Raw genomic sequence first — 124,433 nt, forward strand, 5'->3', positions numbered from 1 at the left:
TTCCTGGATATAAAAAAACAAAAACAAAAAACATGAAACGTAAAAATAAAAACAACATAAAAACAAAGCCCTATGTGTCACCGAAAAAAAATTAATTAGTTGAATGACCCAAATGATAAAAAATGTTATAGCCCTCAAAATGGAACATACAAAAAAAAAAAAGAAAAAGAAAATGTGTCTGTTCCTGGACTACAAATTGGCCCGGTAGTGAAGTGGTTAAGATGGTGTCTGGTGAAAGAAGTATAAAGTGTAAAAGACCCTCAGGTGAGGCGTGTAGAGATGGAAAAAAAATGGCTTTATTAAATATACTAGGATCTTTAGAACCTCATGAGTGAGTCAAATGACTACAAAATTAGCACAAGTGTCGAGTATAACTCCCATTATGTAACATAGTATGAGCTGTAAGACTATGGAAGAACTTTTGGTGCGAACACTTGTAGTGTAGGATCAAGCTACACACAATAAAAAGGACATCAATGGGTTTCCATATAATAGCATATACAGACATAACTAGGTAGCGGGGTAACTTGTATCTCCTGGGCTTTACTTTGTGGCCAATATCATATTGGGATCTGTAAATATTTTTTAATAGATGGTGGTCCTGTCCATCAATCAAAACCTCAGGCTCTCTTCTTGCCAGTTAAGTGCCAACTGCATGTTATTGCCCATGCGTGTGCAGTGCTAAGGAGCCTAAGGGCATCTCCCCAGCTGCAGCACAAAGTGCCTTTGTTTATGGGCAAAGGATTGGCTGGATGTAATTGAGACGTTGATTGGTGCTTGAGATCCTGCTGGGACTTCGTGGTGAAGGAGAGACAGGACAGCCAGCTGCCCCATTCAATGGCAGTAACCTAAAAAATATCACTAAATTAAAAAAGTAAACACAATTAATGGATTTCACAAGTATTAATGTAGCAGCCCGAAAGACAGCCTAGCTTTATACTAAATTTACACAGCCGTTACAAGGTTTTTAAGTCAATTGATCCACACTTTGCCTGTACAATGCCGTGTATGTAGTCATTGTGTGAACAATAAACACTAGTATACTCCTCGGAGGGAATGGGAAGTCAATTGCCCAATTTTTTTTCTGCAAAAATTAGATTTTTTAAATACCGTAAAATACCTTTTTTGTTTTATTCACTGGGCATCTGAGGGGGTAACTGCTGAATCGGGAGTCAGGCACTGGAGTAGTTTCCTGCTGTCCTGTCTAACCAGGATAGGAGCAGTACACACCAGCTAAGGGGAATTATAGCATAAGGAGGGCTGGTACATGTCACATGTCCATGACAAGCAAACTGAGTTCTGAACAATATCAACCAGGAGGCCACAAGAAAGCAGCTCAAACACAGTAGGATGTTGGTAAACTCTGATGCACCAATCCTGGGACTAAAATAAAGACAAGAGAGAGGCTTCCAGAATAAGAAAGACTGGGAATGGAGGGCAGCGGAGGTCCTGGATGACTGTCTCTGGCAAGGCACTGAGAAGAGGACAGATGGACAGAACCTGTTGCCTGACACAGACAAGAGCAATGTGTTTGTTCTCGTACCGTGTTAGCCAGTGGGTAGGAAATATAAAAAAAAAAAACTTGATAGTCTTCAGTAGTTGATACCTTTTTAATGGCTAACTAATAATGATGACAGATTACAACGTTTCAGAACTCTAGGCTCCTTTCTCAAGTAAATTTAAAACCATTTCTGAAGGATGCATATTTATGTACAAAAGGACACATAGGGATAGAATTCCAGGAGGAAGGGGGGTAGAGGGTCATTAGTAATTGGTACAAACAATGTAAACATTCCAGGTCTTTATCAGTTGTCAGGGTCTCAGGTCAGTGATTTCTGTAAAATGACATAAAACCATGTGACAGATTTAGTCCCTTCTCCAGTGTTTGAAGCAGGGTCATAAATTTACACTCATAAATCCGTCGTTCTTTCTTTGATTTGAAATTCCCTCTTATAACCAAAATTTTCATGTGATCGGTGATATTATAATCCTCATTGCAGAAATGTTTTGATACGGGAAGGTCCAGTCTTCGTTCTCTAATTGTATGGCGTTGTGAATTCATACGCATTCTAAGTTGCTATCCGGTCTCTCCAACATACAGATTTTCAGTGGGACATTTGGTGCACATTATCAAATACACTACATTAGGTGTGTTACAGGTGAACGTAACACAACTAACCCCATCATATCCCTCAACTAACCCCGTGTGCCTCACATTAGAGTTACTGATATGTGGGACATATGGAGGTAATAATTATCTATCTTCATGATTACGGTCCTTTATTAGTACCGCCATGTGTCTCACATATTAGTAACCCTTATATGGGGCACACAGTGGTTAATATGAGGGACATGATGGGGTTAACTGCTATTAACGTGAGGCACATGGAGTTACTGAAACTAAATTAATAGCCTCAAAAGCCTGACATTAATAGGCATCGTAATAGGCACAGCAGGTACCTGTGTGTTACTTTCACTTTACTGTATCTTCCTCTCCTCCATACAACAGACATCTTCTGTAAGACACAATGAATCCTGTAGTAGGGTTGAGCGATCGGGATCGGAAAAGATCGGATTCCGATCGGCGATCGAGTAAATTTCACAATCCTGATCGGAATTCTGATCCCCATCTTTTTAGGCGGGACCGAGGTCGGAGGTTATTTCCCACAATGCTTTGCTACTGGCCAAGCATTGTGGGAAAAGCTAACAATGTTACCTACTAGAGATGAGCGAGTACTATTTGAAACTGCCATTTCAAATAGCACGCTCCCATAGGAATGAATGGATGCAGCGGGCACACAGACTTTGCCAGCGTTCGGCCACTTAACCCCCTGTGCGCTGGCTGCGTCCATTCATTCCAATGGGAACGTACTACTCTTCTGTTTCCTCTCTGCTGTGCCATATACTCGGCTCTGCTACATCTCAAATGTAGCAGAGCTTGTAATGCAGATATAGCAGAGTCCAGTATACAGCACAGCAAGGAGGAAATAGAATAGTATAGTCAACTAGAAACAGAATAGTCCACTTACTTGCACAGATCCGCTGTCGATCCCCGTTGTTCTTGGTCCACTTCTCTCTCATTTACAGGCCCTGTCATTTTTTGTGCGCGCCCATGCCTCCCAGGTTAGTGTTACAGACCTAGGAAGAAGGCAGGGCTTGAGGCTCAGGAGAGTGTGGGCAGGTACTAGTCGAGACGTGAGTGATGCACTCACGTCTCCCTGCCCTGTACCCACCTACACTCTAAGCCACGCCTACTTCCAGCATCTCTAACACTAGCCTAGAGAGATGGGGGCACACATGGCGCTCTGCAGTCCTGTGAATGAGAGAGGACCGAGAACAACAGGGAGCGGCAGCGATCTGTGCAGGTAAGTGGACACCAGGGGGGCACTAAGTAGACAGAGGATTTTTTTTTAATCACTACACAGCGTGGAGTCTAAAAATTAAAGCGTTCAATTTTTAGACTCCATGTTGTGTAGCAGGCATGTCAAACATGCGGCCCTTTACAGGCATATCTGCGGCCCGCACAAAAGCCTTAAAACTTTGTCTCTAAACTTTAGAGACAAAGTTTGAGACTTTTGTGCGGGCCGCAGATGTACAAGGAAAGTGAGCGGTGGATTGGGGCGGCCCTGCTGGACGCAGCACTGCTCCAGCGGCCGCCCCTCACGCTTCGCAGAGAGCAGGTCTCCCTGCCTCCTCCGCTCCACCCCCTCCTCCCCACACGCCGGGTGACGTGGCCACGTAATCAGGCCCGCACCCGACGTGTGCCTGCGTCCTACGCGGTCTCACAAGACCGCTCCGCAGACTGAAGAGCAGAAGCAGGTAAGCTTCTGCAGAAGAAATTGTGATTTTTCAAGTATTTAACCCCCTATCCTACGGGGTGCTGGGGGAGGGTTTTTTTTTATGTCTGTCTGGCCCTTCCTTGGGCTTGAGGACTGTTTTTTTTCCCACCCACCTTGAAATTCTTTCACGTGGGGGTTAATTGGAGCATTACAGTCTGTAGTGCTCCTATTAACCCCCAAGTGCAAGAATTGCAAGTGGGTGGGGGAAAAAAAAAAAAGTCCTCAAGCCCAAGGAAGGGCCAGAAATCCAGAAGCCCCCCCTCCCCCAGCAACCCCCCCCCCTCCAGCACTCCAACACAATAATGGTGTCTACCAGCTTTAACTGAGGTGCCATTTTATCGGCCATCGCATGCACCCGGAGCAAGATTCGGGGCCTGCGTGCATTTTTATGGCAGCCGGGAGCCTTGTGAGGCTCCAGCCTGTCATTCTATACTTTCTATTGTAGGCTACTCTATGTAGCCTGCAATAGAAATGCCGGATTTTTGAGATGCATGGCATTAGTAATCAGTCCCCTAGGCCCTAGCCATTAGCTGCTGTGTGCGGCCCTCGCAACAACCTCTTGTTAATCATGTGGCCCTCAGGGTACCCTGAGTTTGACATGCCTGTTGTGTAGTGAATAGGATAGTTTTTAAAATCTGATCTTCGATTATTAAAAAAAATCCCATTGACTTGCATTGGGATTAGAATTGGGATGAGGTTCGAATGATCAGAAATCTGATTTTAAAAATGATCCTGAAATCTCAAGATCAGCTTAACCCTAATCTGCAGATGTTACATTCTAGTGGCTACAGGACCTTTGATGACATCACATGACCTAATGACAAGCCAATCACAGAGCAGTAGCACTAAAGGACCCCCCCCCCCCTTCGTTTTAATTTATGCAGGTCCTTCCAGTTTTCTGTGCTCCGTGGACCCTGATTGGTGTATAAGAGCTGAAAGTCAGTTTATACTCGAGTATATACGGTATCAGTCCATAATAAAAGCTGGAATGAAACAACCACTCCTAGAATAATTTTAGTTAGCAATATATATCAAAAGCTGCTTCTTTGCGTCTTCAATTGTGCATTAACTATAAATGTAGTGCCATATGGAGCTTTCAATCATAACTTTTCTAGTTCTGCATTTCTCAGAATATAGATAAAAATAAACTAAGTGAACATTGTTTTTCCTGAACAGTTTCCCAACCGGGATCGATTTTGTTTGCCTATGTTATTATCACTTTATATATTATCAGTGTAGAGATTCTTTATGACCACACTTCCTACTTATTACGGAAATCCTATGATTTGTCTCCAATGTAACTACGTAGACAGGTGTCCAAAGTATTTTTCCCGTAACAGCAATTTCTTTTAACCTCTTGGAACCAGTTTTATTCTCTGACTAGTTTTCATTCTCACCTTCCAAGGGCCATAGCTTTATAAGGACCTTCAGTACCGTTCAATCACCCATGTCATGAGAGATGGGCAACCATGCCTCTGATCATTCACATGCCACAGAGTGAACAACAGAATATGGAACGCAGAGTGTTTTATACATTCAGTTCTCGTAAGCTTATTATCCAAGTCTAGTACCTGTGCTTCAGAAGGACTGAAAAAGGTAAAAAAAACAAAGAACCCAAACTAACAATTTGTCTCAAAGTAAAAATTTTAAACACGGCTTTTTTTTATTTTACTGCATGGAGGGAGCATATTTCTTGTCTGCCGAGCAGTTGCGAAACTGGCTCATACTCCTACAGTAGGGTTAGGCAACCTTCAGCACTCCCGCAGTTGTAAAACTACAACGCCCAGCTCGAGGCCTTTGATTTTGTTTTTGAGTGAATAGAGGGGGGTATCTTTCAAGACAATAATTATCTCCTGAGACGAATATCCAAAACTTTATTATTAAAAGTAAAGGGTTATGCAGGAAGTTAGATATTTTATTTATTTTCCATATACCCGGGGATATTATTTTAATAGTATTAATAAAAGTTACATTTTATGCCTTTTTTTGGAGTACAGTGAATTGAGACAGTTGATTCAAGTGGAAGTTTTGTTACAACTCCCAGCATGCATACTTGCTCTGCTGTTCTTGGAACTCCCATGGAAATGAATTGAGCATGTTGGGAGTTGTAGGTTCACAGCAGTTGGAGTGCTGAAGGTTGCTGAACCCTGTCCTAAGGCATCAAGAAGAAATTCCAGAACATTGTACACGCTGATTGTACTAAATATTGGTTTTAATGGAGTCCACTCAATAATTGAAGTGCGACACAAGTACAGATGAGAACAAAAAATATATAATTTTGGGATCCATCATATGTTTGAGAGGGTAAAGAAATGTGAAATAAACGACTAAAATCTTGATCATACATTCACATTTTATGCACAGACTCAAGTACAAACAATGCAATTGGAAAAATATTCATTTAAAATAGGTCTAAATTACATATCTGTGAGCCAACAATACATTACAATGACTATTTTAGTGGGTTGTGTTAAAAAAATAAAATAATGGTTCAATGCATGTATGCTGCAAACCTGGAAACCAGGTATTATTTATAGAAGCATCCAGACTAAATATCTAGACTCGTCTACATTACTATGTCTTCTAATCTGGGTTTTTACACTAAGTACACCGTAAAACCAACTGATGGAATATGAGGTCTTTAATGGAGTTGCACCAGGTAATAGCATATTCCTGAGATTCAGAGACCGAAAGTGTTCACGATATAAAGAATGACATGAGTTCTCTCTTCTCATTAAGGCCACATGCACATGACCAAGTGTGCAGCCAGAGGATTACAATGCTTTTTTTCCAATATTCATAGAGCAGGTCCTATCCTGCTGTATGACAATGGATCAGAACAGAACTCCCTACTGAAATTACTGACATCCAAGTGTCAGAGTGCCTTCCTGTAATAATAATAAAAAAAAAATTATATATCTATATCGGAACCCACTCGGCGTGAGGCCTTAAGTTGATCTCTATACTTGTGTTCATATAGTGACACTGATCTAGCACCATCACAATTACAGGTATGCCAACGTATTTTTAACATGTAACTACCTCCTACAATGGATTACATGATTAATACTGGGGTGAAGGTGAGGAAATAAAATGACATATACTGAATCAAAGTGCATTTTAAGGAAAACAGCAGCTTTTTGTGAACTATTTGCTTCAGCTTACAGGTTTGTGAATGTGGTTTAAAACACAAACGTATAATAAACTTATGAGCATTAAAAAAAAACAAAAAAAAACAAAACGATAAGACAGGTTTACAAGAATCACTTTGTTTAGCATAAAGCACTTGGTGTCAGTATCTTGTACCCTATAGGAGATACCAATTACTTTTTCAGTACATCCTTGAAAGGCACCTATTGGTAAATTTTGGTAATAGTTTCCGAGATCAATCTGGACAACAAGTTAAAGAATGTCTACACTAATTGTTAATGCAATGACTTTTAGTATCAGCCAATATTTCTTCGGCTTCATGTCAGCTGGTTGGTGTGTTTTCCATTGTTGATAGAAGTCTTGTTAGCTGGGCACGCTGTGCTGGTGTAATCTGCTGGGTCATATGGACAATGCAGTCCATTGTTATTTCTGGGTTAGCTAGGACCAGACTGTAGAAGATAAAACAAAGTTGAAAATCTACCATATTCAGAAAAAGTTTAAAATTTTTTTTGCCCAACCCTTAGGAAATATTTCATTAATCTGGACGTTACTTTCATTCAAACTGCAAGGCTGGCCATACACATTAGACATCTGTTGGTCAAATGCTTTCTTTTGTTGGCCAACAACTAGCTCTTATAACACCCCCATATAAACAAGTACAATTGACTAGGCCATATACTAAAGAATCCTCTGAGCAGTTACACTGATAAGGAGAAGGAAGGGGGGAGGGAGCACCTCTCTTACACTCACCCTCGGATATGCTTCAGGGCATAGTCCCTCTTCAGGTACTTTATGTTCTCCCGGATGGCAGATCTTGCACCATCTTCCTCTTGTAGATGTTTCTCCAGCCACTCCACCACTACTTGGTTATTGTCCCACAAGTATGCCTTGAGAGTACAAACAAAAAGTTAATTTAGCTTTTGCTTCTTCTCTCCAGATCTAATCAGAAAAAAAATATATATATATCCTAACACCAGTACACTGCAAAAACTATGCTCTCCAGTGCATCTAGTCATAAAGAGTATCTGTCACCAAGTACAAATGCTAAATCCTACACATTTCATTCTGTGACCCCGAACAATTTAGTGTTTTTCTTTTATTTTTTTTTTAAATTCATCCACCCATTTCAAAGATCTGACCTCTGGAAGGTTATAGCTCTGATTCTCCATGGAGGCCAGTAACCTTATGTTTTTCTATAAGAAAATAAAAGGTTCCAACCCACAAGAAGAATCAAAGCTATCTTACATATAATTTTCCAGGGCTGTATCTTTAGACCAGGTGAATGGGTTTTAAAAAGAAAAAACACCACATTGTTAAGGGGCAGTGAGAACCAAAGGATGTATCGTATTTAGCATTTTCTACCTTGTGACAAATCTTCTTTAAAGCAACCCTCAACCCTGCAAAACATGAATAAATATACCTGATTATTATGCCTTAAACATTTATAGGTTACTTACCTGGTGCTCTCCATCCTGCTGTTGCTTGTATTGCTCTGTTTGACTTCCAGTATGTTCTATTATTTTCACAGAATCTCTGTGGAGTGTTGTTTGTAAATCACTGAGTCACCCGTTTCACTACTATGACTTACAGAGAGAACTCCAGAGGAAGTCAGTGGCCATTGTATCACAGATCAGGTAGGGAGCTCAGAGGAGAAAATGAAGCAGACGCAGCAGAACAGAGGCTACCTTGTTTCCCCGAAAATAAGACTGTCTTATATTAAATTCTCTTCTGAAATATATGACCTGTCTTATTTTCGGGGGATGTCTTATGGAGCGGCGGACAATCGGCAGTCATGCCGGCGCTTCCTTAACGGAGTGCCGACATGACTGCCGGTTGTAGGTGGTGCAAGAGGTGGTGGTGGGGGAGTTTGCTAGTTACCTTCCCCATCTTCATAGCAGCGCTGGTGCTGCTGTTGGTCACGGTGGTGAAAGTGGTTGGCGGGGCTTAGCAGAGATTAGCGAGGCTTCCGGCGGTTGTGCCGGAGAGCCTCACTTAGTGGGCATTGCAGCAGGCTGAACGCTGTGCTCCGTGTGCACAGGAAAGCTGGCTGCCTCCTCTGCTGTGATACCACTGTTCTGGCTGCTGTGGGATGAGCTGGGAGAGTGGACTCCCCACAGCATACGATGCTTTCCGAGCTCATCTTACAGCAGCAGGAACAGTGGTATCACAGAAGAGGCAGAAGCCGGCATACCTGTGCGTACGGAACATCGTGCACAGTATTCTGCCGGCTGCAGTGTTTTTATGGGGATGTCTTTTATCGGGGGGTGCCTTATATTAGGCAATTTAACATAACCTCCCCCATGCCTTACTTTTGGGGGATGTCTTATTTTCGGGGAAACAGGGTAGCAGGAAAACAGACTCTATATAGGTTTAAAGGTCTTAGGGTGAATTCACACTGAGTAAACGCTAGCTTATTCTGAACGTAAAACACGTTCAGAATAAGCGGCGTCTAAAGCAGCTCCATTCATTTCTATGGGAGCGGGGATACGAGCGCTCCCCATAGAAATGAATGGGCTGCTTCTTTCACTCCGTGCAGTCCCATTGAAGTGAATGGGGAGTGCCGGCGTATACGGCAAGCTCTGCTCATGCCGGAGCGTACACGCCGGCACTCCCCATTCACTTCAATGGGACTGCACGGAGTGAAAGAAGCAGCCCATTCATTTCTATGGGGAGCGCTCGTATCCCCGCTCCCATAGAAATGAATGGAGCTGCTTTAGACGCCGCTTATTCTGAACGTGTTTTACGTTCAGAATAAGCTAGCGTTTACTCAGTGTGAATGCACCCTTATCCAGTTTCAGAAAATAAATCATTGTTTTCCTATATATTTCATGTACCAATTCCTCACAGTTTTCTAGATCTCTGTTGTCACTCATTCTCCTTACTTCCAGTGGATACAAATCAGTCCATGTCATGTGATGCACACACAGTGCACAGCTCGTTACTGTCACAGCACAGTAATCAGACATCTGCCTGGTAGCTGTGCACCTGTGTGGCCATCACATGATCAAGGATCATATACCACAAGACCATGGACTGTATAACACATGATCATGGACTGACTTGTATCCACTGGAAGTAAGCTGAATGACAGCAAGCAGATCTAGAAGAAATTGATACAGAAAGAAAATGAAGCTAGATAACTCTTTTAATGTATAGTCAATATTTTTTTAGCACAGTGGAGGGATGCATTAACTGCAACATGTAGAATTAAAAATATGGCACCTTCACAGCTCCTTCTGTCTCCATAAACCAGCGGCGAAGCATGGACTGGATGTGTATGTCACTGAGCTCACTATTTGCATGAAGGATCTCCCTCTTCACCACTTCTTCCAGGAGGAGGCGTCGCAGTCTCCAATACATGAAAGTCCTCGCCTCTTTCCACTCCAGAACATCCTGATTTTTAGAAGAGGACAAAATATTTTGGTCATAAAACCAATTAATAATTATGCAGGTAAGTCTACAATGCTGTGATGCAGAATCATATAATAATTAGAATCGCTCTTAACTGTAATGACTCCTTTCTCTTGCATTCTCCCAGGAGTATCGTGCAGATCTGCAAACTTCACAGCAATCTGGTGGTAAATGGGAAGCAGCTGTTCCTCTCTTGCCTTTAACTTACTTTCCAAGTTCTTACGCTCCAACTCTGATAGCTCAGGGGTACCTAAAGAAAGTTAAAGGAGTTATCTCCTGTACTCCATTAATTTAACACTATTAATGCAAAAAAACTTTGTTCTGCTGTGTCACTCGTCTCTGCTACTTTTATTTTGTATGCAAAGGAATGTCATTTAGTCTGGCTCTTGCCATCCCCACACTCAGTTGTGTGAGCGCCATGCACTACTGCTCTAGCATATGCTCAGTAGGAGAGAACGGAGACTGAATGTGAAACCAGGATCTGAGCTTCAGTAATGGCACACATGTGAATCTGGCTCTGTCAACTGCACAGTACAGGGATCCCTAAATTCCCCACCGAACAATAGATCCATGTGGTGTCTGGATGTCGTCCCCCACCGATCAGATATTTATAGACATGGATAGGCATTAAAAATAATTTTTAAAAAAATGAGTCAACCCCTTTAAATCTGGAGACTGGACTCACCAAGTTGTTCTACAATCTGGGTATAAATTGGGTCTAGCCTTCTCATAGTTTTAATAAGGTCTTTCCTTCTGAAGCGGATTTCCACAGTGCCCTCTGCTTCCAAAACACCACCTCTACAAAGACAGAAAAGATGGTTGTTTTATTTTGTACATGACGATTAAATACACTTACAGCAATTTGTTCTATACAGAAATCTGATACTATACTAAACATATTTTATAAAGCTCTACTACCTAGTAAAGTTTTGTGCTAATAATAAGCATATTTAGAGCAGCAGATTCAGTTACAGCATTTAGCCAATATAACAATGTTAGAAGGCAAAGATTTAAAATAAATAAATAAAAATATAAAAATCAACATATGGAACAAAATGTACCTGGGCATGTCTAATTGTTATACTTAAAATGGTTCTTCTACCACAAAAAACATCATGTATAACTTGCTCCTTTAAATAAATGATTTAATACCTTGGATTTTTGGAGTTTACAACAGATGCAACTGAACAACACTATGGGGGAGGGGGATTATGGTATACTTGACTGTGAACTGTAATTGGCTTCACGACTTATGCTACCAGGAAGAGCTAAAAATAGATAAAATGCTATTTTCAGATATAACTACACTTTCAACTTATTCTGTATTCCAAATGTAGATGCTGGATATTTTGTTAGGCTGTCCAATAGTAGGATCTTCACATGTATGTTGATACATAAGTTTTAGGTTAAAGAGAGTCTGTCAGCAAAAAAATTGAGATATAAATTAATCACAGAACCTTATAGGGTTATCAACATACACTCACCGGCCACTTTATTAGGTACACCATGCTAGTAACGGGTTGGACCCCCTTTTGCCTTCAGAACTGCCTCAATTCTTCGTGGCATAGATTCAACAAGGTGCTGGAAGCATTCCTCAGAGATTTTGGTCCATATTGACATGATGGCATCACACAGTTGCCGCAGATTTGTCGGCTGCACATCCATGATGTGAATCTCCCGTTCCACCACATCCCAAAGATGCTCTATTGGATTGAGATCTGGTGACTGTGGAGGCCATTGGAGTACAGTGAACTCATTGTCATGTTCAAGAAACCAGTCTGAGATGATTCCAGCTTTATGACATGGCGCATTATCCTGCTGAAAGTAGCCATCAGATGTTGGGTACATTGTGGTCATAAAGGGATGGACATGGTCAGCAACAATACTCAGGTAGGCTTTGGCGTTGCAACGATGCTCAATTGGTACCAAGGGGCCCAAAGAGTGCCAAGAAAATATTCCCCACACCATGACACCACCACCACCAGCCTGAACTGTTGATACAAGGCAGGATGGATCCATGCTTTCATGTTGTTGACGCCAAATTCTGACCCTACCATCCGAATGTCGCAGCAGAAATCGAGACTCATCAGACCAGGCAACGTTTTTTCCAATCTTCAATTGTCCAATTTCGATGAGCTTGTGCAAATTGTAGCCTCAGTTTCCTGTTCTTAGCTGAAAGGAGTGGCACCCGGTGTGGTCTTCTGCTGCTGTAGCCCATCTGCCTCAAAGTTCGACGTACTGTGCGTTCAGAGATGCTCTTCTGGCTACCTTGGTTGTAACGGGTGGCTATTTGAGTCACTGTTGCCTTTCTATCAGCTTGAACCAGTCTGGCCATTCTCCTCTGACCTCTGGCATCAACAACGCATTTCCGCCCACAGAACTGCCGCTCACTGGATGTTTTTTCTTTTTCGGACCATTCTCTGTAAACCCTAGAGATGTTTGTGCGTGAAAATCCCAGTAGATTAGCAGTTTCTGAAATACTCAGACCAGCCCTTCTGGCACCAACAACCATGCCACGTTCAAAGGCACTCAAATCACCTTTCTTCCCCATACTGATGCTCGGTTTGAACTGCAGGAGATTGTCTTGACCATGTCTACATGCCTAAATGCACTGAGTTGCCGCCATGTGATTGGCTGATTAGAAATTAAGTGTTAACGAGCAGTTGGACAGGTGTACCTAATAAAGTGGCCGGTGAGTGTAGTTTACAATGATTTATTTCTTATTCAAGATCGTAGCTCCATTCTTGTAAAAATTGTCCATTTATCTCTATGCAAATGACCAGAAAGGGGCTTTACAGGCCATTGCTTTCCATCAATGGGCTTTACTAACTGCTGCTCAGCTCAGCCCTGTGCATGTTGGATGTCATCACACTATACCCGGAAATGAAGGAAGCTGGCTTCAGATGTGGGTAGCTGAAGCCAGCTTCCTTCACTTCTGGGTGCAGTGTGTCATCATCTGACATGCACAGTACAGTTAGTAGGAGGATCTGAGCAGCATTTAGCAGACAGTAAAGCCCATTGACTGAAAGCAACGCTTCTTTTTTGCTAATTTGCATAAAGATAAAAATCGATTCACACGTATTTCAATGGGAGAAACAGCACCATGGGATGTCCTAAAAGCAGTCCCAAGGGGTAGCAATTACACAGGCATGCAAACAACCTAGCGCACCAACTCTTGCAGAACCTTATGACACAAGTTGGCATTGACAGAGGCCACAGAATGGATCTGGTAGAACTTGGTGAAAGTTATCAGGATTAACAGCCTTAAATACTAATGTGATATTTGGAATCCCTGGTTTGTTTGGGCTTGGGGTAGACTGTATATTTTACGTATTCTTTGGCAGCTAGGTCTTCAGGGGTTTATACTGGCTGTTGGCTGGATTCTGTACTGTTGAGCTACAAATAAATAATAAGCTGACTGAGGTGTCATTTTGGAGTGGATCACTTGTCCCAGAAGTGGCATCCAGGTCCAGCGATTCACTAATGTGACAGACAGGTGGTTATTGAAGGTTCCAAGGCTTGTCATAGCATACCCTTAAATTACAGGCTGTGCTAGGTAGACAGACAGACTCTTTGTAACTACTCTCACATAGGATATTTGACATTAAGTTTCTAAACCAGGCAACCCTTTTAAAGTGCTTTCAAAGTAAGGTCTACCCACCTGCTGTCTTTGTCGGCATAAAGCTCCATGTAGAGAGGATTAATTGTAGGATCAATGACAACCCAAGATCCGCCTCTCAGCTCAGCATATGGTGGGATGTACACCAAAACGGGCTGCTTGAACTCTCTAAGGCTGTCCACAATGTATGCCCCAAACTTCAGCACCTGGTCATACATATCTGTAAAAGGAAATATATGTTAAACTTAAATGTTCTACAAGCAAGGTAGAAAGACCATATCAAAATTAGAGAATGAGTTGGAGATGGAATTGAAATAATTATAGTGCTTCACACTTACCCTTCATACCACCAGAAAATCCCCTCCAGTTAGCGAAGATGATTATTGGCAGCCCCTCACGATTGAAATCTTTTATTGCCTGTGCAGTTTTAAATGCTGAATCTGGGAACCATACCTGCCCAGCCTGCTGGATTATCTGAAAAACATCATGTATTGAAAAGGTTTAGATCTGTTGGTCTTGATGGTTCTTCCACTTCAATTTTTCAATTTTAGCTTTGTGAAAGGTATTACGGTACTATTCCGTTATCGGGCCAGCAGCAGCGCAGTTCAGCAGCAGCTTTCGGGACAGCAGTTCAGCAGCGGGAATTACAATGACATCCGAGGACTGCTGGCCCGATGCTTGTGCCCAGTAACCAGTACATCGATGACCCCCCTCCCCCATCCTTCTCCTCCTGCCAGTGCTGCCCCCCAGCTCTCCTTACATCTTCCCCGTACCCTCTCCCCGCCACACGACTAGGCCTCACCTCAGCGCTAGTACCGAGACCGAAAGGAAAGACACCGGGGCTCAATCCAGGCCCTGACAAGAAACACGCCGACTATAGGAACGGTGAGCTACAGCGAGCCGGAGGGACAAACTTTCTGCAGCGTCCGGCGGCTATCTAGTAGCATTCATTGCTCAAGATTTACGGTGAGGCCTATTACAGGGAGAGGGTACGGGGCAGATGTAAGAAGAGCTGGGGGGCAGCACTGGAAGGAAGAGGAGGATGAGGGCATCGATCGATGTACTGCCTACTACACACAAGCACGGCCTCTATCATCGGGCCAGCATCGGCTTAGTCATGTGGCGGGGAGAGGGTACGGGGTAGATGTAAGGAGAGCTGGGGGGCAGCACTGGAAGGAGGAGGAGATGGAGGGGGGGTCATTGATGTACTGGCTACTGGGCACAAGCATCGGGCCAGCAGTCCTCGGATGTCATTGTAATTCCCGCTGCTGAACTGAACTGCTGTCCCGAAAGCTGGTGCTGAAATGCGCTGCTGCTGGCCCGATAACGGAATAGTACCGGTATTACTACTGTGTGATTTGAGGGCATGCGTGTTACATCCCAAACCAGTTACCATAAGACATGCACACAATACAGATACTGCTTTTAACGTCTGAAAGGGTCTACTCTTACCTATAGATTAGAGAGGCAAAGGAGTATATGAGCTCAGTGCAAATCCTAATAGGCAGCTCATCTGTTTTTATCAGCCTTTTAGTTTGCTCCCTGCTTCACCATTGTACTTAACTCATTAGTCTCTAATGAGCTGGAGCTGGGGCAGCCCAGACAACAAATGCAGGACTGTCCTACTGTCCCAAGGGGGATCTCCATCTAACCAAGTGCACCATTGGCCCTATGGTTAAAGCAGCTGTGACCACATCTATAACAAATCAAAATACTAAAAATAAATTGCCTGGACCCTTCAAGTCCATAGTAAAGATTTACTGGTGCCCTCTGCTTCATAGCTGCCACTATTTGTCTATTGTGGAGCTTTTAATGTTTAGAACATTACCCCCTAGTTACATAATAAACACTAAGTAGGTCGGAGTCTGGCTCCTGTGTTGCTTGAACAGTTTCACACAGTTCTTTTTTGAGTATATGATAATGTGCTACTGAGCAGGCTATAGAAATGTAATATACATCTGTTCTTCAACTGCATGCTTTATACAGCTCTGCACTAAAATAGAAACACACACCTTAGCACTGTATACATAGCATTCATGCTCAAAAAGCAACTTTTTGAAAAATAACCAAACACCTGAGTGTCAAAATTTATCCTATTAATATTATAAATGTGAAAGTTTGTGAGTTTGTGGGTTTGTGTGTTTGGATGTTTGCATGTTCGGATGTTTGTTCCCAATCACGGAAAAACCGCTCCACCGATTCGGCTGAAATTTTCCACAAACATAGTTAATACACCCGATTAAACAATAGGCTACTTTTCGTCACAATAGCGCACATACGTTTGTGCCAGGACCCCCACAAAACCCAAACTCACACCACCATCTCTGCAATCTCACACACTTTGGACCATAGCAAGCCACAAAATTCATATTGCCCTCTACAGCCTCGCCCCTAACCCCACACAATCTCATATACATATACTTTACCACTTTGCCCCTCACCTTAACGATACTCCAGGAGGCTCTCTTTAACGCTCCGGAGCAGCCATGTTTGCCGACCCCCACCGCTCTGACAATCCGCGACACCCCCCACCCATGTCAATACCCCTAGGCGGTCTAAAAAAATGCAAAAATTTTTTTTTAAAAAAAGTAAAAAAAAAAGTATAAAAAAAAAATAAAAAGGATTAAAAATTCAAATCACCCCCTTTTCCCTAGAACACATATAAAAGTAGTTAAACACTGTGAAACACATACATATTAGGTATCCCCACGTCCGAAATTGCCCGCTCTACAAAGCTATACAAATATTTTTCCTGTTCGGTAAACGCTGTAGCGGGAAAAATGGTCAAAAGTGCCAAACCGCTGTTTTTTCACTGTTTTGATTCTGATAAAAATTTGAATAAAAAGTGATCAAAGCAATAACATGTCCCGAAAATGGTAGAACTACAAAGTACACCCGGTCCCGCAAAAAAAGACGCCCTATACATCCCCGTACACGCACGTATAAAAAAGTTACGGCTGTTGGAATATGGCGACTTTTCAAAAAAAAAAATTTTAAACACAGTTTTGGATTTTTTTTGAGGGGTCAAAATGTAAATAAAACCGTATAAATTTGGTATCCCCAGAATCGTAAGGAAACACAGAATACAGGGGACAGGTCATTTTGGTTGCACAGTGAACGCCATAAAACCAAAGCCCGTAAGAAAGTCGCAGAAATGCATTTTTTCTTCAAATCCACCGCATTCTGAATTTTTTCCCTGCTTCCCAGTACATTATATAGAATAAATAATGGTGGCATCATGAAGAAAAATTTGTCCCAGGAGAAATTAAGACCTCATATGACTCTGGGAGCGGAGAAATAAAAAAGTTATGGGGTTTAGAAGGAGGGGAGTCAAAAACGAAAATCAAAAAATGCCATCTGCGGAAACTTCAAATACTTCTGTCCCAAAGTCACTATGTAAAGTTTCTCACAACACCGTATATATAGCAGCTCAAATACAAATTAACTTCAACACAAAAGTCTCACGTATTCTCTGAATTACAGCAAAAACAAGATACAAACTTACATTTCATATCCCATCCCTTATACACAGTACGAAAACCTTACCCATGCCTGTATATACCCACTGCTACAATCACCGCAGACGAAGTCGCGGGTACCAGCTAGTTCATTTATATTTTTAATGCCAGAAAACTGGTGTAAGTGTTTTGATAAATTCTCACACTGTATATAGTCAAACTGTGGTGCTAAGTACTGACAAATGTCAGTAGCAGATTTCAAACACAGGACATTAGGAAAGTTAAAGGATTTGCCTCATTAAAGACACTTATCCCCTACCCGTTGTTCCATTCACTGCTATGGGGCTGCTGGGACAACAAACTCTGGCAGCCCTATAACAGTGAAAGAAGTGCTGGTCACGCATATTCACTGGCGCTTCAGCCAGAAAGGAGGCATTCTCCCAATTGCTGGTGGACCTAGTGACAACTCTAGGGATAACTGGGATAAGTGTCTTTAATGAGACATCTCTGTTAACTGCACACTAGCTATTTATGATCAAATTTTAACTAAGGACTGAAGGGTCACTTAAAGAAAACCACAAAAAGATAGGAAAATGTATTCAGAGGGAGCATGAAGTGGCAGATAAACACTTCATGTAGTGTCAAATTTGGCAGTCTATAAAATTAAAAAGTCACATGATGACAAAGTACCTTCGCTTCTGATTCAGGGTTTGCAGGATCAGCTGGTACTGCCATCTCTACAGTCCGGGTTTCTACAGCGATAACTCCCAATGGTATTCCTCCTAACCTAAAAGAGAAACCACAAATGTCATATCCCCCTGTAAGTGATACAATTTTGTGTCAAATGCAACAATATATTACTGCCTCTGTGGTCATACCTTGCCCGTCCCACCACTGCAGTCTGTGCCCAGCGTTGCATAATCTCCTTGAAGCTTCCATTATCAAAGAAACCACTCTGCCATGTCCCTTTGACAGCTAGATTGATATAAATGAGTTATTATGTAGTATTAAAACCTATTATTACTTTCTAAAGGAGAGGGAGATCTAGATTGTGAACATACTAGGATGAGGTCTTCCAGCAAGCATCCAGCGGGGATCATATGGAGCCTTTGTTGGAATAAATTCAATATGACGGTCAATTGGGTCAGAAGGTGTGATGACAGGGACCGGGCTGTTTTTGTCCTTGAGATATAGGTAAACACACAAATGTAAGAGGCTGTATTTACATTTAACAAGACTTCAATAAATATATGACTTTCTTTAGTAAAAGTCCCCCATCAAAAATATATGTACATTGAAGCCTTTGAGATGACCATCCAAAATTTCAGTAAAAAAAGGTCCTCTAGAGCTGTAGGACTCTCAAAGTTAGCAAGTATATGTAATATACTATGAGTGGTGAGGGAGTGTAAAAGTGAAAAATGAAATAAGAATCTGCTATGACATAGACGTAGTTCATCTAGAGAAAAGAATCTAACCTTTGGCATGTAGGACAGCCATTGCAGAATGGTATACACTCCTTCAAAATCATCAGGAACCATAGTGTGAGACACCCCATTGTTACACATGATCTGCACTCCTCCCAACTGGTTATTAGAAGTGTATACTTCCCGGCCAAGAACCTAAGGACAGAAATATTTCAGCAAAATATTATTTATATATATATATATATATATATATATATATATATATATATATATATATATATATATATTAAAAATATCTAACTTTACTCATCTTTTTTTAAAATGCTTGCTAACTTTCCATGAACTATATATGTCTGGTCACGTGGCAATTACCTCTACAACGTATTGGTATGTCCTTCCAGAGACTGCTGCTGCATAAGATTATGCAACTGCAGAAGAGGGGAGATGGCTGTGAGTGACAGACTCACTTTCCAAAGATGGTTTACCATCATCCCTGCATTCCCTATTGCTGTACACAGTGTGTTCAAAAAGGACATTAAGTAATTAAAGAAATATTAGGAGTTTTCTGATATCTTCCTAAAGGGAAGTAAAACTATTATAATGACAAGAAACATTGTACTTAAATATTACATACTCATAATGTCTCTATGAAAAACATACAAATATAGTTCCCTGTAAAAAAAAAACGTGCATACAACGATAAAATCAATATATGTTACTTCCCATCACATATCATTAATTAATTTATGGTGTGGCGGGTCTTGCACATTTTTATTTGGTTTTTAAATCCCATTCATTGTAGCTAGTTAAAATATAAATTTTTGTACTTTTCTAGTATACTTAGGATATGCGCTTTTTCCTTTGGTTCCCTTATGAATAAATGCTTGACCAGTCACACCTAGGCGGTTTATTTACTAAATTATTGGTGGTATATCCAAACATAACTATTCAGGGAATAAAACTATGACTCACCTTGTTCAGGGCACCTGCACCTGTCAAAATAATGTGGGAATTCTCCACTTGTATAACACGCTGACCCAGTCTCACCAAGTAGGCTCCTATTCCAATTGCACGACATGTGACCTTAAGGAAAGCAGAGAACGCAAATTATTGTATTCGCAATGCAATATTATAGAATTTTAATGCTGAATGTCCAAACCAGAAGTCTGTACGCGAAAAATGTGATCCAATCAGAGAAACATGAAAAGCACACATTAGGGAGCACCGCTTAAATTAAAGAGAATCTCATGGTCAAATGAAGGCGTTTACACCATAGATCAATAGGCATAAGAATACTTACCATGCTGATGGTTATAATTTCATCATATGCCAGAGATGACTCCCCAGCAATCGTTCCTGATCCTCTCAGATTTTCTACTCCAATGCCTTCCTCTTTTCCAATTATATCAGTCAGAACATATCTGTTGGAGCAAAACAATGTCACAAGAGACTTAATGAATCACATACAGTCCCCCAAAAATATTACATTCACTGGTCAAAAGTAGAGATGAGCGAACACTAAAATGTTCGAGGTTCGAAATTCGATTCGAACAGCCGCTCACTGTTCGAGTGTTCGAATGGGTTTCGAACCCCATTATAGTCTATGGGGAACATAAACTCGTTAAGGGGGAAACCCAAATTCGTGTCTGGAGGGTCACCAAGTCCACTATGACACCCCAGGAAATGATACCAACACCCTGGAATGACACTGGGACAGCAGCGGAAGCATGTCTGGGGGCATAAAAGTCACTTTATTTCATGGAAATCCCTGTCAGTTTGCGATTTTCGCAAGCTAACTTTTCCCCATAGAAATGCATTGGCCAGTGCTGATTGGCCAGAGTACGGAATTCGGCCAATCAGCGCTGGCTCTGCTGGAGGAGGCGGAGTCTAAGATCGCTCCACACCAGTCTCCATTCAGGTCCGACCTTAGACTCCGCCTCCTCCGGCAGAGCCAGCGCTGATTGGCCGAAGGCTGGCCAATGCATTCCTATGCGAATGCAGACTTAGCAGTGCTGAGTCAGTTTTGCTCAACTACACATCTGATGCACACTCGGCACTGCTACATCAGATGTAGCAATCTGATGTAGCAGAGCCGAGGGTGCACTAGAACCCCTGTGCAAACTCAGTTCACGCTAATAGAATGCATTGGCCAGCGCTGATTGGCCAATGCATTCTATTAGCCCGATGAAGTAGAGCTGAATGTGTGTGCTAAGCACACACATTCAGCACTGCTTCATCAAGCCAATACAATGCATTAGCCAGTGCTGATTGGCCAGAGTACGGAATTCGGCCAATCAGCGCTGGCCAATGCATTCTATTAGCCCGATGAAGTAGAGCTGAATGTGTGTGCTAAGCACACACATTCAGCACTGCTTCATCAAGCCAATACAATGCATTAGCCAGTGCTGATTGGCCAGAGTACGGAATTCGGCCAATCAGCGCTGGCTCTGCCGGAGGAGGCGGAGTCTAAGGTCGGACCTGAATGGAGACTGGTGTGGAGCGATCTTAGACTCCGCCTCCTCCAGCAGAGCCAGCGCTGATTGGTCGAGTTCCGTACTCTGGCCAATCAGCGCTGGCCAATGCATTCTATTAGCCCGATGAAGTAGAGCTGAATGTGTGTGCTTAGCACACACATTCAGCTCTACTTCATCAGGCTAATAGAATACATTGGCCAATCAGCGCTGGCCAATGCATTCTATTAGCTTGATGAAGCAGAGTGTGCACAAGGGTTCAAGCGCACCCTCGGCTCTGATGTAGCAGAGCTGAGGGTGCACAAGGGTTCAAGTGCACCCTCGGCTCTCCTACATCAGAGCCGAGGGTGCGCTTGAACCCTTGTGCAGCCTCGGCTCTGCTACATCAGAGCCGAGGGTGCGCTTGAACCCTTGTGCACACTCTGCTTCATCAAGCTAATAGAATGCATTGGCCAGCACTGATTGGCCAGAGTACGGAATTCGGCCAATCAGCGCTGGCCAATGCATCCCTATGGGAAAAAGTTTATCTCACAAAAATCACAATTACACACCCGATAGAGCCCCAAAAAGTTATTTTTAATAACATTCCCCCCTAAATAAAGGTTATCCCTAGCTATCCCTGCCTGTACAGCTATCCCTGTCTCATAGTCACAAAGTTCACATTCTCATATGACCCGGATTTGAAATCCACTATTCGTCTAAAATGGAGGTCACCTGATTTCGGCAGCCAATGACTTTTTCCAATTTTTTTCAATGCCCCCAGTGTCGTAGTTCCTGTCCCACCTCCCCTGCGCTGTTATTGGTGCAAAAAAGGCGCCAGGGAAGGTGGGAGGGGAATCGAATTTTGGCGCACTTTACCACGTGGTGTTCGATTCGATTCGAACATGGCGAACACCCTGATATCCGATCGAACATGTGTTCGATAGAACACTGTTCGCTCATCTCTAGTCAAAAGGTATAACGTACCTGGATTCACCTTCGTCTTCTACATGTTCACAATGCACAGAATTCAGAGAGCTGATGCGGGTGTAGTCTTGAGGTGTCAGATACAAATACTTGAAGCCCTGAAGAGACACAAAGCTAGTTATTTCAATGAAAGGAACTGGCACTATTTATGCTAAGGTTCACACTTGCTTCGGGTATCAGTCTGCTGCCAAACTGGATTGGTCCAAAAAAGGATTCCAAACACTTAACACACCAGATACCCAAAGCAGTCTTTTTAGTTATACAAGGTTCAACATAGAAATCTTATCAGCTTAAAAAGCAGTTTCCCCGCACAAACCCACGGACCTAATAGACTAGAATGGGTTCCAACGTGATTTTGCTGATTTTATATTGAAATCAGCGGAGAGAAAAGAGTCCTCCTTGTATTCGTCAATGGGTGTCCGTCAAAAGAATTGTTTGTGTCATTCCCCCCCCCCCCCCTCCTTCTTCATTCTCGGCATGTGTAGAGGGAAAAATGGATTACAAAATGGACACAAACAGATTGTTATCCATTGGTAATCAGTTTGTGACCTGCTTCCATAGAACTCAATGTTAAACAAGCACAAATTTGTTGCTGTCCATCTGGTATTTTTTGAACGGAGAAAAAGTCCTGCAAGTTCAACTTTTTACTCTGCCCAAGAGTGAATACCAGATGGAAATGCTCCAAATGTACACCTGCAGATGGTTTTTTACAACCCATTGGAGTCAATGGGTTTTAAAACGAACCGATCAAAATCAGTTTGAGGAAATTCAGAATTTTGAAAACGGATTTGAACCCAACCTTTGCCAACTGAAATATAAATTAAACACTATTAGGGGGATATCGTCACTCCTTGGGGAGAGACCACCATATAGGTGTGTGGAGACTTAAGCCTTTATTGGTTTGCAACACTGAGGCACCTGACTTCCTAATTACATCTTGGAAGACAGATTTGCATATTCTTCCCATGGTCACTTGACACTAGGCATTTGAGCCTCTCCGTCCACCATTCCGCTTAAAATAGTGGACGGAGAGGCTCAAATTTCAGCGGAAAACTGGCGTACCCCATTATAGTCTAGGGAGTCCATGGGTTTGCGTGTTTAACCGCATTTTAAGTGGATAGAGTTTCTCTCTTTCATGTCCCCAAGTAGACCTGAAGGATGGAAATCCGAATGCTAGTGTGAACCTAAGATGTAAATAAAGACAAATAGTCGCACAAGGCTTGGATAAAAAAACAAAAACCTAAAAAGCAACACACAAATCAAATCAAAACAAACAGGCTTTATTGGCACATCCGAATAGATATTTGGCATTGCCAAAGCTAGTAAAGTGGGGGTGGGGTGGGGGGGTGTTTGATTTGGGGTATTACAGTCCGTGGAGTCTCATCTTCCTCTTAGTTGGTGGCCGCTATATGGGGAGGTGGGCTATCAACCATATCCAATAATCAGAATGGACAGCTTGACATACAATTCAAAATACCACAAATACTGCAGGAAGGGAAAGGGTTAAGAAGGGAGGATAGAACTTCAGAGATTGTAGGTTCCAAAGGCCTACTGTTTAAGATGGGGGCTACTTGGGAAGGAGCAATCCATGGGGCAATTCATATCACGTCCAATAATTCCACAGCATTCAGCATTAATTTGATTAAGTTTAGCAAGGGAGGCGATGCCTGTCACCAGCAACAGTTATAAGGCATGTAAGGCACTTCACTACATGTAAAAAATCAACCTGGGGGGTCCATGTTTTACATTGCATACTATTTGAAAAACTAACTCTGTAGTTGATGCCAAACAAAATCAACAAGTGTCCCCAGTTTTTTACTGACTCAAATGTAACAAGTAATTCAGCACACACATCAGGTCTCTTAGGGTAGTTTCCATAGAACACTGTACAACTCACTTTGTAAGGGTCAGCGGGATCAATCCAAGCTACATGAAACATGTGTCTGAGCTCCTCTGCCAGTCCTATCCGGGCACCACTATTAGCTGCAATATATATTCGAGGAACCCCTTCCGTCCTAGCAAGCTCTGAAGCTCGCAGAAAAAGCATATCTTCCTGTGGGCCAAAAGAACCAATCTTGTACGTGATATCATTGCAGATTACAATTATGTCACGTCCTTTCGGGTATTCAGGAGTTTTAATCTTCATCTTGAAAGCAACCATTCCAACCTAAGAAAGAGGGAGACAAAAGAGATGACTTTTTATTGTTTCTGTCACTCTCTTATCGTACATTAGGTGTGAACATCACACATCAACCTAAAAATGTATTGTATTAAAAAATGGATTTCTTGCTTATTTCATTGGGGAAAGGAGGGGGCAGCACTATGGGATGTCATAAAGCAGTCTCAGAGGGTTGGAATTACATAACCATGTTAGCCACTCCCTGCAGGAAGGCCTTCATCTGAGGGTAGGTGGTCAGGGTCTTCTGAATAAGATTGAAAAGGGCAGGCACCTGCCCTTTAAATGAAGAAAGGCCAAAACCTTGATCCAGACCGGATTGGAGAAGAACCAAGATTCTGGGAAGAGAAAAGGAGATTGGATGGAAATTATTAGTCTCACATCACTGCATGTAGGCCTTCCACATAGACCTTAACAGACTGGGGTTTTCATGCCTCGAGCATGGTCTGGATAACAAGCTCCGAAAAACCAAACCTCAGAACCGCGGTTTCAACCACCAAGCCATTAAACGCAGTTGAAGTAAGGTGGGATGAAACAGGAAGAGGCCAAAAGGTGTTGACGAGTAGGAACAAGAGAACCTCTGTCATGGCAACTCCTCTAAAGTGGAGAATGAGGGATACCATGCCTTGAACAGCTGAGGCCAGCCCAAAGGGGAGTGCGAAAAACGGGTAGATGATGCAAATTCCCCACAAAATACAGAGCTGCTGGCTCAGCATGACTGGAATGTGGAGGTAGGCATTGCAAATATTGATGGACGACAAAAATTCACCCATCTCCTGGGGTGTCACCACTGGGAACGTCATGTGAAACCTATGGACACTGACAAACCAGTTGAGCATCGCCTGGTCCAGGACGGGGCGAAGGGACGGAGTGATCTTCCTTGGGAAAGGTGAAATAAAAGCCCTGGAAACGCTCAAGTGGGGACAGGGACAACAACACCCTACCGTTGTAGAGCAGAGTCGACTAAAAAAAGAAAAAAAATGTAGCCAATGGAAGATAGCAAAGTGGATGAGGAAAAAAAAACAAAAAAACTTTTGTGAGGAAGGTAGGAGAATTCGATAGATCCAGGCATCGTTGACGCTGCAAGACCTTTATCCACAGAAGGGCATCTTGGTGCAGGACTGCCAGGCATGCTTTGACTTGGAGGGCTTCTTGGAGCGGAAATCCCACGAAGGCTGTCCTCCGGAGCAAGAGTTGGAGCCATGAAAGGAGCAAAAACGTTGAGAATAGCTGGAGGAGGGTAGCTGGCATTTACAATGCCTCCGAGGGAGGAGAGAGCTTGAAGCAATAAGCTTCTCTAGGTCTTTGCCAAAAAAATCAGCCCTGTTCACCGCAGGAAAGGAAGGGCCATAAACGCCTTCTTAGAGGTGGATTCAGTATTCCACGAACAGATCCAAACAGCAAAACAGATTGCCAAGCTGCTTCTACAGAGCATGAGTGGGGGTCAGTAACTAAACTTCACCAGCAATGGATGTCTTACAGACAGGCTCTCGGGAAAGGGGGGGGATGATTAGTAGAGGCAAAAAGATCTCCTGGATAACATGTACTTAAAAAGGGGGAGTTAGTCAGATGTCTTTACCTGATCTGCAGTCTTTGGGCGCCACCGGATCACCCCCTTGGGGTCAGCGGCATATCTGCAGCTGAAGAGGCAGTAGGGGCTGGGTCACTGCGAGGCGCATTGTGAAAGAGCACAACACCCGCAGGTGGGGAGCAAAAACTATGCCAGGTAGTATCTGCCTCCCATGGATTCTAGGCTAAAACTGGCTAGCATACTGTGTGTGGAGAGGATATAGCCCAGAGTCAGAGCTGACCTCTTACGTTATTCCAAGTTTCTGCCTCCTGGCTAAGTCTATATCTATGGTCCAATGAAATGTGTGAAATATGCACTGTAATCCAGAAAAAAAACAAAAAACAAAAAACAGTTGAAGGTGGTGTAAATTTTTTTACGTTGAGGTGGTAAATAAGAATTAGATTCTGCTGATCATATTTCTTGATACAAGAGAGAAAGTTTATTAGCAGTAGTCTTAAAAGCATTTTTCAGGTTACAGTAAGTGAATGGTATTATCCCTGTCTGGAATTAATGACCCTCCTAAGAAAAGCTCCCTCGGGCAGGGGAAACATGGGGTGAAATGGCAGTGAGTTACAACTGCGGAAAAAAAACCCCCTACAGCGCAAAGTGTCTTGGGGTACGCTCACACAGTTTTTTGCAGCGGAATTTGAGGCAGAACCTACTGCAGAAGGCACCTTCCAATTCTCCCATTCAAATCAATGGGAATAAGCAGCAGATTTTTTTTTACTCTAGCTGATTTTTTTCACATAGAAGAAAAAATGAAGCATCATGATCCATTTTCAGGTGGATTCCAACTTGCAAATCCATTGATGAGAATAAAAGCAAAAGCTGCTGCAAAAAAACAGCTAATGTTTTTTTTTCCATCTCTTATTCATCTCATTGGGCTTTACAGACAAAAAAAAATAGATCATGATGTTCTCTTTTCCCCCTCTGGCTGAAAAAAAAAAAAAAAATTGTACAGGAAAAAAAAAATCTGCTCCGTACTCCCACTGGAATGAAGAGTTTGGAGGGTTTTTTTTTTGAGGTGGACTTCACTGCAAAAACTAGTCTGCAAAAAAAACCTCTGAGTGAACTTACCCCTACTAATAGTCCGTTTGACCCTATGCAATGAAAAGGCTGAAAACTGGGGCCAGCAATCTGGCATTTGCAACAAGAAACCATTCATGAAAACCAGCTGATCTCTGTGGTTAGGTGCTTCTGGGGACATCCTGCAGCAGACCTGAACCTTGTGTCCTTAACTTAAACGGACCTTACAGGTTAGATTAAATTTATCTGATCCTACTGATATTAACAGGGCATACTGACATTCCCATAACATCAGATGTGACACGATCTACTGGCAATATGGGGCTCTGTAAATAATGTATGTTTATCAAAGGCATGAATGTTTATATTAGGAAACCACAAGACTGCTGTCAGATATGCTATTGTTTGGCTGACAGCGAATGTGCACCAGATTGCTTTGCCTTCTCTTGAATGCATTAATAGCTAAACAAACTGATAGAATGTATTACCTCATTTCCACCAGGTAATCTGTTTAGCTGAACCAACTGACCCTGGTTGTCGAGGACCAATTCCGTATAGGTGAGAATATCTGAGGCACGAGGTTCTCCTGGTCCCCACAGTTTAAATAAAGCCTGAAACCAGACAATGCAAAACTTAATATAACTAGTAACAATCAAGCTGTAAAACCAAAGCCACAAGTTACTACTTGTATCTGTTTGCAATTAGAACTAATATAATGCAAAGTTGCATCTTTAATCTCCTGCAATAAAACCAAACATCTTACCTGTTTGAACATCTCAGGGAAATCATACACATATGTTGTCCCTAGTGACTGCGCTTGGAATCTCTTAGACTGTAAAAGGTCCTTGGTCACATATGGGGTGTTTATCAGCATCCCATGCATATGTCCATGCTTATCACCATACGAGTTAAACATGATCTGTTAGAGAAAAATGATCCTATTATGCCATGATTTTAGACTCAACCTAAAACGCAGTCTGACTTTTTTTTTACTGTTAAAATGAAGCTGTTCTAGCGACAGAGCCAGAGCTCATGTACGTAAAACATGTATTTTTGCTTCCTGATTGGTGCTGCTTGCAGTTGTAAAGATATTAGATTTTTTTTCCTGATCTAACAAACAGCTGTTTGGTGCAAAGAATGCATTACTGCTGCTCCCATTGCATCAAAGAGCTATGATCGATAGGGCTTGGCAGTGTACATGTCAATTATAGCAAGGAGGGATGGAGAGACTGGACACTGGAAATAATAATTCTTTTATGTAATGGGAGCAACACTAATGCTGTAGTTTCACCAAACAACTCATTAGTTCATCAGGAAAAAAGCCTAAGTCAGAAACAGAGGCACAGATCAGAGAAAAGGGAGTAAAAAAAATAAAATAAAAAAAAATAAAGGTGAATCATTGATATCTGCCTGTACATCACATTGACTCACTTTTTTTTTTTTTTTTTTTTTACAACAAGGATGATCTGTGGATTGAATTCATGAACTGAAAACGGACATACAACAAGCATTGTTCTGGATGAAAAACCTGTTTGTCCACAGAAGAAAAATACTCATGGACATGATAATAAGGATATCTGCTACATTATAAGAAAGATTATTACTCACCTGTCCAGTGCTGGGTTCTGTCACCTCTTTATAAAGGCTAATGTCTAAATAGTAGCCAGATTCGTTGGTAATAAAGAGACGGATGGGGATGGCTTTGCCTGTAGGTGTTAACCTAATGTTGATCTTCACCTCAGCTTGAAGTACCCGCAGCTTCCATAAACGGCTTCCATATCGCATGACCATGGAGCGGACTGACTCTTCAATCTAATGAAAGACCGAAGGCCCGCACAAATGTCAGGCACAGTTAAAAATCTCAGGTATATACATATCAGACCAGCTATAAACAGAAGTCTGTCAAAAAACAAAGACTCCGTATAATATAAACACCAGATAAGTATTTTAATATAAAAATGACTATCTGTAATAAAATCGTTAGATGAAGTAAAATTAATAAAAGACATTTAGCAACTCCAAATAGTCTTCAGAAACATGGGGTACCTATGCAGCTGTGCTTAGACTCTTCATAACTATTTTGACATTCTGAATTATGTTGGCTACAAAGAGAGAAAAGCTATTGGTTGAATGCTTGTGTAGTTGACGGCTACTTTACCAAAAAATACATTGGATGTCAGCATGTCTTGCCCTATGGGAGATAAACCAATGCCAAACGTGTCTTCTAAAAGCTAAGTTCCCAATGTTCATTATTAGTATTATTTATTATTTTGCTTACTTGTACAGCGCCATCATAGTCTGCAGCGCTCTACAGACACTTCAAAGACATACTGATAGGAAATGAAGATTGTGAGCCCTATATATGGGACAGTGACCGACTGGATAAATATGCATCCTCACAGCAAGAGATGTTAGTTGGCCAAAAGTTATCCCAGGTATAAAGCTACATTAAAAGTGTCGATGGCACAAAGCACCACTGACAACCTTGTGAGAACACGTTAAAGGTTAAATATTAATTTCAACTGGCCTTGCCTTGAAATGTTGTAACAGAAATCTTTAAAGAGCATTTCTAAGTTACCAAACCGCTAACAAATTAAAAAAACAAATACAATATAATAAAAATGCTGATAAAAAATAAATTGCCTTTGATGGGTCCATGATGACAGTGGGAACAAAATTGAGGAAGATATGATTGCAGTCAGTACGGACACTAGTATTATTAAAAGCAACTTCTAGTTCATCCATAGCCTCAAGGAGTAAACGTTCCCCTTCATTTTGTAAGTACTCAAAAGAAGCTTCCTGAAAAAGGAAAATTGATAAATTAATGTTTCTTCATGCCAAAACAATCTTTAATGTTATCAGAACGATCATAATACTTTTGTTCATTTATTATTCCTAGTTTTAATCTATCAATTGTTTACAAGAGACAAGTTGCCATAGAAACAAAAAACAAAAACGAAATAAGACAAAATAACAGGATTCATTAAAGGGAATCAATCACTAAAACTGAATTTTTTCTCCCTATTTCGTAGAAATAGCCTTAAGAAAGGCTATTCTCCTACCCTTAGATGTCTTCTCCGAACTACCATTCCATAGATATCCCGGTTTACATCAGTACGCAAATAAGTTTTTGCGCAGCACTGGGGGCAGTCCCCAGCACTCAAACAGCACTGGGGGAGTCTCCATTGCTGCGAGAAAACTCTCCAGCAACGGTCTCTTCTTCCTCTCGAACACCCTCTCCGCTAAGTGTTCTTCAGATGGCTTTTTCTGGCTTTAAATGGCACGCATGCACAGTCGGCTCTGCCATCGGACAGAGTCGACTGCGCATGCCTGTGGCCATTTTCTTGTGGCTGCTTACACAAGCGTACTGTGTAAGCAGCAACAAGAAAATGGATGCAGGCATGTGTGCCATCTAAAGTCAGAAGAAGCCATCCGAAGAACACGTAGCGGAAAGGGCATTCCAGAGGAAAAAGAGGCTGCTGCTGGAGAGTTCTCTCTGGGGACGCTCCCAGTGCTTTAATTGAATCCCTTTAAGTTAGAAAAACCTACTATGAGATTAACATGCTATAAAAGGAAATCTAAATAACTTTCCTAATATATGTATTACAATTTTAAATCTTAAGTGTACATAAATGGAAACCAAACTGTACCTTTGTAACAAGGTCAGAATGTCGAATAATGGCACGGATGAAGAATCTATAATCAGTAACCTCAGTACCAGCTGCCACTTTGGCTGCTCCAAGATAGAGGTGCATTTTGTGGTTGGCACATGGGACAGCAGTCAAGTCGAAGTTCCTCATTCTATTGAGTTCCAGCTGGAAGGCCAGGGCAGGCTCTAAATGCCTGTATATGCGATCCTCAGCAAACTATGCAAACAAAACAAGGATTTCAATATTATTGCATATAGCAGTACAAAGCATAAGACATACACAAAACATTTTGGTGGGATTTATTTGCCCATTAACATAAAAAATAGCAGCCAAACCTCATCTCGTGCTCTAAACGTGAAGAATTTGGGAAACTCTCTCTGCAAGAGAATATATAAAAATGAATCACCTTGGTAAGCAAATATAAATGCAAAATATTAAATGTACACTAGAGAGGTTTAGGTTATGTTCACACAGCAGAATTTGGTGCCGAACTGTAGAATGATTCTTTGTCAAAAACTGCTCCAAACTTCGTCTGAAACTAGCCTCCATAGTTTTTAATGGAAGGCAGACAATTTTTCAGCTAGTGGGGAAAAAAAAGGATTTTTGTACTCACCGTAAAACACTTTTCTTGTTGTATTCATTAGAGGACAAAGCACATGGGTATAGACCTGGCCACTAGGAGGCTAATACTAGGATGAACAATAGATGTTGGCTCTGTCTCTGGGCTATACCCTCTCAGACACTATGGTTATAGCCAGCTTGTCTTGCAGCAGAAGGAGAGAGACACAAAGAAAAAGATCAATTTTTCTCACTTACTCCATTGAGGAATATGTCCATGAAAAACAAATAGACTCATCCAGGAAATGAAGAAAACACTCATACAGATGCTTGGGATCCAAGTAGAAAGACGGTAAGGCAATGTCCTCATTGACGTAGAAAGAAAAAACCTTAGGCAGGAAAGACTCATGGGCGAAGCACAACTTTGCTCTTTTGGAGAACAAGAAGAAGAAGCTTTTGAGACCAGACAGCCAGTTCAGAGATCATACGAATAGAAGTAATGGCCACCAGGAAGGCAACTTTCCAGGACAGAAGGCGAAGAGAGATCTTGCGTAAAGGCTTGAAAGGGGAAGCCTTAAGAGCTTCAAGGATTAGATTGAGGCTCCATGGGAGGATGGTAGGGAGGAGTGTGTATGGAAGTTATTACACTCACACCACTGCATGTAAGCTTCCATGTGTGATGATAGATTTTAACAGAATGGGGTTTTCTGACCCTGCGCATGATCTGGATAACAGGCTCCGATAAATCACAAAGTCTCACGACTTCAGCTTCAATAGCCATGCCATTAAACAAAGCTGAGGTACGGTGGTGTGGAACAGCAGTCCCTGAGACAGAAGGTCGACTTGCAGAGGAAGAGGCCAAGGAGCATCCACCAGTAGGAACAGGAGACCCACATACCAGGCATGCTGGGGCCAATCTGGAGCCACCAGGATGGCTGGACAACCACCACCCCCTCCACCACCACCAGTCTTGAGTTTCTTGAGAACCAGAGGGAGAAGAGGAAGAGGAGGGTCGCTTCACCAACAGAATTAAATCGTCAAGGCACCAAAGACTGCTCCCCAAATGGTAGATTTCTACCGACGCCAGTCTTTCCAACGGAGGGGGAAAGAGGACTTTCCCTAGGGAGGAGAGCCACCAAAGCAGCTCTCGGCAAACCTAGGGAGGCAGGAGGATCAGGCAGTCAACGCTGGATGGAAACTTATTACAGCAAGCCAGAATTGACAATTGCAGGGGAACGCGAGTGGAATTGAGCGTAAAAGGAACGGCCTTGAAGGTTGAGACCATTGTGCAAGGATCCACATGTAAAGGCGAAGTGAACACAGAGTTCCTCTGAAGGCGGGACACACAATCAAAAGGGCAAGGAGCTTGGACTCCAGTAGACTAATCTTGCCCTGGTGCATATCAAGGATCAAGCCCAGGAATTCCATGTGCTGAGAACGCATGAAAGAACTGTTCCTTGTTGATGAGGCAGCAGAACTGTTGAAGGAGGCCCAAGGTAATTTGTAAGCTAGTCAGATTGTCCATCTTGGAGGGGCTTCCATCAGGAGATTGTCCAAGTAAGGAATCACGGTGGCGACTCTGGAGTGGAGGATAGCCATGAGGGATGGCATCACCTTGGTAAATGACTGCAGGGAGGGGTGAAGGTCAGCCAAAAGGGGAGTGCGACAAACAAAGTGACATGAACTCACCACATCCGCCTAGGATGAGGTGAAGTGAGCCGTCCTTCTTGAGGGTGGTGAACATGTTGGAGCAAAAGCCATAGAAATGCTATAAAGTGAGGAACAGACCTAAACCAGAAAGAATGTACATGGCGTATGGAAGCCTGAAGGCTCGGGCCTGACCACAAGGAGCGGGGGAGACAACAGTCTCAACCCAGCAAGAAAAGTGCCCACTGCAAGTGCTCGAGGAGGGGCAATCAGCAGCTCAGAGTTCAGAAGAACCATTTAACTTGGTAGGTCACCTGAAAAAAAGATTGCAACCCAGCAGAAAAGTGGGATTAGTCTGCAGGATCCACCAAAAATAGAACAAAATTCCATAGTTGAAAAGGAGGAGGAGATGCAAGGACCTTGGGTCCAACCAAACACAGCTGATTAAGTGTGAAGGCCTGCTGTCCAGGACCAAGTGGTCCTGAATAGACCACTCAAGAGCTGGAAAAAGGAAGGAGAGAAGGAATGAAGGAAGGAAGGAAGGAGGCTGAGATAGCAAATAGTGAGATCTCAAAGAAGTTAAATGGCAAGGAGGTAACCAATGAACCAGAAGTCCAGCAATGGATCGGCATACCGAGGTCTGCAGGAAACAGGACACCCTGCTCAGAGATACCGGGACTAGCTTAAGCAAATATGCGCTGGAAGATGACGACTAAGCAAGGCAGGACAAGAGTAGGTGAGGAGAGTAGTTGCAGGGATGCAAATTCCAACAATATCTGAACACGCAAACCTTGGCTCACAAAACCAGTGGTCTAATCCCTGAGATATGGTTAGGCAGTAGCAGCTCACTAAGGTCTGCACAGAGAAAAACCTGTGACAACAGAACTATTGAGCAAGAAAAGTAAAGGAGGGCTCTTTGACCATTTTGCTTATTCTTTTTGTTTCTCTCCTCTGTTGCTTCTTATTCAAATGTGGATCCAAGTGTCAGACTGGGAGTGCCTGTAGGTATCCGTATGCCACACTAGCATTCTACGCTATTCTTTCTGGTTTTGCCAACATATGTATTCCTATCTTCAACATTTATACCAAATGCAAAGGATGTGCAATACATGTCTAAGATGGTACTACTCCATGAAAAGGTGAAAATGACCATGAGTCATCACAATTTTAAAATAATACCTACAAAGTACCAATTACGGCATGCATTCAGTATAATTCGTTCATGTAATTCACTGATTTGATGTCATTCAAGCAAAGTGCTTATAATCTTGTCACCCATAGGATAAACATTCCAGTGAGGCTATATCCATGGAAGCTTACATAAATACCCAGTTCCTTGCTTTCTGCAAATGTGGACAAAAGTCTGAAACACATAAGATAACAGGTGCGTGTTTCTGATTTAGTAAAATCCGTAAGCTTAAATGACTGGGCAGTCATGCAAAGGGCACTTTACAGGACTATTTGATTATTTTTCACTAAACTACTAACAGTTTGTTCACCAACCTGCTGGGCTATCAGGAATGTAATTCTCCGCAGACCATAGTCCACCAGGATATTTTTCTGCAGAAACAGAAAGGCAGTTAATGACAAGATGAAAGCCTGCAACTAGTACTCTCATATCAAGAATGCATAGAGAAGTTTTAACACCAACAGATACTATACTTTTCATATTAAGGAAACTAATTTGATAAGATCACAAATTTCATAAAAGGATCACAGATGAGTACATATTGCACTTTAGGCCATAAACACCAAGAGACTTTTAGAGTGCATACCTTTGACTGGGAGAAAGTTCTAAACATTGTCACCAACTCCTCATCCTCCATGCGATCAGCATACTTTATAGCCACATTCAGAATGTGGATAGGTTCTTCACGGATGCTCTAAGGGCAGGAATGTTGAAATTGTAGCATTTGCTGTAAATCTTACCCAGTCTTAAAAGTATACCTCCAGCTATACACAACTTTGCATAATTTAATAGTTCACGTTAAGATATATTAAAGACACTTTCATATTATTAAAGTAATATACACTCACCTGTCCAACTGCTCGTTAACAATTTCTAATCAGCCAATCACATGGCGGCAACTCAGTACATTTAGGCATGTAGACATGGTCAAGACAATCTCCTGCAGTTCAAACCGAGCATCAGTATGGGGAAGAAAGGTGATTTGAGTGCCTTTGAACGTGGCATGGTTGTTGGTGCCAGAAGGGCTGGTCTGAGTATTTCAGAAACTGCTGATCTACTGGGATTTTCACGCACAACCATCTCTAGGGTTTACAGAGAATGGTCCGAAAAAGAAAAAACATCCAGTGAGCAGCAGTTCTGTGGGCGGAAATGCGTTGTTAATGCCAGAGGTCAGAGGAGAATGGCCAGACTGGTTCGAGCTGATAGAAAGGCAACAGTGACTCAAATAGCCACCCGTTACAACCAAGGTAGCCAGAAGAGCATCTCTGAACGCACAGTACGTCGAACTTTGAGGCAGATGGGCTACAGCAGCAGAAGACCACACCGGGTGCCACTCCTTTCAGCTAAGAACAGGAAACTGAGGCTACAATTTGCACAAGCTCATCGAAATTGGACAATTGAAGATTGGAAAAACGTTGCCTGGTCTGATGAGTCTCGATTTCTGCTGCGACATTCGGATGGTAGGGTCAGAATTTGGCGTCAACAACATGAAAGCATGGATCCATCCTGCCTTGTATCAACGGTTCAGGCTGGTGGTGGTGGTGTCATGGTGTGGGGAATATTTTCTTGGCACTCTTTGGGCCCCTTGGTACCAATGGAGCATCGTTGCAACGCCAAAGCCTACCTGAGTATTGTTGCTGACCATGTCCATCCCTTTATGACCACAATGTACCCAACATCTGATGGCTACTTTCAGCAGGATAATGCGCCATGTCATAAAGCTGGAATCATCTCAGACTGGTTTCTTGAACATGACAATGAGTTCACTGTACTCCAATGGCCTCCACAGTCACCAGATCTCAATCCAATAGAGCATCTTTGGGATGTGGTGGAATGGGAGATTCGCATCATGGATGTGCAGCCGACAAATCTGCGGCAACTGTGTGATGCCATCATGTCAATATGGACCAAAATCTCTGAGGAATGCTTCCAGCACCTTGTTGAATCTATGCCACGAAGAATTGAGGCAGTTCTGAAGGCAAATGGAGGTCCAACCCGTTACTATCATGGTGTACCTAATAAAGTGGCCGGTGAGTGTATGTATTTTTAACTCTACTTTTCAGGCAGAGTTACTTTTGACATATTAGTTTATGAAGAGGGGAAGGGTAGGAGGAAGAGGCTAGAAGATTAAATTTCTGCTGCTGTAAATCTCTTTTTACACAGCTAGAACTTCCAGTGCACAGAAAGAGGCAATAAATCATCTAGCAGCAGCAGCAGCAAAATCCTACTCAACCCCTCCCTTTCTCCATAGAGCATAGGAACAGGAGAACAACTTAGTAAGTGGTGAAATAAGCAGATATTCTTGACATATACTACAAAGTTATTATTATTGACATGCATAGTTCATTTATGAAAGGTGGTTTATAATGGGGGGGACCACCATTAAAACACCTAGTTGAATTTGTCATATGTGAAGTTGGCTATCTTTTTAAAAGATATTTTAAATACTGTATCTATCCTAGCAACAATTGAAAAAGTTTTGTTTATTGTTAAGATAAACAAACGTGTTTTGCGTGCAAGAGAATTTTGATGATAAGCAGGAATAAACAAACTGGATATAGAAATAAGAGCTTCCAAAGTAGAGGGCTGCATTAATGCATATAGCCTGTAAATGTATAGGAATTAATCCAGCTGTTAGCTGTCAATGTATAAAGATATGCAAGTGACATTATTCTGTCAATGTAAATTAGAAGCCTCAGTCACAGAGGGTTTAAAATTACAGTCAAAATAATCCAGGATGCATGCAGGAAATTTTCATCCAGTAAAATGAGAGGTTACAGTTATTCCCAATTCACATCCCTAAGATTCAGATGTGAACTTAGGATGCATTTATACAATAGTTTTGGAGATGGAGATTAAAGTAAAAAAAAAAAAAAAAAAAAAATCTGCCCATTCATTTCAATGGGGTTTGCAAAGCGGAATCCAACCAAAGATAGTTAATTTGTTTCTTTGTTCCACTATCTGAAAAATCAGCTATAGGAAAAGAAGAAGAAGAAGAAAAAAAAAAAAAAAAGTTCTACTGACTGAATGAGATGAGCGTTTGGAGGTGTGAGCATATCCTTAAGATTTACAAAATCCTGAATTTGAATCTGCTCAGGTTATTCAAAATGTACTAAAATGTGGAAAAAACAACAACTTTGTATATGTTAAAGTGGCATTGAATTAGAACATAATATGAAGTCATATCTATGCCAGCTGTATTATAGGACTGTCATCTAAAATAATGCTGATCCTAGGAAGTTAATGCCTTAGCTGCCAGTGTCACCTTTGTCACCTAAGTGGTTAGATGTATGTCAGAGTCAGTCTGACAGTAATAATACAGAATTATAGCACTCAATGATCCAGTACCCTAGTGATCAAGTACTCTACAAAGAATAAATAAAAAACATGCAAAAAAGCTTAATAAAGTACACAATTAGTTTTGCCACCTATTGCTACCTTGTTATCTTCTTCATCATAAAAAGTAGATCGGGCCTCCGTAAACAAAGGTGGAGGGTCTGCAAAGCAGGAAATGACCTCATCAAAGTTCCTACAAAAAAACCCAAAAAACACATCTGTCAAATTTGAATGATTAGGGATTGAAGTTTCATGTCCTGCCAGGCAGCAAGAGACAAATATTTTACACTACAAGAATACCCTAACCAGGTCCATAATGTGAAAAAAAGGACATTTTAGCAAAAGGATATACAATTAGTGCTTAAATTCAAGCTACCATAAAGGATGGTTGAAAAGCAGCAGAAATGTTAATTCCATATTCAGAAATACCTTGTGAAATCTTCAAACTTGTCAAAAGCCACCATAACTCCCATCCTCTGACACAAAGGAGAAAAACCATTATCCATAAAGAGCTCACTACTTTGACGATTTAGCTCTAGGTGTGTGGCACTGATCGGCAGAGACATCCTGCAGAGGAAGACATAAGAACATGAAAAATCAGGATACGGGCAGGTTCTGGTGAATAATAGTCTGTGGGTTGTGCCAGATCTTGTAATATTACAAATTAACAGGGACACTCCGAAGGGTTTGTATGCAGCAGAGAGCACTCTAGAACTAAAGAAGGAGGAAACATAACTGCGGAAACACTTATTCACAAATAAAAAGCATTTTAGGTTAGCTAACTCAAGCAAAATGACTATTTAGGAACCATGGCTCATACAGCCAAAATATAGGCAAAAAATAAAATATACATGAAATGCCACTGCAAACTTTATGCATCGCACATCTATAGAGAACATGGCCACTAGTTGCTGCTAACGCATTTTATAACAAATTCAATCAATTTACCTGATAACCAGTAAATACAGACCTTGATTTCTGTACTTGTTAAAAATTTGCTTAGTTATACTTGTTAATGGAAAACGCAGGGAGTCAAACTATATGGACACAATGAAAGCTCCAATGTCTTTTTAGCCATAAACCGTTTTCTGAGATCACAATATTGTTGACCTATCCTTAGGACAGGGTGTAGACTAGAATAGAGTGATTTAAATTAGGTGGGTCGTGGATCTTGTAGGTGACACTGCCTTGGCTCCGGGAATATTTGATGTGTGGTCTGGCAGACTCTGTAACTAAAACTCGCATGCAGTACTTTAGCAAAAAAAAAAAAAAAAAAGAGCATTGTGTAAACCCAGCCTAAAAGATCTAGGTAGTAGCTACTACTACGCAATTGCTTCTCTAGTACCTTCATGTACCCGCACTGACCTTGCTCTATGTCGCCTACTGTTCCGTGCCAGACCATGAGGTTATTATAGCCCTTTTGCTTCCTCAGGTAAAAAGCAAAATGGGTCTTATCCTTTCCCACCAATACTACATGGGGGGGGGGGGGGGAGCAGGGATGGACTATATATTTGTTAAATACAGTCTCACTTGAATGCCAAAAAATGTTCTGTCTGAGGCAAAGTCTTCATCTCAGGCATGGTGCACCACACAGGACCCATATACTGAAGGGATATGGATTACACTCCAGAAGTTGAAGGAACAATCACTTGATTTCTAATGGTCTCCCTACACCGGTCATTCATCATAAGACATACCAGTAACTAGTCATCTGAGCAACTACAGGAAAGCTAGTCAAAGCAAAATGCCTGAAAGCAAAGTTGGCAATAGTAATCATTGCTCAATAATGTAATGAAAAAGAATAAAATTGCCATAAGAACCAAAAACTAAGTTCATCACCCTATACTGACCTACTGTGCAAAAGAGACATTTACATTCTTGGGATATTTGGTGGCAAATTGACAATCCAATTGAGTGATATGATCCACCATTAATGTAAAATGCCATGGCACAAACTGACAGGCACTGGGATCTGTGGTGCAAATTTTAGGTGCTTGCTGAATCTCAAACACGTTGAGTTAAAATGAGACATTGGTTTTGGCTTTGGAGCCCACATTGAAACGTTGAAGCAGAGCAGGGGGATTCTGCTGCCGTTACTAGTCAGCCTAGTCATTGGGATTTTGAAGCGTCAACCTGTCCACTTTGAGCTGAAACCGCAGGGCAAGACATTTTTTTTTTCAACAAGCTGAACAAAAGCTTTAGCGCTACCTCTGAAAACAATGGAAAGCAGATTTGATTTTTTTTAACACCAATTCTGACATGTCTGAATCAGCATTAAAAGAAGAAAAAAAACAAAAAAAAACCATTATGTCTAAATGATCTTTCATTTAACCAGCAGACCTCTAAAAGTTCTTACTGGTAGAGAAGAAATTAATGTTATTAGCAAATGAAGGGAGCAAAGACCAGCATTAGCTTCACATTGCCCTCATGACAAATTAATAGGGTAAAGTCAATAAAGGCGACTCCAAATGCAGCATTTCTTGTCAAACAGTCGGAATGAGGAATATAAAAAGGAAGGACTTGCGCTTCTTCCTGGGAAACCCACTTTGTCTCATGAAACCACATCAAATAGTATAGACCCATTTTTCAAAAAATGCTGCGTGTGCACCCACCCTTAGAAATACATTGTAAGGCTAAGGCCCCACTGGACGTCCTGCAGCAAAAAAGCGCTGTGGGAAAAACCGCGGCGCCAACGCACTGTGGTTCTTTCCGCAGCGCTTTAAACAGAAAGTTTGCAGAGTTTTCCTCTGCAGACTTTGTTAGAATTATACCTATGAGAAAACCACCTGCATTTCCATAGATATAATTGACATGCTGCAATTTCCAAAACCGTGCTGGTTTTTACTGCAAACTGGGCATGGGATTCATCAGAATTCCATCTACTTTTCCCTTACTGTATTACGCCGTGATTTTTCCCACTCAGCATTCCGGTCCCGTGGGGCCCTGCCCTTAAAGAACTTCCATTGCTGCTGAGAAGAGCTTTAAAGCAGGAGCCGAAAGCACAAATGACAGCAGTATTGAAAGAGATTACACTATGGAATGTAAGTATTTCCCATGCTATGAAAGTAGAATTCTCCACTCATACCTGCTCAGTGTTGGGCTGATCTCTCTGTAATTAAATGGGCAAATAATAGGACAATGAGTGTTATAAGTCTAAACAGGAATGCTACATTTCTTAAATTAGTACTTAGGTCTTCAATTTTCAACTATAATATAATTTTTTGAGTTAAAGGGGTTATCCAAGATTGGATGAAATTGGGGCAAAGCCAGACAAGGGTGTAGAATAAGAAACAAAGAAAAAATTTTCAGTTACATTCCACACCAGCCTTTGTTTGCCAAGCTGCAAAAATGACATTACTACAAAACGTGACTGGTACATATAAGGTGCATATTCCCATCCCAGAACACAAAGAGGACTTCACCAACAGCACTAGAGCAGCTGAAAATTTGATCACATTTTGGGCTAAGGTAGGCATAAAATAGTTACAATCTCAGGCAACCCCCTTAATTTTCACAATGGTATTAGCTTTCATAGTTGGTGATCATATCTGAACAAAACAGAAAGGAAATTTCCACATTTGAATGAACATTTTAATATAATTACACATTTTAGGCTATGATCACATTACTGTTATTATAGTCCATTGTTGTCATCCATCATAGGATGACAGCAATGGACATCAATAGTAGCAGAGCATTTATTGAGCCACCTAAATCTGTGTCCATTCTCACGGACGTAAAGAAAATTATGGATGCTACTGTCTTCCATCAAGTTTGTTTACTTTGGTAGTGGAAGAAAAAAATCTTGCATGCAGTACTTTTTCTTCCATCACATTCTTTTGTAAGTGTCTAACTTTTTAATCTAAAATGAAAAAAAGCTAACTTTTTAGATAACCTTTAAAAAAACAAAACAAAAAAAAACAAAAAACGGTTTAAATCTATGTACAGCTTCAGAGCAATGTTTTTGTATTCTTGAATAGCATGTATTTAGAAACCATTGTGCAATAGTGGTTTGATGAAACCCCGAACAGAATACTGAACGCATTAAAAAGCGGTGAGCAATGAAAGCACACGGACCCATAGACTATAATGTCATGCGGAGAGAAAAGTGCTGCTTGAAGTACTTTTCTCTCTGCTTGATTCGTACGGACACCGCCCAGAAAACAGAAAAGCCCCATTATAGTCTATGGGGTCTGTGTACTTTCCCTGCTCATCACTTTTTTAATGCCTTCGTATTCTGTTTGGGGGGTCTTCAAACAGACTCCTCTAATAAAATATCTTACAGGAGGGTAGACACAAATATGCTAGAGAACCAGCAGTCCTGGCAGCCAAAACCAAAAGATCAGTTGTGTGGGAGGAGAGGGCAAGGAGCAGGCCCATAAATTAGCCAAGATGGCCCTAAATAAAGTGGAGGTAAAAAGAATTTAAGATGGGGGCACCGTTGGGGAGGTATGTGCGCACAAATACTGAGGCAGTGGCAATCACCAACACCAACCCACTGATGCAGAGATTCCCAAAGGCAAAACTCTATGAAGTAACAGTGAGCCCATAACCCAGCTGGGAGAAGATGGGGAAAGAGGACTGACATGTATCCTGAGCCTGAGGAAGGGGACCTCATCCAGAAAGAAGACACATAGCATAGGGAGGCCTGCAGGTTCAGGCCTAAACACAAGGAGCGCATGGTAATGTCCACTGTGAGAGATTGGGAAGGGTGGAGGGGAGCAAACCATGGTTCAGATTTCAGACGCAAAGTTTAGCTTGGGAAGACACTCAGCTGAGAACAGAGACTGTGGCCCAAGCAGAAAAACAGGACTACACTGTAAAACCCACCACAGAACAGAAAAAAGTCCCCAGTTGAACAGAAGAAGAGGCCAGACCCCTGGGTTCAACCAACCCCAGCTGATTAAGCGTGAAGGTCCGTTGTCCAAGAAGCTATTCCAAGAGGAGGGGATATCAGGAGAGCAACCCCCCAGCTTCATGTAAAAGATATCAGGCTGAACCACTAGGACTCTATTGTACATATCCCACAGTGATATGAACAAGAAAATGCTTTGCTTTTTTTTTTTTTTTTTTTTTTAAATAAATACAATTGAAAAGTCAAAAAAATAAATTGCAAAGTTGCACATAACCTTTAAAGGGGCTCTACCATTGGGAAAAAGTCATTTTTAGCTAAGCACACTTACATATCCTTTAAAAAGGCCATTTCACATGTACCTTTTGTATGTAAATTGCCTCAGTAGTTTTTGAATAAGTTCGTTTTTATCCATATGCTAATTAGCCTCCACCATGCACTCTGGAAGCGTCTGTGTGCACCCTCTGCTATTCTCTATGTGTGTGAGAACAGGGGTGTGCTTAAACAAAATACACAGCGTTTCCAGGCCTTAATTCACCCATGTGAAACTGGACTCCGAAATTACATTTTTAAAAGCACTTAAAGGACTTTTAAGTAAGAGCATCTGTAAAATGTCATACAGTGGTTGTCCCACAATCCTCACTTATTGCCTATCCAGAAGATAAATGAAACGTTTCTAATCTCTGGGGAGTCACTGACCACTAGAAAAGGGTATCTAGTGGTGGTCAAGCATGCGCAATGCCATGTCAGAGTATGAGAATCTGTATCCATTAAATGGCCATATAACAGATAATGGCTGATCAACTGTTCTTATCAGTAGCTTTAAGGAGAACAGAGCAGGAAGCAGATAGATCTGTTCTCCCTGTAGCAGCTGTGTAGCTCAGCTCCTATACATGTGACCGGGAGCTGAGATGCAGCAACACAAAGCAGGCAATATGGAAGAGAGAGTTGTCTTCTTCTGGCTCTGTTTTCCATATGGCAGCTTGTAAAAACAGTTAATTTTCAGGGGTTCCAGGCATCAGATCCAGAAGATCTGATATTGCTGACCTATCTGTAAGGATAGGTCATCAATATAATTTTGCTTGGAAAACCCCTTTTAGGTCCATACTTAAAATGTGCCAAATAAGTTTATATTTTGAATCTGGTTTTGGATGAATTGGAAGACATGACACTGCAGGTAGAAAAACATGCTTCTGCATACAGTATATAATGTCACAATTTGATCTTGAAACAAAAGTACAGACTCGGTACAGCCAATTTCTATACCTGTTGGGATGAGAAGATGGCAGCATAAACTGAAATTCCACCACACATGTGCAATCCAGGAGCTGATGGTGCTGCAAGCTGTTTAATTCATAGGCAATATACCCCCGCCTCACATACACCTAAAATAAGAGATGAGCTTCAGAATATAAAAAACACCTCATTCCAGCCGAGTACACTGCTCCTAGTAACAACTGTTACTAGTAATACCTAGAAATTAGAGAGGAGAAGGAGAGACAGGTGTGTACAGAGAAGCCAACATCTTTGATGATGGAGAGTATATCACTATATACTACTAATTCTAGGCACTAGTGTTGAGTGAATAGTATTTGAAACTATTCGTCAAATACCTCGCTCCCATAGGAATGCGTGGAAGCGGCCGAACACGAAGGGGTAAAGCGCAGTGAATATTTGACGGCTGCTAACACGCATTCCTATGGGAGCGCGGTATTCGACGAATACTATTCGCTCAACACTACTAGGGCACCTGTTAAATTAAACATATTTACATATCTGAAAACACCAAATGTTTACCTCCAAAGCAGCCATGCGAACCACCTGGTTAACATGGTAGAAAAAATTCGGCAGCACATCAAAGATTGAGGTCTCTGAAAGTATCAGTTTCTGCAAACAAAATACAACAAATGATCAGAACACTCATAATTTTCTGGAGGTTGCTCCTACTTTTATAATGCTCAATTCTCTGCTGCCAAGAACCGCCAGTCGATGGGTTTGCCAAGTATCAGACCCCTCACCAATCTGATATTGATGACCGGATATTGAGATTTTGTTTCTCAGTATATTTAATTGAAATTCAAAAAAAAAAAAGTTTCCATTTTTCTGTTGACACACCCAGATGAGTGCTTAAACATGTTATCAGGCAAACTGATAAATTTTATATAGGCCGGGGAAAGAGGAAAGTTCAGCCCTACTGATCCGGCATCTTCTCAAACAAACTGCTCGCCGTCTGTAATATCACTGAAGCCACTGATTTGCTTTAGCAGTCACATGACCACTGAGGCCAATCAGCGGCCTCAGGAAGAGGCAATGACATCTCAGGCCCTTCACCGAGGCTGCAGATTGGCCTCAGCGGTCATGTGTGGGTGGGACTTCCGCCACAAGTCAATGCTGCACTGAGAAGACTGGACCGCATCAGAGCATCGGGGAAAGGTGAATGTATATATATTTTTGTTTTCCCACACTGCTTCTGGTCTATTTAAAGATTACATTTAATGTACAGTTTTGCCTGGACAACATCTTTAATCTTTGTGTGAGAAGTTGCATTTTTAGATGGCACCTGTTTGAGATACATGAAATGCTTTCATTAACCTTTGAGTATGTGTATGTGGGGGGGGGGGGGGATCTGAAATGTAATTTTTTGTGTTTCATTGTTAAGGATCACTGTAGCTGGTGCTTACATTTACAATACCATATTTATTCAGGTTTTCTAAAGTTTTGCCACAAAAGTCTTTTTGTAAAATAAATAATTTGCCTGGGAGCACCACATATTGACATCTACAACTATTTTACTCTCTTGTTAAATTGGTACGTATGAGGGCTGATTCACAAGCTGTAATTGTTTGTAAAGCCTTCAGATCACTTTTTACGGGAGGTGAATTGTTGTTTTGGGAGCAGTGTGTTATCTCTTTAAGTAAATACAAAGATAACACAATCTGTTCTCTACAGGAGCTTATGTATTCTACACAAACCTGTGTAATGTAATACACATTTACCGTGCATTTATTTGATTCATTTTTATATTAGATATCTAGTAATCATAATCAATTTCTCATGGTAAGGGCAAAGTCTATAGTGTGATACTTCAGTGTCCTGCTCATCAAACACTCAAAACTGTCTCCCCCTAGCTTGTTGAAGAATACAGGAAGTGAGAAGAGGAGACATTAGGCACAGCTGCTGAGACAGGGAGATGGGAAAACCTCTTAAAGGCACTCTATCAGCAAATTCATGCTAATAGAGCCCCATATATGTGTGAATAGCCTTTAAAAAGGCTATTCAGGCACCATAAAAGTTATATTAAACTAACCCCCCCCCCTCCCCCGTTTTAAAATAAAACCCTAAAAAAGAATGTTATCTACTTACGCATCGTGCACGCTGGGCGGTCATTCAGGGTGTGTCTTCATCTTCATCCCCGCCTCTTCTTCCTGCGATGTCCTCCGGTCCAGTCCTCCTCCAGCGCTCGTGAGCGGACACTGATATAAAAAAAAAAATGGCCCGGGCGCCTGTGCAGTAGCATGCGGCTGCTACTACGGCTCAAGGCTACGACTAAGAGGAACAATCCTCGAAACGCGTCAGTTGCGTCTCTTGTAACAATGGATAAGGAAACACCGTAATGGTGTTCATGTTTCTTCAGTTTTGATCGGATTTTATACAGTGTAACAATAAATGTTAAGTTTTATTTGAAGAGACCTTGGAGTGGAGCTGGATTTTCTTTACGGATTTTTTGCATTTGTGTCCCAAGCCGATGGGTCGAATCCGGGCTTCCTCCAATTCTTAATACTGAAACGGCATCACCGTGGATAGATCCTTCAAGCAATTTAAAGGTCAAGTAAGTGGGCTGTGTTTTTCCCCTTCCCATTTCCCTATTCTTTGCTTCATTTTTTTTTTTTATATCAGTGTCCGCTCGCGAGCGCTGGAGGACGGGACGGGAGGACATCGGAGGAAGAAGAGGCGAGGAGGAAGAGGCGTGAAGAAGACAGCGCACCCTGAATGCCCGCCCACAGTGCACGATCCGTAAGTAGATATTCTTTTTTAGGGTTTTATTTCAAAGCGGGGGGGGGGGGGTAGTTTAATATAACATTTACGGTGCCTGAATAGCCTTTTTAAAGACTAATCATGCATATGTGGGGCTCTATTAGCATGATTTTGCTGATAGAGCCCCTTTAAAGCCTTAAAAAAAACAAACCTTTGATTTAATGTCCTCTATTTAAAAAAAAACAAAAAACAAAAAAACTCTGACCTTTAGGTTTTCTGGGCAGAATTGATGTCCATACAGATCTATGGCAGAGAGGAAAATTGATTCCACTTGATTATGTCTCAGTTCATAGGAAGGAAGGTGAGATGCGATCAGAACCTAGAATAAGAGACATAGTAATTGACTTTAAGCATATGTAAACTTTTTCTTGCAATGAAACAATACCTGAATGCAAGTCTATATGTTAAAGAGATCCTGTCTTTCAAACCCTTTTTTTTCTAACACGTCGGAATAGCCTTAAGAAAGGCTATTTGTCTCCTACCTTTTGTTGTCTTCACTGCACCGCCATTTGCCTAAAATCCCGGTTTTTGTCAGTATGTAAATGAGTTTTTTCGCAGCACTGGGGGCGGACCCCAACGCTCAAACAGTACTGGGGGCGGCTCCAATGCTGCGAGAGAACTCTCAATCGCCGCCTCCATCTTCGTCTTTAACTAGGTATCCACCGTGTCTTCTTCCGGCAGTGTCTTCTAACTGCTAGGCCTCGGGTCTACGGCAAAGCTGACTGCGCATGCTCACGGCCACAAGAAAAACGGCTGATTTTGGGTTTGGACGTTGATTAACCGCAGACAATTCAAACAAGGGGAGTCGGATTCCGGGTGGAAATTGGAGCCGATTTTGAGGCAGAATCCATTTCAAAATAAGCTGCAAATTCCTTGCATGATATCAAATGGCCACTGCTTAGAAATAATTTCTAATATTTTTTGCAGCCATTACTAATAAAAGACAATAATTCAGCTTTGGAGGCAACATAATCTGCTTGAAGTACAGAAATGCTCAGTGTTAGTGCTGCAGGATGTTATCTTTGATTATATCAGGGACATAAACAGCAGAGAGCCCTTGTGCACAAGTCGCAGAAGATCGCCTACTTAGATTCTTAACTAAATCTAGGAGTGCGGCAGCAACTGCAGAGGTGCCCCCCCCCCCCCCCCCCACCACCTGTTATTTTCATGCAGGCAATATGTGAAAAAACTACATTTCCCATGATCCATCTCCCTGCTCTCCCTCTGTTTGCTGCTCACTGGGGGAGTAGGCTTCCAAAGAAACATTACAATCATGTAACCTCAGATGTGGGAGTGATTTATTACTTGCAATTTCAATGGAGGGGGAGATACTTTTTGAAAGCTTGCTAACCCCTTTCACGTTACCCTAAGATTTCCCTTCAAATGGCAACCCACCTCCCGCTACCTGCCCACACATAACCTCAGATCCTCCAATGACCTCCTACTCCACTCTGCTCTCATCCGCTCCTAACATAACTGTCTCCAAGATTTCTCCCGTGCATCCCCCATACTCTGGAACTCCTTACCAAGACACATAAGACTGACCCCCACAATCACAGGCTTCAAGAAGCCCTGAAGACTCACCTATTCAGGAAGGACTACAACCTCCAATAACACTATCACTGCACTGCCATCTGTACAGTCTCCCCCTCTCCTTCTGTCTCTCCCCCTTCCCTCATAGATTGTAAGCCCTCGCGGGCAGGGCCCTCTACCCCACTGTGCCAGTCGGTCATTGTTAGTATTATATCTACCTGTATATTTTGTGTATTGTATGTAAACCCCCAAATGTAAAGCACCATGGAATTAATGGTGCTATATAAATAAACAATAATAATAATGATAACTATTTTAAGGATTCATTATGGCGCTGTGGCCTTATCCTGGTTTGGCTGTATCAACACCTTGAAAATATGTTCCAGGCACTACCCATTTGTCTTCTGCATTCCTTTTTCTCCTGTTTACATTTGGCTTTCAGGTGATTCGTTTGAGGTTTGGCTCGTAGAAGAATCAAGTTTTTAACACTGACATGTCATAAATGAGACAGGGGAATGGGGCTACCAGACCCTCTTTTGTATTATAAATCAATGGATTTACTGTACCTGTGACTGGTGTTAGAAGCATAGATAAACAGTGGGTGACCATCAAAACAGACTTATTTTCTACTCACCTACCTTTCCTGGATCCCAGTCCATTTTCACTCTAAACAGATCTGTAGTACGTTACTATCTGTGCACTTGCTTGCTATGTGGGACACTGTGTGCCATGGAGAGTCGATTACTAGGGTATCAGGACCCTTAAGCCCGCTATTTCATAACCCCAAGTTTCCGCCCAGATGCACAATCCACATATTTTTATGTTGGTTTGACAGTGAGGCTGGGTCAAGATGCTGGGAACTCACCCTTTCCCTCCTCCCTTGAATAATGAGCTGGAATACAAACAATTCCTCGGTTTCCTTCGAAAATTCTCCCTGCTCTCACTACTCTCCTCTTTCCATATTCTATGGTATACTCCTTGAGGTGGTGACCTCTGGTAGTCCTCCTTATACTAGGTCCTATGAGAAGGATCTTCAGTTACACCTTTCTCCTACTGAGTGGTCTATAGTCTTTCTATTTAACAGGTTGCATTTTCCATGCAGCACTCGGGAGAAGAATTTCAAGATACTGATTCGTTGGTATCACTGTCCAAACCAGGATAGTTTTTATCCTGGCATCTCCGATTGCTGTTAGCACTATGGCTCTGAGGGGGTGTTTGGATGACTCTCTTCCATATCTGATGGGACTGTAGAGAGAGAAGACCCTTCTGGGCTTCAACGTTTGATTAGTATGTCGGGGTTAGTGGTCACTCAACTTCCACTCCTCAATTATTAGAGGCAAAATCTCTAAAACAAAGGACAACCTTGTACGTCAATTCCTCAAGGAAGCCAGATCAGTCACCCCCAGGAAGTGACATAGCACTATTACTCAATCACTAATGGAGTGGCTCCAGGAGTTTCTCCACAAACGCAAAATGGAAACCCTGATGGCAGAGGACTCTGCTGACTCATCCAAGTTTGATGCACTCTGGCGGTTGTGGGTGTTGCTCCAGGAGTCCATAGAGCTTTCTAATCTCTTTTCTGAATTTTAGCATCCTTTACATGTTCCTTCTTTACATACCATACCCCCTATTGTTGCAGTGACCTCACATAGAGGGGAAAGGAAAACCAGTAGGAAGCAGTGAATGGTGATGTCTATAAGTTTTGTTTGTCCTCCTGTTTTTCTGGGGTTATAGTTACACTTTCCCTTCTTCTACCCAGTAAGGTTGTTTATGACAGTTACTCCCACATTTCTGTTTTCGTAGATACTTCACATTACAGTTTAACTGTGGGCTCTTACATGTTGCTTTGATGCTAATGGCGCCCTATATTGTACTGATGCATTATGTGCTGTTTTTATCTGTATTTGCACCTTAGTGTGAGCTTCTTCAAGTCATTTGCTGCTGATTGTTTTTCTAGGCCTATTGACCGAAACTTCTTTTATTGTTATAAAGCAGAATATATGCAGCTCTGACCACTGTGGAATGACCTGCATATGTTTTCACTAGATCTGTTGAACGAACAAATGGGCTGCACAGAGAAACCCCCAGACTGTTTCACGGGGTAGACAATAGTCAAAAAAACACAAAATTACTCCAGCATGCCCAATTATATATAAAATTTTACATTTTACTTCAAAAATTTAAAACCATAGTACAGACAGATAAGCTTACGCGTTTCGGGAACTAGGATGGGGTCCCTTATTCATAGCTTGCAAGCTATGAATAAGGGACCCCATCCTTGTTCCCGAAACGCGTGAGCTTATCTGTTTTTTGTACGTTCCTGGATCCATGTCTGTACTATGGTACTTTCTTAAACATTGAACAAACATAAGTCTAGAGTACCACTTTAATATATCTCTAACAAATTACCAGTAATTGTGACTGTTAGAATCTGTGTTCTACTAATGGACAACTGTGTGATCCCTTAGTCACTCATATGTAATATGGCTCATAAGATACAGCATTTTGATTCCCTTCTACAGCAAAGTTTAGTCTACCAAGCCCCAGGTCCGTTGCATGAAGGACACCAACAGATCCTGACAACCCCCTGGTGGTAGTAATGGGTTCTATTGGGTTTCTGTCATTTTACCAGACACAATAGCACTGCATGTTGGGCTGTTTTGTCCAGAATTTTTTCAAGAAGCCTCCATCAGAAATGTGAGCAGTGTTATAATACAAAAAAAAAAAAATGAAGGAAGGTTGCACTTGTTTTCCTATGAAGAAACTTGTATAGACTAAACCTTGTCACAGCTTGACAACATAATATACTTTGATGTCTTACTATAATTTGCTTTGACACAACTAAAAGTTTAGTAAACTAAAGTATTTCTTACTTATTATACAGTAGCTCTAGGTTTACACATAATACATGGTGTTTAGTAATGAAATAAGAGAGAACGCGACTAAAAGCAGAGTTCGATATATAAGCCACATCTTACCTGCCGAGCACGTAACGCAACCTTTGAGTGCTCAGTCTTACTCAGCTGAGTCAATTCATTTAGAATATTCATGAGTTCATCTGTAAGCGTTGGATCTCTACCACAAAGCTGATCCTGCAGTTTCAATAGACAAAGTATCACAAATTATGCCAATATTGGTACTTACTATGTGTTTTTAGTGGGTAGGCACAATAAACTTGTACTTCATGGACAACTGCCTTATTAATACTAATAATTGAGATTACAACAAAAAGGTATCTAGTATTCTGATCAATGAAATTGCTCATAAATGAAAAATGAAGAGTTGGGTTATGTAATGTAGTGAAGCATTCTGTAATACTACAAACATAAATGTATAAAGACAATGTAAACAATGTAGCTAGATAACTTGTATTCAGATGTAATACTCACAATCAGCATAGTAACAAGGATATTCTTCTTGGCCACCTGAGCATGTGAGAAGATGAATTCTAATACAGGAGTCATGTCTGGCTTGTACTGTTCCCGCAGGTTTATCACACATTTGTCATAATGGGCTACATGCATTAAGAAATGAAAAAAATTTAATTTAAAGGTTCTTTGGATTTCTCTGCAGATTTACGCTTAAAGGGGTTTTCCCCCCATGAACAAAACCATATTTAAAATTTGTAGACAAAGTTAAACATTTTTGCAAATTTAAATAATGAACAATTTTGCTGAGTTCTAAAAGATTTTCTATAACCATCTTAGTGGTGACAAATTGTCTAAATGCATAAGCTTTGTATACTCTGAAACCCAAGCATGATTTCCTTGTTGTGGCTGGACTAACCTCTCGTGCATACACGGTTATTGCCTGATAACCTGGGCACAACAAACCAATTAATGGTCATATCCATTAGCAACCATGGAAGACAATTCCTAAGTGTCTATAAACCTAAACCTGATTATGTGCATGGGAAACCCCCTTTGAGGACAGGGCCCCACGTTGCAGAAACGCAGCATTTTGGCCACAGCAAAAAATGCTGCAATTTGCCGGCTAATCCATCCACACTTTGCACGAGATTACATTTTGTGAAATGAAATCGTAGCATGTCAATTATACTTATGGAAACACTAGGGGTTTTCCATATAGGTACAATAGGGGCAGAAAGTCCGCAGAAGAAAACTCTGCAAACTGTGAAAACGTTGCATTCTGCAGCGATTCGCTGTGTGGAGCCTTAGCCCGAAGTCCCACGTTGCACACACACAGCTTTTTCGGTAGCAGATACATTTGTTGCTTTTTTTTTTTTTTTTCAGGAAAGGAATGGGAAATATCTATCAAGCTCTTATACTCCTCCCTTCTGCAAAAATCCACTCTTGGCTTTGGCAAAAAAAAAACAAAAAAAACCCCAAAAACAAACAAACAAACAAAAAAACTTAGGGGACCCAAAAAACCCAAACCCAATCCTCTTAAAAAGCAGGTAATCCGCAGAAACTAGACTAATAGGTTCGCTGGGTTTCCACCCGGAAAATACCTCTGCGCATTTTTCAAGCTGAATGGAAGGGGGGGGATTTTTTGTTTTTCATACTACAGTTGTGTGTGGGTAGTATAGTACAAGGGGATCGGTGGGATGGGGAAATATAATTATAAGGGAGGATTCATTAGGGGGCATTATAACAATGGGGGGGGTCACATATAAGGGGGCATTATGAATATAAGTGGGGTCTTTTATATAAGGATTATTAGGGGGTATTATGAATACAAAGGTGACATTTATAGAAGGGGGCCATTATGAATATGATGTGAGGTTATTTATGTAAGGGGTCATTAAGGGACATAGTTTATAAAAGGGGTCATTATGAACATAAGGGGGTGGCCATTAGGTCAGCAGGAATTGCTTAAATTTTGTGTAGCAGCGCAAAAGCTTTCAGGATTGTACTTGTGGACTCAAATTTAAGTGTATTATGGCTAGAAAATATCACAAATGGATAATTATTTTTGAGAGGCTAAAAATACAATACTCCTCCTCCTCTGGATGGCAGGGCCCCATATCGCATAAATATACGGAGAGGTGGTCTGGGGCCTTGAACAGGCAGATCTCTCCGAACCAATGGCAAATTATCTGGTCCCGTGCAGCTAAATCCTCCAACTGTGTTACGTTCCGGTAGACCCAGTACAAGCTACTTATGCACTGGTACCATACCCCAGCCTTGCTCCACTCCCTTAACCCTAACATCTCTCCCCAGTGTTGGCAATGCCGGGCAGGAGTGGGTACTCTATCATATTTTTTTAGGACTGTCCAGGGATCCGTCCTTTCTGGCTGGAGGTCAAGTCCCTTACAGACACACTATTTATTCAAGGTGTCCCTTTAGACCCCCTCATCTATCTCCTCGATCTCCCCCCTGCTCATCTGGGTAAGCACACCTCTAAATTGTTTCTTTATCTCTGTACCACAGCCAAAAGTCTCATCGCTCTCCGATGGAAGAGTGCCTCTCCTCTCTCTGGCTCTGATCTTGTAGCCCGAGTTAAGGATGCCCGTAGCATGGAGAACTTGACAGCCACAATTAACCATACTGTTGAGGCGTTCCAGGCTATATGGTCATCTTGGGACGCATACTGTATTTTTAATGGTCTTTGACTCCTTCCCCTTCCCTTCCTCCCCCACCCCCTCATTTCTACTCTCAGGTTTTTGTAATGTGTATACATTCCCAGTCAATCTGACGGTATATGCATTGCTTCACGTTCATGTTTTTTATGTTTTCAACTCGTGTTGTATTGTATTTTACAAAAATCCGTTCAATAAAAATTACAGTTAAAAAAAAAAATAAAAAATACAATACTCACCATGTTGGAATTGTGTTTCAACCTGTAGGTATCGTCTTAGTAAATCGAGCACCACTGACTTCATATATCCACGAATTCCACTACGATACCTGTTTAACAAAAGAGGTTTATTGTAATGCTATGTTACACACGGAGTGTGTGTATATATATAGTTTTTTTTCTTCAACAATATTTTTGGATGTATGTGAACACATTCTAACCAAAATCTAACACAAATCAAGTAGTCTCAACTTCAAGATCATATTAAATGTGCAGTTTGAGCTATTAATGCATTGCTTTATCTATCCTGCTCAGTTTTCCACATACAACTAAATAGTGTTTACAACTTGTTGCCTAGGTTTCAGACCATCTCTGCTATCTAGCAGCAGATTGTAACCAGACTGGTGACATCAGTCTCTATTTTTAGCAACCTCTATTCTCTTCACTGTGATTGACAACTAGTGGAGCTCTGCACAGTGCATTTAGCTCCTGAGCCATGGCAAGGACTAGAAAAATGCCTTTAGTGCATAGTCTCTGCATGTAAATCCATAAAAAAAAAAAAAAAGTGTGCAGTTTAGAACAAGCACAGTCTTGGAGCACATTGCTGATCTGATCGGTACATAACAGAAGTCTAGGATTCTTCTCACCAACTTGCCACTGACTCCAGGAAGAGGACAGCAAGTGAAATCCATAGATGGGAACATTCCTTGTAATTATGGTTACGTTTTTGATTGGCTTTATTTAGCAATGACTCACTTGATACATTTTATATTTCATTATCATACATTTACCTTTGCACAAGCTGCACAATACTTTGAGTGTTCATAAAAAAAACTTCTCTGTCTGCTTTTCTCTGCAGAGTAGCAGCATAGCTATCCAAAATATTGGCAATCTAAAGTGAGAACAAAAAAAATAAATAAATAACAGATTACATTAATACCTAAGCAGTACATTCACTACAGAGTATCATTTTGAATTGTTCTGTTAGGACTAGTTCACACGGGGTTCCGCGTGAACACATTCCGTCGTGGCTTTCCGCTCAGGATTATGCCCAAATGAATGTGCCTAGTCCCGCAGGATGTTGTTGCGAGGCGGACACCGCAACTGAATCAGCCGCGGAATCCACCTGAAGAAATGACAGCTCGCTTCTTTTTTCCGCGAGTGGGAACAAAACGCTAGCAGAAAAAGAAAAAAAAAACAAAAAAAAACACACTAGCAGATCAGCTAGCGGATTCCGCCTCAAAATCTGCCCCCTCTTGCCCTGTGTGAACTAGCCCTAAAGCAAGATATTACAGCGTTATATTTTAGCGAGCATTACATGCACTTAATAAATCAGACATCATTGTCATATCAGGTTTTGCTTGAATCACAACAAAACACAGAAATGGCGTACAGGAAAACCACCACAAATACACTCTCTCAATGAAGAGATACAGAGAGAAGATGCGCTGTGAGGGGAAATCTGCTCATGTCTGACTACAAACCAAAAGGGAACTATTATAGGACATGCCCACGGGACATAAGAAGAAATAATACTGGATGAGAGCTTGGCACTGGTTTACTTTTGAAACAACTGTTTATGGAAGCCATTTTAATTAAGAAGGCTTGGAACAATGGATCATGAAGGTAACTCAAATATGCAAATGATAGGAGTAAAACATCAGTCTATTCATACCTGCTGGCTAGGGAATTGGCACAGGACTGAGGTGATGTTGCTGGCATACTGAGCCATGACTTTACGAATAGCTTTCTCTACAGTAGGTGGAATCCTAGTGGATACACTGGTCATAATCTCCTGCAGCTCCAAAAGAGGAAGAGAAGGATCCCGCAGAGTCTGCATCAGCTTGTGCACCCATTCTTTTACCTTCAATTAAATCGACAGTTTAGTGATACATTATAGGGATAAAGAGCAGTGCAACAAATAAATAACACCAAATAACTACACACAAATTGCGTTTAGATATAGGATTTACACAAATAAAATGAAGTACTAACTTTCATAGTAAAGTAAGGCTCTGGCAAACAGTATCCATTCATGACATTGAGCAGATTTTCAAGCACATTGTGGAACACCTGGTGAAGCTTCTCTCCAATGATGGGCAGAGTCTGCTGAGGGAGGAGGTCTCCAGTGTACAGTTCTGCCTTAATATCAAACAGAATAGGACAGTATGATCACACCAAAGCAAAAAAAGAACCAAAAACAATCTACAGCCTTGTGCAGAAAGAAGTTACAGGTATTTAAAAGTGACTTTACAAAAAAAATCTCAAGTAACATAGAATAGAACACAGTTAAGGCTTTTTTCGTTTTAAATACCATTGTTATGCCGACAACACTCAGATGTATCTCTCTGGCCCAGAGATTACAGTCTTGCGATCCAGAGTGTGTAGCAGCCTTACTTTATCCCCTCTCCTCCCACTTTCTCAAACTCAACATGAAGAAAATGAAATTCATAATTTTCCCATCAGATCCATCTATCAAAGACAATTGTGCCACACTTACCCCAGTCTCACAAGACTGTTGCCTGGGGGTAACCTTTGATTCTACCCTATCCTTCAAGCTTAACAACCAAGCCCTCTACACCACTTACAGCCTCAAACTCAAAAACGTCCATCAAATCTGCTCCTTCCTCACCACTGAAATTACAAAAAAAAAAGCTAGTCCACACCCTTATCTCCCACTTACACTACTGTAACACCCTTCTTCACAGCCTTTCAGCAAATGCTCACCCCCCTCTAATCCACCCTAAACTCTGATGCCAGCTTAATCAACCTCTTCGCCAGTAGGGTTTTGTTTTTTTTTCCTTTGTTTTTTAAATCAGCCTCTACCCTCTGCCAATCTCTTATTGCCTACCCATCAGCCAACTAATAGAGTATAAAACGCAAACAAAGCCATCGACAACATGTCCTTTCCATACATCTCTGACTCAATCTCCCCCTACCCACCCACACATAACCTCCAATCCTCAATAGAACTAGTGCCATCACATCACCATCTGAATACCTACTGTCTCTACTCCCCTTTCCTCAGCTTATAAGCCCTTGCGCACAGGTATGTGAAGATAGAGATAGATCGGCATCTCTCTGGTTTCTTTTAAAATATAACTTTCAATCCATAAGGTCAATAAAAAATACAAACATAAGAAAATACAGAAAAAGAGAAAAAACACAAAAATATTTATAAAATAACGCGTTTCGGAACCATGCTATGACTAAGGAACATATGGTTCCGAAACACGTTAGGATTTTTAAATATGTTTTTCTAACACATTTTGGAACTATGTGTTCCTTAGTGATAGTGTGGTTCCGAAATGCGTTATTTTATAAATATTTTTGTGTTTTTTCTATCTTTTCTGTATTTTCTTATGTTTGTATTTTTTATTGACCTTATGGATTGAAAGTTATATTTTAAAAGAAACCGCACATACCTGTGCGCAAGGGTTTTACAAGCTGAGGAAAGGGGAGTAGAGACAGTAGGTATTCAGATGGTGGTCTGATGGCACTAGTTCTTCTATTTCTATCTTTACATCTATTTCTATCTTTACATATCAGTTACCATGCTTCTCTAAGTCCGGAAGCTACGGATCGTGCACCCCGAAGATAGAATATCATATATTACGGTGAGCTCCAGAACTTTTTTCTTTGTTTCCACGTCCTTGCAGACAGGGTCCTCTTTCCCACAGTACCAGTTGGTCACGGTTAGTATTTAACTTGATTTGTGTATTGTATGTAAAACCTCAATGTCCAGCACCATGGAATTAATGGTGCTCTAAAAAGAAATAATCTTGACAAGGAACGTATCACTTACTTCATGGACTTTTGATGGATCATCCAAATCAATACGAGCCACAACACAACCAGATTCAAGAACAGCACCAGGACGCTTCACATAGCGAATGTGACCAGACTCCTGTACTTGTAATGTCATGACCATTTTCATTACCTACAAATATCCATTGATACAGTGATCACAAAAAACATTTGAAGAACATGAAAAGAGCATATAAAATGTTTTTGATGCACGTTTTTATTTAGTTATGTATTTCTGCTGTTATCAAGTTAAAGGGGTTGTTCAGGCAAAAACGGACAACCCTTTTAAAGTTTAAATCTGCTGGGAGGAGTGAAAAATCATAAAAAAAAACCAAAAAACAAAACGCACACTTACCCGTCCCCTGTTGCTCTAATGTTGTCTTGCACCTCCCGGTCTCTTCTGGCGTTGTGCTGAAGCCAATCATCAAAGGGTGTGACTGTCACTGCCTGTGACATCACGGGTCCTCTTCCTGAGGCCTGCTGAGAACACTGATTGCCGGAAGAGACCCGGGAGAGCAGATGAACCGGGAGGCGTGTGACAACACCAGAGAAACGGGACATGTGAGTATGGTTTTTTTTTTTTTTTTTTTTATTGCCCCCAACCCCTTTAAAATCGGTCTTTTTTGCATCCTGACCATTTGTTAGGAGATTAAAAAGGTGTTGTATGGGATCAACCAAAAAAAAAAAAAATGGGGGGCAATGGGAGATTTCTCACTGAGGCCAGTGGCAGCAATCATGTGTATTATCATGGCAGTCCCACAGCATAGTAGACAAAAGACTGGTGGAGAGTACAAACATGGTGGCTTTAGAGTAACTGGGTTACTAATAGGAAAGTAAAGTAGCTCATTGCCCTGTTTTTGTTAATCCCAGACAACCCTTTCAACCCCTCCCACATCAGTCACTTGGTAACTGAACCTTGCGATATTCTGTTGTCTTGACATGTGATCGTTGCAGTTAATCATTAGTAGCAGCAGTGACCTCAGTTATGTCAACACATCACAGTAGTAACCAGTGACTGGCTGCAGCGGACCTGCATGAATATGCATGTGATCAAAAGAGCTTAGCAAACAGAGTTCAGCCAGAGAAGAATCAGCATGGGACAGGAAAATTGACTACTAAATCACGTCATTCTATACCAATATCAGCAGTGTATAAATTATTTTATGGGTCTTGAGCCCGCTCTATAAAAGCCAAATGCAGCAAAAAAAGAAAAAAAAAAAAGAAAATTACCTCTATCTCTGCAAAGCAATTTCCTGCATTGACATGGGACCCATCATCTACTGTATACTGAAGAAGTTTGCCAGTGGAAGGAGATCTCAGTACAGTGGGGTCATTTTCCTTTTCAAAAACACATGTCTTGTTACCAATAGTGACACGATAGCTGCAAATGCACATAAAATTGGAAAACATTTGTTCATGCTAAGAAAACCGAAATGATATAGCAATCAAAAGTGTATAAAATGGTTATTGAAATAGTTAAAGTCTTTCTTCTATCATCATTTTACATTGTAAACTTTGCAAATACAATACTTTACTTGGAGTGTATGTATATTTCCTCTGTGTGTTTTGGGAAAGCTTTAAAACACCATTACACAGGATGCAACTTAAGAACACTATAAGTAAAATGTGTAGACAAAGTTGTTTAAATGGTTATTCTGATTTCAGTAAATACATATTATTCTTTCCAAATCAACTCCACATAGTTTTCACACTGAATGACAGTAAGTTATAGGAAGAATTGCTAATGAATGCAAATGGAAAAATAACTTATGTTGAAATTGGAAAACTCTAAACTTTATTACGTAGATTATATCAGTAAGTAACTTGTGGTTAAAGATATAAATGAGATTTAAAATAAACTGTGGCCAAGAAATGTGAAATCCTCAAACTTACCGATCTACCTCTTCCTTCATATAGGTGGTGTAGCTATTGCCATCATAAGACAGTAGCAAACCACCATCACTCAAGCGATGTACATCTATTTCTATGTTAGAGTTATTCATGATGATCACATAGGTAGTGAGAGACTGCCGGGCAACCTGCATGAGAGAAACATGACAAATGCACATAATAAAGGACTTTGCATTCAACAATAATGGTTTCCATCATCCCACATTAAAAAAAAAAATTACATTTAAAACAAACTTTTCATATTAAAAATAGAGATGAATTTGCAGCATGCTCTACAGCAGCAGTAGCTGCACTGATGGATCTAGCTTAGTTAGAGAAGTTCTAACAGACCATAACATTTATATCTGCTCATTCTGGACTTAAAACGGTCATTCAATTTTCAGACAACTTCGCCTCATTTCATAGAGCATGCAATTCTGGACAGCAAATCAGTGAACGGGATACAGACTACCTATATGCAATACTTTGTAACACAGTCTTTTGCATTATGCCGCAAGTGATAAGATATACTTTCTCCTGAATGTCATATTTCTATGAAAAACACAGCAGTCAAGAGAGAAACACAAATGCATTTTTACCTTTATAGTGTATTTTACACTCTCAGAGATAAGCTGAACATCCACAATGTTGAGTAGTGTGGCTGCAGGAAGGACTTGACCTCTGGAATGTGTTATTAAAGATCATCAATTATTGGGTTTTAACAAGGAATTAATAAATTCTCTATAAATCCTACGAAGAAATTCCCCACTCTATATTCAGTTTACAGTTATATATGATAGTTAACTTATATATAAGATGGCTAGACTATTGTAAAAGCATTTCCACATTTGCTTCACCCTCATTTCCTCAAACATTATAAGCTCTCATACCTATTACGTCAAATTTTTTAGACTGCTGCACTGCAATGTCCGATTTTGTTTGTACAAAACCCCCATATCATAAAATGCTGCAGAATATATGGGGACTACATAAAGATTATCATTACTATATGGCATTGCATTTACTGTAGATACTATGTTGGAAAGATTGAGTAGCACTCTGTGATAATACTATGAGAAATATTTGGAAATAGATTACAAAGATGGCTTGACTAAATTTGATTGTCCAAGTTTCTAGTGGAGAAGATGAGCATACATAAAATAGCAATACTTTACCTTTCTAATGAATGAAGGAACTCATTCATGCAAGTCTGAAACAAGGCATCAGCAACATTGAGAGCTCCACAGACCACTCCAAGCATTGTATCTGGTTTCTCAGCCTTAGAAAAACAGAGAAAATAAAACTCAACTCCATACTACAAACACTCATCAACATCCCGGAAGGAGAGACACTTTGGGCCACTTGCAATATTAGTAGCTTTTGACACTAAAAGATTTCAATAACATTTAAAAAAAAAAAAAAAAAAAAAAAAAAAGAAAAAAAGTTGTCTTTACCCGGACTTTTTCTGCAATCAGGTGATCCAGCCACCCAGTGTCAATTTCATTATTCTGGAAGCTCTCCGTCTCCAGTAATTTGATGAGGTATTCTACTGTTGTCCTGAAATCTCCTCGTATAGATAGCTCTTTAAGAGCCACAACCATATTCCTGTAAAATTTTAAGATCATGTAAAGTGATTTCACCGTTGTTTCTCAGTACAGGGTTATTCCCATCTAAGGCCCATGTTATATGGGAACCACCACTCATACGTCACAGTTAGAGGTGGAACGGATTAAAGGGATTGTCCCATTTATCACCTACCAAGAGTATGGGGCAGGGGTAGGGAACCGTCGGCTCTCTAGCTGTTGGAAAACTACAACTCCCAGCATGCATACTTGCTCTGCTGTTCTTGGAACTCCCATGGAAGTGAATGGAGCATGTTGGGAGTTGTAGTTTCACAGCAGCTGGAGAGCCGAAGGTTCCCTACCCCTGGTATAGGGGATAAGTGTCAGATTGTTGAGAGTCCGAAAAGCGGGTTCCCTAACATTCATGAGAAAAGGGGACCTAAAGTCCTCTATACCTCCTCCTTGTGTATGGAGTGCCAGCATGCTTGCATGACCAGTGCTCCAATCACAGATATAGGGCTGCCGTCTCTGGTCGCCAAACAACTGTGAATAGAGTGCTTGTTACATAAGCACTCTGGCACTTCATTCACAAGGAGGAGGCAATAGTGGACTTTCCCTGTTCTCCTGAATACTGGGGGCTGGCAGTGGGACCCTCAGTGATATGACACTTATCCCCTAAACTGTGGAAAGGCGATAAGTGCCCTTAATAGGATAACCCCTTTACAGAAAAATTTGTAAATCTGTACACAGTGTACGGAGGGGCAGGCTAATTTTAAAACATACAACATTGCTTCTGGTGTGATATGAAAGAGGAGATTATTTTATTACTGTATTATTTCCAGAGTTATAATCAATTGAAAATTTAGTGGGCACTGGGAGCAGCTGCCAATCCTGTGTTTTCAACAGGTTAAACCTCTATAAATTTTACAGGTAGAACTGAAAAAAAAATTATTTTATATAACAATAGAAGCAATATTCTAACTTTTAAAATGCCTGCAATATAAACTATATAAAAGCCTAAACTATCCGACGTAGTGGAAGCAGTTTTCAGCTGTAACTAAAAGAGCAGAATTTCACAGAAAGTCAAAATTTGTGAAGAAGTATGTTGTAAAATGTATTAAGAACACAAATTTTGCCAGAAAATCATATAGTATTTTGGAAGTTTAGTTACGATTCAAGCCAAGGACATACTTCAAGACTAAGCTACATCATCTATCTTTTGTGGACTACTTACGAGATAGCCTCTTCACGGTTTTCTCCCCAGGAGAAGCAATGCCCAAACTGGGAATCAGCAAATTCGTGTAGGCCACCAGCAGCTGCCACACTGAAGTATCCCCACACATTCTTGCTGCTTCTGAAGTTGAGCTCTTGAACGGTCCCTGAACTGGGTTTGAACCCCTATTAAAATACATACAAAAGTTAATGGCAGTTTCCCATAATGATCAGACAACTACAGACATTCTTTAGCTATGATTGTATGTATATTTGAAAAATTGATTTTTGTCATCACTATAAAGCTCTTTTCTCATTGGGGAGACAGCACCATGGGTATAGACCTGGCCACTAAGAGGCTGACACTAGAGCCGTGATGGCAAACCTATGGAACGCATGCCAGAGAGGGCACGCGGAGCTCTCTATACTTGCACGTGTGCGGTTGCCCGGATCGCTTACTAATGGGAAATCCAGTACAGGATACCCCATTAGTGAGCGATTGCTGCTTTCAGCTGGATGTGCAAATGCAGATCCAGCTGAAAGCTGTCAGTGTAGACAGCGGCCTACATTGACTGCAGAGAGTGACCTCTACCCTAATGCAGGCGTGATGACGCAAGTCATCAGAGCCCACAGTCAACAGGAGGACGACACCCGGCGGCTCTTCAGGTAAGTATTTTTGTGTGTGCACTGCTTGGGGAGGGAACTACTGTGGAACATTTACTACTGTGTGGGGAGGGGGACTACTGTGGAGCATTTAATACTGTGTGGGGAGGGCACTACTGTGGAACATTTCATACTGTGTGGGGGAGGACGACTACTGTGAAACATTTAATACTGTGTGGGGAGGAAGAACTACTGTGCAGCATTTAATATTGTGTGGGGAGGGGGGCTACTGTGGAGTATATAATCCTTTGTGGGAGTCACTGTGGGGCAGATTGTACTATGTGCGGGGGCCACTGCAGGGAAAATTGTACTATGTGAGGGCCACTTTGGGTCAGATTGTACTGTGTGGGGGCCACTGTGGGGCAGATTGTACTGTGTGGGGGCCACTGTGGGGCAGATTGTACTGTGTGGGGGCCACTGTGGGGCAGATTGTACTGTGAGGGGTCCCCTCAATATTTATATCCCATAGTATCTGTTTTATAGCAGATATGATATTAGTACAGGCTGTAATAACATGGCACGGTCACTATAAAACAGATCCTGTGTGATGTAAATCGTGAACATTAATTGTTCAAAAGTACCAAATGTAGAGACCTTTACCTTTCAGTACAAGCTCTGTAAAGCTTCATTCACACTGTAATTTGTGGGTGCGCAATGGTGGATCCACAGAGTTTTAAGGTTAAATTGCCGTGTTGGCACTCCGCAATAATTTATTGGGTTTTGAGTCGCAGTTTGGGCACTCTGTCTCAAAAAGGTTCACTATCACTGCACTAGAGGAATAACAAAAGAATTCAGCCCTCCTCTGGGATATACCCTCTTCAACAGACACTATGGTAGCCAGTTTGTACCGCAGCAGTAGAAAAGAAGAACACATCACCAATATATCCTGAACCCAAAAACGAACCAAAACAGCCTGTGCCCCCCCCCCCCCCCCCATGAATACAAAGAGAAAAGGATTTTACGGAGAGTACAAAAATCCATTTTTGCAGTTATTCTCGACTGCTCAAGAGGATGCCAAAAGAAGATTCTCAGAGTCCCTCAAGAAGGATGGAAAACCGTGAGGAGAGCAGCAGGAGCTAGAATGGCAGCTGAGAAAGGCAACTTGCTCAGAAAAGCAGAAACAGAAAAAATGGTTTCTGAGGACAAGAAACTTCCACATAATTTTCCCCAAGTACACAGGATTGGAGGAGAAGAAAGGGACCTCCACTGGGCCAATGCAAGGGCTAGGAGGAGTCTTAGAATGGAGGTGGGCCTATTTGCTTTGCCAGGGACTAAAGCAGAAGGCCGCAACTAATGAGAAGCACCCCTGGCGTAGAGCATAGCCTGGGGCTCCTGAATGCCCAGCGGGGACCAAAGAGGTGCCAGGGGCCTCAAAGGAGGTCGGGAGCCAGGAAAATGGGCTCTAGCAAGAACGACTGTATAAGGGCCAGAGAGTCAGGAAAAAAAAAGGAGTTCATCCACTAAAGATGGTGGCCCTAGCAAGTGCTCAAGGAACGAAGATCCCCAAGATGGATGGGGCCCAAAAGAGGGAGTAAACTGCCATGCTAGGAGGTGGGGGACCCCGATCCTCCATCTTTGGGAGCCGCAGGGTGACCTCACACATGATAGTAGGGTCACCGGCATTATGGCTGCCAAAGCCGTCGTGGGGACTGGAGAAGCGCTCAATCAAGCAGAGAGCCCACAGGGAGGTGCAACTGACCCTCTCCCCCCCCCTACACACACACTCCTGAAAAGACAAAATAAAAATTATTTTAAAAAAAAACAAAAACTGCACACTGTGTAAAGCAAAACACCTGCAACAGGTCATGACTGCCTCCTACGGACACTAAACTAACTGGCTAGCAGTGTCTGTGGAGAAGGTATAGCCCAGAGTTGGAGTAGACATCTTTTGTTTGTCCAAATCTGACATCTTCCTTGTAGAGCCTTCACCTTGCTAGCATCAGCATACTTATCTTGGCAACCATTTAACTCCAAGGCATGAAAGCTTATTAATGTTGAGTGAATAGTATTCGTCGAATACCTCGCTCCCATAGGAATGTGTGTTAATGGCCATCAAATATTCACTGCCTCTTGGTGTTCGGCCGCATACACGCATTCCTATGGGAGCAAGGTATTCGATGAATAGTTTCGAATACTATTCGCTAAACACTAAAGCTTATCAATCACTTACCTCATCTGGGTTCTCACTGGTTATTCTGGCAGCAATAACATGACCTCTTGGGTTTGGTGCATTGGTAGGATTTTCAAAGCATATAGGGAAGTCTCCCCATGGAGACTCTCCATACAGCACTCTTATGTCTTTTATCCTGTACAAGGGAACTCCCATAGAGATCTGGAAAAATAGCAGATTGTTAGGAGAAAACTCTACATTACGTAAAATTTTGTCTTATACTGGAAATATTCCCACTTTTGGATTATGAAGAAAAGAACTAGTCTAATGTAGATAGAGTCCTTGTTAAAAAGTATGAATCTATGGTAGAAAGGATGTAGCTAGTTAAAGGATTCCCAACTGACTGCTTACAAGAAGTGTCCATTTTGGGTATATAATATACTGTATATATATATTTTTTTAGAAGTCTTCTTTAAAAGTAAGTTGATGACAAGATCACCTACTGCGGGGACTAGCTGTGTTCAGCACTCCCCATCATAAGCAAAATAAAGCATTACATGATGCCCACTGAAAACAATGGGCTATCTGTGTAAAGTAGATACAGCTTGGGTGGTTCAGAGAGAAGGGCTGTTATTTGCATTTTCTGGATTCCTTCGCTATTAAGGCCCCTTTCACATCATGTTTTTCCATGTCAGTTTAACGGACCTGTTATTTTAATCAAAAAACTGACACAAACTGAGGTCAATTCATGCATCAAAAAAACTGATCTGTAAACAAATGTGCATCCGTTTGCGGATCCGTTTTTTTGCATTCCCTCTGCTATTCCCCATGTCTTTCACCCAATAGCATCAGGGGTAGCACATGTGGGGGGGAAGTGGGGCAATCAATTCTTAAAGGCTACGCCAGCACGTACGCTATACCTGATGGTATTAGGAAAAGCACATGTGGGGGGGTAGAAGAGGAGCTGTCCCCCAAGCACTACAAGTCAATTTTTTTTGTGGAAGCACTCCTCACATGTGCTTAAAATAATACCATTAGGGGTAGACATTAGGAATTGATTGCCTCCCCAAGATGTGCTACTCCTGGTCCCAGCATGAGTTATACTGCCATTTGTAACCCCCTTTAGATATAGGGCTGCTGCCGCCCCTCCCCCATCTCTCCTGTGTCCTGGTTCCTGAATGTCTCCAGCACCATCCCAGTCCTATTTTCTCCTCCCCTCCACGAGTGCCGCCCCTTCCCCACTCACTTATCTCGACTCCTGAATGAGGTGTGGGAAGGGCAGCACTCGTGGAGGGGGTGGAGAAGATAGGACTGGGATGGTGCTGGAGGCATTTGGGAGCCAGGACACACAAAAGGTGGGGGAGGGGCAGCAGCCATTCCTCTAAGGGGGTCAAAGTGGCAGGATCACTCATGCTGAGACCAGGGAAGGAAGGAGGGGGATTTGGGCTTACCTCATGAAGAGTTCAACTGGCTTCTCCTTCCTACAAAACCCTGCTGCGCCGTTTCAGCACAAACATAAGGGGCAGAGTTATAGCTAATGGGGGAGGGGTCCCTCTTCAGGGGATGAACTGACAAGTCATAACGAAATGCTTAAGCGGCTGCAAATCACTCGCATCCATTTACATAGGGAACTGAAGCAAATTGAAAACGAACTATTGCAAATCTGTTGTAAAGGACAGAAAAACGTGGTAGTACAGGCTTTTCTGTCAGTTTAAAATAACGGACAGGGGCATACAGAGACCATAATGGATTGTTTATTTTTTTTTAATTGAGGCAATGGGTCTGCTGACTGACACATTTTTAAAAAGGTAAACAGCCCTAAAAACGGATCAGTCAGGCAGACCTGTATAACATGATGTGAAAGGGGCCTAACTAACTCAGATTGCCCAAATAATTGCCTAAGTGGAGTTCTCAGTAAAATATTGTATCACAGAACAGTTTACTACTAATCAAACATTTTCTAACAAATGTATTAATCTAAGGCCTGGTTCACATCTGTGTTCATATTGCTTCTGGGGAGTTCGCTTGGGGACCCCCTGAATGGAATATTGAACGCATTGACAAGCGGTGAGCTTATGAAAACACACGGACCTCACTAAAGTCTATAATGGGATCTGCGTGTTTTCCGCGCAGTCTGCACCAGTCACACGGAAAGAAAAGTACTTAATGTACTTTCCTCTCCGCGTGACTTGTGCGGATACCGCGTAGAAAATACATGGACCCCATTAAAGTCTATGGGGTCCATGTGCTTTCAGTGCTCACCGCTTGTCAATGCGTTTGTGGCATTCCGTTTGGGGAGTCCCAATACGGACTTCCCAAACGGATTACCGAACGCAGATGTGAACAGGGCCTAAGCTTTTCCTATCAAGCAAGTCATGGCAACAGCTAGTCTGAAATTCATAACATAAAAAGGAATTCAATCTCAAACAAATTGGAAAGCAAAAAGTAGCAAATAATCTACATTAGCATATTTTATACCTGTAACTGAGCAGCAGGAAGGTTGACATCACAAATCATTTCAGTGCAGGGATGTTCCACCTGCAGTCTTGGGTTCAACTCCAGAAAGTGGAAGCTTCCATCTTCACTGTAAAGATATTCCACAGTACCTGCACTAACGTAGCCTACCATCTTAGCCAAGCGAACCGCACACTGTGGAAGAGTAAAGAATGTTTGGTAGAAGTGATCATTATGAGCCACATTTCGCTCAGTTAAGAAATCTGCAACTTTGACAATGAGAAAGTTTGTAATGCATTTCTTTTACCCAAGGAATTCATAATGCAGGGAGCATTGTAAAGCAGGGGAGCTAGTGGTTATACAGGCGCTCATCCCAACAACGCACAAGGATCATTTGTTTCATGAAGCCAATATACCCATTAGTAAATTTTTATAAAAAACGGGAGTACTCGAAGAGAATCCAAGCAAACACGAATTTGAACCTAGGACTCCAGCACGGCAAGGCAACAGTGCTAACCACTGGTCATGTGTGCTCCCCTCTATATAAGGTATCAGTCACTATCAATAACAGTATATAACATCAGGCTTAGTCGAGGTAAATATGTATTCAGAAGACAAAGTGCTCACATTTTTACAACTTAAGGCTTTAGCCCCACGTAATGAGCTGAAGCCAAAAAACACTATGGAAAAGACTGCGACTGATACACATTGCGTTTTTTTATTTTGCTTATTTTTATTTATTTTATAAACACAGCGTTTTTCATACAAAGTAAGCAGAGTTTTCTGCCCCTATTATGCCTATACAGAAAACACCAGCATTTCCATAGGCATAATTGACATGCTGTAATTTTCAAAAACTCAAGCATTTTTGAATACACAGCTTTTCTGCTACAGATTTTTTTTCTGCAACGTGTGAATGGGATTAGGCAGAATCCCATCCACTTTGTAGGTACTGTAAAATGCAGGGTTTTTCACAACTTGGGGCCCCGGCTTAAAGTGGCTACTGGTTAGGCCAACTATTCATTAGGTTATGTGGTAACGCACATAAAATTCCATTCACAGTGACTATAATCCTAGAATGCAAACAATTTTTCTTAAATCTATCCAATGTAACTACAAAGCATGTATAAAATTAACACACCTGTTCCATGTATTCAAAAACAGAAGGAGCAGCAACAGTGGCTGGCGCTTCTTCAATAATTTTCTGGTGCCGTCTTTGGATGGAGCAGTCACGACCAAAGAGGGATACAGCATTTCCAAACTGATCTGCCAATATTTGGACTTCCAAGTGTCTGGCATGCTGAGCTAACTTCATCACAAAAATGGGGGATCCAGGAACCTCTGTTTGAACCTGGGAAAAAAAAATATAGTGAAGGGAAAAATGGAAAAAAATTCAGAAGTTTCCCTGATTCAGTGCTGCTTAGGACATCATAGACATACTAGCTAGTTCAATAGCAATAACCTACAAGTGTATTTTGGACTATAGGGAAAGATTTTTCAAAAGAAAATGTGCTGTTCATTTTGGACATAAAAATCTAAACTACAGTGTCATATGGGTATAAAAAGAAAAAGATATGATTGTCAGTACGAAAGGCCTTACCTGTCTAAAAAGATTGGGAAAATCTTCTGCCCGCTCTGCCATTCGGATACCTTTGCCTCCACCACCCTCGGATGCCTTTATCATGACTGGGTAACCTATTTTTTCTGCAGACTGGATAAATCAAGCAAAATCAACATATGTTTGGCAAAAACCTACCTCAGCACCCAGTCATTATAAACAGTCAAGTTCAGTCACATTTGGAGCTAATATTTCACTTATATTAGAAGTGAAACATTGATTATGTGCCATTTCTTATTACTGGCCCCATAGTAACAACAAAACTATGCAACCAATAATGATAACCAGCCTATAATTAAAGAGGAACTTTTATGTTTTCCTATATATACACCGCTAGAAAGCTGACAGCGCATTGTTGGCTTTCCCGTTATGTGCCCCCCGGCTGGGAATATCGGCGCCGTTCGTTTCGGCACCTATCTCTATCCACCGACAGAAGGGCGTTTCCCTGACAGTCTAGATAAGCTTGTACTTGGTGGTGGGGGGGCGTTCCTCACAGCTCAGTGTAATTTCTGGGTGGTAAGGAACGCGCCACTCTGACCGTACAGGGCTATGGACAAGTACTGTCGGAGTGTGTGTGTGTGTGTGTGTGTGTGTGTGTGTGTGTGTGTGTGTGTGTGTGTGTGTGTGTGTGTGTGTGGTGGTGGTGGTGGGGGGGGGCATTTTCTCACAACCCAGCTAGACTGTCAGGAACGCTTTTCTGATGGTGGGCAGAGATCAGTTTCGAACTAACAGCACCGATATCGCCAGCCCCAGAGCACATAACGGAAAAGCTGTCGGCTTTCTGGAGATGTATAAAACCGCATGTGCAGGAGGACATGAAAGATCTTCTTTAGGCTAAAGCCCCATATTGTGGAAACGCAGCTTTTTTTGTTGCAGATTTTGTTGTGATTTTTTGAGTCAAAGCCAGGAGTGGAATGAGCAAGAGACAGAAATATAAGAGCCTTCAATATATTTCCCTTAATCAGGATTTCACATACCTAGAAGTGAAAGAACTGGTAGCCCCAGCCCAATTTGTGGCACATGTAACTACTTTTTACCTGTATCCTAAAGGGCATTAAAAGGAAAACCTCTTGTGTATTGGCCATTAGTATAAAGGAGAAATATACACCAACACATGCTACTTATTTTTACAAATAAAAGCTGCATGCAGTTCATCACTAAAAAGAATTGTGTAAACCCAGCTATACCCAAATTTTTAACACCTGTATAAGAATAGCCTTATATGTATAAGATTTCCAAACATGTTCAACTATGACAGTTACCTCTAATCCTTCATCCACATCTTTCACACACCCTCGTTCATAGATTTCAGGAGGGACACCAATGATATTTGGCTGCTGCTCATTTTCCAAATCACTTTCTAATGTAAGACCTAAAACAATAAAATCAATAGGTTAATATTCAAAATAAGAAATTAGGGCAAATTACATTACATAACTGATAAACCTTCTTACCATCTCCACTCCAAGACAGTGTGGGGATTCCTACAGTCTGAGCAACAATTGTTGAGGCCACTTTATCTCCCAGTGCCCACATTGCTTGACTGGGAGGTCCTAGATTATAAGAACACATGATGGATTTATAGCTTTCTCTGTTATATCCAGACTTTGTGCATCCACAATTACAGCATAATATAATGTTTAAATGGGTATTCTGTGATTCTTTTTTATATTGCTGGCCTATCCTTAGGTTAAGCTATCAATATAATATCATGGGGCCTAACACTCAGCTCCCCGCTAATAAGATGAAGGGATGGTGGCACTTGGGCGAGCACTGAGGACACTTGTCACATCCTTCATGTGATTTTTCTGCTATACCAGATACAGCTCCTATGCTATGTATGGCACTATGTCTGATATACAATGAAGAGGGTGTAAGTCTGGCAGCACTGTTGTGATTTCAATCAGCCAATTGGTGGAGGTGCCAAGAATCTCACCCCATCTCATCTGACATTGAGGACCTATCTTAAAGATAGAATAATCCGCAAATACCCAGTAATCCTCATCTAAATAAAACATTAACCAAATTGTACAAGAAATAAGATTGATCGAGATAGCTGTGGCACTGATAGAGTAGGAGGCAGTGCTTATTTCATTTCATAATAGATCTAACCAAGAAATGGGAATGATATAATGCAACAGAATACATCTCCATGTTACAAGCAATAAAAAAAATTTCCAGCTGGAAACCATGCGAATTACCCATGAATGCAATGTTCTGTTTCTGCAAGAGCTCTGGAAGTTTGGGATTTTCTGAGGCATGACCCCATCCAGCCCACACAGCCTGTAAGGGGAGGGGGAAAAAAATTATAATACACACTGAAAAAAAAAAAGTGATAAAACAGTTACAGAACTATAATATCGGTAAAAGTAATGAAAAACTAGCCAAGACCAGAATTGTGGCCCACACTAACGCTAGAGAAATGCCATAATACATTTTGAAGTGACAAGCATAAGGGTATAGATGCTGCTACAGCAAGCTGCAGCCAAGTCACTTTCATGATAGGATAGCTACAACACCCAGAGACAAGTATAATATATAACAGAGGCAAATAACGCAACATGCGAGAAATAATTCTAAAGTACCGGTATACAAAAGAAAACAACCCCACAATGTATAAAAATAAATATATAATAAATTTATTGATATGTAGTAAAAAACATACAAGACAAAATAGAAATGCAAAAAAGGGAAAAAGGACATGGAAAGTCCTATAAAGTACCAGAGAAAAACCTTTTGGCGTAGTGGAAAGGGTTAATGGATTAATTTAAGCAACATAAATAAACATGCGTACAGATACCCTGCATAGTGACCACGAATAACAAATTTCATATGTGAAAAGCTAAACCACTAAGGTATGAACCACATGTCTAGGTCACAGATAAGTAAGAAGGCAATGCCTATAAGGACCAGAGGACCCAACAAGGTACACATGTAAACACATTACAAATATAATTGGAGAAACATACCCCATAGACCAATGTGCATTTCGCCTATAACCTAGGCTTCGACCGGGGACAAAGCCTAGATGATAAGCGAAACGCACATCGGGCGATGGTGTATAGAGTATACCCAGAGACAAGTAGCCAATGGTCTGAAAAAAATAAGTGCTAGTAACTTAATATCAATGGGTGCCAATATTAAATGAAAGTTATTAGTGTTCTCCACCAAAGCAACATTAAGGCTAAGGTCTCACATTGCAAAAATGCAGTTTTTGTTGCTTTTTGTTGCAATTTTTTGAGTCAAAGCCAAGAATGGGTACAAAAGGAATAAGGAATATATAAAAACTATTTATACTTTTATCTTCTGCTCAATCCACACTTGTCTGTGGCTCAAAAAAACCAGAGAAAAATCTGCGATTCTGCAATGTGTGGCCTCAACCTTAAGTGCTATTCCCATAATAACATATCAATATTCAATAACAGAAATCTGTTAGCAGTGTGTAAAGGGTTTAAAACCAAGTCCTTTCATCCTAAAAATCAGTGGTGGTTTACCATCATAGACTTTACTAATGAGTCTTCTTGCAGGTATTTGACATTTACCTGAACTGGAATTCTTTTGGCAATATCAACGATCAGCTCAACATTGGCATAGTTGTTATTATTTGGTCCTCCTGGGACTGGAACATAGTGATCCGCCATCTTGATGTATTCTGCAGAATATATAAGAATGAGGAAACAAAATAAAGAAAACACAAACTTTTAATGAACATCAAACATTGATATATTTCCTAACCTATAAATATAAGACAATACTAAGTAACGATTTTGCGTTCACATCTGCGCCCGGTCTCCGTTCTGCAGGTTTCTGTTTCCTGCACAAAACAGGGGCAGGAGATGGAAACCTGCAGGACTCTTTCAAACCCATTCATTTGAATGGGTTTGAAAGATGCCTAGCCATGAGCGGTGGTGAGCGTTTTATGCTCTCCGCCGCGAAACCGGTTTTTTAAAATCGGACACAGAGTCGGACATGCAGTACTCTGTGTCCGGTTTTAAAAAACCGGTTTCGCGGCGGAGAGCATAAAAAACGCTCACCGGCGCACACGGCCGGACCCGGCATGCATGCAGAAGACGGAAAGCTCAGAACGGAGACCCGAACGCTAGTGTGAACCTAGTGTAACACTTAAAGGGTTTGGCCACTTTCAGTCCAATAATGAAAAACAAATGTACAATAAAAAGATATACAATTTTCCAATATACTTACTGTATCAAGTCCTCACGGTTTTCTAGATCTCTGCTTGCTGTCATACATTCTGTTACTTCTAGAGGATAAAACTCTGACCATGGTCATGTGATTTACGGTCCATGGTCATGTGATGAGCGCACAGGTGCACAGCTCGTTACCAGGCAGCTGTCTGATTATTGTGCTGTGACTATAACGAGCGGCACCTGTGTACTCATCACATGACCATGGACCGTAAATCACATGACCATGGTCAGGGTTTTATCCTCTAGAAGTAACAGAATGAATGACAAAGCCAAAATCTAGAAAATCGTGCGGAATTGATACAGAAAGTATATTGGAAAATTGTATATCTTTTTATTGTACATTTGTTTGTCAATATTGATCTGAAAGTGGCCAACCCCTTTAAAGTTTTAACGTCTACAAGGTGTCAGAACAATTAGACTGTTCTATTGTTTGCCTGAACAATTTGGCAAGTCATTGGTTTGGTACAGGTAGCTCCTCTACTTTTGATCAACTTCTAGGTAAATTACCTGCATTAGCTTTAAGATCTTCGGGAGTGACCATAACCACAAAGCGTATTGCTCGCTCATTACGGAACATTTCATAGGACCATCTCCGAATAGATCGCATACATTTAACAGCAGCAATGCCATTGTTGGCTATCAGTACCTGCAAGTAACATAACCGAAGTTCATTTTAATATAACTAATAAAAATTAAAAAAAAAAAAAAAAAAAAAGAAGCAATTGATATTTTTTTTTAACAAAAAGTAGCTAGCTAAGTTTGTAGTACAGCAACAGTAGTTGTAACAGCAGTAATGCCTGTATACTGTCCTTTTCTTTTAAGGGGTTCTATAATAAAGATAAATAGTACAAGATGAAAGTGGAGATTTCAGCAATTGTACAAGCCATGCAACTAGCTGTTAATATTTTTCAGTAAGGGCAAAGTACAACTTAACTGCAAAGTCCACCGAACAGAGGGCCAAGACGCAACGGACAATATGGTTTCTGCTAAGAAGCAGAAATCTACTAGGGTGTACATTACAACATCTCCTCCCCACCCGGTTTCTAAAAACTCTTACGTTTTTTTGGAAACTTAGTAATATACAAGTGGTTGGTTCAGTAGTCAGCATACAACAAGACTTGTGCAAAGTAAACAGTGTATAGAGGGACTGTTTCCACTGTGAGCCAAAATAACCAGTGGTGTTCAAAAGGGATACAAAACCTTGGCCAAGATGACAAGATATCACTGGAGGTTAAGAAAAAAAAATAGAAGACAGGAAGTTTCTGAAGGTCATGTCTGTCATAAAGGGTTATACACTGAACATCACCAATCACCTATCTACGGAATAGGGTCGAGTGTCCGATTGCTGTGGGTTTTACTGCTGGGATTCCCATGGATCATAAAAAAAATAATGTGAGCCCTCAGTCCTGCTATTTGGAGCGGTGGTTATTAATGGAGGTTGCAGCTAAATTCAATTTTATGGGACTGCATAGATAGTGAAGTGCTACACTTTTTTGTTATTTAGCTGTCTCACAGATTAAATGGGTAGTCTGACCCCCAAATCAAATTTTCATACTGATGACCTATCCATATGGTAGATCATTAGCAAGTGATCTGTCATGGTCCTAGATCCAGGCAGATCATCTGCTCTCTGGGTACTTCAGGCTGCTAGCAGACGAGTGGCACATGCAGCACTGCTGCGATTTAAGGAATAGGGGTGATACTGCAGTTCACTGGAACCACCGCTATGCAGTGGAGAGGGTGCTGTGCTCCTCCTATTACTTGGGCCTCTCTAAGGATTGTCTAGAAATGAGCAAGCCTTTGAAGAACACAGTTTTCCTTACAGGGTTTTTTTTTTGCTTATAAAAGTTAGATTCTGTCCATGTTTTGGATGTGTGCTCGTCATTATTTTTAACTTTTTTGGAGAGTAAAACACTTTTCTTCCGGCTGGTGTTATATATCCTTTCTTTGTTTAGATAATATGACGTCACAATACGTCAAGTGGAAGGAGCACTCAGGTAGCACTGTTTTCACTTCAAATAGCTGGGGGTACTCTGCAAGAACACACCCACACCTCTTCAACTGATTATCTATACTAAGTATAGGACAAGTCCTAGAAAACCCTTTTAAGTCTAAGGCCCCATGGGCTGGAACCACCGCACTAAAGTGCTGCGGGAACAACCGCGGCCTGAACGCATTGCGGTTCTTCCCACAGCGCTTTGAACAGAAAGTTCACAGAGTTTTCAGTGTCCATGCTGCGATTTTTTCCACAAAGTGGGCATGGGATTCGCATGAATCCCATCCATTTTACAAGTACTGAAAGATGCCACGATTTTTGCTGCGGTGTTTCCGCCGCGGCCAATCAGCGGCATTTCCAGCCCATGGGGCTGCAGCCTAAGGCCCCATGTTGCGGAAACACAGTTTTTTTTTGTTGCAGTTTTTTGAGCCAAAGCCAAAAATGGCTACAAAAGAAATAGGAAATATAGAGACAGCTCTTATATTTCTACCTTCTGCTCAATCTACTCCTGGCTTTGGCTCAAAAAAACAAAAAAAAAAAAAACCTGCAACAAAAAAAAGCTGTGCTTCCACAATGTGGGGCCATAGCAAAATTAATGCAGAGGGGGGGGGGGAAAAAAAAAAAAAAAAGTGATCTAAAGTATGACTAGATTTACATTGTGCTTTTCCCCACAAAATGGATATGAACACCTGTATTTTTATTTTAAACACACATGTGCAGGTTTCAAAGCCGTATGTGCTTATCAGAAATGCGTTTGGTTTTAATTAGAGATGAGCGAGTACTATTTGAAACTCCCGTTTCGAATAGCACGCACCCATAGGAATGAATGGACGCAGCCGGCACGCAGGGGTTAAGCGGCCGGCCGCCGGCAAAGTCTGTGTGACAGCTGCAACCATTCATTCCTATGGGTGCGTGCTATTCGAAACGGCAAGTTCGAATAGTACTCGCTCATCTCTAGTTTTAATGCATTTTTATATGCGTTTTGTGACGAAAAGCAGCATGTAAACATTGCTTAAACTTTACATGTTTGCAAACTAAACATTGCTTATCATCCTTACTTAATATGAAAGTTTGTGTGTTTGGATGTTTGTTCCTCAATCACGCTGAAATGGCTGGACGTTTTTTTCTGAAATTTCACCCACTACTACATATTGGCCAGGAAGGATACATAGGCTACTTTAAAAGTGGGTCACTCACGCCAAATCGCCACCGCACCTGTCCAAAGTTGTCCCTAGCTCTGCTCTCGGCCCTGCAATGACGTCAGCGCAGTAACTTACACGACACTCCAATTGGTCCATGCCAGTGTGTGGGCGGTATAGAGAGCCAGCACCGCGGCCCCATAGGCTTGCGGTGCGATGTTGGCGTGCCCTGCGTCCGCGCACAGTCTGCATAAGATGGCGGCTGCCGGCATGTGGCGACCGCCGCTGACAAGCTGGCCGGCCTCAAATTTACTCATGCCGGCGCAGCAAGCAGCAGCGTCGGCACACTCTGGAGCTGAGGGCGCCTGCCCGTATGTGACGAGCGGCGCAGAAGAAGGCGGCCGCACGCACATCCCCTCTGGCCGGCGTATGGAGCAGCAGAGCCGGCAGCCCTACGCCGGGCAGCCGCACGTACCCAGCTACTGTGCGGACGGAAGCACACACACAACACTCCGCACACAAGCCGGCTAATGTGTTGGCCGCACACCTCTGCAGCCTCGGCATGGTAAGTGGGGCGGGGGGCCGGAGACGGAGCTGTGGTTGGCGGGGGGCAGAGACGGAGCTGGGGGGGAGGGTGTTGGTGAAGGAGCTGGGGGGGGGGGGGGGTTTGGTGAAGGAGCTGGGGGGGGGGGGGGTTGTTGGTGAAGGAGCTGGGGGGGGGGGTTGGTGAAGGAGCTGGGGGGGGGGGGGTTGGTGAAGGAGCTGGGGGGGGGGGTTGGTGAAGGAGCTGGGGGGGGGGGTTGGTGAAGGAGCTGGGGGGGGGGGGTTGGTGAAGGAGCTGGGGGGGGGGGGTTGGTGAAGGAGCTGGGGGGGGGTTGGTGAAGGAGCTGGGGGGGGGGGGGGTTGGTGAAGGAGCTGGGGGGGGGGGTTGGTGAAGGAGCTGGGGGGGGGGGTTGGTGAAGGAGCTGGGGGGGGGGGGTTGGTGAAGGAGCTGGGGGGGGGGGGTTGGTGAAGGAGCTGGGGGGGGGGGTTGGTGAAGGAGCTGGGGGGGGGGGTTGGTGAAGGAGCTGGGGGGGGGGTTGGTGAAGGAGCTGGGGGGGGGGTTGGTGAAGGAGCTGGGGGGGGGTTGGTGAAGGAGCTGGGGGGGGTTGGTGAAGGAGCTGGGGGGGGGGGTTGGTGAAGGAGCTGGGGGGGGGGTTGGTGAAGGAGCTGGGGGGGGGGGTTGGTGAAGGAGCTGGGGGGGGGGGTTGGTGAAGGAGCTGGGGGGGGGGTTGGTGAAGGAGCTGGGGGGGGGGTTGGTGAAGGAGCTGGGGGGGGGGGTTGGTGAAGGAGCTGGGGGGGGGGGTTGGTGAAGGAGCTGGGGGGGGGTTGGTGAAGGAGCTGGGGGGGGGGGTTGGTGAAGGAGCTGGGGGGGGGTTGGTGAAGGAGCTGGGGGGGGTTGGTGAAGGAGCTGGGGGGGGGTTGGTGAAGGAGCTGGGGGGGGGGTTGGTGAAGGAGCTAGGGGGGGTTGGTGAAGGAGCTGGGGGGGGTTGGTGAAGGAGCTGGGGGGGGGTTGGTGAAGGAGCTGGGGGGGGTTGGTGAAGGAGCTGGGGGGGGTTGGTGAAGGAGCTGGGGGGGTTGGTGAAGGAGCTGGGGGGGGTTGGTGAAGGAGCTGGGGGGGGTTGGTGAAGGAGCTGGGGGGGGTTGGTGAAGGAGCTGGGGGGGTTGGTGAAGGAGCTGGGGGGGGGGGTTTTGGTGAAGGAGCTGGGGGGGGGGGGTTTGGTGAAGGAGCTGGGGGGGGGGTTTTGGTGAAGGAGCTGGGGGGGTGGAGAAGGAGCTGGGGGGGGTGGAGAAGGAGCTAGGGGGGGGTGGAGAAGGAGCTGGGGGGGGGTGGAGAAGGAGCTGGGGGGGGGTGGAGAAGGAGCTGGGGGGGGGGGGGTTGGAGAGGGAGCTGGCCGAGTCCACAGGAGTGGGGTAAGAGGGGAGCTGGAAGGGCCAGTAGCCGGGGGTCCCGCTGGTGTGGGAGGGGTCCGCGCCGGGCGCAAGGAAAGGGGCGTGGGGGACCACGGCCTGCACTGCAGGTGGTTCACGCAAAGGTCAGGGGGACGTGGACGAAGTCGCGGGTATAGCTAGTTACCCATATTTTACATCAAACACTTTTGGTAATGCCATAAATGTTTAATTAAAAATAGAATATAAAAATTGTATAAATTCTTACACACCTTCTCAATAATGCGGTTGCCCCCAAATCGTGTAACAAACTCAGCTGGCGAAGCAACAGTGAAGTCTCGATGGAGGTCAAGTTTCTTGTGCTCTCTGCCCTTCTTCACAAGGTGTAATCCAGACATGCTGGATCTAAACAGATAAAGTGGTAAAAGGAAAAAATATATATATATTTAAAGGCTTTTTGTAAACTGATTTTTAACATATTACTTATTTGTTCCTATTGTATTAATGTCCAGTCATTGAAACAAACAAACAAAAAATGCAACAAAAAGGAATTAAGTGAAACTGAGTGTAATTATGATGTAAGCGATTTCAATAAAAGAGTGTATAAGTATAACTGTATTCGGGAAAACTGTACAATACAAAGGAGGTTCTTGTACCTTGTTGGCGTGAATAGAAGAGGGCATACAGCTGGGCATGGAGGTATACAGATTCAATATGGTACCCTGTGGCACAGTGGCCCACAGATGTTGCAACTGGGCCTTGAACAGTCATTAGCTGTCGAAGTTGACGTCAAAGTGAATGCACAGGGGAGGTGAATAAACATATCTAACAGTGTTACTCACCTCCCCTGTACTCTTGGGCCTCTTCAGGTCTCAGACATCATGAATCACGGTTGCGGTTTCTGACTTTATTTATGACATAATGATGTTTAAATCCTGAAGAGGCCTGAAGACTGGAGCCCAGGAGAGCTTGGGAACACTGCCGCTGAGAGTCAATAGCGGCGGTCCTGCCGGCGGTCAGCGCATCAACCGCTCACATCATTAAAAGCAGTTATTACTGCTACTATAGATTGGGAAACATTAATAGACCCATGATGAGTAGACGAAACGCGTAGGGTCAAAAATGAGTTTACAATAGCGGAAATTATCCTCACATAGTCTAGGTCTGAACAGTGACTTGGCCAGGGACGCAGCCCTATTAACCCCCAAAAGGTGGGAATTTAGGTACTGAATTCAAGCCCCAGAAAAGCCCTGTTAGAGACTTCTATGGAGAGTGAAAACCGCATTCATACTAGTTAGGGAGTTAGTTGCTAATAGGAAATGAGATAGCAATATTAGCAACCCCCTAAGCAGTTAATTTCTCAACTTTTGGTATGTGTTGTATTGTGTATAACCCAATATAAAGGTTTATAATAAAAGTTAATTTTTAATTCCTATGGGAGGTTTGATCCACTTCTCTACTGTGAATATATAGAGCTTGGGAACACTTATTCTGTGTGAGGGGACCACTATGGGACAATGGTCTTAAAGGGTTTTTCCAGAAACCAGATAAACTCTGAGGGGACCAGGGTAGGTGTAATAAAAAAACAAAAAAAAAACAAAAAACACCCAAATAAATACTCACCTATACCTGGTGTCTGTCACTGCAGCCCATTCAGAGTTTTTATTTGGTTGAAGAACTGTATAAGTTGCTGTAGATTTCACCAGTATGACCAGAGCACAAGAGGTTTTCAGTTACTGGCTGTTAGCATACAGGTTCAATGCATAGTAACTAGAGATGAGCGAGTACTGTTCGGATCAGCCGATCCGAGCAGCACGCTCCATAGAAACGAATGGATGCACCTGGTACTTCCACTTTGACAGCGGCCGGCCACTTAACCCCCCGCGTGCCGGCTACATCCATTCATTTCTATGCGAGCGTGCTGTTGGGCTGATCCGAACAGTACTCACTCATCTCTAATAGTAACATGAGTTACCGTATATACTTGAGTATAAGCCAAGTTTTTCAGCACAGTTTTTGTGCTGAAAAAGTGCTCCTCGGCTTATACTCGGGTCATTACGGGTCAATTTTCTGGTAGCAGGCCAGGATAGCAGACCCCGCCCCCCCCCACATGGCGGGTGTCTGCTTCCTGGCGTGCAAGCAGAAGTACCGTAAGTACTTCTGCAGATTTTAATGTACAGCATTGCCAAGCTCCTGGCGATTGGTCGCTTCACTCTGTTGGACGTGGTCTAGAGGTATATTGCTGATTGGCTCACTCTATGGTCGACACATAAGGTTTTCTATTAAGTGTAATTAGTGTTTTGTATTTAAGGTATGTTAAGTGGAACTTATGGTATTGCATCTTAGGCTTGAAAAAAGCGTTTGCTTGAACGCGAAACGGCTGTTGCCATTTTTTTGCCGATAATGCTATCACTCCCTCCCTGAGGAATTTTTTTTATATGTACCTAATAAAGGACTTGTTTTTAATAAGAAGAAAATGTCGTCCACTGACTGGTGAGTGCCCACCTCTATCTTCTTCTGTTCCTATATAATCCCATACACACATTGCACAAAAAAATTCAGCAAAATTAGCAACAAAAAAAATAAAATAAATAATCAGATTTTCCGTAATGTGACACACAGTGTTTATTGTGACTGCAGAAAGTGCCAGCAACGTTAACAAAATGTAATCATTAATCTCATCCACAGCAGGTTAATTTTAGCTGCAGAGTTGAGAGCATTACCACATATTTTAATAGACTTGTCAGGAACCCAGCCATGACTTTCTTATTGTAGCTGGGTTATCAGGCAGGGACACTACATGTATCAGAAGATATCCCGGCCACCATAAAGAAATCATGGATGATTTTCTGACCTTAGAAAGTACCTGCATTCATGGTCGTATCCACTGGCAACTGATCAAAACACAAGACTGTGACCAGAAGATATCAACCGCAGAGAAAATCTTTAAAACTCTGCAAAATGTTTAATTACTTATATTTGCAAAAATGTTTAACTTTTAATTATTTACAAATTTAAAAATAATTATGTACATGGGAACACCCCTTTAAGGAGGTTGTTCAGGAACTACAGGTTTCAGCAAGGAGGCCAGGGAAGGTGAAAAATAAAACCCACTCACTTGTCCCTGGTCCTTCCACCCTTGTCTGGTCCAGCCAGGGCCGCCGATAGGCCAGTATTACTTCTACTGACGTCAGGGGCCCGGCCAAATTGAAAAATGGGGGGGGCCCGGTTCTGGCCCGCCACCATGTGCCGGCCCCCTGGCAATCGCAGCAGTCATTGTATGTCCGATTTCAACTCAGATCTGCGTCCAGAGGACGCAGATCTGACTTGAACACATACGCGAATGAAGCAAGGAGCTGACACAGGTCAGCTCGTTGCTTCGCCACTGAACGCCCTCGACGTGAATCTGGGGGCAGACACGGAGGGGACGTGAATCTGGGGGCAGACACGGAGGGGACGTGAATCTGGGGGCAGACACGGAGGGGACGTGAATCTGGGGGCAGACACGGAGGGGACGTGAATCTGGGGGCAGACACGGAGGGGACGTGAATCTGGGGGCAGACACGGAGGGGACGTGAATCTGGGGGCAGACACGGAGGGGACGTGAATCTGGGGGCAGACACGGAGGGGACGTGAATCTGGGGGCAGACACGGAGGGGACGTGAATCTGGGGGCAGACACGGAGGGGACGTGAATCTGGGGGCAGACACGGAGGGGACGTGAATCTGGGGGCAGACACGGAGGGGACGTGAATCTGGGGGCAGACACGGAGGGGACGTGAATCTGGGGGCAGACACGGAGGGGACGTGAATCTGGGGGCAGACACGGAGGGGACGTGAATCTGGGGGCAGACACGGAGGGGACGTGAATCTGGGGGCAGACACGGAGGGGACGTGAATCTGGGGGCAGACACGGAGGGGACGTGAATCTGGGGGCAGACACGGAGGGGACGTGAATCTGGGGGCAGACACGGAGGGGACGTGAATCTGGGGGCAGACACGGAGGGGACGTGAATCTGGGGGCAGACACGGAGGGGACGTGAATCTGGGGGCAGACACGGAGGGGACGTGAATCTGGGGGCAGACACGGAGGGGACGTGAATCTGGGGGCAGACACGGAGGGGACGTGAATCTGGGGGCAGACACGGAGGGGACGTGAATCTGGGGGCAGACACGGAGGGGACGTGAATCTGGGGGCAGACACGGAGGGGACGTGAATCTGGGGGCAGACACGGAGGCGACGTGAATCTGGGGGCAGACACGGAGGCGACGTGAATCTGGGGGCAGACACGGAGGCGACGTGAATCTGGGGGCAGACACGGAGGCGACGTGAATCTGGGGGCAGACACGGAGGCGACGTGAATCTGGGGGCAGACACGGAGGCGACGTGAATCTGGGGGCAGACACGGAGGCGACGTGAATCTGGGGGCAGACACGGAGGCGACGTGAATCTGGGGGCAGACACGGAGGCGACGTGAATCTGGGGGCAGACACGGAGGCGACGTGAATCTGGGGGCAGACACGGAGGCGACGTGAATCTGGGGGCAGACACGGAGGCGACGTGAATCTGGGGGCAGACACGGAGGGGACGTGAATCTGGGGGCAGACACGGAGGCGACGTGAATCTGGGGGCAGACACGGAGGGGACGTGAATCTGGGGGCAGACACGGAGGGGACGTGAATCTGGGGGCAGACACGGAGGGGACGTGAATCTGGGGGCAGACACGGAGGGGACGTGAATCTGGGGGCAGACACGGAGGGGACGTGAATCTGGGGGCAGAGACGGAGGGGACGTGAATCTGGGGGCAGAGACGGAGGGGACGTGAATCTGGGGGCAGAGACGGAGGGGACGTGAATCTGGGGACAGACACGGAGGGGACGTGAATCTGGGGACAGACACGGAGGGGACGTGAATCTGGGGACAGACACGGAGGGGACGTGAATCTGGGGACAGACACGGAGGGGACGTGAATCTGGAGACAGACATGGAGGGGACGTGAATCTGGAGACAGACATGGAGGGGACGTGAATCTGGAGACAGACATGGAGGGGACATGAAACTGGGGGCAGATGAAGGGTGTATATGAGGCTGGGGGAGAGATAGAGGGGGGGACATATAATTTATGGGTGACTGTAGGAGAATTATACTGTGTGCGGGCACATTAAAAATTAATGAGAATGGGCGGAGTCAACATAAAAGTGGGCATGTCTAAATTTGCCGCGGCGCGCAGAGGTGGAGAAGACGTGGATACGGCTGTGACTGCAGAGACCGGTCAGGAGAGCCGCAGAGGTCTAAACTAACACAGAGAGGGCTGCCCGGACGCTTGGTTTGTTTTCGGGGCAGCCCTCTCCTACGCTAGTTTAGAAGAAAATAGAAGAAAAAAAAGAAAAGAAAAAAAAAAACTAATTGCCCTGGCTGCCGCCCCCTCCAAAGTGCCACCTGGTGCCCTGCTTGGGGCCCCCAGAACGGAAACCTAATCCGCATAAAAAAAATGGTTACCTTAGGAAACCCGCGGACCCTATAGGCTATAATGGGATCTGTGTGGTTTCCACATGAAAAATGTGGAGAGAAAAGTGCAACTTGGAGTGCTTTTCTTTCCACATTTTTCATACGGAGAGGGGAACAGAATCCACAAATGCAGATGTGAACTGAGCCTTACATAAATGTGTATATACATACTTATATTTGCATGAAGGAAAACTACACATACAGCAGTAACCATGTAGATATATTCTGGTGCTGGTATAACGGAGCAGCAACAGCTTTGGAAAGAATATCATCATACATTTCCTAGCAGTGATAAGCAAATCAAACACCACATTTCAGTGCATTGGCTTCGAACAGTAGTTTCCTTCTCAAGCTATGTTCACATGAAGCGGAAAAATTCTGCTTATGAAAATAGCCTCAAAATCTGTTGCAGGGTGGATGGAGAGTTTACAATTAATCAATATGCAGTATGTAAACACAGATATAAGGCTAGAGCTCAGAACTGTAGAGTCAGTAGGTCAAACCAAAGACTCCTTCATAAAGAGCTAACCACCATGGTCAGTCATACGCAGTAAGGGTGAATTCACACTGAGTAAACGCTAGCTTATTCTGAACGTAAAACACGTTCAGAATAAGCGGCGTCTAAAGCAGCTCCATTCATTTCTATGGGAGCGGGGATACGAGCGCTCCCCATAGAAATGAATGGGCTGCTTCTTTCACTCCGTGCAGTCCCATTGAAGTGAATGGGGAGTGCCGGCGTATACGGCAAGCTCTGCTCATGCCGGAGCGTACACGCCGGCACTTCCCATTCACTTCAATGGGACTGCACGGAGTGAAAGAAGCAGCCCATTCATTTCTATGGGGAGCGCTCGTATCCCCGCTCCCATAGAAATGAATGGAGCTGCTTTAGACGCCGCTTATTCTGAACGTGTTTTACGTTCAGAATAAGCTAGCGTTTACTCAGTGTGAATGCACCCTAAAGATCCTCTAATACATGAAGCTAGTGACTGAATTCCTATGACAATAAACATGTACCAAACTATGAATCTAGTTCAGAGGTTCTCAAACTTGTATAATGTACCGCCCACTTTGAGAATCAATTATTTTCTAGCACCCCTTAAAATTTTTAATTTTACCACATCACAAACATTACTTTAATTATAGCGGCCATGTGAGTCTTATCCTGTTTCTGAATTCAAACTTACATTTTAAACGAGACTGTTCTAATGAGAGCAATAAAATGCAATTTTATAAATAATATTTAGAACACCCCCCCAATTTTCTCTGGGCCCTTTACCATCCCCCCTGTAGGCCTCCAGCGCCCACAAGGGGGAGTTATTGCCCACTTTGAGAAAGACTTATCTAGTTCATTGTAAAATATATTAAAAATCATCATTTTATTTCAACGTAGGAGTCAAGAACTTTATTATAGACTCTGCAGCCCCGCTAGCACTATATGGCTTGTTTTGAAATTTTGAAAATAAATTGTAACCTTAAAGGGGTTGTTTGGGATGAAATAAAAATTAACCCCTAAACTAAACCCTCTCCCCCACCTAACTTCTAATTTGTTTATATTGAAGAAAAAAAAAAATCTATAAATTACCCACATCCCTGGAGCGATCATCCGGTGACGTTCCATTTCCCAGTTTATGAAACAGAACCATTACTCCCCTCCTCTTCCATCATACATACATACCTTCCTCTCCGGGAACGGCTCCTCCTCTCTTCAAGCGCTTGTACAGTCTGAAGGAGCCTGTAACACACGCGCACTCCTTCTCTACTGCACAGGCGTCTGAGCTACATCGGGTCTGTGTACGCACTTGCAGAGAGGAAGACAGGCGTCTCCAGGCTGAGAATAGTGAAAGAAAAGGAGGCGCTGTCTCCCAGAGAGGAAGTAAGTATGATGCGGTGGGAGGGATGAGTTAGTTAGGTGGGAAGGGCTAGTAGTGGGTGGCATAGCTAGGGAGACAGAGAGGCAGTGAAACGGAGCAAGAGGGGGGGGGCAGTGAGAGGGAGGGTGTGTAAGCTACACAGCAGGAAGTTACACCAAGTAAACAAATGCAGAGGATACCAGGAGCTCCCACAGAAACCACTCAAAACATTGCTAAAGGTATATGAGTGCACTTATTAACCCATTACTAGCACTAACATTCTCCAGGGAAGATTTATTACCGTCCCTGCCTTCCCAATTGCTGTGTACACAGCTATGGGCGCTGCCATGATGCAGTTCCCTTCTGACTCAGTGGTCACATGATCAGATGGGATCAGAGGCTGCGAGAGCTGCTGAGTCCTACAGGACCCAGACCAGCTCTATAGTTATGGGCAGGAGGCTCTATTTCTCCTGCAACTGGGGCTTAATTTACCTAAAATACAGTGATCAGATGTCCCTAAAGGTCTATTATGACCTTATGGGGACACTGTAAAAATAAAAAAAAAAATAAAAAATAAAAAACTCAACACCATACCCTTATCACAGTTTCTAGCCCCACCCTCGGCAACACCATACAAAATAAAAATTACCGTACTGGAGAGGAAAAACTGTTTTAGGCTAAGGCCCCATATTGCGGAAATGTTGCTTCTTTGGTTGGAGATTTTGTTGCAGTTTTTTTAGCCAAAACCAGGAGCGGATTGAGCAGAAGGGAGAAATATAATAACCTCCTATATATTTCCCATTCCTTTTGTAGCCATTCTTTTCTTTGGCTCAAAAACTGCAGCAAAAAAAAAAGTTGCATTTCCACAATGTGGTCCTCAGCCTTAAGCTAAGGCCCTACGTTGAGGAAACGCAGCTTTTTTTTTTTTGTTGTGTCGTACTAATAACCAGCATATAACAAGTATATGAAAATCTGTCCCAGCAGGTAATAAATGCTTTATAGGTAACCACAGTAGGATATTCATATTTCATAGGATTTTCCCTATGTATGCTATTCACTCTTGGTATTATCAGACATTCCATGCAATTATCATTTCTGCTAAATTTCACGACTTTACCCAAGTGTCATAGCGGTCTGCTTTGGCATGTGGTCTTGTTTTGCTAGTGTACTGGCTACTAGGGTGCAATGTCTCCCTTGATGATAGAAGTGAATGACAACAGTGCTGTTCCTTTCCTTTACCAATGCCCTTGAGGGACACAATACTATTAATATGCCTAAACAAAAACAGTAGAATCCTAACAGAGCCCTCACATGTGAACAGAGTCCACTGAGATCTGTTACAAACTATCCTGTGAACATAACCTTAGGCAACCTAACTCAGGTATAAGGCAATAAGTGCTTATATTCATAGTTTAATGTAAAGATGTGCAGTTTCCTATATATATATATATATATATATATATATATATATATATATATATATCCGCTGTGTGGAATGTAATGTTTTACTTGCACATGGCGAAACATTCAGGGGTAGATTGTACTTATCCAGGCCACATTGCTATATATATATATATATATATATATATATATATATATATATATATATATGCACTATATATGTGCTGAAGCTCTCTGCTAGGAGGCTATATTTGGTAAGTGCTGTCTGAGCAATCATCCAGGCATTATTATGTACCTGAAGGACAGAAGGCTGCAGCCCACTGACCTATGTCATGCACATGTCCCTAAGGTTCAGGTGACATCACGTGGCTGCAGCATCTCCACCACCAGGTGCCCTGGCCTCCAGCACTACTTACTGTGTACTGCTCCTGTAGTTACCTCAGTGCCCCGGAAGATATCACAGGCAGCACACAGTGCCCTTGTAGCGTGAAGTCTGCACCGTGCGGGGACTACGAGGTGATAATGCAGCAGTACGTGGAGGTGCTATTATGCAGCTATTCCTGAGCATGTTACCACTGACCTCTTCATACTGGAAAACCAGCTGCTGCTCTCCTGACTGTCCATACTGAAGCATGGCTTTCTAGCCACAAGCCAGCCCCCTCCTCTTCCTCCCCTCTACCAAGTTCACAGACAGCCCGTCCAAGTGTCCTCTCCCCACCACCTATTTCCTCTATACAGCGCTCGTTACCCGCTAGCGGCCTCCAGCGGTGCAGCGTGGGACTGCGCAGTGAAACGTGGCTCCATGTAACACAGCACAGCAGAGCGGACTGAGCGCAGACTGCAGGCGCTACAAGGGACGACCCCTCTGAACACTAGTTCATGGAGCTAGAATGAGGGAAACAGCCATGTCATGCGCAGACTGGCCACACCCTGAAGGGGTCGCACCTGCCCGAAGGTACAGTGTTAGTAATACCAATTGGGTGCCCACAATGGTGGATAGTCATGGATGCAGATTAGCCACTTTTCTGCGTAAATATTTGCAAAAGCGATAACCGCACCATAAATGAGTGCGCATGAGTTAGGCCTCATGCACACAGCTGTACTTTTTGTTGGTGTACTTTTTTTTTATTTTATTAATTTCTATTGCTTGTATACATGTCCATGTGGGGGACTTCAATGCAGTCCACAAAACTTAGTGCAGGTCCTAATCCTGTCCATTTAGCAGTCCGGGCTCATTCATTCAAGTGGCAGTGGTACACATGGCCATATTAAAATGAAGGAACTCCAAGATGGGTATATGTGTGATATACATAGCAAATACACTCGTGCATGATGTCATAGCGAACACTTTCGTGTGTCCAATTACATTCCAAAAAACTGCGCTCTGTAAACTACATGGTGGAAAAAAAATAAATTAATTTAAAAAAAAATTAAAAATTGTATTAGAACAGCTGCTGCTTTGTGTCACTCCAGCGTGACTATTGTAATAAATGAGCCTAGATGGAGGTCATCTTAATGTCACACTGAATTCTCCTTCAAAGTCTGATGTAAAGCGTATACAGGGTCTGACAAATACCTCACTCACTTCTCTGATTTCCTCACCTTTGCCCACATGTACAGTGAAAGCAACCTGAAAAGCCAGATCTAGAGTAGTATGCACAGAGCCTGTATATGGCAACACACATAGGCCAGTTCCATTATACGCGGCTTTTCTCTGTAGCAGCATTGCTCCAAATATATGGCATCTGATAGAACAAGATATACTGTTTTCCTGCTGATTCGTATGACAGAAATAAATCTCTGTATGGCTAGGGCCCTACATAGCAAACCAGAACCAGCAGAAAGCGATGTGGGAAAAACCATGGCGAAAACACATTGTGATTTTTCCCACAATATTATTCACAGAAAGTCAATTTTCTGTTTCAATTATGCCTATATGGAAAACGCCAATGCTTCCGTAGGTATAATTGACATGCTGCGATTTACAAAAACGCAATGGTTTCTGAAATCGCAGCATGTCTGCTGTGGATATTTTTTTGCAATGTGTGGATGGGATTAGCCAGAATTCCATCCACTTTGCAGGGACTATAAAATGCCACAGCAAAATCGCAGCGTTTACGCTGTGGAGCCCCGACCAAGGTCTGTGTATCCAAGTAGAGGTATAGGTCAACAGTATCAGATCAGTGGCGGTCCAACACCCATGATCAGCTGTTCACAGCAACTGCTGTCAATGAAATTACACAGTGGACAGACCCAGAAGCAGAGTGCGCCATCCATTGTGTAGTGACAGTGCCAGGTTACTGCAGCCCAGCTCCTAATTAATTAAAGAGGTTATGCAAGGGTTAGTGCCGCAGTACATACACATGGCCATACAGTTTATATAGCAAGTGAGCAGTGTATTGAGAACAGCACAGCCACAATACCGGTGATAGGTCAGTGACTCCTGGGATGACTGCATATCTAATATTGATGGCCTCTCCTAAGGACAGGCCATAAATTTTAGAAAGTGGATAATTGAAAAGAGTGCCAAGCCGTAAATAATCCTACAAAGCCACTACACAATGGACGAAGCAGTCTGCCATGTAGTTCCAACACCTGGCATCTCCACTGATCCGCTATGAACAGCTGATCAGTGGGGGGGTGATGTGTCAGACCCTCCAGCAATCTAATATTGATGGTGTATCCTAGGCTAGGTTATAAATATCAGAAAGTTGGATAATTCATTTTCCACATGACTTTACAGTTGACCAACTACTAGTTACAATAGGGAGAACTGCTAGTGCTACACAGCAACTGTGGGTAAGACACACGCTGCATTACCAAAGATCACAGTGGCATGGGTTGCAGTGCAACATGGAATTTGCTAGAAATCCAAACCTGGATTTCTGGTGAATAGGATATTATGGTTATGGCAACTTGCGGGTGACAGCTCCACTACATTCACTTTCATTTGTAACAATATCGTGGTCAGCATGAAAGCTCTGTGGTTAGCACTAGAGATGAGCGAGTACTGTTCGGATCAGCCGATCTGAACAGCACGCTCACATAGAAATGAATGGACGTAGCCGGCACGCGGGGGGTTAAAGGGATTCTACCACTAAAACACATTTTTTTCTAGTTAACACGTCGGAATAGCCTTTAAAAAGGCTATTCGTCTCCTACCTTTAGAAGTGCTCTCCGCCGCGCCGTTCGTTCAAAATACCGGTTTGTACCGGTATGCTAATTAGATCTCTCGCAGCGATGGGGGCGTCCCCATCGCAGGAGCAGCGATGGGGGCGTCCCCATTGCAGCTTGAAAACCAACCGCAGCACCGCCTCTATGGTCTTTGGTATCCTCCCCTTCCTTCTTCAGCGTCCTGTCAGACGCCTGCGCAGTACGCTCTGTTCGGCGAAGATTACCGAACGTACTGCGCATGCGCGAAATTGCGGTGCCCGCACTATGGCTGGGACCGCAATTTCGCGCATGCGCAGTACGTTCAGCAATCTTCGCCAAACAGAGCGTACTGCGCAGGCGTCTGACAGGACGCTGAAGAAGGAAGGGGAGGATACCAAAGACCATAGAGGCGGCGCTGCGGTCGGTTTTCGAGCTGCAATGGGGACGCCCCCATCGCTGAGAGAGATCTAATTAGCATACCGGTACAAACCGGAATTTTGAACGAACGGCGCGGCGGAGAGCACTTCTAAAGGTAGGAGACGAATAGCCTTTTTAAAGAGGACCTTTCACCATATCTGGGCACAGGCAGTGTTATATACTGCCAGAAAGCTGACAGTGCGCTGAATTCAGCGCACTGTCGGCTTTCCCGATCCGTGCCCGGTGTAAAGCACTATCGGTCCCGGTACCGTAGCGCTTTACAGTCAGAAGGGCGTTTCTGACCATTAGCCAGGAACGTCCTTCTGCCTCGCGGCGCCTATCGCGCTGTGCTGTGGAGCGGGGAGGAACGCCCCCTCCCTCTCCTGATAATACTCGTCTACGGACAAGCTGTGTGAGCAGAGGGAGGGGGCGTTCCTCCCCGCTCCACAGCACAGCGCGATTGGCGCCGCGAGGCAGAAGGACGTTCCTGGCTAATGGTCAGAAACGCCCTTCTGACCATAGAAGAGCTACGGTACCGGGCCGTAAGCTCTTCACACCGGGCACAGATCGGGAAAGCCAACAGTGCGCTGAATTCAGCGCACTGTCAGCTTTCTGGCAGTATATAGAACTGCCTGTGCCCAAAAGTGGTGAAAGGTCCTCTTTAAAGGCTATTCCGACGTGTTAACTAGAAAAAAATGTGTTTTAGTGGTAGAATCCCTTTAAGCGGCCAGCCGCCGTCAAAGCGGAAGTACCAGGTGCAACCATTCATTTCTATGGAGTGTGCTGTTCGGATCGGCTGATCCGAACAGTACTCGCTCATCTCTAGTTAGCACTACAGCCTTGCAGTGCAGGAGTCCTGAGTTCGAATCCTGCCAAGGACAACATCTGTAAGGAGTTTGTATGGTCTCCCTGTGTTTGTGTGGGTTTCCTCTGGGTACTCCGGTTTCCTCCCACACTCCAAAGACATATTGATAGGGAATGTAGATTGTGAGCACTGTATGGGACAGTGACTGTCAATGTCTGTAAAGCGCTGCGGAATATGATGGCGCTATATAAGTAACATAATAAATAGCAATGCAGCCATCAGCCTTGTGATATGTGTTAAAGTCAAAGTCACCAAGTAGTTTTAATATACTTTTCCCACTGCAAGTCCACTTAAGGCATTTAGTTATAGGAAATTGCTTCTGGGAGCTCCGCAAACCACTTGTTACCAGCAAAGGAAGAGCTGAGTTCAGTTTTGTGTTAGGTGGCATCAATGGTTCCAGTTATGGACAATAGACAGGTGAAGTCAACTTAGTCATCAATTGTGCCCAACTCTGGCCAGATAAAATTGATGTACGTGAACACTGTCTGACAGAATTTATAGAATAAAAAAAAATTGGGGCAACACGGTGGCTCAGTGGTTAGCACTGCAGGCTTGCAGTGCTGGAGTCCTGGGTTTGAATCCTACCAGGAACAACATCTGCAAGGAGTTTGTATGTTCTCCCCGTGTTTGTGTGGATTTTCTCCCATTCTACAAAGACATACTGATAGGAAAATAAATGTACCTTGTGATCCCTCTATGGGGCTCACAATCTGCATAAAAAAAAAAAAAAATCAATGAAAAAAAAAAATTATTGTAAAAACCAATATGTGATTACAGCTTTGCTTATTATTTCTCTTTAGAATGTACAGTACTCTCAGGGCTCGTTCGCACAGCGGAAAAGTTTTGACGCTGTGTGGGGTTTTTTTGGCGCGGCATCCCACTCCTGATTAGGCCTGAATGAATGGGCCTAAACAGGAGAATCCGCGGCAAGATAGATCACGTTGCTTCTTTTTTCCGCTACTAGCTAGCGGGAAAAAAAAGCGAGCGGCTCCCATTGAAGTCAATGGGAGCCATTTTTGCAAGCAGATTTTGAGGCGGTTACCACCTCATAATCCGCCTGCAAAAAACTCTGTGCGAACATACCCTTAGGGTTCATTCACACGGAGGAAAATGGCGCTGAATTTGGTGTGGAATCCGCGTTAGATTCAGCACTGACAAAAAAAGCCTCCCATTGACTTCAATGGGTTCCTTGCTGAATTTGGTGTGGAATCCGCCTCAGATTCAGCTCTGAAAAAAAAGCCTCCCATTGACTTCAATGGGTTCCTTTTTCTGCTAGAAAAAGGAACCCATTGAAGTTAATGGGAGGCTTTTTTTTTTGGCGCTGAATCTGATGCGGATTCCACATCAAACCGGGTAGCCATGACTGAAAGCCAGTGCACTGCACCGGCATCCAGCCGCGCACTCCTCTCCGGATTAGGCCCAATGAATGGTCCTAGTCGGGAGGAGGGAGTGTCTTCAGGCCGAATCGCGAGGCGAAACGGCCTGAAGAATGAGAATCTCGCTTCTTTTTTTCCGAGAGCCGGAAGAAACATCTCCCGGAAAAAAGAACTGACCGGCTCCCATTGATTTAAATACGAGCCGTCTTTTTGGTCAGGATTTTGAAGTCGTATCCGCCTCAAAATCCTGACCAAAAAACTTTGTGTGAACTTGGCCTCAAAGAAGCTCAGGGTGCAGCAGCAGCAGCAATTATTTGCATGGCATGTCTTTTCTAGAAGCCTCATCCTACCCTGCCTCTTTTCATACATTAATACAAGGGTCCTCAAACTGCGGCCCGCGGGCCACATGCGGCCCACCAAGCACTTCTGTCTGGCCCCGCCGACAACGCCGGCAGGCGTGCATTTATAATGAAGCTCCTGGGGAGCTCGGGCCAGGCCATGGAGCGCACTTCACTTTACTTATTGGAGGGCACCACTCCCGATGTCTGTACGACCTGCTCTGCCTCCGGCCCACTGTTTAAAAAGTTTGAGGACCCCTGCATTAATATGTAGAAAGTAAATCAGCTTTAAAAGTGAAGAAGAAAACTTATTTCTTTAATAAGATATATTACAAACTTTCTTGTGTTAACATGTACAATTAATTTATGCAAAACTGTTTATAACTGGAGATATGCTTTAAATAGAAAAAAGGAATTTGGTGCTCAATTATATGTCGGTAACGCTGGTTTTATACTAGCTACAAGTTTTTCAAACTAGGAAACAAGGCAAGTTGTCCATTATAGTGTATTTACTTTTCATTTGCCACCCATTTTTTTTTCGCAAATAAAAACAGATGCTGAAGTAGTAGAAGTCTGATCACCGGTAGATAGTGTTAGTCCAATCTGCCTGTGATGCTGTCAGTTATTCAACTGAAATGGCAGGAGCTGCCCAGCAATTCATATAAATAGTTTTTTCCTCCCCTTGCCCCTTCGCTCTACTACACTGAAGTGCTTAACATTCAGTGACAAGTTTTATGCTGTTAGTACACGAAAAATGGATGATGCATGGATGGCGAAGTATGGCACATTGATCAGACAGGGAAGGCACACTGAAGCACACTAGGGTATATAAAGGCCTATTTTTAATAGTTCGCAAACTGGATAGTTAGTGTGAATGCAGCCTTACTTGCTCCTTTAAATCTTTGGAAAACAAAGAGCAAGTGATCTTCACCTAAAGCGATCCTGTCAGGTGTTTTCTCTGGTTCTAGCTGACAGCAGTACATTAAAGAGAACGTGTAGCTGAGCTCAGTTGTTTATATGTTTTTTGGGGGATTTGGAGAAGGATTTTTGATACAACAGTGACATTCCTCAAAGGATAACTGACAAATTATGTGTATACACAGAAGGCTGTCACTCTGGCTGCGTATCCAGGGCTTTCTGTCATTGTCTCTCCTACAATTTCTGTCACAATTTGGGGCTGTTCATACAGTTGGGCTTCAGCTTTCCATCCTTCAGCTTTCCATTCAGCATCCTCAACAAAACTTGAGAGTTGAGAACAATTCTGGGTGGACTTGGAGTCTAAAAAGAGTTACCGACTCCTACTTCTAAATAAAATGATTAATTATATTATAACATGTAATATTAGATGTATACGTTATTGCATATTTTCTTTAATTTCTGAATTGTTTTTTTCTTGCTTTTTTGTGAATTAGACGAGCTTTACTGCTTTGTCAGCCACTTGTGAAGGAGTCTGAGACAGCCGGGGAAAAATAGAACAGGTGAACTCTGCCGATTCCACAGCCCTGGTTATGTAAAAAGTGTCCAGCACTACCTCCTATTGAGGAGGCAATACCAGTGGGAATCTAGAGCGGATTTTGAGACAGAAATTCAGTAATATGAACATACCTTTACTCTGCTTTTGACTTTCAACTATTGCTTCAAAGCATATATACCTATATATTGTAGATCTGCACTTCTTTACCTGGATTATATCCTGCTCTCAGATAGGTCACTGTCGCCTGACAGGTTTGCTTTAAATCCATGCTTATACAAATGTAGCAGCCTCCAAACAAATGTTTGGTAAATTCCGTTAATAGCTATTTGTGTAGTTGTTACAACACAAAGTTACTGAGCAATGTGCTACATTAATGACATAGTGTGCCACGCTGGTTATTTTGCCAAATGTTACATCTGTATAATGAAATAAAATGTTATTTCTTAGTAAACCTGGACTTGTAATGTAGATACGATCGAAGTAGTGAAGATATAGGGGGGAACATTTTACTATAGTGATTTCTCAATTTATTCTTAATATATAGTAATTACATTTGCACAACAGGTGGATTTTTACAAGTAGAAAACATAAAGTGGACTCTCTGACTTACCCGAGAACATACAACGGCTCCATAGCGCTGAAGACTTAGTACATAAAATGGTGACATATAAATGGAAGTCGTCATCCTTCCGCGTGTCACCTTTGTTACTTCAGTTATCAGTGTTCTGCCAACTACTTACTTGGAAGTTATAAAACATAGATAACAAGATGAAGGTGCAGCAACTTTCCTACACTTATGTACAAAACTCTTCTGCTCCGTATACATTTTCTTAAGTTTAGAGAAAGGTAGCTGATACTGGACAACACTAGGAAGAACATAAAGCCAGTGTTCTCCAGGTAAACATGGAGCTATGACAGCCCTACAGGCTTCAAAGGCAGACTCAATTTATATGGGAGCTCTGTGAGTATCACAAAATAGCCACGTCAATACTGATATGTTCACACGTTCGAGCTCAGCAGAATATGCTGTCCAGTAATGTAAACTTGACTGATAGCGGTCTCAGTAAGACAATGAATACAGATACAAAGACTTTCATGCAAGTTGTGCTGGGAAAAATATGTAAATAAGGTTCCTGAAAAGGAGAAGGAATTTCTGGATAAATACCCGGTGGGCGGTGGTGGGGACGCACAGGGCTGCGATTTACATCCCAACTCTCAAAATGTGCCTTTTATGGAGTAAGGAGTATATTAGCATAAAAATAATAACTGATGCATGGCAGGGCTTTTGATGGAGTTATTCTGTATATTTTTATAGACGGTCTCAAGTAATCCACTTTTGCAAACCAGTTTTCTTGTTTTATGTGAATTAAAGGTGCTTTTGAGGTAGTGAAAAAGTTTACTCAAGAGGGCTCAGCATAGGGTTGCAGTTTAGAATATATTATGGAAGGACTTCCCTGGAACCCAGAGACAAAAAAAAAAAAAGTCACAGCCTATGAAATGGTTAATGGAACAATTACAACAAATTTGTGAAGTACCAAACGTTACGTTCTATATGTAATTGAGCATTTGCAGACTGTGGCTACAAGGATTTCCCTGCTGAAGGCTTTTAAGTCCCCACATTGTGGAAATGCAGATTTTTTTGTTACAAAAAAAGTTTGCAACAACAAAAGCACCTTTTCCGCAACGTAGGGCCTCAGGCTAAGGCTCCACGGGCTGGAACCGCCATGCTAAAGCACTGCGGGAACAACTACGGCGTGAAAGCATCGCGGTTCTTCCTGCAGCGCTTTGAACAGAAAGTTCACGGCGTTTCCGTAGATATAATTGACATGCTGCGATTTTCAAAACCGTGACAGCTTTGGAAATTGCAGCGTGTCCGCGCTGCAATTTTTTCCGCAGAGTGGGCATGGGATTCGCACGAATCCCATCCACTTTTCAAGTACTGTAAAAATGCCACGATTTTTACCGCAACATTTCCGCCACGGCCAAATTGCGGTGTTTCTGGCCTGTTGGTCCCCGGCCTCAAGGTGATTTCTGGGCAAAGGATATTGATGGCCTATCCGTAAGATAAGTCATCAATATCAGATCAGCGAAAGTCCAATACCTCAGATCTCTGCTGATCAGCTGCAATATTGAGAACAGAGTCAGAAGAAGTTAGCTTCTTAGGGGGTTTATTGCACATACAATATATAGCAATATTTGTCTAATGCAGCATGCTGTATATATGCTGCATTTGCATTACACCTTGTAATGCAAGTTATACAGTAACAAGCCTATAATATGGCGATACCCATGGGCTGAACTACTTAGTTGCAGCCACTGCAACTTAATAACCTAGACACTATGGTTAATAGGGACACTCGGCAGGTATCTGTTGTATAACATAACTAGGAACTGGGATGCCTGGGAGGTCCTGAGCCTTCTTAATACCCCCTGCCCAACATCATGATGTATTACATGTTAGGAAGGGGTTCAACACACATGAAATGGCAATTTTATTAACAAAAAGTTGGTCAACATAACCAATTTGAAAGTGTAATGCAGGTTGTGACACATGTTTCAAATAAGGGAACTTGCACAGTCACCAATGTGTCACAACATATGTCACTAAAGCTGGTCTAGCTTTAAGCTACAAATTGGCTAATATGGCACCACTTTATTTATATATACAGTATATGTGAGCCAAAGTGCTCAGCTCTTCACATTAGAAAGCTCAGATACAACTAAAGGGTTGTTCAGGATCAGAAATACACTTGTCCATGGGCCACTGCATATCTGATATGACAGCTCACATGCATTTAAGTGAATGGACATGATCTGTAATACTACACACAGGTATGATCAGACATGGCACTGTATTTAGAAGAAAACATTACGACTGGGCAGCGGGAACTGCTATTATATTCTGCGGTCTCTCAACAGTAAAAAGCACTGAAATTTCACACATTGTGGTGTATCTAGGTTAAGATTCAGTTTTTCCATTTTTTGATGAGTAGGTGGGGTTTCCCTGGAAAGGGATTTTGGCTTGAAATAACTATTAGGCCTCATACACATGACTGTGTGTATTGTCCGTATGTTAGCCATGTTTTTCACAGCTAGCACACTGGCCAATTCATTTCTGTGGTCAATATACACAACTGTGTTGTTTCAGGAGTCATTATATGGGGCGGTGATTCCGAAGCAAAGATTCCTATTTACGACCCTGGACACCCTGGAGGTACAGGCTGCATAGGGACATCAACAATGTGCAATCCATGTGGTTCAACTACAGACCCAGGTCATACACACTGTCATGTGCTTCTGGCCTTAGGTGGCATAAACTAGACAAAATCTAGTGCATTTTCGCATTTGTCTTTTAGTAAATGTGGAGCAATATTTTCATTCAATTTCAGCTAACATAGACCTTAAACCACATTTATCAAGAAGCACATTATAGTGAACTACAAATTCAAATGTGCATAAGGGACATTCAAAGCCTCAAAATTCTTGATCCTCGTTGTATAGAGTCTACACACTACAAAATGTTTACACAAGCAGAAGTAAAAGTTTTTAGTTTTATTTACGTGTCACGCAAGGTGATGCAGTGGCGTATGTAGCCAAGAATGACATATTGTGCAATGAGACGATATGCTGAAGGTTTCAAAGCTCTCTTTCCAAACGTCAAGGTCAGTGTGTTAGTTTCACACATAAGGAAATAGAACACCATAGTCACACATAAAAGTCACACACAAAGTCTAGAACCTGCTGTCTTGAGAGAGATCTGTGATTTATTTATTTTGTGGTTTTTGTTGTATTGGAACAAGTACAAGGAAAGTTTTAAGTATAAGTCTACTATACATGGAATACATATATCATGGAGTCACCACAATGATTCTATTCCCATTATAACTAAAAGAAAAGTTTAACTTAAACCACTTGCAGAACTGCAAAACAATATGAACAAGAGTCATCAACGTTCCACTAACTAATGCACATATAAACATTTGTGTAGTTATTACATTATGTCCATTTATTCCACCATATAACTATGTAACTAGGCACGTTTGCCATTCAAAAGCAAGCAGCTTTCCTTATTGTGCTCAGACCTTTATTTTTCGGTGTCAGGGATCCGTTTAGCTGCATCATGTCCTGTATTTACAGCCCAGTGTACCTGAATCTCCTATATTATGTTCACTTGGGTTCTTCTCTGATATTTGTTTGCTATTTTACAGTTATTTGGGGTAGAATTACATATAAAGAAACCAGTGGTAGTATTAATGTATAAGGGCAGACTGCTTTGTATTGAAAATTGCCCCTGCGTCAAAGAGAAATGCACAATGTGCTGCAACAATAATGGGGCTATTGGCATAAGAAACTGACATGACATCACGTATCAAAACATATTGACCCGCAAGACTATGCAGATATTTCAACTTAAAGCATACCTGAGTTTTCATCATATGTTTAAATAGGTTTAGGGATTTGCTGGGCAATATGCTTTCTGGATGTATAAGCATTCTTACAATAGGTTCATACTAGTGTTCATCTTTCTGTTCTTCAGGTCTACTTGGGGACCCAAAGAATAGAAACCTAATCCGCTTAAAAAGCAGGTTATCCACTGAAAACCACGGACCCCATAGACTATAATTGGATCTGTTGGCTTTCCACCTAAAAAATGCGTAGAGAAAAGTCCTGCAGGGAGGAGTTCGAACACAATACAACCATACATGGTTTTCTATTTGTTTTTCTGCCACTAATAGTTCCATTATAGCTACAGTACATTTAGCATTACTGTCTAAGGCAGGGTCATGTACAATAAGGAGCAGTCGGCCCCCCTGCCCTATCCACTATAACTGCTATTGTTAGAAACTTGCTGAGAAAAGCTGTGACCAGAATATAGGAGATCCAGGGACAGTGGCCTGCAAATACAGGACATGATGCAGCTAAAAGGTTCTTTGGCACAGAAAAAGAGAAATCTGAGCACACAGAAAGCCGATTACTGTCTACGATGAATATCCCAGTAGTAATAACACATGTATTCAGAAATAAATATAATCACTTTGACCTCTGAGAAACTTCTGTTCTCTCGATGCTCTGTGTGAAGAAAGACAAGCTCCTCCCACCAGTACTCATATTAAACCTGTCTTACTTTTTTAATGGTATGTATGGACAGACGTTCCCTAATAACAGGGAATGTACTGCAAAATAGCTAGAAGGGAGACACCTCGTGGCAGAGACCTTTTCAGGCAGAAAACAGAAACAATTAAAGTGTATTCCATTTTGATCCAGAATCACATGTTCTATTAAATGCAACTAAGTTCTCAGAAAAGTTGTCTGTATAAGTAATTTTTTCTGCATTTCAGTCTTTTGCTCTGATCCTATGATGGATCAGAACAACAGTCTTCAATTATGTCAATGTGAACACAGTCTAAAACTGCCATTTGCAAACTATTTTTAAACAGTGCCAATCATGCTGATTTTTCTGGCTGCTAGCTGTAGAATTACCCTGCAATAAATTTATACACCATAGATTTTTGGCTGAAATTCTAACAATTGTCCCATTCATGTGTGTGCTTGCTAAAGAAAAAAAATCTTATTCAGATGAAAAGAACTGATTTCTAATCACAATTTCTGCGCAAATCTTCTGCATATAAACATATACCTTAAAAGTAGCCCTTTATAGGCATAATAGATTTCATTATTCAATGTTGCCTTCACAGTAAGGCTGTGTTCACACAAGAGCTTGGATTCCATTCGGGGATTCTGTTTCTGAATCTGCTTGATTTTTTTCCGCTTGACTTTTCTCCCCACACTTTTGGGAAGAAACCCAGCGGACCCCACTATAGTCTATGGGATGTGCGGGTTTCCATGGGTGAGCGTTTTGTAAGCAGATTGGGCTTCTGTTTTTTGGGTTCCCAAAAAAAATCGAAGAACACAAGTGTGAACCTAGAGTATGGACTGGATTCAAATTGTTCAGTGATTTTTATGGGGTTTTTTTATTGACTTTTTTTTTTAACATGTTTTGACCATATAATACTTTAAAGTCTATTGCTGAATGTGTATACATTGCATCTCGGTTTATTATTTTCTTTTTCTTACCACTTAAAATTTATGTCATTTATTTACAAGAATTTAAAAATTCTTTAAAAAAAATTAAGCGGGAAAATTTAGGAGAATGTGGGCCAAATATTTAGGAGATCAGTGTCCCAAATATGTCTATGGTAAGCATATACAATCTAGACATTTGCCAGAACAATATGGGCCACTAAACCACCAGCTTGTCCTCTTGAGCTAGTTATTTAGTCCCAACTTGTCTCTGGTAAGACTATTCATCCCGTACACTTAATAAGAGCTAAGTTATTCACATGCACATTTCTTTAATGAAGGTTTGGCAGTACATTTCAGCTTTACTTAAGGCTGAGGAATCAGAAAAATAAAGCTACTTCCTTCTTAATTATTGTAAATCATATAATCAATGACCATATTATACAGTTTACAGTGCCTGAGAACTTCCTGGACAACCACTGTTGATGGTAGGCAGGTAGACCAGTCCAACAGATTTGATACTAATGGATTCCAATAAATATAAGCCATCACAACTGTTAAACTGTAAAACTCCTTAAAGATAACACATATCCACAGGCATGACATTCTTCTAATAAATATAATATCTACTTACCTTATTGTGGTGGTCAGGGGTTCTGTTTCCGGTAGTGATGATAGGGATGGAGTCTGTGATCCACTACTGGTGAGACTACTCTTTCTTGGGCTTTTAAAGGAGCCAACAGCACCCTCATCATCAGAAGAGTTGTCCTCAGAAGAACCCAGGATAAACCTTGAGAGGGGTGGCTTTCTTACATTTGTGTGTCTGTGTTCAGAAAAACCTCCTTTGGAGGGGGCAAATTTCAACTGCTTTTGCTCTGGTTTTGCAGAAGAAGGTGGTAAAGATGACCCTATATTTTGTGTCTCACTGGTTGATTTAGTTTCTATTTGTGTATTAGAACCTTCTGGTACTGATGGGCCAGCAGCTTCATCAGGCTGTAAAGTCTCTGTACATGAGCTGTCTTTATCCATGACTCTTTCATATATATCAGAACATAGTCTGTGTTTCCTACACTGCAACTTCCATGTTTTCCAAATCAGCCATAACACTGCCAGCAATGAAGATGAGGCCAATAGCACCATTCAGAAGCCTAAAAACAAATTGACATGTGGTTGTATAAACAGTAGGAACCATAATGCTACACATATAGCAATTGTAGAAATTTTCATTATACAAACAATAACAATAAATAGCAGAAATTGCCAACTTTTCTTCCACACCAATAATAGTGCTGTGTAGGGGCTATTAATAAGGATAGAAGCATACCTTTGTGACCACAAACCAATTACCGTATATACTCGAGTATAAGCCTAGTTTTTCAGCACAGTTTCTGTGCTGAAAAAGCCCCCCTTGGCTTATACTAGAGTCAAGCAAAAAAAAAAAAATAATATTTTTATTTTATTTTTTTTGGGGGGGGGGTCTATGACCAGCCGAAATAGTAATGTATAGAATCTCCCGTAAAATAGTGGGGAAAAGAAGAAGCTTTAAAAAAATATAATAAAGAAATAAAATAAATAAAAGTTCTAAATCACTGCTTTCCCTAGAATACATATAAAAGTAGAAAATGACTGTGAAACACATACACATTAGGTATCCCTGTGTCTGAAAGTGTCCGGTATGCTGAATATAAGGTCTGCAGTGCTCCTGTTCCGTCGGAAAGGGGTTAATAGGTGAACTGCAGATACCCTATATTCAGCCGGGCTGAATTCCAAGTGGGGGAGAAAAAAAACCCAGTCCTCAATCTCAGGGAAGGGGCAGACAGACAACCAAAACACCCCCTCCCCTTTCCCAGCAAATACTGCACCCAAAAACTCCGACCATTTTAATTTTTGAAATTTTCCAGTAGCTGCTGCGTTTCCCCCCCTTCAGCTTATACTTGAGTCAATAAGTTTTCCCAGTTTTTTGTGGTAAAATTATGAGCCTCGGCTTATATTCGGGTCGGCTTATACTCAAGTATATACAGTAAGTAATGCAGAGAAAAGCTTCATTTATGGCTAGGCAAATCAACTGGCAAATGCACCAGGGGTGAGTCTGACCTGCCAAATTTACCTACAGTTCACCTCTGGGTTTGCAGCCCAATGATGCTTCTGTAGCTGTGAATGACATTTTTAGTCTCTGCTCTGTAAGGCTGGGTTCTCACTACCGTAGGTCTCTGACAGAAGTGTCCGTAGCTAATGTCCGTTCAAGATTTTAGCGTTTAGATTTTTCCGTTTACAAATTACATTAATTTAAATGGGATTTGATCTTGTGTCCTTTAGTGTCCGTATACACCCATGTCCGTTTTTTCAAGCGGACAGAAAAATCCTGCATGCAGGACTTTTCTGCCCGCTTGAAAAAACAGACATGGTTGTAAACAGACATTTAAGGACACAAATGGACACTAAAGGACACAAGATAAAATCCCATTTAAATTAATGGAAATTGTAAACGGAAACAGCTAGTGTCCGTTGCTAAGATCTTGAACTGACATTAGCTATGGGCACTAGCTGTCAGACACCTACGGTAGTGTGAACCCAGCCTAAGGAAACCTTCACACGGAGTTTACTCTCCGCTCATTCTGAACGTAAACTCGTTCAAGAGTGAGCGGCATTAAAACAGATCCCACTGACTTCTATGGGTGCCGGCATATGCGCACTACCCATTGAAATCAATGGAAGGGTTTTTTACCTATTGCTTTCAATGTGATATGCGCGTATCACATTGAAAACAATAGGTAAAAAAGCCTCCCATTGATTTCAATGGGTAGCGCACGTATGCCGACACCCATTCAAGTCAATGGGATCTGTTTTAATGCCTCTCACTCTGAACGAGTTTACGTTCAGAATGAGCAGAGCATAAATTCCAGTGTGAAGGCTCCCTAAGAAGGCAAATATCCCAAATCAGGCCATGCTCCTGGTGCACTTGTAGGTTCATTTGCAAAGTTCTAAAAATGTGATTATGTCTACATTGCTTCATAGATTTATGACCACAAATATATGCTACTCCTATTAAAAGCCACTTCATAACACTATTATTGGTTTTGTAAGTATTTTGGATCCAAAGAGTCCTTCTAACAATAATTCCCTTTTAGGCTGGGGCCCCACGGGCTGGAAACACTTCGATTTGCCCACGGCGGAAATGCAGCGGGAAAAATTGCAGCATTTTAGCGAATCCCATGCCCACTCTGCAGTAAGAACTGCGGTGCAGACTCGCCGCTATTTCCAAAACTGGTGTCGTTTTGGAAATCACAGTATGTCAATTATATCTACAGAAACGATGGCGGTTTCCCTATAGATATAATTGTAACAGAAAGTCCACGGAGGAAACTCAGCGAACGTTTGGTTTAAAGCGCTGCAGGAAGAACCGCAATGCGTTGCTGCTGCAGTTTTTCCCACAGCACTTTATTGCTGCGGGTCGTCCGTGCAGCCTTCGCCTTTAACGGGTTTTTCATCCCCAAATGCATTTTGATGTCCTATCCACTTAACAGATCATCAGTGTCTGATCTGTGGGTGACCAATACCTGGACCCTGTATAGACCAGCTGATCTGGCTACCTCAGGTCACCAGAAGCTGCAACAGGGGACGAGTACAGAGCTGTTTTAACAATAGGACCAATGCTGCACATCAAGTCTTATGGTAGTGGGACAGTCCTGCATTTAGAGTGCAGTCCTGCTGTTCCAGGCCGCCCGATATGTCACAGCTCCAACTCATCTGCGTCTTGGGCACTGATGAGTGAAGTACAATGGTGATGGAGGGAGCCAGCAGCAGAGGCAAAAGAGTACAGAGGAGAATGGAAAAGTAAGTATTAGGTGTTTATTTTTTCTTTATTTGATACTGGAGTGGATGCCACCAGGAAGGGAGAAATGTTATAAGGGAAGTGTGGCAACCTGAAAAGGGGACATTATTCTGAGGGACAAAGGGGAAGAGAGACATTATACTGTAGGGGCAAAGTGGAGAGGGGCATTATAATATAATGTCTGAAGGGACACCGGGGTGGAACAGATGTATGAGGGGCCACTGAGGGGAACCTATTAGTGTCTGATGCCTCTGCAGGGGCATTAGTGTGATGGGCCACTGAGAGGCATTATATTTTATGGGGGCCATTAAGGGGCATTATACCATGTGGGAGCCTCTGACGGGGCATTATAATTTTTACGGATCGGGTAATTCTGAGGTGTTGAGGGGTGAACTCATCATGAAACCTTTGCACAGGACCCACCAATGTGTTAAAACGTCTCTGGACGGAGAGCAGAAGCAACTCAGCTTCTTTTCAAATAACAGGATCAGAGATCCAGTTCTAGTAAGGCCACTATACAGTGGATGGAGCAGACTGCTACAGCTCTATTTCCATTGGAGTATATTCCAGGGCAGTCAGTTCAACTGATCTGTGCAGGTTCTGGGTGTCAATCCCTACAGATCAGATAGCAAGGACTATTCTGTGGGTTGAACTTCAGTATGAGAAACATGTTTGAGGCCAGAAAACGCCTTTAAATATGCCACATATTCACCTTACTGTGATGCTCAGTCCCCCTCCGCTGTCCAAAACTCACTTCTTATCAGCTGTTAATGACACATTGTGGTCCAATTATCTAATCCAATCCATATAACTATAATAGGAAATGGCATTATTAGTAATCCTTTCTTTAATGAGAGAATTACTAATTATAGTAATAGGAGTACCAGCAGGGCCTGAAGAAATATCCAAATTCCCCACCAATGACAAATCTTCCAATGGTATTTTGGATTGTAGTAAGCAATAAAACTATATTTCTCATATACCAAAATGCCCAACCATACTAATTACAAAGTATCTGTGTGTAGTTATCTATCTTGTGATATAATCATATTGGTAAAAACTAGATCACTAGTCCAAAAGCTGTGCGTCCAATGATTCAAGGACACAGGCGGACAGAAACTTCCAAATGGACTAATGCCAGAGATGGAGTCTAGACACAAAATTCAACATGTAACCAAACACACATGACCTTGTCACGCTACAATTGTAATAGTTATGAAATGATGAAGAACCGGAGCTAAGTCACATTACACAAACTCTTACGACACACATATGTAATTGAGAATGGAACTTTACTGCCACTGATTTCTCATTACAAATAATCCCTGCATTGTTCCATGCAGATTACTTCGGTCCTCACTAAAACTGACCAGACTTGTCAGTATACAGAGTACAAATGGTGTTTAACAGAATGCAATGTGAGGCTAGTTTCACACTTATACTGGTCAGACCTGAACAAAGGAGAGCCTGTCTACCAAAACGGCTATTATAGTTCATGGGGTCTGCTGGGTGTCCTTCGGCTTTCTGACATTTTTATACTGAAACTGACAGAAAGAAAAGTCCTCTCTGTGCAGGACTTTTCTCCCTGCCAATTTTCAGTGGAGTATGGAGCAGACTCATTTCGTATATAATGTGAATTTTTTTAAAAAAAATGAAATGGTGGTATAACAGGGGTCATGTCTATTATGCTGTGGATTTCCCACCGATTTTTTTTACCACTGATTTTTCCCTCTGCAATTTATCGCACCTTAAGAAATCAACCTGGGCGTAGATTTCAAGAGACTCTGAGACAAATTTACAATGGTGGCTGTACCAGAACCAAGAGATAAAATGTGTCAAAACCTGGTACAATTTGGAGTATCTAGTTTCAGACACATGGCTTTTTTAGGGAAAGAGGACATGGCTTAAAGTGAGTCTGTCACACCTGTCTGGTGTGTGCACCAGTTTTCTGGCACACAAGGTTATCATAAATGAACCCAGGGGCATAACTACCGCCATAGCAGCGAGGGCAGCTGCCACAGGGCCCGGGACCCGGCCCGGGACTTTGCAGACCCCCGAGTATAATGATTGGCGGACCGGGAGAGGTAAGGGAACGTAACAAACACTGTTACTTACCTCTCCACGATCCTGCCAGGCCTCCTATCGTCTTGTGTGACGTCTCTGACGTCACATGAACCCGGCCTGCTTCCCGGGTCATGTGACGTCCAACGTCATAGAACAAGGACGGCAGCGGAGAAGACAGTGTAGGAGCCGGGGGACAGGTAAGAAACAGTAATTTTTTATGTTTTTATTCCCCCGGGTCTCCGATTATTATACTCTGGGGTCTGAAAAGACCCCAGATTATAATAATTGTTTATGGGTGTCCACTATGGGCTATAATACTGTGTGCAGGGGCCACTATGGGGTATAATACTGTGTGCAGGGGCCACTATGGGACATAATACTGTGTGCAGGGGCCACTATGGGACATAATACTGTGTGCAGGGGCCACTATTGGGGATAATACTATGTGCAGGGGCAACTATGGGGGATAATACTGTGTGCAGGGGCCACTATGGAGCATAATACTGTGTGCAGGGGCCACTATGGGGGATAATACTGTGTGCAGGGGCCACTAATGGACATAATACCGTGTGCAGGGCTTACTAAGGGACATAATAGAGTGCGGAGGAGGGGGTCGGTCGAGGTCGTCGGTGTTGGTTGGGGGCCCATGTCAAAAGTTCGCCACGGGGCCCCGCCATTCCTAATTACGCCACTGAATGAACCCCATAGTAATTTTATAGTACAGCTAATGCATACAGTGATGTCTGGTACAGGAATAATGACTGTTATGACATCATAGCACAAGGATAATGCACATACAAAAAGATCACTATGACGTCACTGTGGCATATGTAATGATGTAATATGCAGGCATTATGATGTCCCAGTAATAGAAGCACATTCAGTTTTCCATATCCCCTTCCATTACCCATAGCTATCACTAACTGCACTCTAGGACTCGGTGAAAATGGGCCCCCTTTACTGACCCCTTAGTTGTTGGATCCTGTAGCAATGCTATGTCTGCTACCCTGGTAGATATGCCAGTAGCTGACAGCCAAAAGCATTCAAGATCCTCTAATTTATTACACTGAATTCCTATGAAAGTAAATATCCAACAAATTTAGCATCTAATTATCAATACAATATTATTAATTATACAGGGTAGTATTTTGAAGTCAGAGTTGGTAACTACCCCACCCTACCTAAAATTGGTCTTGACTGACTCCACGGTCCTATCAATATGCAAATGAGGTCTAAGGCACCGATTCACAAGAGGATACACTCCTGGATTCAGATGACCTTAACCTATCTATCTACAGGGCTGGATTGATATACTGGGTTCTGATTACAGACTCCTATTAATGTTCACACTGCCTCTTACTACATATGTGAATAGAGCTGTAGTGTAGAAACAAAAACTGCGCTAAAAAATGTATTTTAAAATGAGAATAAGGCCTAACACACAGCCAACATTAGAAACAACAGCAAACCGACATGATCCATTGAATGTTATCCTCACATGAACTGTGTAGACTATTCTATGGTTATTCTAGCAAGCAGTTTTAATCAGGATCTATTAGTACGGTATTATTTTGTGAGAAGCATGACAGTATTATTTATGAGACCTGTACAAAAATAGAATTAAACAGCGTCATATTGGCAGCATCACTTAGGATGGGGTACATTTTGTTCTGTACACAAAGTTCGTCAAACATTGGTTATGACTGTTTCTTCCCATTCCATGTCTGTTCACCAAGCAGTAATATCGGTAATAAGCATGTGCCATGACTTTATAGTGGCTACATTGTTTTGTGCTGGTTTCTGAACTAATCATTATTTTCTTTATCACTTGTTGGTGAAGGTGAAAAATAAATCCCAGGCAGCACTTGTGTTCTGGATTTTAACAGGCAATGACAAGGCAGCTTAAAGACAGTAGTTCTGGGTCTTTAAGGGCCCGTATACACAGAGTAAACGCGTGTGTATTTTGGCAAAATACACGTGTAAAAATAAGACTCCCATTGACTTCAATTACATTTTACACGTGTATTTTGCCGTGTTTTTTACACGTGTAAAAAATGTCATTGAAGTCAATGGGAGTCTTATTTTTACACATGTATTTTGCCAAAATACACGCACGTTTACTCCGTGTAAACGGGCCCTTAATAAGTTTTATGGTTTTACTCCTCTTTTACAAATAGCAGCTTGTTTTACTATTGTGGGGGAACAAAAAAAAACAACATTTCCTGATTCAGATATTGTTTTGTTTTTTTCATATTAATCTTGATTATAATACTTCCACTCGCATTGCTCTTGTAATGGCGTGCTTTTTACATAGATCTGACGTTCTCTGGCACTGGTTCAGTATTCTACTGTTGCAGCAATATTGTAAGCCTAAACACAGAAAATGGTGTTCACATACAAATCTCACTAGTTCCTTCATCATTTTAGTAGATCAGTATTAATATCTATTATACAGGGAATATGTCTGTCACGGAGCAAAGGTATACGTCTTCCTCCGGAGGATATCTTGAATCAACAGGGACGCAAGAGGTCGGGAGACAACAGCAATTTATTGTAATCCACAAAGTTAGTAGCCGGCGGCGGTCACATCAACCGTAATAACAATAAGTCCACAGAAGTCACAATCCAATGATAACTTTGGTTCCTTGGTCCTGTAACTAAATCTTGGCTCTCTACAGAGCTGTGCACAGGCCGGCTAACTCATACTAACTCCAGCTACATCTATATACTAAACTGTTACTTCCTATACCTGGGGGTGGGAAGGGCTGAGCCACAGATCCTTCCCCCCTCACCTATGCCAAGGAGAGCAGACTCCCTGTCTCTTTTGAACAATGCACAGTCCAACATCTTCTTGGAGACACGGATCAGATTATCTCCACCCATTGTCCTCACTGGTCCTCACTAGTTAGAGGTATTTGCATACAATGTGCTAACACACTAGACCCGAATCAGCCAACTACACATTGATGTATATAACAGGTTAGAGAATACATTCCACATGAAATATATATTACACATTGCCTATAGTATAGACTCTAACCATCCCGTGACAACCCCTCCCCCTCTCAAAACATGTGCATGACACAATTGGCCTACACAGGTAAATTGGGGAATGCACATCAGTCTCTATAGCTCATATTTCCTCCTGCCGGGATAACCCATCTGTGTTCTGGTGTTGGTTCCCTCGGCGGTACTGAATGGTAAAGTTGTAGGGTTGAAGGGCTGGCATCTGTCAGAAAATCCGGTGGATCCATGTTGGCTTCTCCCTGAGCTTGGCTTCGGGTCACTGCTCCCACAAAGTGGCACTGTAGATTTCCAACATCGTTGCCTAACAGAACATCGGCCGGCAGCCCGCTCATCACACCAATTGTGCATCGTTTTGGTCCATAACCATAGTCGAGTTCCACGGTAGCTTTAGGAATACGTCTTTGAGTACCCCCTGCCAACTTGATAGAAATGCCAGGGCCCTCCTCTAGGGCCTCGGGTCGCACAACTCGGGGGTCCGCTACCGTTAGGAAAGCTCCCGAGTCCCGGAATCCAACAACTGTTCGGCCATCCAGTAGGACCTCCTGCACGTGCTTCCGCTGAAGGTTTGCGGGATGTGTGGCGGAAGGCTGAATCCCATAGACCCCTGGAGGTGGAACAGATGTGTCATTCATGGAGTCATCTGGAAATGGGGCCAAACTTTCTGTCCTAGGAGTGGTTCCCAGGTAGTGAATAGGCCGGGATGCCACGGTGGCCCGTGCCCCCATGTTAACAGGGCAACTAGCTTGCAAATGTCCAGGCCGCCCGCACCCAAAACATCTGCGCTCTAGCATTCTTCCAGTAGGTCGTTGTCTAGGGACAGGGTTGTTCATAGCTGGAGGCCGATGGGCTGGGACAGGGGTAGAGGGGGAATTGTAATCCTGAGGCCGGGCACGAAAGGTGGTTGGCTGGCTGAAGGGTGTCTGGCGGACTGTGGTAGTTTTCCGCTCCTCTGCAAACAACCTCTTCCACTGCGGCTTGATGGTCAGGCCCTCATCTGCAAGAGAAGCAGCTTGCTCAACTGTGGCTGGGTTCCGTTCCAGCACCCACTCACGGATCTCAGCGGGGCACTGGGAAAAGAACTGTTCCTTAAGTATGACTTGGAGGATCTTATCGACTGTGACAGCCTCCTCTCCTTCTAGCCAGCGCTTGCATGCTTGCTTCAACTTGTGGGCGAACATGTGGAAGGAGCTTCCCCCATTGTAAGACAAAGAGCGGAACTGAACTCGGTAGGATTCTGGAGTGACTGCATAATACTTCTGCACCGCTCTTTTAATGGCCTCATAGTCCCGCTGATCACTAGGGTCCATGGCTCTGAGAGCTTCCGCAGCCCCATCTCGTAGGTGCCCCACCAGATACCGGACCCAATCCTTCTCTGGGACTTCCATCAGGCGGCACTGGTGTTCGAAGTCCTGAAAATATCCATCAACATCCCCAGCCGCTTCCTCAAAGGTCTTGAAGTGTTTATGGGAGACATATGGTGGTTCTCTCACTGTTGGGCTGGGGGTCGACGTTTGATTATAATTCCTCATAGTTATCTCAGCCATTCGCATTTCATGCGCCATTCTTTCCTTTTCATACGCCATTCTCTGTTCCTCCTTCTCCGTTTCCTGAGCCCTCTGTAATGCTCTACTCCTTTGCTCTGCAGTTGCTCCTAGCCCCAGCACTGCCAATTCCTCCTCATACAAAACAACCCATCTGCTCTTTTGGGTCTGTACCTGCCACTCCTGTATCTCTCCAGTCTCCTGGGGGCAGCCCTCCTCATGGTCGCTTTGCAGGGTCATCTCCTCCAGTGCCTCGATCAGTTGCTCTTTCGTTCTTCCCTGGTAACTCAGGTTTAGTTCCCGGGCCCTTAATTTTAGACTTGCCATAGTCCAGTTCCTGTATTCTGAGGTTGTGGCTCCATTAATCGCTGGGCTGCTGTAGTCCATCTCGCTGTCCGCTGTTGATCCCACCGCTGCCAACCAGTTGTCAGGGAGCAAAGGTATACGTCTTCCTCCGGAGGATATCTTGAATCAACAGGGACGCAAGAGGTCGGGAGACAACAGCAATTTATTGTAATCCACAAAGTTAGTAGCCGGCGGCGGTCACATCAACCGTAATAACAATAAGTCCACAGAAGTCACAATCCAATGATAACTTTGGTTCCTTGGTCCTGTAACTAAATCTTGGCTCTCTACAGAGCTGTGCACAGGCCGGCTAACTCATACTAACTCCAGCTACATCTATATACTAAACTGTTACTTCCTATACCTGGGGGTGGGAAGGGCTGAGCCACAGATCCTTCCCCCCTCACCTATGCCAAGGAGAGCAGACTCCCTGTCTCTTTTGAACAATGCACAGTCCAACATCTTCTTGGAGACACGGATCAGATTATCTCCACCCATTGTCCTCACTGGTCCTCACTAGTTAGAGGTATTTGCATACAATGTGCTAACACACTAGACCCGAATCAGCCAACTACACATTGATGTATATAACAGGTTAGAGAATACATTCCACATGAAATATATATTACACATTGCCTATAGTATAGACTCTAACCATCCCGTGACAATGTCCTTTTATGGTACATGGAAACAGTGGGATTTTACGATACACATTTGGCCATTACCTTACAGTTTTCTCTGTCCCTGAAGAGCTACGATTTTCTCAAAATCTCAAATGGGAAAAAGACTAAAGTAATATGGATGAACTGAACAAATAATATATATATATGTGAAGAGCTCAACAGAAAAATGGCCTAAGTCCACATTTTGTCATATTTCAAACTATTACCTAGAAAGCTTCTTTGTACCTCGTTCTATGCATTGGGCAGTGGCGTAACTACCACCATAGCAGCGGTAGCAGCTGCCACAGGGCCCGGGACATTAGGGGCCCGGTGACAGCTGCTATCATTATTCTCGGAGGTCTTTTCGGACCCCCGAGTATAATGATCGGGGCCCCCTGTTGGTGGAATACTTTCCACCAACAGGGGGCCCCGAAGCTGCAGCAAAGGCTGAGACACAGGAGCTGCAGCTCTGGCTCCTGTCAGGGCTTCAGGACGCTCCCCCTCTCTCCCCCCTCCCTTTCTCTGCTGTCCTCTGCCCACCAATGAGAGGAGGAGGCGGGGCTTATCCCTGCCGAGCTCCTGCCGTCTGCACTGGAGGAAGAAAGGAAGAAGGAAAATGAAACTAAAGCTACACAGGTACGTACTGGGGTTACTTATTAATGTCAGGCATATGGGGTGATTACTTGTGTTTTAGTAACTCCATGTGCCTCATATTAATAGCAGTTAACCCCATCATCTCCCTCACATTAACCCCTGTTTGCCTCACCATAAGAGTTACTGATATGTGAGACATATGGGGGTAATAATAATGAAGATACTTTATTATTACCTCCATGTCTCTCACATATCAGTAACTCTTATGGTGAGGCAGACAGGGGTTAATGTGAGGAAGATGATGGGGTTAACTGCTATTAATATGAGGCACATGGAGTTACTAAATTGTAATGCACAGGGCCAGATTTTTTATCCACAATTTGTCCTGGTATAGCGGTCAGCGGGTGACGTGACAGTATTTAGTCCTGTAGGGGATACTAAGGGACGTAATACTGTGTGCAGTGGCCACTATTGGGTATAATACTGTATGCAGGGGCCACTAAGGGACATAATACTGTGTGCAGTGGCCACTATTGGGTATAATACTGTGTGCAGGGGCCACTATTGGGTATAATACTGTGTGCAGGGGCCACTATGGAACATAATAGAGCGCGCAGGAATGCGTAGGAGGGACTCGGTTGAGATCTTCGGTGTCGGGGGGGCCCCATGTCAAAAGTTCGCCACGGGGCCCCGCCATTCCTAGTTACGCCACTGGCATTGGGTTTACAAGGTACCTAGGATTAATGACCTAAGTCCATATATTTCAATGCAGAAGAATTTACATTCAATGGAATAATGGCCTAAGTCCAATACAAACTTACTTACTTCACTCTCGTTGGTCATTTTTTCATTGAAATCGTGACTTCCGGTCTGTTGTTTATATTAGTGTAAAAACTTTGTCTTATTGTTTAAAAGGCTCTAAATCGACTTTTGCACATATTTAGCGCCGAAAAGGGAGGCAGGTAATTATTATTCTTCATCGTTTAATAATTTTTACGGTATATTTGACGATATTAGCATAAGATTGCACTTAAGCCGACTGCTGCGGCAACCATAAAGATACGTGTATATATATTAACGGTGTTCATTAGCTGATTACATTGGATAGATATATTCCACAATAATGCCCGTTTGCTTTAGGCTAAAACTTTAAATTTCGTTTTTCTCACAATATTGATTTTTGGACTTAGGCCATTTTTCCGTTGAGCTCTTCATATATATAATTACATGTTTGATGGAAAGAGGTATACATGAAATCAGTAGCACCAAACTTTTTATGTTCATATTGTCTGAAATTCACACAGAAATTAGGAAAAAACAACAACATAATACTCTAAGGCCAAGGTTCCATGTGGACATTTTTTACAGCTAGGATTTTCATAACTCATCCACACACTGAGTTCGCCTCTGGCATTATTCAGGTTTTTTCTCTGTGGGTTTTGATGCCCCTGCCAGTCTGACAATTGTGGGAATGCGGAACAGTGGTTTGGGAATAATACTACTGCCAGCATAGTAGTTGAAGAATGACGATGCAGATGCCAATGGGGCAGGCACAAGGGAGACAATACTTGCGTCATTGATGTGTTATTCGGGAACACCTTCCTGACATATGTGCTGGTGTGATTTGAGCCTTGTTAGAAAAGCTCTCCTAGCCACAATAATAGGCTATAGAAATGCAGAACATTGTTAAGGATCAGTCCCTTCTTCTAACTGGGGAAGACACAAAATTTCCAAAACATTCTTGTTACCTTGGAATAGTGTATTAGAAGTCTGGAGTAAAGCGAGACCAGAGAGATTGCTGGAGATACAGGTTGTGTAAAACCTAAACAAGTAGGGCAGGACTACAAGTGCCAGCCAGGAACAGTTCTACCTCCAGGCTCTCAATCACTGCCACAATTTCCAAAATACAAGCCTGTCTGTTAGCAGTGGGCAGTAAGTGTGCCAAAGGTCATCCTGTCCCTTGTACTGGTATGGCCTATGCTGGGCAGAGCATATCAAGTGAACGGACACATTTCATATCAGCACAAGTAAAAATAGATCCATAGAACCAAAATATCACATGAAAAGGTTGCCAAGCACACGCTAGTCACACGTACAATGGTGGTCACACATGTGCAGGTGCTCCTGGTCCCTCACTGATGTGTGATCATATGCCCACATGCCAGCAATGCCCTAACTATCACCAAGTCCCATGCCAAACACATTGTGCTTGTAATAAACCACACAGTATACACAGTACACATACATACACAATAGAGTACACTGTAATAGATGTAAATACACAGCATGCAGTGACAGGGATCACACAGTGGATACAGCACAGCCACACACACATCTTACCATCCATCCTCGTGTTGTTGTTATCTGCTTCTGTGTTGTATGGACACATAGTACGGGCAGGGCAAACTGACAGCAGACCCCGCCCACCTGCATCAGGCATCAAGCAGGGCACAGGGGGCGGGGCTACCACAGCCTCTTATTACAGGAACTTGTGTCAGGCGATAGAGGGGGCTTCTCTGATCTAATTCAATACCAAAGCTCCGTGCAGACATTTTGGGGGGGATCAGACAGTGGCTTATGTGAAGTCTATGAGAAAATGGCCGCCTTTCTATTGAAATCAGAGACATTTCATCAAGTTTTATTAGACAAGTTTATTACCTTTCATTTCATAAGCCAAACTGTCAGTGGGAGGGAAGTAAAGGGGCAGCTCATTGTTCTGTAGGAAGCAAGAACCTACTAGTAGGGATGCAGATAGTTATCATGAGACTGCCTGCTACATTGTATATGTGCTAACATGGCTGCAGTTTAGTTTTATATAACATTATAGTCAGTGGGATTAGTCAGTCTCCATTGTTGTGTGTCATTTCAGGGGGTATTCCCACAACAACCATATCTCATATTTAACCACATTGTAAAAGCATACATAATGAAATCCCCTTTCCCTACCACTGCTGCCACTGGATAGCTTCCATGTGCCCCTCTTTTGTAGAGACAGTCCCAAATTTATGGTTTTCCCATACAAGACATTCCACTTACTCTAGGTTCACACTAGTGTTCAGGTTTCAGAAAATAAACTCCCCCCCGACAGAAACCTAATCCACTTAAAAGAGCAGTTACCCTCGGAAACCTACGGACCCCATAGACTATAATGAGACCACTGGGTTTCCACCAAAATGCGGGGAGAGAAGTCCTGCTCTCCAGACTTTTCTTTCTGCATTTTTAAAGGTGCTTTCATGCGGAGTAACCCTCTGCTCATTCTGACATGTAAACACGTGTCTGAGTGACTGCTGTAAAACAGAATCCCATTGACTTCAATAAGTGCCGTCTTATGCGCGCTACACATTGAAATCAATGGGTTAAAAAGCTTCCCATTGATTTCAATGTGTAGCGTGCGTAAGACGGCACCCATTGAAGTCAATGGGATTCTGTTTTAAAGTGGTCACTCTGACACATGTTTACGTGTCAGATTGAGCGGAGTGTTACTCCACGTGAAAGCACCTTTAAAGGGATCCTATTATAGAAACCCATTTTTTTATGAGTAACACGTCGGAATAGCCTTAAGAAAGGCTATTCTTCTCCTACCTTTCGTTGTTTTCTCCGTGCGGCCGTTCGCCTACAATCCCGGTTCTTGTCGGTATGCAAATGTGAGCAGGCCTCAGTGCTCAAACAGCACTGGGGGCGTCCCCAATGCTGCGAGAGAACTCTCTCCAGCGCCGCCTCCATCTTCATCAGCAGCGTCATCTTCGTCCTCTTCTTCCGGCGCAGGTTTCTGACTTCTAGGCCCTGGGCAGAGCGGCCAATCTGATGAAAGGTCCTCTTTAAGAAAGGCTATTCGTCTCCTACCTTTAGATGTCTGGAGATGTGTGTGATGTGGATATGTGTGAGATGTGTGTAACCTGTATGTAGCAGAGCCATCTATGTGTTACGTTTATGTAGCAGAGCTGTCTGTGTGTGACATGTATGTAGTGAAGATGTGTTTGACGTGTTTGTAGCAAATCTGTCTGTGTATGATGTCTATGTAGCAGACTTGTCTGTGTGTGACATGTATGTAGTAAAGATGTATTTGATGTGTATGTAGCAAAGCTGCCTGTGTGTGACGTCTATGTAGCAGAGCTGTCTGTGTGTGACGTGCATGTAGCAGAGCTGTCTGTGTGTGACATGTATGTAGTGGAGCTGTCTGTGTGTGACGTGCATGTAGCAAAGCTGTCTGTGTGTGACATGTATATAGTAGAGATGTGTGTGACGTGTATGTAGCAGAGCTATCTACGTGTGACGTTTATGTAGTGCAGCTGTGTGTGACATGTATGTAGCAGGCCGTCTGTGTGTGACATATATGTAGTGTAAATGTGTGTCAAGTGTATATAGCAAAGCTATCTGTGTGTGACATATATGTAGCGGAGCTGTCTGTGTGTGACGTGTATGTAGCAGAGCTGTCTGTGTGTGACATGTATGAAGTGGAGATGTGTGTTCGTGTATGTAGCAGAGCCATCTGTGTGTAACATGTATGTAGTGGAGATGTGTGTGACATGTATGTAGCAAAGCTGTCTGTGGGTGACGTGTATGTAGCAGAGCTGTCTGTGAGTGACATGTATGTAGTGGAGATGTGTGTGACGTGTATGTAGCAGAGCCGTCTGTGTGTGACGTGTATGTAGCAGAGCTGTCTGTGTGTGACATGTATGTAGCAAAGCTGTTTGTGTGTGACATTTATGAAGTGGAGATGTGTGTGACGTGTATGTAGCAGAGCTGTCTGTGTGTGACATGTATGTAGTGATGCTGTGTATGACATGTATGTAGCAATGCCATCTGTGTGTGATGTGTATGTAGCAGAGCCATCTGTGTGTAACATGTATGTAGTGGAGATGTGTGTGACATGTATGTAGCAAAGCTGTCTGTGCATGATGTGTATGTAACATAACTGTCTGTGTGTGACGTGTATGTAGCAGAGCTGTCTGTGAGTGACATGTATGTAGTGGAGATGTGTGTGACGTGTATGTAGCAGAGCCATCTGTGTGTGACGTGTATGTAGCAGAGCCATCTGTGTGTGACATGTATGTAGTGGAGATGTGTGTGACGTGTATGTAGCAGAGCCATCTGTGTGTGATGTGTATGTAGCAGAGCCATCTGTGTGTGACATGTATGTAGTGAAGATGTGTGTGACGTGTATGTAGCAGAGTTATCTGTGTGTGACATGTATATAGTAGAGATGTGTGTGACGTGTATGTAGCAGAGCTATCTACGTGTGACGTTTATGTAGTGCAGCTGTGTGTGACATGTATGTAGCAGGCCGTCTGTGTGTGACATATATGTAGTGTAAATGTGTGTCAAGTATATATAGCAAAGCTATCTGTGTGTGACATGTATGTAGCGGAGCTGTCTGTGTGTGACGTGTATGTAGCAGAGCTGTCTGTGTGTGACATGTATGAAGTGAAGATGTGTGTTCGTGTATGTAGCAGAGCCATCTGTGTGTAACATGTATGTAGTGGAGATGTGTGTGACATGTATGTAGCAAAGCTGTCTGTGGGTGACGTGTATGTAGCAGAGCTGTCTGTGAGTGACATGTATGTAGTGGAGATGTGTGTGACGTGTATGTAACAGAGCCGTCTGTGTGTGACGTGTATGTAGCAGAGCTGTCTGCGTGTGACATGTATGTAGCAAAGCTGTCTGTGTGTGACATGTATGAAGTGGAGATGTGTGTGACGTGTATGTAGCAGAGCCATCTGTGTGTAACATGTATGTAGTGGAGATGTGTGTGACATGTATGTAGCAAAGCTGTCTGTGCGTGATGTGTATGTAACATAACTGTCTGTGTGTGACGTGTATGTAGCAGAGCTGTCTGTGAGTGACATGTATGTAGTGGAGATGTGTGTGACGTGTATGTAGCAGAGCCATCTGTGTGTGACGTGTATGTAGCAGAGCCATCTGTGTGTGACATGTATGTAGTGGAGATGTGTGTGACGTGTATGTAGCAGAGCTGTCTGTGTGTGACATGTATGTAGTGATGCTGTGTATGACATGTATGTAGCAATGCCATCTGTGTGTGATGTGTATGCAGCAGAGCTGTCTGTGTGTGACATGTATGTAGTGGAGCTGTGTGTGACATGTACGTGGCAGAGCTGTCTGTGTGTGACGTGTATGTAGCAGAGCTGTCTGTGTGTCACGTGTAAATAGCAGAGCTGTCTGTGTGACATGTATATAGTGAAGATGTGTGTGACGTGTATGTAGCAGAGCCATCTGTGTGTGACATGTATGCAGTGGAGATGTGTGTGACGTGTATGTAGCAGAGCTGTCTGTGTGTGACATGTATGTAGTGATGCTGTGTGTGACATGTATGTAGCAATGCCGTCTGTGTGTGACATGTACGTGGCAGAGCTGTCTGTGTGTGACGTGTATGTAGCAGAGCTGTCTGTGTGTCACGTGTATGTAACAGAGATGTCTGTGTGACATGTATATAGTGAAGATGTGTTTGACGTGTATGTAGCAGAGCTGTCTGTGTGTGATATGTATGTAGTGATGCTGTGTGTAACATGTATGTAGCAAAGCTGTCTGTGTGACATGCATGCAGCAATGCCGTCTGTGTGTGACGTGTATGTAACAGAGCTGTCTGTGTGTGACATGTACGTAGTGGAGCTGTGTGTGAAGTGTATGTAGCAGAGCAGTCTGTGTGTGACATGTATGTAGCAGAGCTGTCTGTGTGTGACGTGTATGTAGTAGAGCTGTGTGTGACGTGAATTTAGCAGAGCCGTTTGTGTGTGACATGTATGGAGTGGAGCTGTGTGTGACGTGTATGTAGCAGAGCCGTCTGTGTGTGACGTGTATGTAGCAGAGCTGTTTGTGTGTGACATGTATATAGCAGAACCGTCTGTGTGTGACGTGTATGTAGCAGAGCTGTCTGTGTGTGAGGTGTATGTAGTGCAGCTGTGTGTGACATGTATGTAATGTAGATGTGTGTGAAGTGTATGTAGCAAAGCTGTCTGTGTTTGACGTGTATGTAGCAAAGCTGTCTGTGTTTGACGTGTATGTAGTAGAGCTGTCTTTGTGTGATGTCTATGTAGCAGAGCTGTCTGTGTGTGATGTGTATGTAGCAGAGCTGTCTGTGTGTGACATGTATGTAGTGGAGATGTGTCTGATGTATATGTAGCAGAGCAGTCTGTGTATGACGTGTATGTATCAGAGCTGTATGTGTGTGACATGTATGTAGCATAGCTGTCTGTGTGTGACATGTATGTAGTGGAGATGTGTGTGACGTGTATGTAGCATAGCTGTCTGTGTGTGACATGTATGTAGTGGAGATGTGTGTGACATGTATGTAGTGGAGATATGTGTGATGTGTATTATAGCAGAGCTCTCTGTGTGTGACATCTGATTTCTCAAAATAGAGACTGTATTGTACTTGTCTTGTTGCTCAGTTGTACAGTGGGGCCTCCCACTTCTCTTTTTACTCTGATTTCTGATTCATTTAATGTTATCTTCATTGAAAAAACTGCTTTTCTTTCAAAAATAAGTACATTTCTAAGTGACTCTAAACTTTTGAACGGTACTGCATGTTTGGACTTTATGGAAACAGCATGGATCTGACCTATGCTGTTTCTGTAACTCTTATAGAATAGGAGTCACCATATAACTGTGAGCTACTTTGTGTCCATAATTCCTATTCAATTTTATTGAATGTTACAGAAACATAGAAAGAGCGTAGCTTAGATTTAGGGGTGGGGGGGGGGATTCATTTTAGAAATAGGTGCAGGTCCCAGAGATGGGGCTCATATCAGCAATATATGGCATATCCATAAAAACCCTTTTAACCCAAGTCCCTCTGTTTCTATTGGCTCTTTTTACATTGACACTAATAAACTTAACTATTTGTCTGTTCCTTAACTGTATATTAGACTCAAATTTATATATTAGTCCTAATTTGTTTATATTAAGATTTTTTGTGCTTATATTTTAATAAAAACCCTTTGAAGTATATAGATATGCAAACAAGTGTTAAACTTTCACACAGTGAACTATAAGTGTCACTCGGTGACTGTCCAAATAATTGGGAGATATGCTTATTGCATCAATGTTACATAACCATGCATGTGCTGTCTAACAGATGGAGCATGTGCAGTGCATAAATATTTTCTGTTCTGTTCTGGATAGGGCAGCAGTTAGGCACCATGCAGACGACCGTGGTGTGGGCCACTGTGCTACCTGGGGTAACAGACGGGGCTGCAAAACTCAGGACAGGTCCTATTCCTGTCCGGTTTTGCTCTGTGCTTCTGCGGCTCCTATTCATTGAATAAATGGGGCCGCGGAAGCTTGGGTGGCACACAGATGACACACGGTGCTGTTCAATCACGACTGACGGCTAGCAATTGACCATAGAAAGTGCACAGAGCAGGTGAATTGTTTCTCAAACTTTTACTGAACTTAACCAGTCAATCCATGGTGATGCCACGATCTCCCCAGTGCACAAATACTACTATAGTTCCTAGTGGCACCAACCAAATCCCACCTAATACCACCTAGTAGCATCAAATACTACAATGCAACACAACATCCAATATCTCTCCTGCAGCACTAAACACTACATTCCAGCACAATATACATCCCTAGCAGCAATGAGCAAATATCACAGTACAGCACAACATACCACAATGTAGCAGAAAACTCCTCCACAGAAGCACCAAGTGTATACCAGAGCGCAGTTCTAAATACCTGCCCAGAAGCACCAAATACCGTAGTATAGTACATAATGCCTGGCCAGAAGTATCCAATAACATAATGCAGCTGAACAGCTAAGAACCCCAAAATAACACAGTGCAACTCAGAATGAAAGATACCACCGTAACACACCACTGGCAGCAAAATTGTCCCCATTGACAGCTGCATAGCTGTCAGTTCAATGGTAGTGATGGCTCTGCACTCACCTACTAGAAGAATGGGGGTCCTGTGACCCTAATCTGACAATTCTGTGTAGCCACTGTTGATGTAGATATACTTCTAGCAGCCCTCTCTATTGAAGTCAGGAGAGTTATGGAAATAGCTGAAAGGGTCTCTATCATCGAAAGTATGCCCTATGAGCCCCACATATACCTGAACCGCCTTTAAAAAGGCTATTCAGGCACCGCTGATGGTATTTTAAAGCCCCCCCCCCCCATTTTAAACTAATTTTAAACTAATACCCTAAAAACCAATATGCAAATCATACTTACCTGTGCACGGTGGGCAGTTCGTGCACTGGGTGGACGTCATCTTCGGTCCCGCCTTCCTCTGATGTCTTCTTCCAGTGATGTCCTCCTGGGCTCTTTCTTCCGGCGGGTTGTGTTTAAATCCCGCGCAGCGCTCCCTCCAGAGCGCTACTGCGCACGCTCCAGCGCCATTTTTGTTGTAGTTCTAAGGGGAACTGAGCATACTGAGCATGCACTGTATGCTCAGTTCCCCTTAGAACTACGCGAGTGTACAACGCATGCGCAGTATGGTCGTGAACTTCCATTGATAAAAAAATGGCACCGGAGTGTGCGCAGTAGCAAGGAGATAGTTTGTGTATAAAGCCTTCAACCATGAACTAGTTTTCAACCATGTTCTACTTTCGTAAAACTATATGAGATTGTAACCATTGCGATGTGGTCTATCGCCAGCCTCCCGGTACTCAGATCCATATGTGGCCTTACTCACTTTTTCCACTATGTTCACATCTGTACAGCAGTGTCCATTATTCTGGTCCATCAGTCCACACACGGACTGCTAAAAAAAAAAAAAACATAACCAATGGTGCCCAGTGGACCACATTGACTATAATGGGGACTACAATGGGATCTGCAAGGTGTCAGTTCTATGAATCTAAATTGTGAGCCCGACCTGAGACAGTGTTGACTATATCTGTGGTATACAATGGTGCTATATAAGTAAGCTAAATAAATCAGTCTAAATAATATACATATCCCAAGGAACGTATTTCACGCCTTCCGACCCCTTTTCCATCTACCTCAGTGGAACTTACCAAAGACCAGATCTTGAGGTGGAAGTGTCAGCTGCATGGGTAATGGAGGTGCTGTGTCCCACTCACAGGCCAGGGAGGGCTGATATTCATGAGTAGGGCTGTGTTGGTCACAGAGAGCAAAGGTCTTATCAATATACTTGATGCATGTGTCTATGTGGAGTGGGGGTTAAAAATTACAGGTCACTAACAGGTGAGCTGATTCCGTATTGCCTCAGAGTTCAGGCTCACTGACCTCTACTGATAAAAGCCTGAAACCACAGCCAAAATTCTTTCAGAAGAGAAGGAAGGTATAAATCATTAGTGTGATTTATACATGGGGTCAGTGTCAGCTATTAATTAATTAATTTATTTTTTTTTTTGGGGGGGGGGGTGTTCTTGGGACCTTGCCTGACAGAGCCTCAGTCAGTCCTTTTGCAGCGCAACTCATGCAGCACCAGTGTGATGCTCGATTACTTGGAGTAATAAGTTTTGTTATTCTATTTTGTTTTACAATACATTGTTTACCAATAAGTATTTGGACACTCATGCAAATGAAATAGCTGCAGTCGTGATGGGCATCATGCCTTCTGCCGTTAAATAGGAAACAGCATTGGCATGACGCTGGGTTTACACCAGCGCCTGAACTCCGTTTTCAGGTTTCAGTCTTTTCAGACGGAAACCTGACATACCGAGTCCGGCCGTGAGCGCCGATGAGCGTTTTATGCACTCCGCAGGAAAACAGTTTTTTTTTTTTTTTTTTAAACCGGACACAGAGTATACACACGTATCACATTGAAACCAATAGGGGGAAAAAAAAAAAGCAGCCCATTCATTTCTATGGGGAGTGCACGTATGCCGGCTCCCTTTGAAATGAATGGGATCTGCTTTGTACGCGCTGATTCTGAACCTGTTTTAACGTTCAGAATCAGTTAGCGTATACTTAGTGTGAATGCACCCTACAGGCGTATTTTTACAGGCATATTTTTACACGAGTAAAAAATATATCATTGAAGTCAATGGGAGTCTTATTTTTATACATGTATTTTGCAAAAATACACGCACGTTTACTCCGTGTGAAGGCTCCCTAACACTGCGCTCATTCTGACACGTAAACACGTGTCAGAGTGAACGCTTCAAAACAGAATCCCATTGACTTCAATGGGTTCCGTTTAACGCGCATAACACATTGAAATTAATGGGTTAAAAAGCCTCCTGTTGATTTCAAAGTGTAGCGCGCGTAAGACGGAACCCATTTAAGTCAATGGTTTTCTGTTTTGAAGCGCTCACTCTGACACGTGTTTACGTGTCAGAATGAGCGCAGTGTTACTCCGTGGGAACGGGCCCTTATTCTTTTTTTCCCCAGCTGTGGATGAACTGAGAAAGCCCTGAAACGGAGAAACTTAAATGTCCCTGGAGTGCAGTTCACCAGCAAGAAGGAACCCCAGCCTGGAAAACAAGATTCCCAACAGCAGACATCATGCAGGAAAACTACCTGAAAAGTAGCAATCTCCTACTGTCTTTTCACCAGGATAGCACCTTCATCAGAGAAGGATTCTCTGCAATATGATCTTAAGGATCAGTGCACACAGAGTTGTTTGGCGCCGAATCCAGCTCAGAACTTTATTGGGAGGATTTTTTTTGGAGGCTGATTTTGAGGCGGATTCAGTGTCAAAATCAGCACCAAAACACTCTGTGTGCACTGACCCTAACAGGAAAACACCAAGTAGAGGAGGGTGCTTTCAATCT

General features: G+C 42.8%; 1 protein-coding gene across 3 annotated transcripts; it reads right to left on the reverse strand.

Moving 5' to 3' along the window:
- Nucleotides 1–6,063: 6,063 nt before the first annotated feature.
- On the reverse strand, nucleotides 6,064–115,145 carry ACACB (acetyl-CoA carboxylase beta). 3 transcript variants are annotated; one of them, XM_075276570.1, is made up of 54 exons: nucleotides 115,067–115,145; nucleotides 101,296–101,809; nucleotides 78,531–78,663; nucleotides 73,702–73,840; nucleotides 72,529–72,638; nucleotides 71,188–71,269; nucleotides 70,441–70,539; nucleotides 70,249–70,358; nucleotides 68,969–69,079; nucleotides 68,510–68,719; nucleotides 67,393–67,563; nucleotides 64,975–65,136; nucleotides 62,164–62,327; nucleotides 60,822–60,972; nucleotides 60,543–60,646; nucleotides 59,967–60,048; nucleotides 59,371–59,516; nucleotides 58,708–58,858; nucleotides 57,476–57,610; nucleotides 55,666–55,812; nucleotides 55,346–55,534; nucleotides 54,462–54,562; nucleotides 53,692–53,780; nucleotides 51,300–51,424; nucleotides 50,889–51,002; nucleotides 46,583–46,696; nucleotides 44,140–44,229; nucleotides 43,609–43,727; nucleotides 40,576–40,599; nucleotides 37,920–38,057; nucleotides 37,593–37,683; nucleotides 34,741–34,848; nucleotides 34,469–34,525; nucleotides 31,096–31,137; nucleotides 30,761–30,976; nucleotides 29,754–29,909; nucleotides 28,719–28,922; nucleotides 27,874–28,029; nucleotides 27,599–27,721; nucleotides 24,236–24,505; nucleotides 22,339–22,436; nucleotides 20,202–20,322; nucleotides 19,874–19,984; nucleotides 18,953–19,096; nucleotides 18,539–18,659; nucleotides 18,356–18,452; nucleotides 18,168–18,264; nucleotides 14,358–14,493; nucleotides 14,062–14,239; nucleotides 11,086–11,198; nucleotides 10,496–10,650; nucleotides 10,212–10,382; nucleotides 7,740–7,876; nucleotides 6,064–7,438 (listed from the first exon to the last, which is right to left on the reverse strand). In XM_075276570.1, exons 2-54 carry the CDS (start codon nucleotides 101,799–101,801, stop codon nucleotides 7,312–7,314), a joined length of 7,245 nt encoding a protein of 2,414 aa, XP_075132671.1. In that variant the 5' UTR covers nucleotides 101,802–101,809; nucleotides 115,067–115,145; the 3' UTR covers nucleotides 6,064–7,311. The 3 variants fall into 3 exon arrangements, with proteins under 3 accessions (XP_075132671.1, XP_075132672.1, XP_075132673.1); XM_075276571.1 differs by lacking the exon at nucleotides 40,576–40,599; XM_075276572.1 differs by lacking the exons at nucleotides 6,064–7,438; nucleotides 7,740–7,876; nucleotides 10,212–10,382; nucleotides 11,086–11,198 and having other exon boundaries at nucleotides 10,558–10,650.
- Between the last annotated feature and the right edge of the window lie 9,288 nt (nucleotides 115,146–124,433).

Source organism: Leptodactylus fuscus, chromosome 1 (genome assembly GCF_031893055.1).
Source record: "Leptodactylus fuscus isolate aLepFus1 chromosome 1, aLepFus1.hap2, whole genome shotgun sequence".
Classification (NCBI taxonomy): Eukaryota; Metazoa; Chordata; class Amphibia; order Anura; family Leptodactylidae; genus Leptodactylus; species Leptodactylus fuscus.

Coding starts and splice junctions, on each gene's coding strand:
- ACACB (XM_075276570.1), bottom strand. CDS start 101,801: ATGGTGCTATTGGCCTCATCTTCATTGCTGGCAGTGTTATGGCTGATT. Junction 60,647..60,821: donor TGATTGCAGAAAAAGTCCGG/GTAAAGACAACT, acceptor TGTTTTTCTAAG/GCTGAGAAACCAGATACAAT. Junction 34,849..37,592: donor ATGATGAAGAAGATAACAAG/GTAGCAATAGGT, acceptor TCCTGCCCTTAG/AGCATCCGTGAAGAACCTAT.